The sequence below is a fragment of the Haematobia irritans genome, chromosome 2 (genome assembly GCF_050003625.1).
Source record: "Haematobia irritans isolate KBUSLIRL chromosome 2, ASM5000362v1, whole genome shotgun sequence".
Lineage (NCBI taxonomy): Eukaryota > Metazoa > Arthropoda > Insecta > Diptera > Muscidae > Haematobia > Haematobia irritans.
In genome coordinates, this window is record NC_134398.1 from 42,714,423 (window position 1) to 42,849,111 (window position 134,689).

Here is a 134,689-nt window from a genome sequence, read left to right on the forward strand (position 1 = left end):
ATTAGTCCATATCGGGCGAAAGATATATATGTGAGCTATATCTAAATCTGAACCGATTTCAATAAAATGTAGCACACTTGATTACAGTTTTAATTGTACTCCTTGTGCAAAATTTCAATCTAATCAGGGTAAAACTCTGGCTCCTGAGGCCATATAAGTGCATATCGGACGAATGATATATATATGGGAGCTATATCTAAATCTGAACCGATTTCTTGCAAAATGAATAGGTTCTATTCTGACCCAAACCAGAAACTTGTGCCAAACTGGACTAAAATTGAGACCTAGACTTTGATTACAAAAATGTGTTCACAGACGGACGGACAGACGGACCGACAGACGGACGGACTGACGGACATGACTAGATCGCCTCAGGGACCCATCATGAGCATTATTGCCAAAGACACCATGTGTCTATCTCGTCTCCTTCTGGGTGCTGCAAACATATGCACTAACCTGTTCCACAGTGTGGCGCAGGGTATAAAAATTGTTAAACCAAAGACTATAAATTTTATTTAAATGAAAATTTCATTAAATTAAAGAAAATTGCCTTTAATATTAATCAAATTGCATGTCCTACAATTAAGGTTGTATAATCTTTCATAATAGGTCAATATTTTTTTCAGTGTATGCCCCACTGTCCAAGTACTTTAATGTCCTCTTGACATTTATTTAATTAATTATCAGCAGTCAAAATAACCAAAAGCATGGAAGTGCATTTGTGAAACGCCTCTGTTAATTGACTTTGCAACTGGTAACCCTGTTTGGCTAGCAACTGGTCAAAGCAAAAATTCGTAGAAAGTAGTAAGAGAGTAAGGAGATTTTCATAAATGTATACTGACACTCACACATTCCAATATCTACGGTAATAAAAGTCTTCTTCTAGGTGTATTTACTAGGGAAGAGTGAAGAATTGAACAACACATATTAAAACAACGTTAGCTATAGATGTATAACTACACTCTCATATATCACTTATCTGGGGAGGATTTAAGTGCATCCTGCGGATACCAATTCCCATGCAAAGCTCCTATGCTAGAATACATAAGATGGTGTACTAATGTACAGTGAGGTGAAAAAGTAAGAAATATTTGTAAGTAAATATTTATTTTTGAAAAAATACCCTAAGAAAAGAAGTGTGTGAAACTTCTGGAGCTGATGGCAATACAAAATTTAATGAATCCAATTAAAAAATTAATTGACACAAATTGTGTTAGTCCACAAAGAAAAATTGTTTACCAAATAAATAAACTAAAATAAAAAAAAAATACAAAATTTAATTATATTCGACAAAATATTCATTTTTTATATAAATAAAATTTTGACAAAATTTTCTTTAGGAATAAAATTTTGACAAAATCTTCTATAGAAATAAAGCATTGACTAAATTTTCAAAAGAAATAAACTTTTGACAAAATTTTCTATACGAATAAAATTTTGACAAAATTTTCTAGACGAATAAAATGTTGATAAAATTTTCTATAGAAATAAACTTTTGACAAAATTTTCTATAGAAATAAAATTTTGATAAAATTTTCTATAGAAATAAAATTTTGATAAAATAAACTATAGAAATAAAATTTAGATACAATTTTCTATAGAAATAAAATTTTGACAAAATTTTCTATATTAATAAAATTTTGATAAAATTTTCTATAGAAATAAACTTTTGACAAAATTTTCTATAGAAATAAAATTTTGACAAAATTTTGATAAAATTTTCTATAGAAATGAAATTTTGACAAAATTTTGATAAAATTTTCTATAGAAATAAAATTTTGACAAAATTTTCTATACGAATAAACTTTTGACAAAATTTTGATAAAATTTTCTATAAAAATAAAATGTTGACAACATTTTCTATAAAAATAAAATTTTGACAAAATTTTCTATAGAAATAAAATGTTGACAAACTTTTCTATAGAAATACAATTGACAAATTTTTCTATACGAATAAAATTTTGATAAAATTTTCTATACGAATAAAATTTTTTACAACATTTTCTATAGAAATAAAATTTTTACAAAATTTTCTATAGAAATAAAATGAGGACAACATTTTCTATAGAAATAAAATTTTGACAAAAATTTCTATAGAAATAAACTTTTGACAAAAATTTTTAAACGAATAAAATTTTGACAAAATTTTCTAGACGAATAAAATTTTGATAAAATTTTCTATACGTATAAAATTTTGATAAAATTTTCTATACGAATAAAATTTTGATAAAATTTTCTATACGAATAAGATTTTGACAAAATTTTTTATACGAATAAAATTTTGACAAAATTTTCTATACGAATAAAATTTTGACAAAATTTTCTATACGAATAAAATTTTGACAAAATTTTCTATACGAATAAAATGTTGACAACATTTTCTAGACAAATAAAGTTTTGATCAAATTCTATAGAAATAATATTTTGACAAAATTTTCTATAGAAATAAACTTTTGAAAAAATTTTCTATACGACTAAAATTTTGACAAAATTTTCTATAGCAATAAAACTTTAACAAAATTCTTCATAGAAATAAAAAATTTTCTTTAGGAATAAAATTTTGACAAAATTTTCTATAGAAATAAAGCATTGACTAAATTTTCAAAAGAAATAAACTTTTGACAAAATTTTCTATAGAAATAAACTTTTGACAAAATTTTCTATACAAATAAAATTTTGAAAAAATTTTCTATACGAATAAAATTTTGACAAAATTTTCTATACGAATAAAATTTTGACAAAATTTTCTAGACGAATAAAATTTTGATAAAATTTTCTATAGAAATAAAATTATGACAAAATTTTCTATAGAAATAATATTTTGACAAAATTTTCTATAGAAATAAACTTTTGACAAAATTTTCTATACGAATAAGATTTTGATAAAATTTTCTATAGAAATAAAATTTTGACAAAATTTTCTATACGAATAAAATTTTGACAAAATTTTGATAAAATTTTCTATTGAAATAAAATTTTCTGTAGAAATAAAATTTTGACAACATTTTCTATAAAAATAAAATTTGGACAAAATGTTCAATAGAAATAAAATGTTGACAAAATTTTTTGTAGAAATGAAATTGTGATAAAATTTTCTATAGAAATAAAATATGTACAAAATTTTCTATTGAAATACAATTTTGGCAAATTTTTCTATACGAATAAAATTTTGATAAAATTTTCTATACGAATAAAATTTTGATAAACTTATCTCTAGAAATAAATTGTTTACAACATTTTCTACAGAAATAAAATTTTGACAAAAATTTCTATAGAAATAAACTTTTGACAAAATTTTTCTATACGAATAAAATTTTGATAAAATTTTCTATACGAATAAAATGTTGATAAAATTGGCTCTAGAAATACATTTTTTACAACATTTTCTATAGAAATAGAATTTTTACAAAATTTTCTATAGAAATAAAATTTGATAAAATTTGTACACACACGCAAAGAAAAAAAAACGTTTGGAAAACGTGTACCGAAAACGTTTTTCTTTTGTTAGAGTTTTTTGAATTGCTTCGAAAATTTTAAACTTTTATCACCAATAAAATTCGTTTGTTACAAAATTTTTATTTTTTCAATAAAAAAAGTTATTTTTGAAATAACAACACAGTCCATTTCGTTTATATTAAACACTGTTCTTTTCTGACTTTAGGTCTTTAATAAGACACATTTTACAGTTCAAAATTTAATATAGTACAATGTAATGTTGAACATTTTTTCGAAATCTTCCGAATATATCTGGAATATATGAAAAAAAAAACAAAAGCAAAAAAAAAACTTTGGCCGAAGCAGGGATCGAACCCACGACCCTTGGCATGAGAGTCGGACGTAGCTACCACTGCTCCACGGTGCCAAACTAAATGTTTGTTTCTGTTAAATAAACTTTGTTTATTCGGTTCGTGGGCGCCGCAAGCTATGCTATATAAATATAACTTATATGGATATTTATCTATTGATGACCATAACAGGTACATAGCTCAGTGGTTAGTGTGTTCGCTTACAATGTGCATGGTCCGCGGTTCGATTCTCCGTCCAGGCGAAAGGTAAAAAAAAATTTAAAAATTTATAAAATTGTATAATTTCTTCTACATTGTTGGTATTACAGGAAAAGGTGTTAAGAACTAAAAATCCTCGTGGATGTGAGAAAGATGTGAGGGACAATGCAATTAGCAAGAAAATAATGTTTTTTTTTTGAGCTAGTCTTTATGAAATTGTTTTTACATCCTGGAAAAGAATAAACGTTTATCACAAAATGTATATACTTTTCTTCCAAATACACTTCCTTACAGCGAAAAGCAAATGAGAAACAAACTTTGTTTGTCTAAAATTTCGTTTGGGAGGAAAGAATTATTTTTTTGCGTGCATTGCTAAGTTTAATTGTCATATGAATCTAATTTAACCCAATTTGGCATGTGTTACAAGAATGTTAGTCGAACTGTCTGTGCAAAACTTAAAGTAAATCGGAGTGAAATTTTGACCTCTGATAGATATATGGATATATATCTATAGATATAGATCTATATATATATATAAAATTCAATCTACGTTTGTTTATTTGTTTGTTTGTTTGTATGTTCCGAGTTGGCTCCGAAACGGCTGAACCGATTTACTTGAAACTTTCAGAGATCGTAGGGGGCGTTCATGTGGTGAAAATAGGGTACCTCACTTTTTGACACCTGCTCGCGGAGGGGGACCTCCCCTTTGTCGGACTTTTTGAAAATTGGTCCAAAGTTGACCGATTTGCTTGAAGTTTGGGTTTGGTATCTAGACAAAGATCCGCTACTTTATATTTCGATATTTGGTGGCGGAGGGGGATCTCTCCTTTGTTCGACTTTTTTTAAAGTACAGTGAAAAAACTAAAATTCTCTAAATTATTTGAGATTTACAGAGAACATGCTGTGAGGTTATGGAATTAATATGGGGTACCTGATGGTTTCATATGTGGACGGGGACGGGGACCTCCCTCTTGCCCTAATCTTTTAAACTTGGAACAAAATTATGCGATTTGCTTGAAATTTTCATTGAATGTTGGGGTTGGCATCTAGACAAAAATCCGATACATTATTTTTCGATATTTGGTCGGGGAGGGGGACCACCCCTTTGCCCGACTTTTTTTTAGAGTACAGTGAAAACAAAACTAAACTCCCCCGACTGAAATTTTACGGAAAAATGAGTGAGGTTATGATATTTATATCAGGTTCCTGATTTTTTAATAAAAATAAAAGGGCATAGGGAGACATCCGCATCTCTTAAGTATATGCAGAGAAACAATTAAACTTTACCGAGTTACTTGAAATTTACGGAGGACTGGGGAGAGGTTACGATATTAATAGTTGATACCTGATTCTGTGATATTTTCTGGGACGTTTACAAAAGATACGCTACATCACTTTTCGATATTTGGGGAGGAGGTCCTCCTCTAAAACTGGAAGAAAAACAAAAATTCTTAAGTTTTCTTGAAATTTGCAAAGGCAGTGGCGGAAGGTTATGAACGAAGAGGTAACCTTCCTTGCCCCACACTTGAAGGAAAGTTTCAAGAATTTTCAGGGAAGGTTACGGGTGCTATTCACCACGGTGTTTGTCGATATTGTATCGGGGAATATGACGTCCCTTTAAAACAATAGAGCAAAATTTAAACATCTCCGATCTACTTGAAATTTACAGGGAACGTGGGAGGAAGTGATTAAATTTATACATGATTTTTAAATTAGTATATGATTTTTCGATATCTGGTTGGGGAAGGGGAAAATTTGAATAAACTTTGTCGATTTACTTCGATAGAATTTATAGGGACCATTGAGTAGTTGTGAAATTAATATAGGGGTACGTCATAGTCCGATATCAGGTCGGAGTGGAGCGAAGGTGGTTAGAGGGTTCCCTTTTGTCCGTTTTTTTTTTTCTTAAATTGAAAGTAGAGGATTGTCCTTAAATGGGAACTCGGTACATAATTTTATGATTTTTGAACAAGCTTCTGCCAGACTTCTTTTTAGTAAAGAACTTAAATTTACATTAAATTGGCAGCCAATGTAGAGGGTGCATCATTTTCCAACATTTTAGCAAATGTTAATGTGGTAAAATTTTCTACTACTTTTGCTTTTTCCGATTTATTGAATTCATTGTATGTTATGTTATTATAATATAGTGCTTAATTTTCAGATATGTTGAGGAGAAGAATACATTTCCACACTTAAAATTCACAAGAAATATAGAAGATTGTCCAACTACTTGAATACAGAACATTATTTAAAAAATTTGGTGGAAAGGGGTACACCATCTCCCCGACATTTTTTAAGACGAACCGTTTTACATATGCATATCCGCCGTATTTGTACCTATAAACGAAAAAGCAAGTAGTCCGATTTGCTTGAAAGAATTCAAATCTTTTCGAATTTGTTTTTAGCACGAAGGATATGGTTGACAAAGTTAACGCAAAATGTTCCTACAAAAACACTTCGGAAGGCGCAGCGAAGCGGGCCGGGTTACGCTAGTAGACATATATATATATATATATATATATATATATATATATATATATATATATATATATATATATATATATATATATATATATATATATATATATATATATATATATATATATATATATATATATATATATATATATATATATATATATATATATATATATATATATATATATATATATATATATATATAAATCTGAACCAATTTTAATTAAAATTGACATGCATAGTAATAATGTTATTTCCTTTCCCTGTTCACAATTCTAAGTAAATCGGAGGAAAATTTTGATCTACGGTGGTCATATGTTATCTGTACATCGGACTACAGATGTATGTATATGGGAACTATATCTAAATCTGAACCGATTTCAATCAAATTCGGTGTGCATATTTATAATGTTAATTCCACTCCTTGTGCAAATTTTTAAGTAACACGGAGTAAACGTTTGGCTTCTGGGGTCATAAGAGTGTAAATCGGGCGAAAGCTATATATGGGAGCTATATCTGAATCTGAACCGATTTGACTGATATTTTGCAAAAATTTACGAGACTCACAAAATATTCGATTCTACGAAATTGGAAGAAGATCGGTTGATAAATACGTCATTTATGACCAGATCGGTTATAAATATATATGACAGCTATATCTAAATCTGAACCGAACCAAAATCTATAGGGATCGTCTTTGACCCGAAAAAGGACCCTATGCCAAATTTGAGGACGATCGGACTTAAACTGCGGACTTTGAACACAAAAATACATCAACAGACAGACAGACGGGCATCGCTAAATCAACTCAGAATTTAATTCTAAGCCTATCGGTATACTAAAAGATGGGTCTATGACTATTCCTTCTCGGCGTTACATACAAATGCACAAACTTATTATACCCTGTACCAAAGTAGTGGTGAACGGTATGAAAATGTGACAAAATGTTCTATAGAAATAAAATTTTGAGAAAATTTTCTATAGAAATAAAATTTTGAGAAAGTTTTCTATAGAAATGAAATGTTGATAAAATTTTCTATACAAATTAAATTTTTATTAAATTGTCTATAGAAATAAAATTTTGACAAAATTACTATAGAAATAAAGCTTTGAGTAAATTTTCTATAGAAATGAAATTTTGACAAATTTTTCTGAAGAAATAAAATTATGATGAATTTTCTATAGAAATAAAATTTTGACAAAATTTTCTATAGAAATAAAATTTTGACAAATTTTTCTATACGAATAAAATTTTGATAACATTTTCTATACGAAGAAAATTTTGATAAAATTTTCTATACGAATAAAAGTTTGATAAAATTATCTCTAGAAATAAATTTTTTACAACATTTTCTATAGAAATAAAATTTTTACAAAATTTTCTGTAGAAATAAAATGAGGACAAAATTTTCTATAGAAATAAAATTTTAACAAAATTTTGTATAGAAATAAAATGTTGACAAAATTTTCTACAGAAATAACATTTTGAAAAAATTTTCTATAGAAACAAAATTTTGACAAAATTTTCTATAGAAATAAAATTTTGACAAAATTTTCTATAGAAATAAAATTTTGAAAAATAAGATTTTTTAGTAGTTTTTTTTTGTGGAAAATTTCCACCTTTCTTCACTGTGCCTCAAATAGTCATAGCAAGCAATTTATGTCACTTTCTCCTCTGTAGCCTCCTTACGGTACTTGTAGCTGTATGAAATATAGGTGTTCGTTCATAGAATGAGTTTATCGGGAGTGAAGTGACATTTGCTGTAGCTTTTGCTGTGTGTGCTTGACATTTTGTGGTGAATTTCTGTCTAAAAGCCATCATTTCCCGTAAAGTCGTTGGATGCGTGTATGTGTGAATGATACCCAGAGTCATAGATAGTGAGAGAGTGAGTAAGAGAGAGAGAAAGAGGATTCTATTGTGGGTGACTGGATAATTAAGCTCTACGTAATGGGTTTGTGTGGGAGTGTGTATATGTACTATGACTCCATGTTCTTGACCTGCTCAAATGGTATTCTTTTTGTTGTTGTTGTTATTGTCACCTATGTAAGGCAGAGAGAGGTTATGTAAGTGCGGCCAAAAGTTTGATTTGTTGTAATCGGTTTTCGGTGGCAGAGTCAAGTCTCTAACAGAGCTGTAAGTACTGGGATATATGAGGATTTTTGTGTGTGTGTGTGTGTGTATGTTTATATGAGAGAAGGCGTTTCCGGTTGGCTGAGCAGAAAGTATACGTGTGTAAGTGCATAAAGTCGATAAGAATTGCAGTGGCATCTGCAAGAGGACTAGAAAAAAGGTCATAAAGTTGTTGATGGGATATTGTGAGTACCCTGCTATTTGTGGGTGGTGAACGGAATACTAAATACTTCATAGCCACATAGGAACATACACACACACACTCGCGCTCACCTATAACCTGCTCACACACTTCAACAAACACTGAGTATTTTGTGGCTTTTGGATATTGTCGACTTTTTTTGTTTATTTTTTCGTGATTTCCTTTCAAAATCCTCCAAACAGGATAATGGATGAGTGAGTGGGTGTATGCGTGTGAACTTATTGCCATCTTGTTGTCTGTGGTTGTAGTGGTGTGTTCTTTGTTGCTTTATTATAGTGGTGGTCTCAAGGAAATGGGCTTTGCCTTGGCTATCTGATGGTGTTGGTGGTGGTTTTATTATCTTCCTTAGTATAACGGGCGAAGGGGGTGGTGTGGGTTTGGCTTTTCACTTTGCTTTTTTTTTGAACTGTGGTAACTCATAACCAATTTTAAAGATATATTCTGTGTTTTTTTTCAGTCTTCGTCCTTGTTTTGTTTTGCTGTCTCTGCTGTCAATTTGTCGTTTGGCAGTCTGCATTGAGCATCGTCGACCAAAGCTATCTAGCCATTCAGCAAGCCAACATCGTGGTAGTCCTTTGTCGGAGCTATCAGTTAGCGGTAGTATTGTTAAAAACAAAAAGAAAAAAAACGAAATTTCGATTCTCTATCATTTTGGCTATCCGTGTCCTTAGTATTAAATTGCGGATTCTATTGTTTTTAGGAAATTGTAATGTTAACATCAAACAAATCGGATATGAAAAATCATTAAAAAATGAATTACAAGAAAAATTGAAAATTCAATAAAATAAGGAACCAAAAAAAAAAAAATAAATAAATAAATAATAAAATAAATTATATCTGATAATATATATTTGTGTTTTATAAAAAAGTAAAAAGTCAAAAAGTAAAAGAAAATCCAGTTTTTACTAAATTATTTTTTGAGTGTAAAAAAAAAAATTCAAGTGAACTATTAGTTCCTAATCTCAAACGTTTGTAATCCAAAAAATCATTCATCCTGGATACCTTAAGCTTTAAATATTTCCATCAGCGGAAGATGGGCACAGGAAGTGGTGCGTATATTTGACAATTGCCGTCGGAATTTTATTTTTGGTTTTATGAATGAATGATTATAGCTGAGAAAGTCCTTATTGCTATCGATAGAAAATCAATGAAAATGTTCGCATCTGAATGTTTATAAGCTAGTCTAGTGACTTTTAATTTCGAAAGATGATTTTTTTACAGAAAAGAATATCTACAAAATTTGTTCAATTAAAGTTTGAATTGAATGTGAAAAAATTGTCAATTAAAAAAAATAATTTATCAAACATTTTAAAAAACAAACATTAAATTTTTAACTGGGCTAATAAATTTTTTAACTAGTGTCGTTTTGTGATGTTATCGATTTCGTGAATGATCAATTTCAAATAAAAAATTAATTGGATCAATTAATTTCGTGATTGAAATTAAAACCAAAACTTTGTTTTCTATGTAAGAGCTATTGATGGTTTCTCAACTATATCATATGTTGGTTTCAATATTACCCTTGAGTATTTCTAAAAAGTTGCAATATTATTATTATACCCTCCACCATAGGATGGGGGTATATTAACTTTGTCATTCCGTTTGTAGCACATCGGAATATTGTTCTAAGACCCCATAAAGTGTATATGTATTCTGGGTCGTGGTGAAATTCTGCGTCGATCTAAGCATGTCCGTCCGCCCGTCTGTTGAAATCACGCTAACTTCCGAACAAAACAAGCTATCGACTTTAAACTTGGCATAATTAGATGTTATTGATGTAGGTCGGATGGGCCATATAGGACCACTTTTACGTATAACCCGAACCCAACATTTGGTTTGCAGAGCCTATTAGAGAAGCACAATTCATACGATCCGGTTGAAATTTGGGACGTGGTGTTAGTATATTGTCTCTAACAACCATGCAAAAATTGGTCCATATCGATCCATAATTATATATAGCCCCCATATAAATCAATCCCCAGATTTGACCTGCGGAACATCGTGGAGGAGTAAAATTCATCCGATTCGGATGAAATTTGGTATATTGCGCTAGTAACAACCATGCCAAAATTGGTCCATATCGGTCTATAATTATATATAGCCGATCCCCAATCACACAAAAATTCGTCCATATCGGTTCATAATCATGGTTGCCACCCGAATCAAAAATAATCCACAAACATTTTATTTCTATAGAAAATTTTGTCAAAATTGTATTTCTAAAGAAAATTTTGTCAAAATTGTATTTCTAAAGAAAATTTTGTCAAAATTTTATTTCTATAGAAAATTTTGTCAAAATTGTATTTCTAAAGAAAATTTTGTCAAAATTTTATTTCTATAGAAAATTTTGTCAAAATTTTATTTCTATAGAAAATTTTGTCAAAATTGTATTTCTATAGAAAATTTTTTCAAAATTGTATTTCTAAAGAAAATTGTGTCAAAATTATATTTCTATAGAAAATTTTGTCAAAATTTAATTCTATGGAAAATTTTGTCAAAATTTTATTACTATAGAAAATTTTGTCAAAATTTTATTTCTATAGAAAATTTTGTTAAACGGAATTATATACGTAAACAATCGGTTTTTCTTGTTTAATATATACCCCGTATGGACTAACTTACAATTTAGAAGACGGTGTTAAAAAGTTTTAAGATAGCTTGCCATCGACAAGTGTTACCGCAAGCCAAGTAATTCGATTGTGGATGACAGCCTTTAGTAGAAGTTTCTACGCAATCCAAGGTGGAGGGTACATAAGATTCAACCTGGCCGTAAATACTTGTTTTTATTTTTGAAAAGTTCCCATAAAATACGAATTAAATATTTTGTAGCTTTTTATACCCTGCGTCACACTGTGGAACACCGTATTATAAGTTAGTGCATATGTTTGCAACACCCAGAAGGAGACGATATAGACACATGGTGTCTTTGACAATAATGCTCAGGATGGGTCCCTGAGTCGATATAACCATGTCCGTCTGTCCGTCCGTCCGTCTGTCTGTGAACATATTTTTGTGATCAAAGTCTAGGTCGCATTTTAAGTCCAATCGCCTTCAAATTTGGCACAAGTTCCTGTTTTGGGTCAGAATAGAAGCCTATTGATTTTGCAAGAAATCGGTTCAGATTTAGATATAGCTCCCATATATATCATTCGTCCGATATGCACTTATATGGCCTCAGAAGCCAGAGTTTTACCCTGATTTGCTTGAAATTTTTTTGTGTCCCAAATTTGATTGAAATCGGTTCAGATTTAGATGTAGCTCCCATATATATCTTTCGCCCGATTTTCCGTCATATGGCCACAGAGTTCAAAGTTGTAGTCCGATTTACGTGAAATTTTGCACGGGAGTAGAATTAAAATAATAAGTATGCATGTCAAATTTGGTTGAAATCGGTTCAGATTTCTATATAGCTTCCATATATATGCTTTTCCGATTTGGGCAAAAATGACCAAAATACCCACATTTTCCTTATAAAGACTGCTAAGTCGAAAACTTGTAAAAGTGACCCAAAAAAAAGTGACTTTATTTCTAATACATATCTATCGACCGATAAATACACTTTTGCGAAGTTGCTTAAAATTGGTTCAGATTAAAATGTTTCCCATATTTTTACTAACATAGTTTACCATCCCAGGGCATTAGCCGACTTAAATTTTAAGTCTATAGATTATAAACGTTGTTCAGATGGAGTCAGATTTATGTTATAGCATCCAACACATTTGACGGATTTGATATAGTATCGAAAATGTGGATTTACAAAGTGGTGCAGGGTATAATATAGTCGGCCCCGCCCGACTTTAGACTTTCCTTACTTGTTTTATTTAGAATTCGTCATTCAAATTAGATCTACAATAACCTAACAATGATTTTAATCGGAATTTCATGTAGCTCCGTTAGGCGTTAACTGCCAGTTAACAGAAAGTAAAGTAAAATTAAGTAAGTTCACCAATGTGGTATCACAGTGGACTGAATAGTCTAAGGGGGCCTGATACATCGGGCTACCACCTAACCTAACGGTTAATTTTAACTGAAACATTTTCTGCAGTTAAATTACTAACTGACATATGGGATATATAGGCAAGATAACAGATATGTCCATAGTAGGTTTTAAAAGTTCGTTAGCTAACGTAGCTTCATGAAAAATGGGGGTAAATATCACTATTTGTTATTGACATTTTAGGGGATTCCCTCAGTTTGCCTATGATAGACAAGCTTCATAGAAATTGCTGCATACTTTCAGGCAGTAAAAAGTCTTCGTTTAGAAGCAATATAACATGAGATTGAAAACAATAAACAAATCTCAAAAGCATAGTTTTAGGTAAATAATCTCGATTATTTTTGAATGTCGTAATAAAAAAGACATTGTATGAAAATTTTCAAAAGCATTATTGTTTCTAAGAAATAATTTAAAGTTGCACAAGATTATTAAAAGATGGTAAAAAATAAAAAAAAGTATCGCAAATCGTATCAAAAAGTGGAAAATTGCCCGCTCAAATTCCTGTAATATTAATTCTACTCCCTGTGCAAAATTTGCATTTAAATCGGATTACAAATTTGACCTCTGAATAAGAGCAAAACTCTGGCCATATAAGTGCATATCGGGAGAAAGATATATATGGAAGCTATATATAAATCTGAACCGATGTCAACCAAAGTCGGCAGACTTGACAACACTACTAATGGTATTCCTAGTGCAAAATTTCAACCAAATTGGGGTAAAACTCTGGCTTCTGGCATCTGGGGCGATATAAGTCCATATCGGGCGAAAAATATATATGGGAGCTATATCTAAATCTAAACCGATTTCAATCAAATTTTGAACACTTGAATATACGGCCAAGTGTTATGTTTGTGCAAAATTCTAATCAAGCAAATCAGGGTATAACTCTGGCTTTTGGGCCCATATCAGGCGAAAGATATACATGGGAGCTATACCTATATCTGAACTGATTTCTTCAAAAATCAATAGGATTCTATTCTGACCCAAAACAGAAACTTGTGCCAAATTTTAAGTCGATTGGACTAAAATGGCAACCTAGACTTTGATCACAAAAATGTGTTCACAGGCAGACGGACGGACTGACAGACGGACATAGCTAGGTCGACTCTGGGACCCATCTTGAGCATTATTGCCAACTTATAATACTCTGTGCACTAACTTATAATACTCTGTTCCACAGTGTGGCGCAGGGTATAAAAATGGAAACTGCATTGCAATAGAATATTTTCATAGAAATTGTTGCATACTTTCAGGGGGTGACCGCGTTTTCTTCGAATTTTTATAATATGAGAATATCTTACATGAATTTGTGAGATATTATTTGCCCAAATTGGGCTATATTTACACAAGTCGAAGCCTTATCTAAATATCAAAATTATATGACTATAATATGGGGAAATGTATTTATCAAAACGATCCTTTTAAAATCTCGTATACCCGAATGTTTTATGAGTCTTTGTCTTACTAAATATCAGTCAACCCTGTTTAAATTTAGATATAGCTTCCATATATATTCTTCGCTCGATTTTGACTATTATGACCACAGGGGCCAATATACCGAAATATTATTTAATCATAAAAAAACGATAGTTTTTTGTTTTTCAAAATATTTCCCCTCAAGATCTATATATGGATCTTAATATATAGCATGCCTCGAAGCACGTTTTGTACTCTGATTGAGGTAGCTCCACCACATGCATTCTGAACACATCAACCGCTTCTCCAGATGACGAACAGTCGACTGCTGTTTACTATCGACGTAAATAGCGTAAATCAACGATTCATAACCTGTCATGAAGTTATACACGTGTTTCGAAACACCGCGATCATATTTTTGAAGCATTTCTTGAAGTAAACTACATGGACGAAAAAATTGTTTCTCATATGTTTCGGTGTAAAAATTATATGTTTCGAACTTACCATACATGTTTAGCACATTATTTTTAAGTGCAATCATATAATGTTCATAAATTAGTAGAATATGTTTGGGAAATATATGGGAAACATTTTAATCTGAACCAATTTTGAGACAACTTCGCAAAAGTGTATTTATGATTTATCGGTTGATGGATATGTATTAGAAATAAGGGAAAATTTTAATCGCTTTTACAAGTTTTCGATTTAGCAGTGGCAATTTTATAAGGAAAATGTGGGTATTTTGGCCATTATTGCCCAAATTGGAAAAACATATATGGAGGCTATATCGAAATCTGAACCGGGTTCAACCAAATTTGACAAATTTAATTCTAATAATTGATAAATAACGGTTTTACGGCCAAATTTGGGGAAATCGGGCGATACATATATATGAGGGTGATGAAAAAATATTACTTTGTGCCAAATTTGACGACAATCGGTTAGTAACGATGCGCATTGTGACCACTGTTGCGCTCGAGCCAAAAATAATCTACCAAAATTAAAAAAAACAAGTATATACAGTACTAAGTTCGGCCGGGCCGAATCTTAAATACCCTCCACCATGAACCAAATATTAGGGTTTTGTTTGAAATTTCAGGAGGGCTTGAGGACTTGAGGACACTTCCCGAAGATAAATTTAAAGATTTCACCTATGAGGACTATATCAGATTCTGGATTTATAAGAACCATTTTTGTTTGAGTTTTAGAGGAATCATTAACATCTCTTGTAAGTGTGCAAGAAAATTATAAAATAACGTCTTAATTTGAAATCTTAAATCTGTGGAAGTAAAATCTTGAAATTTTACATTGACTTTCAAGAAATTTTCATGATCAGTGCGCCTTCTACACCGTCAAGAAGTGAAGTCGGTCTATATGGAGGCATTATCAAATGGACCGATAAAAACTTAATCCGATACACGTTTTTGTGAGCCTAAAATATCAGAATATTTACAAATTCAGGCAAATCAGATAAAAACTACGGTTTCTAGAAACCCAAGGAGTTAAATCGGGAGATCGTTCTTATGGGGGCTATACTAAAATATGGACCGATACTCACCGTTTTCGGCACACCTCTTTATGACCCGAAAATACCACTAGATTTCCAATTTCAGGCAAATTGGGTAAAAACTTCGGATTCTAGAAGCCCAAGAAGTAAAATCGGGAAATCGGTCTATATGGGGGCTATACCAAAATATGGACCGATACTCTCCATTTTCGGCACACCTCTTTATGGTCCTAAAATACCTCTAGATTTCCAATTTCAGACGAAGTGGATAAAAACTACGGTTTCTTTAAACCCAAGACCCCAAATCGGGAGGTTGTTTTATATGGGGACCATACCAAAACATTGACCGATACTCAAAATTTTTGGCACACGTATTTGTGGTCCTACAATACCTCTAGATTTCCAATTTCATGTAAATTGAATAAAAACTGCGGTTTCTATAAGCCCAAGAAATAAAATCGGGAGATCAGTCTATATGGGGGCTATACCAAAACATGTACCGATACTCACCATTTTTGGCACACCTCTTTATGGTCATAAAATATCTCTAGATTTCCAATTTCAGACAAATTGGATAAAAACTACGGTTTCTATAAGCCCAAGACCCCAAATCGGGAAGTCGTTTTATATGGGGACCATACCAAAACATGGACCGATACTCACAATTTTTGGCACACGTTTTTGTGGTCCTACAATACCTCTAGATTTCCAACTTCAAGTAAATTGAATAAAAACTGCGGTTTCTATAAGCCCAAGAAGTAAAATCGGGAGATCGGTCTATATGGGGGGTATACCAAAACATGGACCGATACTCACCATTTTTGGCACACCTCTTTATGGTCATAAAATACCTCTAGATTTCAAATTTCAGGCAAATTGGATAAAAACTACGATTTCTATAAGCCCAAGACCCCAAATCGGGAGGTCGGTTTATATGGGGACTATATAAAAACCTGGACCGATATAGCCCATCTTCGAACTTGACCTGCCTGCAGACAAAAGACGAATTTGTGCAAAATTTCAGCACGATTGCTTCATTATTGAAGACTGTAGCGTGATTACAACAGACAGACAGACAGACAGACGGACATCGTTATATCGTCTTAGAATTTCTCCCTGATCAAGAATATATATACTTTATATAGTGGGAAATCGATATTTCGATGTGTTACAAACGGAATGACAAACTTATTATACCCCCATCACCATTCTATGGTGGTGGGTATAAAAAAAAACAAGTATATACAGCAGTAAATTCGGCCGGGCCGAATTTTAAATACCCACCACCATGAATCAAATATGATAGTGTACTTTGAAAACTCTTCGTCGAAGTGGGTTACTTGATAATATATGGAATTGTAGGGGGTTTGATGACAAATCTTCTCCCAAGCGAGTCAGCTCCCGAAGACAAACTTTAAAGATTCTACTTATGAAGACCAGATAAGATTCTAGATTTATGAGAACCAATTTTGTTTGAGTTTCAGAGAAATTATAAACATATCGTGTATATGATGAAATTACGCCTTGATTTAAAATCTTAAATCTGTAGATTTTTTCCGCCATTATTTAAATAAATACGATGAGTAAAATCTGGAAATTTTACTTTCAGTTTGAAGCAATTTTCATGATCAGTGCGCCTGCTATACCCTGAAAGAAGTGTTTTCTTTTCTGAGGAACGCAATTTCAGACAAGCAAAGTTTTCTTTTGACACAAATTTTAGAGAATATTAGGGTTGGATAAACGAAAATACTTTATAAGAAAAGGAAATTTCGTTTGTCTAAAATTTCATTATAGATTACTAATTCCCAGCAAATCGGATAAAAACTACGGATTCTAGAAGCCCAAAAAGTAAAGCCGGGAGATTGGTGTATATGAGGGCTATACCAAAACATGGACCGATAGGCACCATTTGCTACTCACATATTTGTGATCTTAAAATACCTCCAGATTTTCAATTTCTAACAAATCGGGTAGAAAATATAGTCTCTAGACGCCCAAGAAGTAAAAATCGAGAGATCAGTCTATATGGGGTTATACCAAAAAATGGACCGGTATACCTCAATTTCGGCACACTTATTTGTGGTTTAAAAATACCTCTAGATTTCGAATTTCAGACAAAAAAATTTATAAAAGCTCAAGAATTTCAGGCAAAGCGGATGGTAAATATAGTTTCTAGAAGCCCAAGAAGCAAAATCGGGAGATCGGTCTATATGGGGGCTATACCAAAAAATGAACCGCACACCTTTTTATGGTCCCAAAAGAACTCTAGAATTTCAATTTCAGGAAAATCGGATAGAAAAAATAGTTTCTTGAAGCCCAAGAAGCAAAATCGGGAGATCAGTCTCTATGGGGCCTATATCAAAACATGGACCGATGAGCACCATTTTCGGCACACCTTTTTATGGTCCTCAAATACCTCCAGATTTCCAATTTCAGGCAAATCGGATGGTAAATATAGTTTCTAAAAGTCCTAGAAGCAAAATCGGGACATCGGTCTATATGGGGGCTATACCAAAACATGGACCGATGGGCACCATTTTCGGCACACCTCTTTGTAGTGCCACAATACCTCTAGATTTCCAATTTCAGGCAAATCGGCTGGTAAATATAGTTTCTAGACGCCCAAGAAGCAAAATCGGGAAATCGGTCTATATGGGGGCTATATCAAAGCATGGACCTATACGGACCATTTGCGACAGACCTCCTCATGATCCTAAAATACCTCTAGATTTTCAATTTCAGACCAATCGGATAGAAAATTTCTAGACGCCTAAGAAGCAAAATTGGGAGATCGGTCTATATGGGGGCTATACCAAAACATGGACCGATACGGACCATTTTCGACACACCTCTTTATGGTCCCAAAATACCTCTGGATTTCCAATTTCAGGCAAATCCGATAAAAACTACGCTTTTTATAGGCCCAAGACCCCAAATCGGGAAGTCGGTTTATATGGGGGCTATATCAAAACTTGGACCGATATAGCCCATCTTCGAACTTGACAGGCCTGCAAACAAAAAACTAATCTGTGCCAAATTTGGGGACGATAGCGCCATTATTGAAAGCTGTAGCGTGATTACAACAGACAGACAGACAGACAGACGGACAGACGGACATGCTTATATCGTCTTAGAATTTCTCCCTGATCAAGAATATATATACTTTATATAGTCGGAAATCGATATTTCGATGTGTTACAAACGGAATGACAAACTTATTATACCCCCGTCACCATTTTATGGTGGTGGGTATAATTAGAAAATGTGTGGAGTACCTAATGTTCGAGAGGAATATTTTGCAAAATCTACCAAAACACATTTTTCGGTACGTTTTGGAAATGCTCAAAGAGTTTGAAGATAAATAAATAACAATTGAAGTTCACCATTAAAAAGTCGAAATTTTGACATTTTCCAAAAGTCGAAAATTTATATTTTGAAAAATTAAAGAAAAAAACCGAACTTTGCAGAAGTTGAAATTTTATATTCGACTTTTATTAGTGGGCTATGCAATGGCATAATTTGCATAAAATCTGGTACGTTACAATAATGGTGTGAACTAAAAAAACCTGAGATAATTTGTTTTCCCACATCGAGATACTATGGGATTTTTATTTTAAATATTAAAATTACTCTGGTGTTAAATCAACACCATGCTTTCCCATCTCTCTGAGACAAAAAGTGATTTCCATATGTTTTCTTTTAAATCATAAGAATAACAAGAAATTTTTCAAAATAATGAGAAAATCTGAAAATCTCACAAAGAGTTCGACAACTCAACGTAAAAACTTATGAAAACAATAAACAAAAAGTTTATTTTAAAAAGAATAACAAAAAAAAGGACAATAGGAAAGTTAGAATAAAACCACACAGACACACAGAGACACAAATAAAATATGACAGGGATAATAGAATATAGTGAGGCTGGAGTCAAAGGATGTATGCTTGGCCTTTTTCTAGAAGACCAAAAGGAGCAATGTAAAGCAAGCACTTGAGTAGAGAGAGAGATTGAATATCCGCAAATATATGAAGCGAAAACCAGTTAAACCCCAAACAAGCCAGACCAAAAAGGATACTCACACACACATCTTGGAAAGAAAGGACCTCTGTAAAGGATATAGTATAGACACTCATACCACAATTCAACTTCCACATTGGTGTTTTCCGATAAGGCAAGCATTTGCTTAACATTATACAGGATAATTGAGCGCACACTCACTGCTAAAGCCATAGAAAAACATGAAGGGTGTGAAAATTAAAGGCACGCGTCATTGAGTAAATGCCGCTATGGCCATTGAATTACCAAAGCTGAAGGGGGAAAACCAGTAGAATTTGTTGATCATTGAATACTTTCCAAAACGGAAAACAATATGTCAATTGTCACTAATTCACTGGGTTATATGGCAAATACTTTGGCTATTTGATCCTTAGAAGGGGAGAAATTTTTAAGCTATGCCATTGATGATGGTGTGTGTGTGTGAGTGAGTGTTTGTCTCTCTTACTACCAGGTCTTTGTTTTGACAAGTGTCCGTGTCAACCGTTGAATGTTTATTGAGGAATTTTAAATGTTTCAAAAATAAAATGTTCTACGTGCTTCGACATTTGCCCAGGATTAGCAAACTAAATGGCAAGATGTACGTCAATCAAGCGAAAAAGGGGTTGTGTCTATTGATTGGCTTTTTATCAACTTTAGCTTTGGACCAAACAAAAACAAAACACAGGCTTAAGGACTTTCATGGCATTTAATGTTAATTTAAAATAATTTTATTTTCTGATCTGACTATTTATTATAACACTCATTTCATTTAAAGGTGATCGTCTCTTGGATATTCCGTGTAAAGTTTGTGGTGATCGCAGTTCTGGTAAACATTACGGCATTTACAGTTGTGATGGTAAGTAATTTAGGGAATAAAAACAACAACAAAAAAATAAAAATATGTCTATAGAAAACTTTGTCAAATTTTATTTCTGAAGAAAGATTTGACAAAATTTTATTTATGTAGAAAATTGTGACCAAATTTAATTTCTATAGAAAATTTTGTCAAAATTTTATTATTATACAAAGTTTTGTCAAAATTTATGCCTCTAGAACTTTGCCAAAATTTTATTTCTATAGAAAATTCTGCCAAAATTTTATTTCTATAGAAAAATTTGTCAAATTTTATTTCTATAGAAAATTTTTGCCAAAATGTTATTTTTATAGAAAATTTTGGCAAAATTTTATTTCTATAGAAAAATTTTGACAAAATGTTATTTCTATTAAAAGTTTAGACAAAATTTTATTTCTATAGAAAATTTTTGACAAAATTTCTATAGACAATTTTGTAAAAATTTTAATTCTGTAGAAAATTTTGTAAAAGTTTTAATTCTATAGAAATTTTTTGTCAAAATTTTATTTCTATAGCAAATTTTGTCAAAATTTTATTTCTATAGGAAATTGTGTTAACATTTTATTTTTATAGAAAATTTGGACAAAATTTTAGTTCTATAGAAAATTATGACAAAATTTTACTGCTATTGACAATTTTCTCAAAATTTTATTTGTATAGAAATTTTTTTCGAAATTTTCTTTTTAGAAAATGTTGTCAAATTTTAGTTTTTTTGTAGAAAATTTTATCAAAATTGTATTTCTATAGAAATGTTTGTCAAAATTTTATTTCTATAGAAAATTTTGTCAAAATTTTATTTCTATAGAAAATTGTTTCAACATTTTATTTCAATTTAGACAAAATTTTATTTCTATAGAAAATTTTGACAAAATTTTATTTCTATACAAAATTTTGTAAAATGTTTATTTCTATAGAAAATTTTGTCAAGATTTTATTTCTAATGAAAATTTTGTCAAAATTTTATTTCTATAGAAAATTGTGTCAACATTTTATTTCTATAGAACATTTAGACAAAATTTTATTTCTATAGAAAATTATGACAAAATTTTACTGCTATTGACAATTTTCTCAAAATTTTATTTGTGTAGAAATTTTTTTCGAAATTTTCTTTTTAGAAAATGTTGTCAAATTTTAGTTTTTTGTAGAAAATTTTATCAAAATTTTATTTCTATAGAAATGTTTGTCAAAATTTTATTTCTATAGAAAATTTTGTCAAAATTTTATTTCTATAGAAAATTGTTTCAACATTTTATTTCAATTTAGACAAAATTTTATTTCTATAGAAAATTTTGACAAAATTTTATTTCTATAGAAAATTTTGACTCTGTTGGTTAAGCTACACTTGTAGTTTAGTCAAAGCATCGTTTTAAGCTGAAATCAAAAACAACAACAATGATTAAAGAAAAAAGCCAACAATAACAAAACAAAACGAATGAAGAAAAAGAGGAAGCACGCTCGAAATAAACCCAGCCAACTGCACTCAAATAGATGATTTGACGGTGGCAAAGTAAAGGAGATATGTTTGTACGAATTTATTTCGGCATAAGCCGGCTATCGTATAAAACTTTTTTTTGGGAAGGTTCAAGTGTGGTTCACTTTTAGTTTAGTGAACTGCCTGAATTTATTCTGATAATTGGTTGATAGTTTTGCTGCAAGTAGAGGATGCTGATGAGCAATGTGGTAATTCCGAAACGTGCGTCCATCCAACCATCTTGCAGTCTATAGGGCTTTGCCCAAATAAATTTGACAAACATTCTTTTCCTCTGTTGGTTAAGCTACACTTGTAGTTTAGTCAATGTATGGTTTTAAGCTGAAATCAAAAACAACAACAAACATTTTATTTCTATAAAAAATTTTGCCAAATGTTTGTTTCTACAGAACATTTTGTTAAGATTTAATTCTATAGAAAACTTTTTCAAAATTTTATTTCTATAGAAAATTGTGTCAATATTTTATTTCTATAGAAAATTTAGACAAAGTTTTATTTATATAGAAATTTGTAACAAAATTTTATTTCTATAGACAATTTTCTCAAAATTTTATTTCTGTGGAATTTTTTCAAAAAATTTTTTTTTTCAGAAAATGTTGTCAAATTTTAGTTTTCTATGTTATAGAAAATTTTGACAAAATTTTATTTCTACAGAAAATTTTGACAAAATTTTAATTCTATATAATATTTTGACAAAATTTTTATTCTATAGAAAATTTTGTCAACATTTTATTTCTATAGAAAATTTTGTCAAAATTTTATTTCTATAGAAAATTGTGTCAACATTTTTATTCTATAGAAAATTTAGACAAAATTTTATTTCTATAGAAAATTTTGTCAAAATTTTATTTCGATAGAATATGTTGACAAAATTTTACTTCTATAGAAATTTTTGACAAAATGTTATTTCTATAGAAAATTTTGTCAAAATTTTATATTTGTAGAAAATTTTGTGAAAAATTTATTTCTATAGAAAAATTTGCCAAATTTTATTTCTATTGAAAATATAGACAAAATTTTATTTCTATGGAAAATTTTGACAAAATTTTATTTCTATAGAAAAGATTTGATTTCTAAAGAAAATTTTGTCAAAATTTTATTTTTATAGAAAATTGTGTCAACATTTTAATTCTATAGAAAATTTAGACAAAATTTTATTTATATAGAAAATTGTGACAAAATTTTACTGCTATTGACAATTTTCTCAACATTTTCGAAATTTTCTCCTTTTAGAAAATGTTGTCAAATTTTAGTTTTCTATAGAAAATTTTTGACAAAATTTTATTTCTACAGAAAATTTTGACAAAATTTTAATTCTATATAAAATTTTGACAACCTTTTTTTTTCTATAGAAAATTTTGTCAAAATGTTATTTCTATCGAACTTTATTACTATAGAAAATTTTGGCAAAATTGTATTTCTATAGAAAATTTTGGCAAAATTTTATTTTTATATAAAATTTAGACAAAATTTTATTTCTATATAAAATTCTGACAAAATTTTATTTCTATAGAAAATTTAGGCAAAATTTTATTTCTATAGAAAATTATGACAAAATTTTACTGCTATTGACAATTTTCTTAAAATTTTCTCTTTTTAGAAAATGTTGTCAAATTTTAGTTTTCTATAGAAAATTTTGTCAAAACTGTATTTCTTTAGAAAATTTTGTCAAAATTTTATTTTTATAGAAAATTGTGTCAACATTTTATTTCTATAGAAAATTTTATTTTTATAGAAAATTTAGACAAAAAGTTACATAAAGTTTTGACAAAATTTTATTTCTATAGAATATTTACATAAAATTTTATTTCCATAGGAAATTTTTGACAAAATTTTATTTCTATAGACAATTTTCTCAAAATTTTATTTCTGTGGAATTTTTTCAAAATTTTCTCTTTTACAGAAAATATTGTCAAAATTTATTTTTCTGTGGGAAATTTTGTCAAAATTTTATTTCTATAGAAAATTTCGTAAAAGTTTTATTTCTATTGAACATTTTGACAAAATTTTACTTCTATAGAAAATTGTGACAAAGTTTTCTTTTTTTAGAAATTTTTCAAAATTTTCTCTTCTATAGAAAATTTGTCAAAATTTATTTTTCGGTGGGAAATTTTGTCAAAATTTTATTTCTATAGAAAATTTTGTCAACATCTTATTTCTATAGAAAATTTAGACAACATTTTATTTCTATAGAAAATTGTGACAAAATTTTACTGCTATTGACAACTTTCTCAGAATTTTATTTCTATAATTTTGTCAAAATTTTATTTCTATAGAAAATTTTCTCAAAATTTTATTTCTATTAAAAATTTTGTGAAAATTTCATTTCTATAGAAAATTTTGTCAAAATTTCATTTCTAAAGAAAATTTTGCCAAAATTATATTTCTACAGTAAATTTTTTCAAAACTTGATTTCAATAGAAAATTTTGTCAAAATTTGATTTCTATATAAAATTTTGTGAACATTTCATTTCTATAGAAAATATGTCAAAATTTGATTTCTGTAGAAAATTATGTCAAAGTTTTATTTCTATAAAAAATTTTGTCAAAATTTTATTTCTATAGAAAATTTTGTCAAAATTTTATATCTATAGAAAATTTTGACAAAATTTTAATTCTATATAAAATTTTGACAACACTTTTATTCTATAGAAAATTTTTCAAAATTTTATTTCTATAGAAAATTTGTCAAGATTTTGTTTGTATAGAAAGTTTAAACAAAATTTTATTTCTACAGAATATTTTGACAAAATTTTACTTCTATAGAAAATTTTGACAAAATGTTATTTCTATAGAAAATTTGTCAACATTTTATTTCTATAGAAAATTGTGTCAACATTTTGTTTCTATAGAAAATTTTGTCAAAATTTTATTTCTATAGAAAATTAGACAAAATGTTATTTCTATAGAAAATTTTGTCAAAATTTTATTTCTATGGAAAATTTAGACAAAATTTTATTTCTATTGAAAATTTTGACATAATTTGATTTTTTTTGACAATTTTGTCAACATTTTATTTCTATAGAAAGTTTTGTCAAAATTTTATTTCTTTAGAAAATTTTGTCAAAATTTTATTTCTATAGAAAATTTTGTCAAAATTTGATTTCTATAGAAAATTTTGTCTCAATTTTAATTTTAATTAATTTTACTTATTTATATACATTTTTTTCAAAATTTTTTCTTCTATAGAAAATTGTGTCAAAATTTTATTTCTATAGACAATTTTCTCAAAATTTTATTTCTATAGAAATTTTTTCAAAATTTTCTTTTCTGTAGAAAATTTTGTCAAAATTTATTTTTCTATGGGAAATTTTGTCAAAATTAATTTTTCTATGGGAAATTTTGTCAAAATTAATTTTTCTATGGGAAATTTTGTCAAAATTTATTTTTCTATGAAAAATTTTGTCAAAATTTTATTACTATAGAAAACTTTGACAAAATTTTATATTCTATATTGCGAACATTTTATTTCTATTGAAAAATTTGTCAATATTTTATTTCTGCAGGAAATGTTTATCAAAATTTTATTTCTATAGAAAATGTTGTCAGCATTTTATTTCTATAGAAAATTTTGTCAAAATTTGATTTCTGTAGAAAATTATGTCAAAATTTTATTTCTATAGAAAATTTTGTGAAAATTTTATTTCTATATAAAATTTTGTCAAAATTTTATTTCTATATAAAATTTTGTCAAAATTTTATTTCTATAGAAAATTTTGTCAAAATTTTATTTCTATAGAAAATTTTGTCTAAATTTTGTTTCTATAGAAAATTTCGTCAAAATTCTATTTCTTTAGAAATTTAAAAAATATTTTTTTGTTTGTAAAATAAATGGTTAACCCATTTCCGGGCAAATTACCTACATTTTATTGACAGTTTTTAACATATTCCCCTTTATTCTCTTCCAGGTTGCTCGGGTTTCTTTAAACGCAGCATTCATCGTAATCGCATTTATACCTGTAAAGCCACTGGAGACATGAAAGGACGTTGTCCTGTCGATAAAACACATCGTAATCAGTGTCGTGCCTGTCGTCTATCCAAATGTTTTCAATCAGCTATGAATAAAGATGGTAAGTACTGGAATTTAAAAAATAAATCTACCTTCACTCAAACTGCCTTTTGTGAATGCGATGTGGCAAAGTGAGTTTTCGGGTTGGTGATAAAATAACAACACAACACCATAAAGGCAACTTCCGTTTCCTCTATACTCTCGCACACACTCACGCACAAAAACTCTTAGTCATTGGCCCATTGTTATCATTGTTTTATTAAAGAAAATAGAATTAATTATGCAAATTACGATTTATAATAAGATAACGAGTAATTTGTGGAAGAACTTTTCCTAGATTGAGTTTGCTAGCTTGTAATGGTAACGCAAACCGTTGCGGAAAATTTCTATACGGAAAATCTCATTAAAAATGTAAATGTGAACATACCGCAAGGATAATGATAATGCTAAGTGATTATAGATTATGCTCCGAGAGAAAAGTTTCCTTGTTAGATTTTACAGAATGTTGTTAATACTTACGAGGGTCTTTGTAAAGGAATTTGTGGTTTATTATTTTTACTTGGGAGGTAATTGTAATGAATTGTTGGTAAATTGATTTTTATTGAGGGGTTTGTCATTTGTCGGCCATATATCCGCTTTAAAATTGATTTTTATGTGGAAGACAAACAACATCCGGTACAGCCGAAAAAGTTTGCAAATTGGCCTCAAAACCTAAATGAAGTAGGACACCAAAAATTATTAACAACATCAAATTCCTATACGCTTTAGGGTGTAACTTCATTTTAGTTTTGGGGCCAATTTGTATTATAAAAATAAACCCCTATGTTTCAAATGAAAATAAATTTCAAATTCCAAATTAATATTATGGTAGATTTTGCAAAATATTCCTCTCCAACTAAGTACCTCTTAAATTTATTTTAGAAATAAAATTTTAACGAAGTTTTCTATAGAAATGAACTTTTGAGAAAATTCTCTATAGAAATAAAATTTTGAGAAAATTCTCTATAAAATTCTACCAAATTTTCTATGGAAATAAAATTTCGACAAAATTTTCTACAGAAATAAAATGCTGAAAAAAAAAATCTGTAGAAATAAAATGTTGATAAAATTTTCTATGGAAATAAGATTTTGATAAAACTTTCTATGTAAATAAAATTTTGAGATAACTTCCTATAAAAATAAAACTTTGGGAGAATTTTCTATAGAAATAAAATTTGAGAAAATTCTCTATAGAAATAAAACTTTGAGAAAATTCTCTCTAGAAATAACATTTTGAGAAAATTCTCTATAGAATTAAAATTTTGAGAGAATTTTCTATAGAAATAAAATTTTAAGAAAATTCTCTATAGAAATAAAATTTTGACAAAATTTTCTATAGAAATGACCTTTTGAGAAAATTCTCTATAGAAATAAAATCTTGAGAAAATTCTCTATAGAAATAAAATTCTACCAAATTTTCTGTGTAAATAAAATTCTACCAAATTTTCTATGGAAATAAAATTCTACCAAATTTTCTATGGACATAAAATTTCGATAAAATTTTCTACAGAAATAAAATGTTGAAAAAATGTCTGTAGAAAAAAACTTTTCATCAAATTTTCTATATACATAAAATTTGCATAAAACTTACTATGGAAATAACATTTTGAGATAACTTCCTATAAAAATAAAACTTTGAGAGAATTTTCTATAGAAATAAATTTTTAAGAAAATTCTCTATAGAAATAAAATTTTGAGAAAATTCTCTATAGAATTAAAATTTTGAGAGAATTTTCTATAGAAATAAAATTTTAAGAAAATTCTCTATAGAAATAAAATTTTGAAAAAATTTTCTATAGAAATTACCTTTTGAGAAAATTCTCTATAGAAATAAAATTTTGAGAAAATTCTCTATAGAAATAAAATTCTACCAAATTTTCTATGCAAATAAAATTCTACCAAATTTTCTATGCAAATAAAATTTCGATAAAATTTTCTACAGAAACAAAATGTTGAAAAAAATGTCTGTAGAAATAAACTTTTCATCAAATTGTCTATATACATAAAATTTTGATAAAACTTTCTATGTAAATAACATTTTGAGATAACTTCCTATAAAAATAAATCTTTAAAAGAATTTTCTATAGAAATAATTTTTTAAGAAAATTCTCTATAGAAATAAAATTCTACCAAATTTTCTATGGAAAGTAGTACCTCTTAATTTAGTATAGAAATAAAATTTGATCGAAATTTTTTATAGAAATGAACTTTTGAGAAAATTCTCTATAGAAATAAGATTTTGAGAAATTTTCTATAGAAAAAAATTTCGATTAAATTTTCTACAGAAAAAAAAAATATTAAAAAAATGTCTGTAGAAAGAAATTTTTTATCAAATTTTCTATATACATAAAATTTTGATAAAACTTTCTGAAACAAAAAATGTTGAAAAAAAATGTCTGTAGAAATAAACTTTTCATCAAATTTTCTATATACATAAAATTTTGATAAAATTTCTATGGAAATGAGATAACTTACAATAAAAATAAAACTTTGAGATAACTTCCTATAAAAATAAAACTTTGAGAGAATTTTCTAGAAGTAAAATTTTGATAAAACTTTTTATTGAAAAAAAATTTTCTGTCCAAATAAAATTTTGACAAAATTTTCTCTAGAAATAAAATTTAAAGAAAATTTTCTATAGAAATAACATTTTGAGAAATTTGTCTATAGGAATTAACTCTTGAGAAAATTTTTACAGAAATTAAATTTTGTGGAAATTTTCTATAGAAATAAAACTTTGAGAAAATTCTCTATAGAAATAAAAATTTGAGAAAATTCTCTATAGAAATAAAATTTTTAGAAAATTATTTATAGAAATAAAATTTTGAGAAAATTTTCTATAGAAATAAAAATTTGAGAAAATTCTCTATAGAAATAAAAATTTGAGAAAATTCTCTATAGAAATAAAATTTTGATAAAATTTTCTATAGAAATAAATTTTTATTGTTTTGTTTTTTTGTTTTTTTTTTTTTATTTCAGACTAAAACCATGCGTTGTCTGAAATACAAGAGTAGTTTAGCCAACAGAGGAAAAGTATGTTTGTCAAATTTATTTGGCCAAAGCCCTTTTGGACTACAAGATGGTTGAATGTTTAGAAATAAAATATTGAGAGAATTTTCTATAGAAATAAAATGTTGAGAGAATTTTCTATAGAAATAAAATTTTGATGTAAGTTTCAATAGAACTAAAATACTGAACTTTTGAGAAAATTCTCTATAGAAATAAAATTTTGAGATTTTTTTTTAATAAAATTTTTATAAAATTTTCTACAGAAATAAAATTTTGCCAAATAATTTATGGAAATAAAATTTTGATAAAATTGTCTATAGAAATAAAATTTTGATAAACATTTCTATAGAAATAAAATTTTCATACATTTTTCCATAGAAATAAAATGAAAATTTCTTTCTATAGAAATAAAATTTTGAAAGAATTTTCTATAAAAATAAGATTTTTTTATTATGTTTGTCAAATTTATTGGGGCAAAGCCCTTAGACCATGTTTTAATAAAAATATTCTATAGAAATAAAATTTTGAAAAATTTTTTTATGGAAATAAAATTTTGATAAAATTTTCTATAATAATACAATTTTGATAAAATTTTCTATAGAAATAAAATTTTGACAAAATTTTCTACAAAACATTTTAATTTTCATACTTTTTAAGTCTATTGTAAGTTCTCCTTTTTTCCAGAAGTTGTAACTTTCCCTTATTGGTTCAAGCTAAAATCGTTAAAATGTTTAAAATTCGATACATTTACAATTAAAGAGATATTTATACATCCAAAAAAATTATCGATAATAGAAGAAATCATTATATATAATATTGCAAAATCTGAAAAAAAATTGTTGGTAACATTTTCTTCAAATTTTGGTAGTTTATTTTTGGCACGAGTGTGATTGTGCTTCGTTTTAGTGTGGGGCCTATTTTCGTTTTCTGTCGCAATTTATACATGGTTAGGATTCTTGGGGGGTGCGGACTCGGCTATAAAAAGGAGGTCTCTTGTCATTGAGCTTAACATGGAATCGGGCAGTATCAGTGATAAGAGAGAAGTTCACCACTGTGGTATCTATAGTCTAAGTGAGCCTGGTACATCGGGATGCCATATAACCTAACCTAACCTAACCTTGGGGGCCTAACGGGATTGCAACGTGATAGTGGAATAAGTGGACAGCCTTCGGCCGGGGTTTAAGATAGTCTCCTATGGACAGAGACCAACGTGGGCTAATGCGATTCCAAAATGGTAAATAATTCTGTTGAGGCTCATATTCTTTATGCAGCGTAGACCTACTTTTGGGCAATTTTTTTTGGTTTTGGGGCTCATTTTCATGAGGGATTGATCCACCGATGAAAAACTTTTTGGGGTTTGGTCGAAGCCAGAGACCCTTTGTATGCAGGGAGGCCGAAAAGGTAGATTTTTTTTACTGTTTGGCAGATTGGTAAAATTTTTGAAGTTTTGGTAGATTTTGCTAAATATTCCTCTTCAACTAAAAGGAACTTCATTTTTTTTTTTAGAAATAACATTTTTTTGTTTGGTAAAATTTTTGTTAAAATTTTTGAAGTTTTGGTAGATTTTGCTAAATATTCCTGCTCAACTGAAAGGAACTTCAACAATTTTTTATAGAAATAAATTTTTTTTGTTTGGTAGGTTTTTGGTAAAATTTTCTCCAAATTTTGGTAGAATATTTTTGGTTCGAGTGGCAACCAGGGACAACGGTGCCTACAATAGGGTCATTATAAATTTAGTGCTTCCAATTTCCATATTTTCATCATACCGTCTCTTTCTTTCAATAAATTTCTTCATACACCTTTCCATAATGTAAGACCAATTCAGAGATTTAAAACCATTGTCAATTTATAATTGAACTTTGCCACCAAAGTTCAATAGCAACTTTAAAGCTTTTAAGCCAATATTAAATGTTGCATAAAAACCCAAAAGCGATTAGCTCTTCTGTTTTTGTTTTGTTTGCAGCCATTCCCAATTGTATTTATGTACCTACGACATCATCTTAACCATGGACATGATGGGTCAGAAGAGCATCTATCTATGAAAAAGGATACACATATACGCTTTGCTGATAATAATAACAATAGTCAACTCTATATAAAAATATACAAATAAAATAGGGGAAGCTTTTTCGGAATTTATACTAAAATCAGACAATAGTGTACTTTTACACTTGGCGAAAAAAGTAGTGAAGTAATAGAGAAAAAAACGACGTTGTACCCTTATCACCAAAATATTTTGTTAATTACAATATGGTAAACCTTGCAATTTGGTTTCATCAATTCGAGAATGGCTATAGACTGCAGCAAACCTCTCAAGGAGATGGCTGAGCAGTTCAATATTCATGTAGCATGGAAAATACCATGTATTCACCGGAATATACCAGAAACAAGAAAAGGAATGGGGTGAAACCTCCATTTACACTCTAGTGAAACTACTTTATATTTATATGTAGGGTAGCTGACACGACGTCTTACCAAGGCCAACGATAATAATATGTATTGGTGTGAAAACAAAAATTCACACAAAAATCCAGGCAAAAATCCAACGGATTGAGAACAGGAGATTTTAGTGGCCATTCTGTTCATTGCTTCAATGCTGTCTTCAGGATGTTTTCCCATATTTATTTGCCAATTACTTTGACCTCACAGCACGGTTGTCACTCGAGTCATAAATAATCTACCAAAATTTGGAGAAAATTTTACAAAAAAAAAAACATAAAATACCAAAAACACAAAACTGGTATTTTGTAAAAATTTTATTTCAATAGAAAATTTTTCTCAAAATTTTATTAGTATGGAAAATTTATTCATAATTTTATTTCTATAGAAAATTTATTCATAATTTTATTTCTATAGAAAGTTTTGACAAAATTTTATTTCTATAGAAAATTTTGTTAAAATTTTATTTCTATAGAAAATTTTGTTAAAATTTTATTTCTTGTTGCTGTTTTTTGATTTCAGCTTAAAACCATACATTGACTAAACTACAAGTGTAGCTTAACCAACAGAGGAAAAGAATGTTTGTCAAATTTATTTGGGCAAAGCCCTATAGACTGCAAGATGGATGGATGGACGCACGTTTCGGAATTACCACATTTTATTTCTTGTTTTTGTTTTTATTTCTATAGAAAATTTTATTCCTATAGAAAATTTTGTCAAAATTTTATTTCTATAGAAAATTTGATACCTATAGAAAATTTTGTCATAATTTTGTTTCTATATAAAATTTTGTCAACATTTTATTTCTTTGGAAAATTTTGTCAAAATTTGTTTTCTATAGACAATTTTATCAAAATTTTATTACTATAGAAAATTTTGTCAAAATTTTATTTCTATAGAAAATTTTGTCAAAATTTTATTTCTATAGAAAATTTTGCCAAGATTTTATTTCTATAAAAAATTTTATCAAAAATTTTAGTTCTATAAAAAATTTTGTGAAAATTTTAGTTCTATAAAAAATTTTGTCAAAATTTATTTCTATAAAAAATTTGTGAAAATTTTAGTTCTATAAAAAATTTTATTTCTATAGAAAATTTTGTCAAAATTTTATTTCTATAGATAAATTGGTTGTCAAAAATTTATTTCTATAGAAACATGTGCCAAAATTTTATTTCTCTTGAAAATTTTGTTAAAATTTTATTTCTATACAAAATTTTGTCAACATTTTCTTTCTAAGAAAATTTTGTCAAAATTTTATTTCTCTGGAAAATTTGATACCTATAGAAAATTTTGTCATAATTTTATTTCTATAGACAATTTTATCAAAATTTTATTCCTATAGAAAATGTTGTCAAAATTTTATTTTTATAGAAAATTTTGTCAAAATTTTGATTCTATAGAAAATTTGGTCAAGATTTTATTCCTATAGAAAATTTTATAAAAATTTTATTTCTATAGGAAATTTTGTAAAGATTTTATTTCTATAGAAAATTTTGCCAAAATTTTATTTCAATAGAACATTTTGCCAAGATTTTATTCCTATAGAAAATTTTGTTAAAATTTTATTTCTATAGAAAATTTTGTCAATATTTTATTTCTATAGAAAATGTTGTCAAAATTTTATTTCTATAAAAAATATTAGCAAAAATTTATTTCTATAGAAAATGTTGTCAAGATTTTATTTCTATAAAAATATTAACAAAAATTTATTTCTATGGAATATTTTGTTAAAATTTTATTTCTGAAGAAGATTTTGTCATAATTTTTATTTCTATAGGAAATTTTGTCAAAATTCTAGTTCTATAAAAAATTTTGTGAAAATTTTAGTTCTATAAAAAATTTTGTGAAAATTTTAGTTCTATAAAAAATTTTGTCAAAATTTTATTTCTATAGAAAATTTTGTTAAAATTTTATTTCTATAGAAAATTTTGTAACAATTTTATTTTATTTTGTGATCATTTTATATCTCTTGAATATTTCGTTAAAATTTTATTTCAATAGAAAATATTGTCCAAATTTTATATCTATATAAAATGTTGTCAAAATTTTATTTCTATAGAAAATTTTGTCAAAATTTTATTTCTCTTGAAAATTTTGTTAAAATTTTATTCCTATAGAAAAATTTAGTTTTGTAGAAAATTTTTCAAAATTTTATTTCTATAGAAATTTTTTCAAAATTTTATTCCTATAGTAAATTTTATCAAAATTTTATTTCTATAGAAAATTTTATCAAAATTTTATTTCTATAGAAAATTTTGTCAAAATTTTATTTCTTGTTGCTGTTTTTTGATTTCAGCTTAAAACGACACATTGACTAAACTACAAGTGTAGGTTAACCAACAGAGGAATAGAATGTTTGTCAAATTTATTTGGGCAAAGCCCTATAGACTGCAAGATGGATGGATGGACGCACGTTTCGGAATTACCACATTTTATTTCTTGTTGTTGTTTTTATTTCTACAGAAAATTTTGTCAACATTTTATTTCTAAGAAAATTTTGCCAACATTTTATTTCTAAGAAAATTTTATTCCTATAGAAAATTTTGTCAACATTTTATTTCTATAGAAAATTTGATACCTATAGAAAATTTTGTCATAATTTTGTTTCTATATAAAATTTTGTCAACATTTTATTTCTATGGAAAATTTTGTCAAAATTTTATTTCTATAGACAATTTTATCAAAATTTTATTTCTATAGAAAATTTTGTCAAAATTTTATTTTTATAGAAAATTTTGTCAAAATTTTATTTCTATACAAAATTTTGTCAAAATTTTATTCCTATAGAAAATTTTATCAAAATTTTATTTCTATAGAAAATTTTGTCAAAATTTTATTTCTATAGAAAATTTTGCCAAAATTTTATTTCAATAGAAAATTTTGTCAAAATTTTATTTCTATAATAAATTTGGTCAAAATTTTATTTTTATAGAAAATTTTGTTAAAATTTTATTTCTCTTCAAAATTTTGTTAAATTTTTATTTCTACAGAAAATTTTGTCAAAATTTTCAAATTAGATCCCTCATTTGTATTCAGATGCCCTCATTGCTTCTCAAAGTGTATTTTCATGCAAACTTTCAAATATATTTACGCTATACCAAAAAAGAAAAAACAAAAGGTGGGTGGATATAATAGTCCATAAAAATAATCATAAAAGAATGGTATCCTCTGACAAAACGTGTGAACCAAAACACATTGCCCAACCATAGTCGCTGTATTCGAATCTGAATGGAGGATAACAACAACAACACAACAAGGAAGAGCTTTGAATACCAACCAAATTGAAATTATATAAAGGCTAAAGGGGCTTGATGTGAGGGTGTGTTTTTGTGAAACTGAGAGGAAAATGCGATGCGAAATAAAAATACTGTGTAAGGATGTATGCTCGAAACCGAAAACCTTTGTGCCATGATTTCAAAGAGTGAAAAAGTTTTAATGTTCAAAGGCCAAAAGTGGTGAATTATATTGAGGTGGTTGCTGCTGTTCCAGATTAGAAGGCATGTGGTGGCATTGGGTAACGCTCTCCACCAAGCTCTTGTCACAAATGATAATGGGGATGGGTCGTAGAACATTTTTACCCAAAACAATCTAATAGCGGATTACATGAATTATCCCATCTCGAAAGTGGAAAAGTGTTTTGCACTTCATGCCTTTATTTCAGTGTCAGTTTGAATGGGATTTTCGAATTTTCTATGGTCCCTGAATTGTGGGTGGCAGAGGGGTGCTGATGCTGATGGTGCGTTGTTGGCCTGAAGTTTGATGATGATGATAGTGATGACATGACATCATTTTGGCTTAAATATGACAGCAACAATTGCATTATTTTTTTTTTCGTTTGACAAATAATCTATTTAAAAACGATTAGATTGTCAAATGGGTCATTGATTATTAGCAAATTGAAATTTGTTGGCAAATGTTAATAGAAGTCCTCTATAGGGGATTTACATTTAATGGCTGACGTATTGGTAGAGATAGAGATAATATTTCCGCAAAATAGGAAATATAAAAAAAATTAGAAAATATAACACTTTTCAAAACTGTTATACGATTGGCAATGATCCTTTGATTGAAAAGTGAAATTTGCTGGCATTTAATGATGCGGATTTGCTTTTAATCTCCCGGAAATTGGGAAATATAACATAATTTAGGGAATTATAACACTTTTTAAAGCTGTTATATTTCAAAAATTGCATATAACTAATTATTAGCAAATTTAAATTTGCTAAAAATTGTAATAGGAGTCCTATATTGGGTATTTACATTTAATGTGTATCATATTTTTAAAGATTGAGATAATATTTCCGGAAATTGGGAGATATAACAGAATTTAGGAAATTATAACACATTTCGAAACTGTTATACGATAGTCATTTATTATTAGCAACATCTAGCTGGCGCCCACATAGATAACTAAAATCCCAAAACATGGTTCTTGCGGCCAGGGACGTAGTTTCGAAGTCCTCGACAGTCTGGCATGGCTGAACCTTTTCGAATGCCTTCGATAGGTCAAGCGTCACTAGGACCGTTGTTGAGTAGGTTGAGTCCTCAGTTTATATGGCTTACAAAGATGTTGTTATGATATGGACTTTAAGCATGGATTCGTACTGGAACTGAAAAATTCTCCACAAGGCTGAGGAGGATTGTTTCAAGTGTCTTGGCTACTGGTGCGAGAAGGGGAATTAATGACCTCCTTTTTAGAGAAGCTGTGAAATATGTCACCAGCATCACAGAGAGTGGATAATCCATCGCTGAAAAATTTTTTGGTATTTGTCGAAGCTGGGATTTAACCCATGACTCTTTGTATGTAAGCGGGTATGCTAACCATTTCACAACGGTGGCTCCCTATTTCCCACCCTTGTTCGAGCCTTTGCCTGGCTTCAATAGGGGAATCACCCTATCCATTTTCCAGACTTCGAATATAATGAGTGATTCCAAGGACAAATTGAGAAATCTGGTCAACTCCCAGTATTCCCAGCTGATTAAGCATTAGCATAGAAATTCCGTCGGGCCCATGGCCTTGGATGGTTTTGTGCCATTGATGGCATTGGTAACTTCGGTTAGGGTAAATTGCGGTGTCCCACTAGCTCGGAGACCACAAATGCGACGAATGGCTCTACATTTCACTCTCGAGATGCTCAACAAACAGTCGATTGGGAAACCTCTCACATCTTTTTAGATCAGTCTCCAAAGGTGACTGAGATCCCATCCGAATAAGCATCTCTCTTTTCATTTGCCAATGTCACATCATCGTTTTTTGTGCAGTTGGCTGGGTTTATTTTGGCAAAGGAAAAGAGAGATGTTTGTACAAAGATTTATTTCGGCAAAAGCCGACCATCTTAAATACTTTTCAGAAGGTTCAAGCGTGGTTCACTTTGGATTTAGTGGACTACCAGAATTTAATCTGATAATTGGTTGATAGTCTTGTTGCAAGTAGAGGATGCTGATGAGGAAAGTGGTAATTCCGAAACGTGCGTCCTTCCTACCATCTTGCAGTCTCTATAAGGCTTTGCCAAAATAAATTTGACAAATATTCTTTTCCTGTGTTGGTTAAGCTACACTTGTAGTTTAGTCAATGCACGGTTTTAAGCTAAAATCAAAATCAACGATAAAAATTTTATTTCTATAGAAAATTTTGTCAAAAATTTATTTCTAAAGAAAATTTTTTCAATATTTTATTTCTATAGAAAATTTTGTCAAAAATTTATTTCTATAGAAAATTTTGTCAAAATTGTATTTCTATAGAAAATTTTGTCAAAAATTTTATTTCTATAAAAAGAAAATTTTGAAAAAATTCTATAGAAATAACAACATTTTATTTCATGCTAACCTTTGGTCCTCATTTGGAGTCTATCAATTGCTTCATGTGCTCTCAGCATGTGTTCCGCTTGTGCTCGTCGTTTGACTTACTAATCTCTAGATTCTGATCTCTGATTGTAGGATCTGCAGGGATAGCACGCTTCTCCGCTTCTGCTGGGAAATTGGAACTCACATGAGCAATTCGACCAGAGTGTATGAAGCGAGCGATTGCTGCGTTGATGATATCCCGAAACACTCTCTGGCCAACAAGAACATGGGGCGGGAGCTCACTGAAGTGGCAAACTGTGAATTCTCTGTAGCCGTCCCAGTTGGCTTTCTTAATTAATGAACGTTCGCCGTTCAGAGGTTATAAAATCGGGGAGTAAGTCAATAATGGGAATTAAGGGGAGATAGTCGGATCCCAGTGAAATGACTGGTTGCCAGAATATGTCATCTATCAGACTAGATTACACTAAAGACATGTCTGGCGAGCAGCTGCATTCACCCATAATTCTCGTGGGGGCCTCATCGTTCACCGTGCAAAATTTGGAGTCATCTATCTGATCTGCCAAAGCTATGCTTCTCTGTTCGTTACCCAGGAGGGCATTGAAGTGTCCTAGCACCAATCGGTTGTGTCCTCACTATAGCCACTCCATATTTGGGTTATAACCTGGAGCACAGCCAACAACCGGCGGTTGTTTATCTCTATCTCGGTAGCTTCAGACTTGAGTGCTACCCCCATACACTCCATGTAGGGGTCACTGACACGGTTGCCACAGTTGGTGGAATTCTACCAATATTGATAGATGTTTTACAGTTTGGAAGGATGGTACTTCATAATTATTCTATAGAAATAAAATTTTGACAACATTTTCTATAGAAATAAAATTTTGGCAAAATTTTCTACAGAAATCAAATTTTGACAAAATGTTCTATAGAAATACAAATTTAACAAAATTTTCTATAGAAATACAATTTTGATAAAATTTTCTATAGAAATAAAATTTTTGTTGTTTTTGATCTCAGCTTAAAACCATGCATTGACTAAACTACAAGTGTAATTTAACCAAAAGAAGGCTCAAGTATAGTTCACTTTGGGTTGAATGAATTACCCGAATTTATTCTGATAATTGGTTGATAGTTTAGCTGCAAGTAGAGGATGCTGATGAGGTATGTGGTAATTCCTAAATAGCTGCACATCCAACAATCTTGCAGTCTATAGGGCTTTGACCAAATAAATTTGACAAGCATACTTTTCAAAATAAAATTTTAACAAAATTTTCTGTAGGAATAAAATTTTGACAACATTTTCTATAGAAATAAAATTTTGCAAAATTTTCTGTAGAAATAAATTTTTGACAAAATTTTCTATAGAAATAACATTTTGACAAAATTTTCTATAGAAATAAAATTGTGACAAAATTTTCTATAGAAATAAAATTATGACAAAATTTTCAATAGAAATGAAATCTATAGAAATAAATTTTTTACAAAATTTTCTATAGAAAAAAAATTTCGACAAAATTTTCTATAGAAATAAAATTTTGACAATATGTTCCATAGAATTAAAATTTTGACCAAATTTTCTGTAGAAATAAAATTTTGACAAAAGTTACTCTAGATATAAAAATTTGATAAAATTTTCTATAAAAATAAAATTTTGACAAAATTTTGTATAGAAATAAAACTTTGTCAAAATTTTTTATAGAAATAAAATTTTGACAAAATTTTCTGTAGAAATAAAATTATGACAAAATTTTCTATAGAAATGAAACTTTTACTATAGAAACAAAATTGTTTATATAAATAACATTTTGACAAAATTTTGACAACATTTTATACAGAAACAAAAATTGTGACAAAATTGTTTATAGAAATAAAATTTTGACAAAATTTTCTGTAGAAAGAAAATTTTGATAAAATTTTTTATAGAAATAAAAATTTGACAAAATTTTCTATAAAAATCAAATTTTGACAAAATTTTGTATTGAAATAAAACTTTGACAAAATTTTCTATAGACATAAACTTTTGATAAAAGTTTCTATAGAAATAAAATTTTGGAAAAATTTTCTATGGAAATAAAATTATTGCAAAATTTTCTATAGAAATAAAATTTTGGCAAAATTTTGACCACAATTTTGACAACATTTTATATAAAAACAAAAATGGTGACAAAATGGTTTATAGCAATACAATTTTGACAAAATTTTCTGTAGAAATAAAATATTGACAAAATTTTCTATAGAAATAAAATTTTGAAATATTTCTTATAGAAATAAAATTTTGACAAAATTTTTCTGGAAATAAAATTTTGACAAACATTGTTACAAAATTTTCTATAGAAATAAAATTATGACAAAATTTTCAATAGAAATGAAATCTTTACAAAATTTTCTATAGAAATAAATTTTTTAAAAAATTTTCTATAGAAATATAATTTTGAAAAAATTTTCTATAGAAATAAAATTTTGACAAAATTTTCTATAGAAATGAAATTTTTTCTATAGAAACAAAATTTTGACAAAATTTTCTATAGAAATGAAATTTTTTCTATAGAAACAAAATTTTGACAAAATTTTCTATAGAAATGAAGTTTTTACAAAATTTTCTATAGGACTAAATTTTGAAAAAATTTTCTATAGAAATAAAATTTTGACAAAATTTTCTATAGAAATAAAATTATGAGAAATTTTCTATAGAAATGAAACTTAGAAATCAAATTTTGACAAAATTTTGTATTGAAATAAAACTTTGACAAAATTTTCTATAGACATAAAATTTTGATAAAAGTTTCTATAGAAATAAAATTTTGGAAAAATTTTCTATGGAAATAAAATTATTACAAAATTTTGTATAGAAATAAAATTTTGTTAAAGTTTTGACAACAATTTTGACAACATTTTATATAAAAACAAAAATGGTGACAAAATTGTTTATAGAAATACAATTTTGACAAAATTTTCTGTAGAAATAAAATATTGACAAAATTTTCTATAGAAATAAAATTTTGAAATATTTTTTATAGAAATAAAATTTGGACAAAATTTTTCTGGAAATAAAATTTTGACAAACATTGTGACAAAATTTTCTATAGAAATAAAATTATGACAAAATTTTGAATAGAAATGAAATCTTTACAAAATTTTCTATAGAAATAAATTTTTTAAAAAATTTTCTATAGAAATACAATTTTGAAAAAAAAATTTCTATAGAAATAAAATTTTGACAAAATTTTCTATAGAAATAAAATTTTGACAAAATTTTCTATAGAAATAAAATTTTGACAAAATTTTCTATAGAAATTAAATTATGACAAAATTTTCTATAGAAATGAAATTTTTTCTATAGAAAAAAATTGTTTATAGAAATAACATTTTGACAACATTTTATATAGAAACAAAAATGGTGACAAAATTTTTCATAGAAATAAAATTTTGACAAAATTGTTCATAGAAATAAAATTTTGACAAAATTTTGTATAGAAATAAAAGTTTGACAAAATTTTCTATAGAAATAAAATTTTGATAAAAGTTTCTATAGAAATAAAATTTTGCAATTTTTTCTATAGGAATAAAATTTTGACAAAATTTTTATAGAAATAAAATTTTGACAAAATTTTCTATAGAAATAACATTTTGACAAACATTGTGACAAAATTTTCTATAGAAATAAAATTGTGACAAAATTTTCTATAGAAATAAAATTATGACCAAATTTTCTATAAAAATAAAATTTTGACAAAATTTTCTGTAGAAATGCAATTTTGAAAAAATGTTCTATATAAATAAAATTTTGACAAAATTTTCTATAGAAGTAAAATTTTGACAAAATTTTCTATAGAAATAAAATTATGACAAAATTTTCTATAAAAATAAAATTTTGACAAAATTTTCTATAGAAATGCAATTTTGAAAAAATGTTCTATATAAATAAAATTTTGACAAAATTTTCTATAGAAGTAAAATTTTGACAAAATTTTCTATAGAAATAAAATTATGACATAATTTTCTATAGAAATGAAATTTTTATTATAGAAACAAAATTGTTTATAGAAATAACATTTTGAAAAAAATGTTCACAACATATTGTTTACAAACAAAATGGTGACAAAATTATTTATAGAAATAAAATTTTGACAAAATTTTCTGTAGGAATAAGATGTTGACAAAATTTTCTCTAGAAATAAAAATTTGACAAAATTTTCTGTAAAAATAAAATTTTGACAAAATTTTTGATAGAAATAAAACTTTGACAAAATTATCTATAGAAATAAAATTTTATAAAAGTTTTTATAGAAATAAAATTATGACATAATTTTCTATAGAAATGAAATTTTTATTATAGAAACAAAATTGTTTATAGAAATAACATTTTGACAAAATTTTCACAACATTTTGTATACAAACAAAAATGGTGACAAAATTGTTTATAGAAATAAAATTATTACAAAATTTTCTATAGAAATAAAATTTTGACAAAATTTTCTATAGAAATAAAATTTTGACAAAATTGTCTATAGAATTAAAATTTTGACAAATTGTAATTTGGAAATAAAGTTTTTACAAAATTTCCTATTATTAGTCTTTGGTCTTAATTTTGTTAGATAATTTTTGGCTCGAGTGGCAACCCTGGTCACTGGTATCTGCCACAAGCGAGGTCTATATGGAACGGTGCAATGTGAAAGCCAAGGCATTCAGCTTTGTCTCTTGAATCACAGTGACTTCAATTCATTTCAGATTCATAAAATCTAGAATTGCACTCATTTTACCTCAGAGCCCGTTACAATTAAATTGCAGAAATGATGGCCAATGAGTTGGATCCATCAATCTGGTACAGAAAAGCCGACCGTAAACACGTGTGATTTTGAACAATTAATATTTTTTGATTGGCGTCGGTGATTAATAGTTGCATTTCCGTGTTTGAAAAAAAAATATAATTAAAAATTAACTGCATCAAATTCACTTTTGCAATTGAAATTCACCTTTGCAATATGGAAGCCATAATACTTGTCTATATATCTATGTTTTTTTTTTTTAACAAAAACACCAAGCCACCTAATGATATTCATGATGTTGGCTTAATAGCTACACTATATTATTTCTATTTATATTTTTTGCACCAAAATAAATATTAAAATATAAAATCAAAAAAACAAAAAATGGCTCTATTATATGGCATTGAAATGTTAGCTTTTCTCTCTAAACCCATATAACATACTGACATTTAAATAAATGCCCCTATGTATATAGAGATATATATTGTTATAATTTTTTTGTTGTTGTTGTTATTTCATTTCTTTATGAGTATACATTTTGTTATTAAATATTTACATTAAAAATATCTATTTAAATACTATGTATTGATATACATAATAAAACAAAATGTCATATTTATTAATAATTGAAAAGTTTCAAGCAATTAGTCAGACTACAGATCAAATCGAATGAAAACAAAAGGATGAACAGACAGTAGGTAAACACACATATGCGCAAACTCACCCATACACACACACACAGAAATAAACAAAAGCATGGCAATGTCAGCCTATAGGAGAATGTTTTTATTATGTCTCCAAGTCTGAAAGTACCTTTGTGATGGCAAATGATTTATTAATGTTTTGCCGTAGGATATTTTATGTCAACATAATATTGTGACATATAGACTCCAATTCAATTATCATTATCAACTTTACCATTACGCCGTAGCGGAAATAGTAATAATGTCGCCCACATACACACAGTGTATGGAAATAATCGATATCCTTGTAAGCAGCGATACATACAAATGCAGTTAAATGTATTTAGGAGAGGGCACACAAGAAAGAAAGTATTTTTTCAATACTATGTATAACCTTAGGGTTCTATAAATCAGGGAATACAAATCATCAGATTTTTTATTGCTGCATTATTAAAAAAAAATAAGTACAGCGCATCTTCGAAATTTAAAATAGAAAACGTTGCTCCTATTTATTTCACGGCGTACAATAGAGTGCAACTGTAGCATATGGAGCAAATTTTTACATTTATAGAAAATTTTGTTAAAATTTTTACTTCTATAGAATATTTTGTCAAAATTTAACTTCTATAGAAAATTTTGTCAAAATTTTATTTTTATAGAAAATTTTCCAAAATTTTTTCTTCTATAAAATACTTTGTGCCAATTGTACTTCCGTAGAAAATGTTCTCAAAATTTTATTTCCACATAAAATTTCTTCAAAATTTTTATTTCCATAGAAAAATTTGTACTTTCTTACTTTCCATGTTAGCCTGATACCGAAACAGGCGATTAACGTACAAACGCGGGAGCCACCGTGGTGCAATGGTTAGCATGCCCGGCTTGCATTCACAAGGTCGTGGGTTCGATTCCTGCTTCGACCGAACACCAAAATGTTTTTCAGCGGTGGATTATCCCACCTCAGTAATGCTGGTGACATTTCTGAGGGTTTCAAAGCTTCTCTAAGTGGTTTAACTGCAATGTGGAACGCCGTTCGGACTCGGATATAAAAAGGAGGTCCCTTGTCATTGAGCTTAACATGGAATCGGGCAGCACTCAGTGATAAGAGAGAAGTTCACCAATGTGGTATCACAATGGACTGAATAGTCTAAGTGAGCCTGATACAAAATTTTCTATTGACTTCCGCGGAATATTTTGTCCAAATTTTACTTCTATAGAAAATTTTGTCCCATTTTTATTTTCGTAGAAAATTTTCTCAAAATTTTATTGCCATAGAAAATCTCTCAAAAGTTTACGTCGGTAGACAATTTTATATTAATTTTAGTTCTATAGAAAATTTTCTCAAAATTTTTACTTCTACAGAAAATTTTGTCCAAATTTTATTTCTATAGAAAATTTTGTCAAAACTTTATTTTTGTATAGTCTTTTTTTTCAAAATTTTATTACCTAAGAAAATTTTGTCAAAATTGTATTTCTATAGAAATTTTTCTTAAAATATTTACTTCTACACATTTACTTTGTCAAAATTTTTAGTCCTACAGAATATTTTGTCCAAATTTTATTTCTATAAAAAATTTTGTCAAATTTTTGCTTCTATAGAAAATTTTGTCATAATTTAATTTCTATAGAAAATTTTGCGATTTTTATTTCTATAAAAAATTTTATCATAATTTAATTTCTATAGAAAATTTTGTCAAAATTTAATTTCTATAGAAAGATCTGACCAAGTTTTATTTCCGTAGAATTTTTTCTCAAAATTTTAATTCTATAGAAAATTGTGTCCAAATTTTATTACTATAGAAAATTTTTTCAAAATTTTATTGCTATAGGAAATTTTGCAAAATTTTATTTCTATAGAAAATTTTGTAAAAATTTTATTTCTATAGAAAATTTTGTCAAAATGTTATATCTATAGAAAATTTTGACAAATTTTATTTCTATAGAAAATTTTGTCATTTTTTTCCATAGAAAATTTTGTCAAAATTTTATTTTTATAGAAAATTTTGTCAAAATTTTATTTCTACAGAAAATTTTCTCAAAATTTTAATTCTATAGGAAATTTTGCCAAATTTTATTTCTATAGAAATTTTATTTCTATAGAAATTTTATTTCTATAGAAAATTTTGTCAAAATTTTATTTCTATAGAAAATTTTGTCAAAATTTTAATTCTATAGAATATTTTGTCCAAATTTTACTTCTATAGAATATTTTGACCAAATTTAATTTCTATAAAAATTTCTCAAATTTTAGACAATTTTCTAAACATTTTATTTCTCTAGAAAATTTTGCCAAATTTTATTTCTATAGAAAATTTTGTCAAAATTTTATTTCTACAGAAAATTTTCTCAAAATTTTAATTCTAAGAAAATTTTGCCAAATTTTATTTCTATAGAAAATTTTGTCAAAATTTTAATTCTATAGAATATTTTGTCCAAATTTTACTTCTATAGAATATTTTGGCCAAATTTAATTTCTATAAAAATTTCTCACAAAAATTTCTCAAATTTTAGACAATTTTCTAAACATTTTATTTCTCTAGAAAATTTTGTCAACATTTTATTTGTATAGAAAATGTTGTCAAAATTTTATTTCTATAAAACTTTTGTAAAAATTTTATTTCTATAAAAAATTTGTCAAAATTGTGTGCTATAGAAAATTTTGTGTGCTATAGAAAATTTTGTTAAAATTGTATTTCATTTTATTTTGTCAAAATTTGTACCTCTATAGAAAATTTTGTCAAAATTTTATTTCTGAAGAAACTTTTCTCAAAATTTTATTTCTATAGACAATTTTGTCAAAGTTTTTTATTCTATAGGGTATTTTGTCAAAATTTTATTTTAAATTTTTATTTCTCGGCAAAATTTTCTCAAAATTTTATATGTATTGAAATTTTTAACAAAAGTTTATTTCTATAAAAATATTTCTTAACACTTTATTTCTATAGAAAAAGTTTACATTTTATGCAAAATTTTGTCAAGGTATTTACTTCTATAGAATATTTTTTTTTTAAATTTTACATCTATCAAAAATTTTGTCAAAATTTTACTTCTCTACAAAGTTTACTCAAAATTTTATTTCTATTGAAAATTTTGTCAAAATTTTTGCTTCTATAGAATATTTGGTCAAATATTTTGCTATAGAAAATTTTCTCAAAATTGCATTTCTATAAAATTTTCTCAAAATTTTATATCTATAGAACATTTTTCAAACTTCTATAGAAAATATTCAAAATTTTATTTCTTTGGAAAATTTTCCAAAATTGTATTTTTATACTGGTTTTCTACTAGGGCTGTCACTCGGGATGTTTTATTTTGGATCCCGGGATTTGTCGGGATCCCGAAAAAATATTCCAACTTTGTGGTTTTTTAGGTCTTTATTCATAAATTACAATCTCCATTCTGTGTAAACGACCCTCATATTTCATACCTGATAAATTGCATTAATATACATTTATGATACACCTTGTGTAAACATTTTTCTTATATATGAGGTATCCTGTTAACAGCACTCTTCAATGCAAGAAGCAAAACAAACAATTTCATCAAAATTTGAAGTAAACGGTCAGGTCTGCTGTTGAACAATGAGTTCTTGTGAAATGGATTTTGTGCCACATAAAACAAAAGCCAGTGATAGAAGTTCCGTTTGGCATTACTTCTTGGTAGAATCAAGTGGAGGGGCTCAAGCAAAGTGCGCGTTATGTAAAAAAATATTGAAAACAAAAGGAGGTTCCACAAAAGGTCTTCTCGTACACTTGAATGTAAGTTACTTATTGAACATAATCACTTCAAAACTTAAGGTCTTTTCATTTAGCATCATAAAATAAAATTGGAAAAAAACGTAGCTGAGGCATCTACCACAAAGACAACAAAAATAACCAACTTTTGCTCTCCTAAACATGAGGAATCTTTACAAACTGTTATAGGAAGACTTACAGCTGTTGATGGTCTCCCTTTTTCCATTTTTTTAACATCCACAGAGCTTCGAAAATCGTTAAAAGCACGAGGATTTGAACATCCCAATTCAAGATCCACCATAAAAAGGGAATTCATGGAGTATTTTTTAAAATGCAAAAATGATATCAAAGAACAGATTTCTAAAATCAAGTGCGTCGACGGAAAATTTAGTATTGCATTTGACGAGTGGACGTCAAATTCAAATAGAAGATATATGAACGTAATTCTTCATTCAGTTGACACATTTTTCAACATTGGTTTAGTCCGAATGGTAAAATCGGGAACTGCGGTTAACTGCATTGATCTTATTGAATCACGTTTAGAGGAATTCGGCTTATCACTATCCACGGATATCGTAAGTTTTACAACAGATGGAGCATCGACTATGAAGAAAATTGGAAAAATCATTGCACCAACACAACAGTTATGCCTTGCACATGGAATACACTTAGCAGTTTTAGATGTATTTTATAAAACTACAAATATTCTAGAGGATATCAATACATCACCATCAGACGACGGCAGTGAGTGTGGTGATTTTCAATTTTCTTTATTTGCCAACAAAAATGACTTAACTGATAAATATAACATAAAACCGCTTATAGAAAAAGTCCGAAAAATATCAAAGTTATTCAGGAAGTCGCCGACAAAAAACGAACTTTTATTAAAATATGTTAAACAGGATAAAGGCATGGAAAAAAATTAATACTGGATTGCAGAACAAGATGGAACACCCTATTTGATATGTGTCAACGATTTTTAGAGTTAAAGATTCCGATTAAAAAAGCTCTGATTGATTTACAAATGGATATCCTGTCCGATGATGAATTTCATTTGCTACAGGAAATAGTTCGAGTTTTATGCCCAATAAAAGTTACGGTTGAAGCAATTTGTCGTGAAGATATGAATTTATGCAAAGCCGATACTGCATTATCTTTCATGTTGAATGAAATTGGTGGAACAAATTGTAAACTTGGCAATGAGCTTCTATTATCTATTCGCAAAAGAATTCTGGAGAGAAGAACGAGTAACTCAACGCTTATAAATATTTTTAAAGAACCCAAATTGTATTATGGGTTTGGATGAACGTTTGGACTTGGAAATTATTAAATGTCAATTGATATCCGAACAAATTAGTTTCTGATCTCGATGAAAGCATTACATCTGAAATTGAAGAATCTGAAAACATTTCGATTGCGCAGAAACTTAATAACGCAATAGAAAAATGTAAGAGCCCGACTAAATCTAAAAATTTTGAAAACGACAATTTAAATTCAAGTATTGTTAAAGAAATCGAACTATTTATGTGTAAAGGAGTAAGAGGTACCTACTTGCAATCTGCTTATAATTATTTGTTAACAGTACTACCGACCAGTGTCGATTGTGAGAGGTGTTTTTCATCTGCTTCCTATATCAGCAATAAGATAAGATCGAGTTTATCAGATGAAACATTGGATGCCTTGATATTTTTAAGAAGTTACCTTAAACGATGAAGTATAAAAGAAAATACTTCAAATCTTTTGTGGAATACGAAAGCAATATGAAATAGCTTTTTGATTTATTTTTGTTTTCATAGTTTTTTGTTTAGTAGCAATTTGAAATTGCTTTTTAATATACGTTTACGATATTTTGTTACGTTTTTTGTTAATAAAATTGAATTAAATCCAATTGATTTAATGTACTACCATGTTTTAATGTTGAGGATTGTTATTACTCAAAATATTTAAAAAATCCCGAATATTTCGGGATCCCGAAAAAAATCCCGGGATCCCGGGATTCAATATTTTGAAATCCCGAATCCCGGGATTTACAAAAATCGATCCCGAACGATAGCCCTATTTTCTACAGCAGAACCTATTTTTTGAAGGGCACGAAAGCGTACCAAGTTGGATACGCTCTTTTTGGTTCGTAAAATTTTGTCAACAATATATTGGAGATTTTTAATTTAGATTTTTTTGGGACGAAAGCGTATCAATTTCGGTGCAAGACTTTTTCCATTCTCTATTAATAAGGGTTTTTTTTCATATAGTATTTATGTCATTAATCTAGCTATCATTTTATCTCCACTTTGTTGATAATTTTCTATGCATAATTTTAGGCGTCATAAGTGTCCATTGAAAAGATTATAGTAAAATGAGGAATATTGCTTGGGATTCTATACATTACACAACAAAAACAAGTATATACAGCAGTAAGTTCGGCCGGGCCGAATCTTAAATACCCACCACCATGAACCAGATATTAGGGTTTCCTTTGAAAATTCAGGAGGGCTAGAGGACTTGAGGACACTTCCCGAAGATAAATTTAAAGATTTCACCTATGAGGACTATATCAGATTCTGGATTTATAAGAACCATTTTTGCTTGAGTTTTAGAGGAATCATTAACATCTCTTGTAAGTGTGCAAGAAAAATATAAAATAACGTCTTGATTTGAAATCTTAAATCTGTAGAAGTAAAATCTGGAAATTTTACATTGAGTTTCAAACAATTTTCATGATCAGTATTTACAATTTCTGGCAAATCAGATAAAAACTACGGTTTCTAGAAACCCAAGGAGTTTAATCGGGAGATCGTTCTGATGGGGGCTATACTAAAATATGGACCGATACTCACCGCTTTCGGCACACCTCTTTATGACCCGAAAATACCTATAGATTTCCAATTTCAGGCAAATAGGATAAAAACTTCGGATTCTAGAAGCCCAAGAAGTAAAATCGGGAAATCGGTCTATATGGGGGCTATACAAAAATATGGACCGATACTCACCATTTTCGGCACACCTCTTTATGGTCCCAAAATACCTCTAGATTTCCAATTTCAGACAAATTGGATAAAAACTACGGTTTCTATAAACCCAAGACCCCAAATCGGGAGGTCGTTTTATATGGGGACCATAAGCGTAGGAAGGCCTCTGGGAAGGGGGCTTAGACCCCCCAGAAAAATTTAACCCCCCCCCCCAGAATTTGAAAACCTATTTACGATTTTACATTTTTATACCCTCCATCATAGGATGGGGGTATATTAACTTTATCATTTCGTTTGTAACACATCGAAATATTGCTCTAAGACCCCATAAAGTATATATATTCTGGGTCGTGGTGAAATTCTGAGTCGATCTAAGCATGTCCGTCCGTCTGTTGAAATCACGCTAACTTCCGAACGAAACAAGCTATCGACTTGAAACTTGGCACAAGTAGTTGTTATCAATGTAGGTCGGATGGTATTGAAAATGGGCCATATCGGTCCACTTTTACGTATAGCCCCCATATAAAGGGACCCTCAGATTTGGCTTGTGGAGCCTCTAACAGAAGCATATTTCATCCGATCCGGCTGAAATTTGGTACATGGTGTTGGTATATGGTCTCTAACAATCATGCAAAAATTGGTCCACATCGGTTCATAATTATATATAGCCCCCATATAAACCGATCCACAGATTTGGCTTGCGGAGCCTCAAAGAGAAGCAAATTTCATCCGATCCGCCTGAAATTTGGTACATGATATTGTTATATGGCCTCTAATAACCATGCAAAAATTGGTCCACATCGGTTCATAATTATATATAGCCCCCATATAAGCCGATCCCCAGATTTGGCTTGCGAAGTCTCCAAGAGAAGCAAATTTCATCCAATCCGGTTGTAACTTTGAACATAGTGTTAGTATATGATCTTTAACAACCGTGCCAGAATTGGTCCATATCGGTCCATAATTATATATAGCCCCCATATAAAACGTTCTCCAGATTTGACCTCCGGAGCCTCTTGGAGGAGCAAAATTCATCCGATCCGGTTCAAATTAGGAACGTGGTGTTAGTATATGGTCGCTAACAACCATACTAAAATTGGTCCAATCACACAAAAATTGGTCCATATCGATTCATAATCGTGGTTGCCACTAGAGCAAAAAATAATCTACCAAAATTTTATTTATATAGAAATTTTTTTCAAAATTGTATTTCTAGATTTTTTCTAGATTTCGGTTCATAATAAAATTTTCATCATTGTCAAAATTTTATTTCTATAGAAAATTTTGTTAAAATTTTATTCGGTTCATAATCATGGTTGTCACTCGAGCCAAAAATAATCTACCATGATTTTATTTCTATAGAATATTTTGTCAAAAGTTTATTTCTATAGAAAATTTTGTTAATATTTTATTTCTGAAATTTATTGAGAAATTTTTTTTCAAATTTTTTTTTTCTATAGAAAATTTTGTCAAAATTTTTATTTCTATAGAAAATTTCGTGAAAATTTTATTTCTATAGAAAATTTTGTTAAAATTTTATTTCTGTAGAAAATTTTATCAAAATTTTATGTCTACTTTGTCAAACTGAATTATATACGTATTGGATCGATCTTTTTTGATTTAATATATATCACGTATGGATACCTTGCCATCGGCAAGCGTTACCGCAACTTAAGTAATTCGATTGTGGATGGCAGTGTTTAGAAGAAGTTTCTACGCAATCCATGATGGAGGGTACATAAGCTTCGGCCTGGTCGAACTTACGGCCGTATATACTTGTTCTAAAAATTAAACAAGTATATACACAGCAGAAAGTTCCGCTAAAGATTTTCATGCACAATCGAATTACTTTGGTTGTGGTAGCAGTTGCCGATGGCAATGTTTTTAATCTGGTATTTATAAAATAAATCTGTGGTTGAACTTTTGATTTAGTTGAATAACTAAAGCTCCTTTATTATTTTGTTTAGTCTGGTTTAGTCAATTTAATTTAAAAAATAGTAATTGATACTATTTGGGGGCTACACCAAAAAATATGGACCGATACTCACCATTCTCGGCACACCTCTTTATGGTCCTAAAATACCTCTAGATTTCCAATTTCAGACAAATTGGATAAAAACTACGGTTTCTATAAGCCCAAGACCCCAAATCGGGAGATCGCTCTATATGGGGGCTATACCAAAATATGGACGGATACTCACAATTTTTGGCACACGTATTTGTGGTCCTACAATACCTCTAGATTTCCAATTTCAGGTAAATTGAATAAAAACTGCGGTTTCTATAAGCCCAAGAAATAAAATCGGGAGATCGGTCTATATGGGGGCTATACCAAAACATGGACCGACACTCACCATTTTTGGCACACCTCTTTATGGTCATAAAATACCTTTAGATTTTCAATTTCGCGCAAATTGGATGAAAACTACGGTTTCTATAAGCGAAAGACCCCAAATCGGGAGGTCGGTTTATATGGGGGCTATACCAAACCATGGACCGACACTCACCATTTTTGGCACACCTCTTCAAGGTCCCAAAATACCTCTAGATTTTCAATTTCGCGCAAATTGGATGAAAACTACGGTTTCTATAAGCGAAAGACCCCAAATCGGGAGGTCGGTTTATATGGGGGCTATACCAAAACATGGACCGACACTCACCATTTTTGGCACACCTCTTCAAGGTCCCAAAATATCTCTAGATTTTCAATTTCGCGCAAATTGGATGAAAACTACGGTTTCTATAAGCGAAAGACCCCAAATCGGGAGGTCGGTTTATATGGGGGCTATACCAAAACATGGCCCGATATAGCCCATCTTCGAACTTGACCTGCGCGCAGACAAAAGACGATTCTGTGCCAAATTTCAGGACGATAGCTCCATTATTGAATGCTGTAGCGTGATTACAACAGACAGCCAGACAGACAGACAGACAGACGGACAGACGGACATGCTTATATCGTCTTAGAATTTCTCCCTGATCAAGAATATATATACTTTATATAGTCGGAAATCGATATTTCGATGCGTTACAAACGGAATGACAAACTTATTATACCCCGTCACCATTCTATGGTGGTGGGTATAAAAAATTGGAAGTTGTTCCACAAACATTTCTTTTAAATTGCATCTCGGGATCCCCTATCGATTTTTTCTACTTCCGATGCAGTCCTTTTGGACAAATCTAGAAAGTACGGAATTTGGCCGTTTTAAGTTAAAATTTAAGTTTTGGACAATCAAATTTAACAAAAAAGAATAGAAAATCAATAAAAAACATTAACAAGTTCTTCCTCCCGGTGATTTGAACCTGAGCCGTTTGACTTTTCGATGGAAGTAATTTTCATGAACTTAAATAAAGTTAAATTGAAAATGTTCATTAATTGTTTTTGAGGGCATTTGCAATAAAATACCTCTTCATATTATAATCGTACATGAAGTTTTAGTTTGACAGTGCTATTAAAAATTCAACCCTTTTTTCTCTCTCGCCAAATTCACTCTCCTCTTTCCATGGAGTTGCCACTCCCTCCACAAACTCACAGATGTGTTGTGTACAATTTTAATCCGCTTTTAATGTTGACACTGACACTTTTATGATGTCACACACTTGTAGGCTGAAATGTCAAATGACAATGCAAACACATTCTCATACTTCTTTTGCCTCAAAAATCCCATCATCATCAGCAGCAACATCACAAGATGTGAGGACATTAGCAATTACACATGCATACATATGTATGTGTCCATGAGGTGCTAGCATGGTGTATAAGGGAGAGAGAGAGTGGGCCTGTTCTCATATGCCTTTTGTATGCATTCTGAGTGCATGAGAATTTCACAGGTTGAAGAGGATTAAAATCATTTGTTGTCTGATGAAGTGTTGATGAGTACAGATACGTGTTACAATTTACATATGATACTTGTACAGTGGAGAGCAAAACATATTGAATATCTCCAAAGCATTGTGATTGTAGTAGGAAATAATCTCGAATTTGTTTTGCCGAAATTATAACATATACTCGTATTATGTGAATTATAACATAAACACTTTTTTAATTTATAAAAAAAAACATAATAATAAACCAAATTGTTATCTACAGTCCACAGTGTTTATCATACTGCTTATAAAGGGTGGCTGATGCATAATACCACAATGCAAAGCTATAGATTTTTTCCTTTTTATCTGCCATAAAATGTGCCTAAGATCTAAGACCTCATAAAATATATACCAACCGACTCAGCACCACCTCCTGGGTCGATCTATCCCTTGGTGTCTATCCGTCCGTCTGTCAATGAATTTGTTGTTTGCAGGATTCCGGTCACAGTTATTAAACGATTTTGTTGAAATTTGATACAAGGTGCTTTCTTGGCACAAGGACGAACGCTATTGGATTAGGATCAAATTCGGATCAAATTTAGATAAAGATCCCATATATATATATATGCATCGCCCGATTTCGACAAATGGGGTCACATTCACGGTTGCCACTCGTGCCTGAAAAATAATCTATCAAAATTTGAGGAAAATTTTACCAAAAATCTACCAAATTAAAAAAATATTATTTTGAAGTTTTTGGTCAAAATGTTGTAGCTAATATGAAAACATATTTTTTGTTTTTAGTTTAGAACTTTATTTCATCATTTGTAATATTATATATTATGATCTCTTCTATTAGCGACAATTTTTTGGTGTATAAATATCGATTTTGATATAGAATTTGTAGAAAATGTTGTAAAAATTTTATTTGTATTGAAGATTTTGTAAAAATTTTAGTTGTATAGGAAATTTTGCCAAAAACTTATTTTTTTTAGGAAATTTTGTCAAAATTATATTTTTTATTGAAAATTTTGTCAAAATTTATTTTTATAGAAAATTTTGTCCAAATTTTATTTCTTTGGAAAATTCTGTCAAATTTTAATTTCTATAACAAATTTTGTCAAAATTTTATTTCTATAGAAAATTTTGTTCAATTGTTTTTCTACATGAGGTTTTGTCAAAATTTATTTTCTATAGACAATTTCTTAAAAACTTTAATCTTTATACAAAATTTTGTCAAAGTTTAATTTGTCAAAATTTTATTTTTATTGAAATTTTTGTCAAAATTTATTTTCTATAGAAAATTTTATTAAAATTTAATTTCTATAGAAAATTTTGCCAACATTTTATTTCTCTAAGAAATTTTGCAAAATTTAATTTCTAATGAAAATTTTACCAAAATTTAATTTTTATTGAAAATTTTGTCAACATTTTATTTCTATTGAAAATTTTAATCGGCTTTTTTTTTTTTTGGGACGAAAGTGTATCAATTGTGGGACAAGGCTTTTTTCATTCTCTATTAATCAGGAATTTTTATACCCACCACCATAGAATGGTTACGGGGCTATAATAAGTTTGTCATTCCGTTTGTAACACATCGAAATATCGGTTTCCGACTATATAAAGTATATATATTCTTGATCAGGGAGAAATTCTAAGACGATATAACGATGTCCGTCTGTCCGTCTGTATGTCTGGCTGTCTGTATGTCTGTTGTAATCACGTAACAGTCTCAATAATGAGGCAATCGTGCTGAAATTTTGCACAAACTCGCCTGTTGTCTGCAGGCAGGTCAAGTTCGAAGATGGGCTATATCGGTCCAAGTTTTGATAAAGTCCCCATATAAATCGACCTCCCTATTTGGGGTCTTGGGCTTATAGAAACCGTAGTTTTTATCCAATTTGCCTGAAATTGAAAATCTAGAGGTACTTGAGGACCATCAAAAGGTGTGCCGAAAATGGTCCGTATCGTTCCATGTTTTGGTATAGCCCTCATATAGACCGATCTCCAGATTTTACTTCTTGGGCTTATAGAAACCGCAGTTTTTATTCAATTTACCTGAAATTGGAAATCTAGAGGTATTGTAGAACCACAAATACGTGTGCCAAAAATTGTGAGTATCGGTCCATATTTTGGTATAGCCCCCATATAGACCGATCTCCCCATTTTACTTCTTGGGCTTATAGAAACCGCAGTTTTTATTCAATTTACCTGAAATTGGAAATCTAGAGTTATTCTAGGAAAACAAAGAGATGCGCCGAAAATGGTGATTATCGGACCATGTTTTGATATAGCCCCCATATAAACCAATCTCCTGATTTTGCTTCTTGGGCTTATAGAAACCGCAGTTTTTATCCAATTTACCTGAAATTGGAAATCGAGAGGTACTTTAGAACCTTAAAAAGGTGTGCCAAAAAATGGTGAGCATTGGTCCATGTTTTGGTATGGTCCCCATATAAACCGACCTCCTCATTTGGGGTCTTGGTGAGTATCGGTCCATGTTTTGGTATAGCCACCATATAGACCGATATGCCGATTTTACTTCTTGGGCTTCTAGAATCCGAAGTTTTTATCCAATTTGTCTGAAATTGAAAATCTAGAGGTATTTTCGGGCCATAAAGTGGTGTGCCGAAAACGGTGAGTATCCGTCCATATTTTAGTATAGCCCCCATAAGAACGATCTCTCGATTTAACTCCTTGGGTTTCTAGAAACTGTAGTTTTTATCCGATTTGTCTTAAATTGTAAATATTCTCGTATTTTAGGCTCACAAAAACGTGTATCGGATTAAGTTTTTATCGGTCCTTTAAGTAATTTCGTCAAAATTTTGTAGTAAAAATTTTGTTTCTTTAAGAAATTTTGTCAAAACTTGTATATCTTTAGAAAATTTAGTAAAAAATTTTGTCAAAAATTTATTTCTATAGAAAAATTTCGTCAAAAATAAATTTCTAATGAAAATTTTGCCGAAATTTAATTTTTATTAAAAATTTTGTCAACATTTTATTTCTATTGAAAATTTGAAACGCCTGTTTCGGTATCAGGTTAGTAGTATTGTCAAAATTTTATTTATACGAATTATTTCTTTTTGAATGCAATAGAACAAAATGCTTTTGGACGCTTGTAAACATTAAAATGAGCTGTATGTGTAATAAATCTATCAACTGTCAGACGAGCGGTTTAGAAATGATAGGAATCTGAGATTGTTGGTTGCACAGAAAAAAAATTCCAATTAATGTCTTAATTGAGTTTTAAAAAATATTCAATTAAAAATTTAATTGATACAAAAACTTTTTTTAATTGAAACAAACATCAATCACAAAAATTAATAGAATTAGTTAATTTTTTAATTGACTTTCAATTATTTTTTTTTTAATTAATACTATCATTTTTGTGCCCATATGTAATAGGTACTTTTAGTTAATGTGGTATCACAATGGACTGAATAGTCTAAGTGAGCCTGAATCTTAATCGGGCTGCCACTTTAACCTAACCTAACCTATAATTTCTGTGACTGAAGACATCTCAATTAAAAAATTAATTGGATCAATTAATTTCGTGATTGAATCCAACAATTGGACACACTACACCTTTCAGTTACACCTCTCAGAAATGGATACCCATGGTCGTCTACATTTTGTCAACAGTTTGTAGACGTCCAATGTAGCAATTGTCACAGGAAAGCTATCCACTTTTGAGAGAAATCCATTTTTCAGGATGTCCAAGTTTGAGAGATTTCACAGTACTTGTTTTTATGTTAGCTAGCGATATTAATATTCTCTGGCAAGCCTAGAATTTTTCCAAATTTTCTACCATAATTGAAATATCTTAATCACATCTGTTTCGTTTCCAAAATATGTTATTCTTCTACTAATCTGTGTGTGATAAACAATCTAATCCAATTCAATTTATCCTCAGTAAAATATTTCAATTATTCAAATAAAACAAGTTTATTTACACAATAGAACACTGTAATATTTTATGTGATTTGTTGAATTTGTTGAAAAAAAAAAACAAATTGCCATCATGTACATTTTCCACATCATTTGACATTACTTTTCAACAGTTGATGAAATGATATTAAATCTTATTATTATTCATCCCTGTTATAAGGGTCTTTACAATTCATCACACACCTCCCCCCTATGTATAACATAATCACTATATTCAAGATGGGGGGAAAAAATATCACAAATAAATCCTGAATGTAAGCAGAGCATCTCCTTGGGTGGACAATTGTTCAGTAGCTCAAAGCTTTAACAAATACCATTAAAAATTGTAACATAATTTGTTTGGGGATCCACCATTTTCTCACAGCTCTCTCCACTGAGCGTCTATTAGAAATGAACGTTTCATCATTTTTTTTCTTAGAGTCATTTAGTAAAGATTTTAAGGTTTTTATACCTCCACCATAGGATGGGGGTATATTAACTTTGTCATTCCGTTTGTAACACATCGAAATATTGCTCTAAGAAAGTATATATATTCTGGGTCGTGGTGAAATTCTGAGTCGATCTGAGCATGTCCGTCCGTCCGTCTGTTGAAATCACGCTAACTTCCGAACGAAACAAGCTATCTACTTGAAAATTGGCAAAAGTAGTTGTTATTGATGTAGGTCGGATGGTATTGAATATGGGCCATATCGGTCCACTTTTACGTATAGCTCCCATATAAACGGACCCCCAAATTTGGCTTGTGATTGCTCTAAGAGAAGCAAATTTCATCCGATCCGGCTGAAATTTGGTACATGGTGTTAGTATATGGTCTCTAATAACCATGCAAAAATTGGTCCACTTTTACGTATAGCCCCCATATATACGGACCCCCAAATTTGGCTTGCGAATCCTCTAAGAGAAGCAAATTTCATACGATCCGGCTGAAATTTTGTACATGGTGTTAGTATATGGTCTCTAATAACCATGCAAAAATTGGTCCATATCGGTCCATAATTACATATAGCCCCCATATAAACCGATCCCCCGATTTGGCTTGCGGAGCCTCTAAGAGAACCAAATTTCCTCCGATCCGGCTGAAATTGAGAAGCATATTTAATCCGATCCGGCTGAAATTTGGTACATGGTGTTGGTATATGGTCTCTAACAATCATGCAAAAATTGGTCCACATCGGTCCATAATTATATATAGCCCCCATATAAAACGATCCCCAGATTTGGCTTGCGGAGCCTCAAAGAGAAGCAAATTTCATCCGATCCGGCTGAAATTCGGTACATGATGTTGGTATATGGTCTCTAACAACCATGTAAAAATTGGTCGACATCGGTCCATAATTATATATGGACCCCATATAAACCGATCCCCAGATTTGGCTTGCGCAGCCTCAAAGAGAAGCAAATTGCATCCGATCCGGCTGAAATTTGGTACATGGTGTAGGTATATGGTCTCTAACAACCGTGCAAAAATTGGTCCACATCGGTCCATAATTATATAAAGCGCCCATATAAACCGATCCCCAGATTTGGGTTCCGGAGCCACAAAGAGAAGCAAATTTCATCCGATCCGCCTGAAATTTGGTACATGATATTGGTATATGGTATCTAACAACCATGCAAAAATTGGTCCACATCGGTTCGTAATTATATATAGCCCCCATATAAACCGATCCCCAGATTTGGCTTGCGAAGTCTCCAAGAGAAGCAAATTTCATCCAATCCGGTTGTAATTTGGAACATGGTGTTAGTATATGATCTTTAACAAGCGTGCCAGAATTGGTCCATATCGCTCCATAATTATATATAGCCCCCATATAAAACGTTCTCCAGATTTGACCTCCGGAGCCTCTTGGAGGAACAAAATTCATCCGATCCGGTTCAAATTAGGAACGTGGTGTTAGTATATGGTCACTAACAACCATACCAAAATTGGTCCAATCACACAAAAATTGGTCCATATCGGTTCATAATCATGGTTGCCACTAGAGCCAAAAATAGTCTACCAAAATTTTATTTCTATAGAAAATTTTGTCAAAATTTTATTTCTATAGAAACGGACCCCCAAATTTGGCTTGTGATTGCTCTAAGAGAAGCAAATTCCATCCGATCCGGCTGAAATTTGGTACATGGTGTTAGTATATGGTCTCTAATAACCATGCAAAAATTGGTCCACTTTTACGTATAGCCCCCATATAAACGGACCCCCAAATTTGGCTTGCGAATCCTCTAAGAGAAGCAAATTTCATCCGATCCGGCTGAAATTTTGTACATGGTGTTAGTATATGGTCTCTAATAACCATGCAAAAATTGGTCCATATCGGTCCATAATTACATATAGTCCCCATATAAACCGATCCCTCGATTTGGCTTGCGGAGCCTCTAAGAGAACCAAATTTCCTCCGATCCGGCTGAAATTTGGTACATGGTGTTAATATATGGTCCCTAACAACCATGCAAAAATTGGTCCACATCGGTCCATAATTGTATATAGTCCCCATATAAAGCGATCCCCCGATTTGGCTTGCGGAGCCTCTAAGAGAAGCAAATTTCATCCGATACGGTTGAAATTTGGAACGTGGTGTTAGAATGTGGTTTCCAACAAACACGCAAGAATTAGTCCATATCGGTCCATAATTATATATAGCCCCCATATAAACCGTTCTCCAGATTTGATCTCCGGAGCCTCTTAGAGGAGCAAAATTCATCCGATCCGGTTGAAATTTGCAACGTGGTGTTAGTATAAGGCCGCTAATAACCATGCCAAAATTGGTCGATATCGGTCTATTGTTATATATAGGCGATCCCCAATCACACAAAAATTGGTCCTTTTCGGTTCATAATCATGGTTGCCACTCGAGCCAAAAATAATCTACCAAAATTTTATTTTTATAGAAAATTTTGTCAAAATTTTATTTCTATAGAAAATTTTGTCAAAATTTTATTTCTATAGAAAATTTTGTCAGAATTTTATTTCTATAGAAAATTTTATCCAAATTTTGTTTCTATAAAACAGTTTTCCAAATTTTATTTCTATAGAAAATGTTGTCAAAATTTTATTTTGTCAAAATTTTATTTCTATAGAAACTTTAAACTTAATTATATACGTATTTAATCGGCCTTTTTTAGTTTAATATATACCACGTGTGGACTATGTGGTATATATTACGGTGTTAGGAAGTTTTAAGATACCTTGCCATCGGCAAGTGTTACCGCAACCCAAGTAATTCGATTGTGGATGACAGTCTTCAGTAGAAGTTTCTACGCAATCCATGGTGGAGGGTACATAAGCTTCGGCCTGGCCGAACTTACGGCCGTATATACTTGTTTACATCTATTTTTTTTCCAATATCTTTGCTTTGCATGTGGAAAGTTTTGTATATCTGTAAAATGTCAAGGCAAAGTGTACCGACTGGTGATGGAAGCATAGTTGTTTACGTTTTGTTAGGGAATGTTGTGCCGTGTATTGGGAGGTATGACAATTTGGGAAATTCCCACTGATCGAATTTTTGAACGACATGGAATTGATCTGCTGATACTTTGGGGTGCAGACTAGATTTTTAATGACTGGACGGCGGACTAAAATTTCAGTCGTAGGATTTCGGACCGAGTGGTCTCAGTGATTGAACAGCTGATCAAATTCTCAGTCAAAACCGGTAGACAATGAGGTCTCAGCTGTTGAAGTAGGGACTGATTTCGATCCAAGTTATTGGACTTCTGATTGAGAGAACTCCATCATTGAATACCTAACCACAAACCATTATGCCTTACTAATGGCCTCCTTGTCTAGATAGTCTGTTACTAATACCTACCTCTATTACCTCGATTAGCCTTCTCGCTTTCAGTTATTAAATTCACGGTGAATTCTGCTCCCCAATCGCAAGTTCTATATACTTTCCACCATGACAGCTGATGATATTACCATAAAACCACTTGAATACCAAACGTTTACCATTTATTATAAGCTCAAGAAAAAGACATTCAATGGCGGTTAAATAAATACTCCCAGGGGGGGGGGGGGGAGGTTGCGGTAAAGAAAAGAGCAAAGACGTTCAGGGATAAAGGCAAAGGAATTGTGAAAGAAGAAAACAAAAAATGTGTTCGTCATGTCATATTTTCCCATAATAACTTATTTGCTTTTCATGTCAACGCAAGCCAATATTTCGATGCCTTAGTCAGTGCGAATGGATGGATGGTGATGAAGATGATGATGGTGGCGGTGGCGGTGATGAGAGTTTATTACCCTTACCACTATATCAGGACACTTTGTATTTGGTGATGAATGAATCCTAAAGATATAAAGGACGAACTTACAACAAGGCTGAAGAGATATACTGTAAGCGAGTCTGTTTGTATTTTTTGGTATTACAAAATAAACAAAACTCCAAAGAATACATTTCAATGGAAAATACTCAATTTCTTTTTGGGAAGAACATTCACTTTGGGTTCAAAAGGCCGAGGGGAAATTTTCTCAAAATACTGCCATTATATTTTTGAAATTTACTTGATATCGAACAAAAAAACCAAATTTGTCTGTATGTAAATCTAACCCCACTTAGACATCTTCGTCATCAGCTTCGTCATCATCATCATCATTATTCACTTGAATGAGCTTTAAGCTCTTCATTATATCACGACATAGATTTACTGATACCACACCTCATGAGGAGGGGAGTGGACCCCCCATTTTTGTTCGATTCTTTGATTTTTCCCCCATTCCATTTTTAATGCTTCACAATTGGAAAATTGAGGATTCTTTTGTGAATAAATTGTTAATGCTAAGACTATGTAGCCTATCGGCTTATTGTTTGAGTCTATTTATTTTGGTAATTTAGTTAAATTTATCCTAAAATCTATACAATTGAACATTGATTACTTTTTTGTTTCCAGGGAATGGGGGTGTTTTTATACCCTCCATCATAGGATTAGGGTATATTAACTTTGTCATTCCGTTTGTAACACATCGAAATATTGCTCTAAGACCCCATAAAGTATATATATTTTGGGTCGTGGTGAAATTCTGAGTCGATCTAAGCATGTCCGTCCGTCCGTCCGTCCGTCTGTTGAAATCACGCTAACTTCCGAACGAAACAAGCTATCGACTTGAAACTTGGCACAAGTAGTTGTTATCGATGTAGGTCAGACGGTATTGAAAATGGGCCATATCGGTCCACTTTTACGTATAGCCCCCATATAAAGGGACCCTCAGATTTGGCTTGTGGAGCCTCTAACAGAAGCATATTTCATCCGATCCGGCTGAAATTTGGTATATGGTGTTGGTATGTGGTCTCTAACAATCATGCAAAAATTGGTACACATCGGTCCATAATTATATATAGCCCCCATATAAACCGATCTCCAGATTCGGCTTGCGGAGCCTAAAAGAGAAGCAAATTTCATCCGATCTGGCTGAAATTTGGTACATGGTGTTGGTATATGGTCTCTAACAACCATGCAAAAATTGGTTCACATCGGTCAATAGTTATATATAGACCCCATATAAACCGATCTCCAGATTTGGCTTGCGGAGCCTCAAAAAGAAGAAAATTTCATCCGATCCGGCTGAAATTTGGTACATGATGTTGGTATATGGTCTCTAACAACCATGCAAAAATTGGTCCATATCGGTCCTTAATTATATATATCCCCCATATAAACCGATCCCCAGATTTGGCTTGTGGAGCCTCTAAGAGAAGCATATTTCCGATCCGGCTGAAATTTGGTACATGGTGTTGGTATGTGGTCTCTAACAATCGTGCAAAAATTGGTCCACATCGGCCCATAATTAAATATAGCCCCCATATAAACCGATCCCCAGATTTGGCTTGCGGAGCCTCAAAGAGAAGCAAATTGCATCCGATCCGGCTGAAATTTGGTACATGATGTTGGTATATGGTCTCTAACAACCATGCAAAAATTGGTCCACATCGGTCAATAGTTATATATAGACCCCATATAAACCGATCTCCAGATTTGGCTTGCGAAGCCTCAAAGAGCAAATTTCATCCGATCCGGCTGAAATTTGGTACATGGTATTGGTATATGGTCTCTAACAATCGTGCAAAAATTGGTCCACATCGGTCCATAATTATATATGGCGCCCATATAAACCGATCCCCAGATTTGGGTTGCGGAGCCTCAAAGAGAAGCAACTTTCATCCGATCAGCCTGAAATTTAGTACATGATATTGGTATATGGTCTCTAACAACCATGCAAAAATTGGTCCACATCGGTTCATAATTAGAACAACAGAAGCAAATTTCATCCAATCCGGTTGTAATTTGGAACATGGTGTTGATATATGTTCTTTAACAACCGTGCCAGAATTGGTCCATATCGGTCCATAATTATATATAGCCCCCATATAAAACATTCTCCAGATTTGACCTCCGGAGCCTCTTGGAGGAGCAAAATTCATCCGATCCGGTTCAAATTAGTCACGTGGTGTTAGTATATGGTCGCTAACAACCATACCAAATTGGTCCAATCACACAAAAATTGGTCCATATCGGTTCATAATCATAGTTGCCACTAGAGCCAAAATAATCTACCAAAATTTTATTTCTATTGAAAATTTTGTCAAAATTTTATTTCTAGAGAAAATTTTGTTAAAATTTTTTTCGGTTCATAATAAAATGTTCATCATTGTCAAAATTTTATTTCTATAGAAAATTTTGTCAAAATTTTATTTCTATAGAAAATTTTGTTCAAATTTTATTTGGTTCATAATCATGGTTGCCACTCGAGCCAAAAATAATCTACCAAGATTTTATTTCTATAGAAAATTTTGTAAAAAGTTTATTTCTATAGAAAATTTTGTTAAAATTTTATTTCTATAGAAATTTTTGTCAAAATTTTCTTTCTATAGAAAATTTTGTCAAAAATTTATTTCTATAGAAAGTTTTGTGAAAATTTTATTTATATAGAAAATTTTGTTAAAATTTTATTTCTGTAGAAAATTTTGTCAAAATTTTATATCTACTTTGTCAAACTGAATTATATACGTATTGGATCGATCTTTTTTGATTTAATATATACCACGTATGGACTTACATACAATTTAGAAGATGGTGTTAGGAGGTTTTAAGATACCTTGCCATCGGCAAGCGTTACCGCAACTTAAGTAATTCGATTGTGGATGGCAGTGTTTAGGTGAAGTTTCTACGCAATCCATGGTGGAGGGTACATAAGCTTTGGCCTGGCCGAACTTACGGCCGTATATACTTGTTTTTTTTTTTGATAATTTTATATATTTCAAAATCAATCAAAATTGTCTTCGTATTGGGAAAGAAAAATTGAATGCAACGAAAAAGTTATATTTGTGTCGTCATGTATGAAATTGATTCAACTAATTTTTAATTGAAATTTTTTCAATCACAGAAATGATAGTATGAATTAATCAAGTCAATTAGAAAACAAGTAAGTAAAGTAGAAAGTCGGGCGGGGCCGACTATATCATACCCTAAACCACCATTACAGAATTAGTAATCATAAGCATTTGTGGGGTAACATTGATATAGGTCTGGGAGATAAAACGCAGTTGCATATTTAAGAAAATTAAGGGGTACATGTTTATGGATGCTTTGTCTCAATCTGACTATAGCTCGTAGTCAGTTTTGCCAGGGAAAATGTTCGGTTTACCCTACAAGGATAAAAAAGTTCCCTATTTTCCCATACATTCCCAAACAATTTTCCCTACAATATTTTCATTAAATTTAAACAAATTTTACAAACCAAATATGGCTCTAAGTACTTTATTATCTTAAAACATGAAAATACAACGGATATAACTTAGAAAATAAATTTGTATTACGACCACGGTTGCCACAGTTTTTCGAATTCTACCAAAAATAGTAATTTTTTTGTTAAATCTCTATAGAAATAAAATTTTGGAAAAACTTTCTATAAACAAATGTTTTTTTTGAGACATTTTTCTATAGAAATAAAATTTTGATAATAAATTCTATAGAAATAAAATTTTGAGAAAAAATTCCATTGTAAATAAAATTTTGAGAAAATTGTTTATAGAAATAATATTTTGCAAAAAATTCTATCGAAATACAATTTTGACAAAATTTTCTATAGAAATAAAATGTTGACAAAATTTTCTACAGAAATAAAGTTTTGACAAAAATTTCTATAGAAATCTTTGTTTGATAGATTTGTGGTAATCTTCAAATTTTGTTAGATTTTTTTTTTGGCACGAGTGGTAACAGTTGTTACCACACGTTGTTAAAGATCAAGCCTTGCCGGCTTCTAATTTCGTCCTCTAGAGCCACCAAAATGTAAAAATTATTACAAATTGTGTTGAGGGAAAATGTCCCTACATTGTGGCCCTACGTCCCTACAAGACGCTAAATATTAGAAAACCCCTACATATAGAGAATTTCCCCTACTTCTAGCAATACTGGATGTAGTTGATATTGCACCTACGGGGTTAGTATGCCACTAATATTGAGCTCATTATTAAAAAAGAAAAAATCGTTCAATTAGTGTGGGTAATAAATCCAAATTTGTAAAAATCGAGCAATATTCTTATGTAAGAGCTACAAGTACGTATAAATACGATCGGCTAGTACATCAAAATTTGAAATTTGAGTAACATTGGTTAATAAATAAGAGTACTATGGCTAAATTTATTCATTTAACCGTCGAACGGAACGGACGTGTTTTTTAATAGCGGATAAAATCATCGTAATAAGTACCTACTACGAATTTCAAGTGTGGTGGGATATTAGGCCACCATGCAGAGAAATTCAAAGACATCCACTGGGTTGCTAACTTCAGGGCCCAGTGGACGGGTATCGACTGGAGTTATAAATTTGGGCAATGACCAAGAGTTAGGCCCAATTAGTCGACCTGTAGACGGGTCGACAGCTGGCGACAATTTGACAAGTCGAACCTTTTCCAAGGTATCGGCATCAAAAGGAGGTAATCCCTCACGAAATAGATTCAAGGAACGCAGAAATGCTTTGTTTATCCTAAAGAAATTAGGATCAGTCGACCCAAGCACGTTGTCGGCTAAACAAAGCGATTCCTTAAAATGGGCTCAAGGAATTCTTGACGCTGGAAAAAGGGAACGATCACCGGATGAGCTGCCATCCTCCAAAAGGGATCAATGATCGTTTGCCTCAGTTGCTAAAGACAGCCTTGTGATGGCTATCATAAATAAAGGAGCATTGGACGGTATGGTTCCAAAGCAAAAATGGGGGGAAATTGAGAATGCTTTGTCTGGCGTCTACTCACAGGTGCTGGAAAAGTTTCCCGGCCCAGATCCTCGACACCAAGAGGCTGGTTGGTATCAAGGACGATTTAAGCTAGTCGCATTTGAGGACCAGAGGTCTATAGAATGTTTTAAAGCTGCTCTGATACTAATTGGTGAAGTTTTGGAAGGAGCTGCTCTAGAGTTAGTCGAGAAGAAAGACATACCGGCTAGACCTAGAGCACATGCGTGGATACCTGCAAACCCTCCTGATCCTGATTCTATTTAAATAGACTGAAACAATGCAATCCAGATCTTCCAACAGCTGATTGGAAGGTTGGCCGTTTGGATGAAGTGGATGGGCCAAGACGGCATGCAGTGTTTATATTGAACACTCAGTCTTTGCCACATCTAGCAAAGTCTCAGGGCCGTGTATGTTATGGCTTTCATTATATCCAAATGAAGGTGTATAAAAACGATCAGCTAAAGGATTCAGAAATGGACAAGCCTCTGTCTGAACCAGAAGTAAGCGGATCCTCTTGCATAGTCGAGGGAGATACCAAAGTTGAAGACATGGATAGATACTGTATGCGTGAGGAGGCTTCTACTGCATCAGAACTCACCAAAGTTGAACCTATGGTTATTGCGAGAGTCACCGATATCTCTGAAGAGGACATTCTTGATGACTCGATTGAAGCGGCTGATGTGACGGTTGTTGAAAATCTCGATGGTCCTACGGATCCTCCAGATAAATCTTCATCATTGTAAGGCTGCATGTGCTGCCTTAAAAGTTCTCCTGATGAAAGGGGACATAGACATAGTTCTTATTCAAGAACCATATGTTTATAGAAACAAAATATGTGAATTAAGTACTCCGGGGTTCAAACTATTGCAGTATACTGGTAATGATGTAATTCGAGCCTGTATAATTGCTAAAAACGAGCTTAACTTGTTTCTGCTTCCTTCAATGTGCAATGCAGACACTGTTGTTGCCAATTTAGAAATAGCCAAATGCAAATATTGGGTATCTTCGGTCTATATGGGACATGACAGGGAGATGCCTCCATGTGCCGTTAAGACCTTAGTTGAGGAGTCACGGAAAACAAAGACGAAACTCATTATGGGATGCGAATGCGCATCATAGTATATGGGGAAGTAGTGATACTAATGCAAGGGGAGAGTCGCTAATAGAGTTTATTTTGCGTACTAATCTGGTAGTTTGCAACAAGGGAGATGCCCAACCTTTGTCACTAAAAACAGGCAAGAGGTTTTGGACATCACCTTGACCTCGCAAGAACTATATGAAATGATATCTGAGTGGCAGGTTTTAAATGAACCCAGCTTCTCAGATCATCGCTACATCAGTTTCAAATTTGATGTTCATACCACCAAGACCATATTTCCGCCAAATGTTAGGAAAGCTGACTGGAATAGGTATAGGGAATCGTTCAATATGATGATACCGGAAATACCAGAGACAAATATGAGCACTGTGCAAGTTGTCGAACACACAGTGGAGAGGATTACTAACGCCTTCAACATTTCACTAAAAGCTGCATGCCCTAAGGGGAAGCCAAGGGGGAAAAATCGACCACCATGGTGGTCTACGGAGTTAGGTAATATGAGGAAATTGTGCAGGAAGCTCTTTAACAAAGCAAAGTCCACAAGAGCTCCTGTGGATTGGGACGCTTACAAGAAGAATCTGAGAGGATACAAGCGAGAACTGAGAAAGGCTCAGCATAACTCTTGGAATGATTACTGCAGCAGCATTGAAAATACATCCGAGGCTTCCAGACTACGGAAGGTTCTAGCATCTACGAGCTCCGCTCCAGGTTTCATTAAAACATCGGAGGGCAATTGGACAACGTCCAGTGAGGAGACGCTGGAGGTACTATTGGACACACATTTTCCCGGAAATCAGACGGTTGAACCATGCACTGGCACTGCCATAGTGGCTCAGCGGTCGTTTCCTATCGAGGAAATTGTATCAGAATCGAGAATAAAATAGGCGTTAAATAGCTTTGGATCATTCAAATCCCCCGGACCTGATGGAATTACTCCGGCGGAGTTACAAGCGGTGGCTGACAGAATTATCCCCTGGTTGTCGGCGGTATATATAGGATGTATCAACTTAGCATATATTCCACGAAAGTGGAGGGAATCAAAAGTCGTTTTCATACCTAAAGCGGGAAAAGCCTCTCACTCGAATGCGAAGGATTTCCGACCAATCAGCTTATCATCATTCCTACTTAAGACTCTGGAGAGGATGGTAGATATTTATCTTAGAACTAGCGTCGATTCAAGTTTGCTCTCGAAACGACAACATGCATACTCGAAGGGCAGGTCTACTGAGACCGCATTACATGAACTAGTCAGCTTTATTGAAAGCTCACTATCTGTCAAAGAATACACAATCGTGGCATTTCTAGACATCGAAGGGGCGTTCAATAACGTCCATCCGAGCTCGATATTAAATGGACTGACAACTCTAAATGTTGATCCAGGTATACTTAGGCTGTTAGACGAACTTCTAATAAAGAGACGTATTTCAGCCACACTAGGACAAGCAAACATACAAAGGTATGTGAACAGAGGCACTCCTCAAGGAGGAGTTCTATCACCTCTTCTTTGGAATGTTGCTATAAACGACCTTCTGGTTTCCCTAGAAAAAGAAAGGATACAAGTGGTGGCGTACGCAGATGATGTGGCGCTAGCAGTCAGGGGAAAATTCCCATCAACAGTTAGAGATATTATACAGAGAGCCCTCCGGATAACTGAGAAATGGGCGAAAGATAATGGTCTTGGGGTAAATCCTACAAAGACAGAACTAGTCATGTACTGCAAAGATCGCAAAACTCCCACGGTTAGGCCCATTTCCTTAGGGGGTATTGAAATTCCCTTTAGGGAGTGTGCAAAATACCTTGGTGTTATTTTGGACAGGAAGCTGAACTTTAAGCTTAATATTGAAGAAAGGGCGAGGAAAGCAACGGTAGCTTTATACTCGTGCAAGAAGGCAATAGGGAAAAAGTGGGGACTAAAACCAAAAATTGTACATTGGCTATACACGGCAGTGGTTAGACCTATAATGCTATATGGTGTTGTAGTCTGGTGGCCGGCACTTCACCAGCCGACAAGTTTAGACAAAGTTCAGCAATAAATCCTTGGACTCTGTGTTCCTCAACTCGAAAACGGCCATCGACTGCCGCAAATCTCTCAATGAGATGGCTGAGCAGCACAATATTCACCTAATATGGGTGCCTGGCAATAGGAACATACCGGGGAACTGCGAAGCAGATGAGCTAGCAAGGCTAGGAACTACTTTACATATTCCAGGGGAACTAGAATCTGTTGGTATGCCTCTGGCTACCTGCAAGCTATTACTGCGTGAGAAGGCTGTCATGATGGCAAATGTTCGATGGGAGAATTGTAAGGGTTGTAACGACACCAAGCAAATATGGCCCCATTTAAACTTAAACCGCACACTAGATATGCTAGTGTTCTCGAGACGCCAGATATCACTCCTGATATCTGCTATAACGGGTAGCTGCCTCATAGGCGATTTTGCAAAAACTATTGGTGCGAAGTATAATGACTATTGTATGAGCTGTCATGATGCGGAGGAAAAGGAATCAATAAAACACCTCTTGTGTGAGTGTCCTGCATTTTGTGTAAGGCGTAAGCAAATTTTAGGGGCATATAGCTTCAGATTACTGGCGGACCTGGAAAACGTTAACTTAAGCAGTCTGCTAATGTTTTTGGAACAATCTGGTTGGTTCAACAGAAGAAAATAATCGAGAAGGTTCAACGGTTAAAACTAGAAGTGCCCATATGTAATAGGTACTTTTAGTTAATGTGGTATCACAATGGACTGAATAGTCTAAGTGAGCCTGAATCGTAATCGGGCTGCCACTTTAACCTAACCTAACCTAACCATGGTTAAATTTGGGATTGTTATATGGAAGCTATATCTAAATCTGAACCAATTTGCATAATATTTTGCTGGTTTGATTAATACCACAAAAGGTTACCTTGTGCAAGATTTGAGTAAGATCAGTTAAGAAATGAGGCCTGTATGGTCAAACATAAGGTTATTAGGGGCGAATTTTTTTAAAATCGGGAGATACATATATGGGAGCTATATCTACATCTGAACCGATTTCGATAAAATTTTGCACATACAGTTAGAGCACTGGATCTAGACAACTTTGAGTAAGATCGGATAATAAATAAGGGTTCTATGGCCAAATTTGGGAAAATCGGGCTATACATATATATGGGAGCTATAGCTAAATCTGAACCGATTTCGATGATTTTTTGCACATATAGTTAATGCTATAGAAGATTACATTTAGCAAATCTGAACCAATTTCGATGATTTTTTGCACATATAGTTAGTGCTATAGAAGATTACATTTAGCGGACTTTGAGTAAGATCGGTTGATAAATAAGGGTTTTGTGGCCAAATTTGGGAAAATCGGGCGATACATATATATGAAAGCTATATCTAAATCTGAACCGATTTGGATGAAATTTTGCAGACTTGAAGGGCGATGAAAAAGATTACCTTTTGCCAAATTTGGTGACGATCCGTTTGAAAAAACGGGTAACGTGACCCCATTTGTCGAAATCGGGCGATAGATATATATGGGAGCTATCCGATTTCTTCCAAATTCAATAGCGTTCGTCCTTGTGCTCAAAAAACTCTCTGTACCAAATTTCATCAAAATCGGTTAATAATTGCGACCGGAATCCTGTAAACAACAAATACATGGACAGACGGACGTACGGACGGGCACCAATCGCTAGATCGACTCAGGAGGCGATTCTGAGTCGGTCCCAGAAGCCAGAATTTTACCCCAATTTGATTGAAATTTTGCACTAGGAGTACAATTAGTAGTGTAGTTAAGTGTGCCGAATTTTATTGAAATCGGTTCAGATTTAGATATAGCTCCCATATATATAGGTTTCGCCGGATTTACACTCATATGACCACAGAGGCCAATTTTTAACTCCGATTTAGTTGAAATTTTGCACAGGGGGTAGAATTAGCATTGTAGCTATGCGTGCCAAATTTGGTTGAAATCGGTTCAGATTTAGATATATCTCCCATATATAGGTTTCGCCCGATTTACACTCATATGACCACAGTGGCCAATCTTTTACTCCGATTTAATTCAAATTTTGCACAGGGAGTAGAATTGGCATTGTAGCTATGCGTGCCAAATTTGGTTGAAATCGGTTCAGATTTAGATATAGCTCCCATATATATGTTTTTCCGATTTCGACAAAAATGGTCAAAATAACAACATTTTCCTTGTTAAATCGCCACTGCTTAGTCGAAAAGTTGTAAAAATGACTCTAATTTTCCTAAACTTCTAATACGTATATATCGAGCTATTAATCATAAATAAACTTTTGCGAAGTTTCCTTAAAATTGCTTCAGATTTAAATGTTTCCCATATTTTTTTCCTAACATTGTGTTCCACCCTAGTGCATTAGCCGACTTAAATTTTGAGTCTATAGATTTTGTAGAATTCTATCAAATTCTGTCCAGATAGAGTGATATTTAAATGTATGTATTTGGGACAAACCTTTATATATAGCCCCACCACACATTTGACGGATGTGATATGGTATAAGCTATAATATAGTCGGCCCCGCCCGATTTTAGACTTCGTCCGCTAGGAAATTATTCGTTCTACGAGCGTTATCCTTAGCCAGTACACTCAAAAAAAAGTGAACTCACTATTTCACTAAAGCCAATTTAACTATATTTTAGTTCATGAAATTATTATATTTGGAGAAAGTTTCATTTACTCTAATAATTTTTTGCGTACGTTAGTTAAATGAACTAAAAGACGGGAAAAAATTATACACAAATGAAGTAAAAAGTTTTACTAAATTCGTACTTCTCACAAAATAGTTCATTATTTCTTTAAATTTGTAAATTTTACTACAACAGCGTCCATCATGAACTTCGTATGTCACTAAAGACATTCTTGCAATTTTGAACTCCAATTTTTTCCTTCAAACTGCAAAATTTTCTTTAAAAAGTGAAAAAAATTATTTATGTCTAATAAATTTTCTTGAATTTGTCGAAAAATATTTACTTATTTTTGTGATATCGGCGTGATGTCAGCGCTTGTAATACTGTTTAGTTAAAAATTTCTAAAACTATTCAAAATTTTCTAAAATTAATCAAAAGTTTTCTTCCTGGTGGGTTCACTGTTTTTTCAGTGTACATCTGCTTCCTCATTCCCTATTATTCCACAGTGCCCTGTAGTAAGAACGACACAGGTTCAAATCACCACTGAGTGTTTCAAAGCTTCTCTAAGTGGTTTCACTGTATTGTGGAACATGTGCGTGAAGATAAATTGTAAATTTAACTAACCGAGACTCAAACCAGGTAGTTTTTGCCTGCGCACCTAATGGGTTAATTACAATTTGGGGAGATAAATTATTTAATAAAATTCAGGACTGTTTTTCATATGTTTGGGTGTAAAAATCATATGTTTGGAACTCAAATTTTTTAACACAATATTTTTAAGTGCAAGCATATAATTTTCATAAACTGGCATAACATGTTTGGGACATATAAACGTTTGTAAATATAATATGCTTAGATGCAAACATATATTAATTTAGAAATAGCCTATAAACATATATGTGTTTAGAAAGAGAGACCTAGAGAGTATGCTGCAAGCAAAATAATGGAAGTAACCAATTGGCGCCTTAAAAATATATCTACACAAAGAAAATTTCATTAAAATTTTTTTTCTACCAGTGTATGCCCTAAGGTGAAACATAATATGTTTGAACAATTCAAACAATATTTTGTTTGGACCAATGCTGAAAATATATATGCTTGAAGCAAAATGTGTTTGGGGTATACACCCAGAGAAGGAATATGATCACCTCAAACATGTTTCAAGAGCAAAATATTATTTTTGGATGGTGACCATGTAAAATGTTTGTGACAAAAATGTTGTTTTCGGAGAAAATAACATGGTCGCAGCAAACATGTTACATGGCCACCATCCAAAAATAACATTTTGCTCTTGAAACATGTTTGAGGTGATCATATTCCTTCTCTGGGTGTATGTTACAGAAGCGAGTTTTTTAGGGTGTGGCCCCCATATAAAGCGACCCGCATATTTCTATTCTGGCTCCCTAATTACCGCGTAAAAGTCCACATCGGTTCGTAGTTATTTGTAGACGTAGAACATGTATGGACTAACTTCCAATTTAGAAGACGATGTTAAGAAGTTTTATTACCACAACCCAAGTAATTCGATTGGGGATGACAGTCTATCATACGCATAAGATTCGGCCTGGCCGAACTTACGGCCGTATATACTTCTTTTGTTACTAACATTGTGTTCCACCCCAAGGCATTAGACGATTTAAATTTTTAGTCTAACACATTTTGTTCAGATCGAGTCAGATTTAAATATATGTATATGGAAACAAAACACCCAACACATTTGACGGATTTAATATGGTATCGAAAATGTGGATCCACATAGTGGTGCAGGGTATAAAATAGTCGGTCCCACTCGACTTTAGACTTTTCTTACTAGTTATACCCTCCATCATAGGATGGGGGTATATTAACTTTGTCATTCCGTTTGTAACACATCGAAATATTGCTCTAAGACCCCATACAGTATATATATTCTGGGTCGTGGTGAAATTCTGAGTCGATCTAAGCATGTCCGTCCGTGCGTCCGTCTGTTGAAATCACGCTAACTTCCGAACGAAACAAGCTATCGACTTGAAACTTGGCACAAGTAGTTGTTATCAATGTAGGTCGGATGGTATTGAAAATGGGCCATATCGGTCCACTTTTACGTGTAGGGACCCTCAGGTTTGGCTTGCAGAGCCTCTAACAGAAGCATATTTCATCCGATCCGGCTGAAATTTGGTATACGGTGTTGGTATATGGTTTCTAACAAACATTCAAAAATTGGTCCACATCGGTCCATAATTATATATAGCCCCCATATAAACCGATCCCCAGATTTGGGTTGCGGAGCCTCAAAGAGAAGCAAATTTCATCCGATCCGGCTGAAATTTGGTACATGATGTTGGTATATGGTCTCTAACAACCATGCAAAAATTGGTCCACATCGGTCCATAATTATATATAGCCCCCATATAAACCGATCTCCAGATTTGGCTTGCGAAGCCTCAAAGAGAAGCAAATTGCATCCGATCCGGCTGAAATTTGGTACATGATGTTGGTATATGGTCTCTAACAACCATGCAAAAATTGGTCCACATTGGTCCATAATTATATATAGACCCCATATAAACCGATCTCCAGATTTGGCTTACGAAGCCTCAAAGAGAAGCAAATTGCATCCGATCCGGCTGAAATTTGGTACATGGTATTGGTATTGGTCCATATTGGTCCACATCGGTCCATAATTATATCTAGCGCCCATATAAACCGATCCCCAGATTTGGCTTACGAAGCCTCAAAGAGAAGCAAATTGCATCCGATCCGGCTGAAATTTGGTACATGGTATTGGTATTGGTCCACATTGGTCCACATCGGTCCATAATTATATATAGCGCCCATATAAACCGATCCCCAGATTTGGGTTGCGGAGCCTCAAAGAGAAGCAAATTTCATCCGATCCGCCTGAAATTTGGTACGTGATATTGTTATATGGTCTCTAATAACCATGCAAAAATTGGTACACATCGGTTCATAATTATATATAGCCCCCATATAAGCCGATCTCCAGATTTGGCTTGCGAAGTCTCCAAGAGAAGCATATTTCACACAATCTGGTTGTAATTTTGAACATGGTGTTAGTATATGATCTTTAACAACCGTGCCAGAATTGGTCCATATCGGTCCATAATTATATATAGCCCCCATATAAAACGTTCTCCAGATTTGACCTCCGGAGCCTCTTGGAGGAGCAAAATTCATCCGATCCGGTTCAAATTAGGAACGTGGTGTTAGTATATGGTCGCTAACAACCATACCAAAATTGGTCCAATCACACAAAAATTGGTACATATCGGTTCATAATCATGGTTCCCACTAGAGCCAAAAATAATCTACCAAAATTTTATTTATATAGAAAATTTTGTCAAAATTTTATTTCTATAGAAAATTTTGTCAAAATTTTATTTCTAGAGAAAATTTTGTTAAAATTTTATTCGGTTCATAATAAAATATTCATCATTGTCAAAATTTTATTTCTATAGAAAATTTTGTCAAAATTTTATTTCTATATATTGGATCATAATCATGGTTGCCACTCGAGCCAAAAATAATCTACCAAAATTTTATTTCTATAGAATATTTTGTCAAAAGTTTGTTTCTATAGAAAATTTTGTTAAAATTTTATTTCTGTAGAAATTTTTGTCAAAATTTTCTTTCTATAGAAAATTTTGTCAAAATTTTTATTTCTATAGAAAATTTTGTGAAAATTTTATTTCTATAGAAAATTTTGTTAAAATTTTATTTCTGTAGAAAATTTTGCCAAAATTTTATTTCTGTAGAAAATTTTGTCAAAATTTTATGTCTACTTTGTCAAACTGAATTCTATACGTATTGGATCGATTTTTTTGATTTAATATATACCACGTATGGACTTACATACAATTTAGAAGATGGTGTTAGGAGGTTTTAAGATACCTTGCCATCGGCAAGCGTTACCGCAACCCAAGTAATTCGATTGTGGATGGCAGTGGTTAGAAGAAGTTTCTACGCAATCCATGATGGAGGGTACATAAGCTTCGGCCTGGCCGAACTTACGGCCGTATATACTTGTTTTTGACTAACATTGCATTCCGACCCAAGGCATTAGATTTAAATTTTAAGTCTATAGATTTTGTACAAGTCTAACAAAATTTTGTACAAATCAGGTCAGATTTAAATATAAGAATATAAATCTTTATTAGACTTCAAACATATACGCCCGTTACTATTTAATACATGACCACGAAATTTCCCAAAAAGCATCTTGAAACAATTCTACCATTACATGTGTTACTATTCCCATCCAAACAGGAAACCATTACAAATATAAAGCTAATTTTTTTCACCCAAAAAGAGAAAAAGGGAATCCAAAAAATTAACCTGAATAACAACGTTACAAATCTAATTAGTAGCTCATTATGTGTGGCAACAATTACGGTGCGTTTTTCATTTTGGGGGAGACTCAAGCAAAAAACATAGAACCCTTCATGGGAGAAAAAACGCTCACACACACACAAAACGAAATGCTTGAACGGGAAAAGAAAACCATATTGACCGATTTTGGCAAAGCTAATCAATTAATTAGGAGTATACATGGAAATAAAAACATAGAGATTCTGACACACACCCACACACTCATACATAAATTGCCTGTCAGGGAGATAGAGAGCCATGGCAACATACTGGGGGAAAATACAATGGCCCTAAAGAGAATTAGAGGTGATTACATGTGAATAGGAAAAAAAGAGTGTGTGTGAGAGAGAGAAAAGACAGAGAGTGAATAGCTTGAGATTCTAATATGTATGCATGTAGAAATACATACCATGAGTAGTGACCTAAGAACCAAGAAATGAAAAAGTTACGCATCACCATCATCGTCATCATCAACAGCATCTCACATTCAACTCAACATAACCCTAACCTTTGAAAAGTAGAGATGACTAGCAGACATTCAGTGTCATCCTGTAGTTCAACACAACATGTGGTTAATCCAAAGGATAATGTTGTTCCGTTTTCTATACAGAATATATACGTAAATGGGTGGGCGTATGTAATGTTTTTGGGTTTCCATGAATACCAATCTAACACGCAATCTTCTGCTCAATGTCAAAAAATAAATTGTTTCCTTTACTATCTGCCATTTTCTATGTTTTTTGTTTCTTCTGTTTTCTTTGGCTTTATTGTTTTTTTGTTTTGTTGCAAATACCAAAAAGCAAACATGTCAGAATGTTACAATGAGAACAATAACAAAAGCCACAGGAATTGGTTTTCAAAAACTATACATGTGTGTGTGTGTGTGGGGGGGGGGCACTACTCCTCCCCATCAGCCGAAATCTTAGGTCCAGTAGATACATTCTCTTAAGCTACAGATATTAAATGACCTTTGTAGGTGGCTGGAATTGGAATAGTAAAAATGACATTGATTATATAAATACATGCCAACATGAATTTCTTTGTATGTATGAACGAGTATGTTATTTATGTATATGGAAATCATAATTTTTGCTTTATACGTAATATAAATGAAAAGTGGAAAAAAAATCATACCGTTGAATAGCAAACAGAAATCTTCGAAATCGAATCTTATGTACACTCAAACAAAAGTTTACTACGATCCAAAGATTTGGACCTTCCCATAGGGATTTAATATGGCCAATTTTGAAGTACTTTTACTTTTTCCGATTTATTGGACGGTATGTTGAGGAGAAGTATAGCTCCCCTTGACAAACCACACTTGAAATTCACAGGAAATGTTGAAGATTGTCCAACGATTTGAATACAGAACAATTACAAAACAAACAAGTAAGTAAAGTAGAAAGTCGGGCGGGGCCGACTATATCATACCCTAAACCACACCTACTGAATTAGTCTAATATTAGGAGCTATAGTTTATTTTGCACCAAAAGAGTTAGTATGCCACTAATATTGAGTCCATTATTAAAAAAGAGGAAATCGGTCAATTAGTTGTGGGTAATAAATTCAAATTTCTGCAAATAGGGCAATAGATTTATGTAAGAGCTACATGTAAGTCTAAATACGATCAGCTAGTACATCAAAATTTTAAATTTGAATAACATAGGTTAATAAATAAGAGTATTATGCCCATATATGACAAAATCGGGCGATGCATATATATGGGACCTATATCTAAATCTGAACCAATTTGCATAATATTTTGCAGGTATGATTGATACCACAGAAGGTCACTTTGTGTAAAATTTGAGTACGATCAGTTAATAAATGAGGCTTATATGGTCAAAAATAAGGTTATTAGGGGCAAATTTTTCAAAATCGGGCGATACATATATATAGGAGCTATATCTAAATCTGAACCGATTTCGATGAAATTGCGCACATACAGTTAGAGGTATAGAAGATTATATTTAGCCAACTTTGAGCACTATCGGTTGATAAATAAGGGTTTTACGGCCAAATTTGGCAAAATCGGGCGATACATATATATGGGAGCTATATCTAAATCTGAACCGATTTCGATTATTTTTGGCACATACTGTCAGTACCATAAAATATTAGAGTAAGCCAAGTTTGAATAAGATCGCTTAACAAATAAGGTTTTTATGGCCAAATTGGGGAAAATCGGGCGATACATATATATGGGAGCTATATCTAAATCTGAACCGATTTCGATTAGTTTTGGCACATATTGTCAGTACCATAAAAGATTAGAGTAAACCAAGTTTTTATAAGATCGCTTAATAAATAAGGTTTTTATGGCCAAATTTGGGAAAATCGGGCGATACATATATATGGGAGCTATATCTAAATCTGAACCGATTTCGATGAAATTTTGCAGACTTAAAGGGTGATAAAAAAGTTTACTATGTACAAAATTTGATGACGATCGGTTTGAAAAAAAGCGCAACGTGACTCCATTTGTCGAAATCGGGCGATACATATGTATGGGAGCTATATCTACATTTGATCTTCCAAATTCAATAGCGTTCGTCCTTGTGCCCAAAAAACACCCTTACCAAATTTCATCCAAATCGGTTAATAATTGCGACCGGAATCCTGTGAACAACAAATACATGGTCAGACAGACGGACGGACGGACACCAAGCGCTAGATCGACTCAGGAGGTGATTTTGAGTCGATCGGTATATATTTTATGGGGTCTAAAATCAATATTTCTGGTAGGCACATTTTTTGGCCGATCAAACTTATTATACCCTGACCACTATGTGGTTTAGGGTATAAAAATTGGTTGAAAGGGAACAGCCCCTACCCGACGTTTGTAATGCTGGTTCGTTTTACATCTGCATAACCGCCTTATTTCTGTATATAAACGAAAAAGCAAATAGTCCGATTTTTTGAAATGTACAGCACACGTGTATGGAAACCATGGAGTGATTAATCAGTACTTAATCATACTCTTTAAAAGAGTTCAAATCTTTTCGTATTTGTTTTTAGATCGAAGGATATGATTGACTAACTTAACGAAAATATGCAAATTTTTCTACAGAAATAAAATGCTGACAAAATTTTCCGTAAAAACTAAAATTTTGGCAAAATTTTTAAGACATATTAAATTTCGCATATAAAATTTCGATAAAATTTCTATAGAAATAAAATTTTTACAAAATTTTCTATAGAAATAAAATGTTTACAAAATTTTTTAGAGAAATAAAATTTTGACAAAGTTTTCTATAGAATTAAAATTTTGACAAAATTTTCTATAGAATTAAAATTTTCTATTGAAATAAAATTTTGACAAAATTTTTTAGAAACAATTTTCTATAGAAATAAAATTTTGATAAAATTTTTTATAAAAATAAAATTTTGATACAATTTTTTATAAAAATTATATTTTGACAAAATTTTTTATAGAAATAAAATTTTGAGAAAATTTTCTATAGAAATAATTTTTTTTAATAAATTGTGTAGATAAATAAAATTCTGGCTAAATTTTGTATAGAGTATTAACATTTTTACAAAATTTTCAATAGAAATAAAATTTCGACAAAATTTTCTATAGAAATAAAATTGAAGTACAAACTAGAGGTGTGCACGAGAGTAGTATTTTGCTCACGCTCACGCACACTCACGACGGAGAAATCTTATTCACGCACGCTCACGCATGATATTTTTTGGTACAACTCACGCTCACGAAAGGAAAATATGTACTCACGCACACTCACGCACGAAAAATTTTTTAAATGTCGTAACTCTCGAAAAATATCGTGACTCACTAATAATTTTATGAGTAATTTTCCTATGGAACCTTACTGAAAACATGAGTATGATTAACATCGATAGCATTATAAACCTCTTAACAACTAGGATGTCACTAAAACTATAAATGAACTCAACTTGAGAGAAGTTCACCAATGTGGTATCACAATGGACTGAATAGTCTAAGTGAGCCTGATACATCGGGCTGCCACCTAACCTAACCTAACCTAACCATCTTGCAGTCTATAGGGCTTTGCCCAAATAAATTTGACAAACATTCTTTTCCTCAGTTGGTTAAGCTACTCTTGTCGTTTAGTCAACACAATGGTTTTAAAGCTGAGATCAACAACAAATTAAATTTTATGTCTATAGAAAAATTTGTCAAAAATGTATTTCTATAGAAAAATTTGTTAAAATATTATTTCAATAGAAAATTTTGTCAAAATTTTATTTCTATAGAAAATTTTGTTAAATCTATAGAAAATTATGTTATTTCTATAGAAAATTTTGTCAAAATTTTATTTCTATAGAAAATTATGTCAATTTTTTTTTCTATAGAAAATTTTGTCAAAATTTTAATTTTGAAGAAATATTTTGCAATCTTTTATTTCTCTAGAAATATCTGTCAAAATTTTATTTCTATTGAAAATTTTGTCAAAATTTTATTTCTATAGAAATGTTTGTCAAATTTTTTTTTCTATAGAAAAATTTGTCAAAATTTTATTTCTATAGAAAAATTTGTTAAAATATTATTTCTATAGAAAATTTTGTCAAAATTTTATTTCTATAGAAAATTTTGTTAAATCTATAGAAAATTATGTTATTTCTATAGATTTTTTTTCTAAATTTTTATTTCTATAGAAAATTATGTAAATTTTTTTTCCTATAGAAAATTTTGTCAAAATTTTAATTTTGTAGAAAAATTTAACAATATTTTATTTCTATAGAAAATTCTGTCAAAATTTTATGTTTTGTAGAACATTTTGTGAAAATTTTATTCCTATTGAAAATTTTGTCAAAATTTTATTTCTATAGAAAATTTTGTCATTTTTTTTTTTAATTTTACAATTAATAATTTTTCGAGCTTTATTGATAATTACATCAAGGAATTTGATCAATAGAACCATTGAAAAGAAAACGCCAGATACCAATCTATACACGCCTAGACTGTACATGTTTCAGTTCGGTCGAATGGACTTTTCAACAGCCTTTAGTATAGATCTAGAGAAAATTTTTTTCAAAATTCTATTTCTATAGACAATTTTATCAAAATTGTATTCCTATAGAAAATTTTCTTCAAAATTTTATTTCTATAGAAAATTCTTTTGCTCTGTTGGTTAAGCTACTCTTGTAGTTTAGTCAACGCAGTGGTTTTAAAGCTGAGATCAAAACAATAAATAAGAAATAAAATTTTGACAAAATTTTCTATAGAAATAAAATTTTGACAAAATTTTGTAGAGAAATAAATTTTTTACAAAATTTTGTAGAGAAATAAAATTCTGACTAAAGTTTCTAAAGAAATAAATTTGTTATACATTTTTTTATAAAATAAAATTGTGACAAAATTTTCTAAAGAAGTAAAAATTTTGACTTAATTTTCTAAAGAAGTTAAAATTTTGGCAAAATTTTCTATAGAAATAACATTTTGATAAAATTTTCTGCAGAAATAAAATTTTGACAAAATTCTCTATAGAAATAAAATTTTGACAAAATTCTCTATAGAAATGAAATTTTGACAAAATTCTCTATAGAAATAAAATTTTGACAAAATTTTCTATAGAAATAAAATTTTGACAAAATTTTCTATAGAAATAAAATTTTGACAAAATTTTGTAGAGAAATACATTTTTTTACAAAATTTTGTAGAGAAATAAAATTCTGACTAAAGCTTCTAAAGAAATAATTTTTTTTATAAAATAAAATTTTGACAAAATTTTCTAAAGAAGTAAAAATTTTAACTTAATTTTATAAAAAAGTTAAAATTTTGACAAAATTTTCTATAGAAATAACATTTTGATAAAATTTTCTACAGAAATAAAATTTTGACAAAATTCTCTATAGAAATAAAATTTTGACAAAATTATCTATAGAAATAAAATTTTGACAAAATTTTCTATAGGAATAAAATTTTGACAAAATTTTCAATAGAAATAAAATATTGACAAAATTTTCTATAGAAATAAATTTTTTACAAAATTTTGTAGAGAAATAAAGTTTTGACTAAAGTTCCTATAGAAATAAAATTTTTATAAAATTTTTTATAAAAATAAAATTTTGGCAAATGTTTCTGTAGAAATAAAATTTTTACAAAATTTTCTAAAGAAATAAAAATGTTGACTTAATTTTCTAAAAAAGTTAAAATTTTGACAAAATTTTCTATAGAAAAAACATTTTGATAAAATTTTCTACAGAAATAAAATTTTCACAAAATTCTCTATAGAAATAAAATTTTGACAAAATTATCTATAGAATAAAAATTTTGACAAAATTTTCTATAGAAATAAAATTTTGACAAAATTTTCTATAGAAATAAAATTTCGACAAAAATTTCTATAGAAATAAAATTCTGACTAAATTTTCTATAGAATAAAAATTTTGACAAAATTTTCTATAGAATAAAAATTTTGACAAAATTTTATTTTTCTTAGAGAGCCTATACCGGCCAAGTTTGTATACCCCCATTCTATGGGAGAGGGCATAAAATCATTGTTGATAGTTTCTTCTATGTGTTTGTGTGGAGTTTTAAAATGTATTCCTTGTATTATAAAAATTCTTCGGAAATATAACTCAGTTTATTAAAGGCCATTGATTGGTAATTCGAATGAAATATACACGTAATTGTTTTATGCCAAGTTATAAAATACAAAAGAAATTCATATCAAATAATTCGTAAAACAGAATAAACAGATGCAAGAATTCACAGACCTTAACTCGTTACTTTTCTTTGGCTGTATATAGGCAATAAAAGCCAAATAATAATGAAGTTCAATTCATTCTGCCATATAAATATCGCAAAATGAAAGAAACAGAATCATGAGCATAGAAAAAGCAATCCTGTTGTTACAAATAATTAAAATAAAATTGGAAAAGAAAATCAAATGTGAGAACATTTGAATGCCAACACCACATCATTACCCTCATAATTTTCAAATAAGGAGTACAAAAAAAGCAGCATGCTATAAAATCAACGCCATCGTGAATATATATTCGCGATTTATTTTGTAACCTTTGATGAACCTTTGAGTTTACCTTCTGTATTGTTTGTGGAAATCATTAAGTTGTGATAACAGTATCGTCAAAAGCTTGGCAGAAAATTATTATTATCACCACAAATGAAAAGAAAACATTTCAGCCATGAAGTAATAATACAACTACAACAACAACAAACAATAAACAAATAAAGGATATAATGACAATTGTATTGCCTTGCAATGAACAGTGAAGTAGACCCACCCCCAAAAAAGGAAATCCTCAATTTGGAAGAGATGTTCATCAAAAGACCAAAAAGTATTAAGCATGAAATTACCCTCTAATACTTGTGAAGATTCGTCAAGGTACTCAAAGGACAATGGTTTGATGTGATGAAGCTTCAAGAGTAGACAACGGTAGTAAGGGTAGCAAGGGACTTTTATTGATTTATAAAGATTGGTGAAGGGCGATGAAGCGATATAAATGATACGAAAACTGTTGCTTTCTGAAGAGTGTTACAAATTATGATGCTTAGATTGTTATAAGGAACATATGTTCTTGTCGATGGCGGGCTTGAATATCTATGGAAAGACATTAACAGATGCTTTTGATGTAATAAAGAGTTTTGTTTTTCAGCTATTTCAAAATGGCCAAATGAACTGTGTAAGCTCAGGGATCATCTTTGAGCCGAAGTAAGTCCTTGTGCCAAATTTGAGAACGATCGGACTTAAACTGCGAGCTGTACTTTGCACACAAAAATACATGAACAGACAGACGGACAGACAGACAGACAGACGGACAGACGGACATCGCTAAATTGACTCAGATTTAATTCTAAGACAATCGGTATATTAGTCCTTCTTGGCGATACATACAAATGCAAAAACTTATAATATTCCGAACCAACAGTATTGGCGAAGGATTTAAAAATGAATTAAAAGTAAAGAAAAAATATTTGGCGCCACATTATGATCATTTTAACAATACAGTACAGATAATTTGTACTATTTTTGGGAATCGTACGATTTTTATATCCTGCGCCACACTGTGGAACAGGGAAGGAGACGAGATAGACACATGGTGTCTTTGGCAATAATGCTCAGGGTGGGTCCCTGACTCGAACTAGCCATCTCGTCTGTCCGTCCGTCCGTCCGTCTGTCTGTGAACACATTTTTGTGATTAAAGTCTAGGTCGCAGTTTAAGTTCAATCGTCTTCAAATTTGGCACAAGTTCCTGTTTTGGATCAGAATAGAGCCCTATTGATTTTGGAAGAAATCGGTTCAGATTTAAATATAGCTCCCATATACATCTTTCGCCCGATCAGCACTTATATGGACCCAGAAGCCAGAGTTTTACCCTAATTTGCTTGAAATTTTGCACCAGGAGAACAATTAGTACTAGAGTCAAGTGTGCAAAAATTGCTTGAAATCGGTTCAGATTTAGATATAGCTTCCATATATATTTTTCGCCCAATATGGACTTATATCGCCGCAGAAGCCAGAGTTTTAGCCTAATTTGCTTGAAATTTTGCACCAGGAGAACAATAAGTACTATAGTCAGGTGTACCAAATTTGATTGAAATCGGTTCAGATTGAGATATAGCCTTCATATACATCTTTCGCCCGATATAGACTTATATGGCCCCAGAAGCCAGAGTTTTAGCCTAATTTGCTTGAAATTTTGCACCAGGAGTACAATTAGTGGTGTAGCCAAGTGTGCTAAATTTTATTGAAATCGGTTCAGATTTAGATATAGCTCCCATACATATCTTTCGCCCGATTTTCCGTCATATGACCACAGAGTTCAAAGTTATAGTCCGGTTTACATGAAATTTTGCACAGTGAGTAGAATTTAAATACTAAGTATGCATGTCAAATTTGATTGAAATCGGTTTAGATTTCTATATATACTTCCATATATATATGCTTTTCCGATTTGGGCAAAAATGACCAAAATACCCACATTTTCCTTATAAAATCGCCACTGCTAAGTCGAAAACTTGTAATAATGACACAAATTTTCCTTTATTTCTAATACATATCTATCGACCGATAAATCATAAATACACTTTTGCGAAGTTGCCTCCAAATTGGTTCAGATTAAAATGTTTCCCATATTTTTATACCCTTCACCATAGGATGGGGATATGTTAACTTTGTCATTCCGTTTGTAACACATCGAAATATTGCTCTAAGACCCCATAAAGTATATATATTCTGGGTCGTGGTGAAATTCTGAGTCGATCTGAGCATGTCCGTCCGTCCGTCAGTCAGTCAGTCCGTCCGTCCGTCTGTTGAAATCACGCTAACTTCCGAACGAAACAAGCTATCGACTTGAAACTTGGCACAAGTAGTTGTTATTGATGTATGTTAGGTCGTATGGTATTGCAAATGGGCCATATCGGTCCACTTTTACGTATAGCCCCCATATAAACGGTCCCCCATATTTGGCTTGCCGATCCTCTAAGAGAGCAAATTTCATCCGATCCGGCTGAAATTTGGTACATGGTGTAAGTATATGGTCTCTAACAACCAAGCAAAAATTGGTTCACATCGGTCAATAATTATATATAGCCCCCATATAAACCGATCCCCCGATTTGGCTTGCGGAGTCTCTAGGAGAAGCAAATTTAATTCGATCCGGCTGAAATTTGGTACATGGTGTTAGTATATGGTATCTAATGACCATGCAAAAATTGGTCTACATCGGTCCATAATTATATATAGCCCCCATATAAATCGATCCTCAGATTTGACCTCCGGAGCCTCGTGGATGAGCAAAATTCATTCGATTCGGTTGAAATTTGGTACGAGGTGTTAGTATATGGTCTCTAACAACCATGCAGGAATTGGTCCATATCAGTCTGTAGTTATATATAGTCGATCCCCAATCACACAAAAATTGGTCCATATCGGTTCATAATCATGGTTGCCACTCGAGCCAAAAATAATCTACCATAATATTATTTTTATAGAAAACATTGTCAAAATGTTATTTCTATAGAAAATTTTGTCAACATTTTTTTTCTATAGAAAATTTTGTTAAAATTTTATTTCTATAGAAAATGTTGACAAAATTTTATTTCTATGGAAAATTTTGTCGAAATTTTATTTCTATAGAAAATTTTGTCAAAATTTTACTTCTATAGAAAATGTTGTCTAAATTTTATTTTGTCAAAATTGTATTTCTATAGAAACTTTAAACTTAATTATATATGTATTTAATCGGCCTTTTTTAGTTGTTTAATATATACCACGTATGGACTATGTTGTATATAATACGGTGTTAGGAAGTTTTAAAATACCTTGCCATCGGCTTCAGTAGAAGTTTCTACGCAATCCATGGTGGAGGGTACATAAGCTTCGGCCTGGCCGAACTTACGGCCGTATATACTTGTTATACCTTGCGCCACACTGTGGAACAGGGTATTATAAGTTAGTGCATATGTTTACAACACCCAGAAGGAGACGAGATAGACACATGGTGTCTTTGGCAAAAATGCTCAGGGTGGGCTCCTGAGTCGATATAGCCATGTCCGTCTGTCCGTGAACACATTTTTGTAATCAAAGTCTAAGTCGCAGTTTTAGTTCAATCGACTTCAAATTTGGCACAAGTATCAAAGATCAGAATAGATCCCTATTGATTTTGGAAGAAATCGGTTCAGATTTAGATATAGCTCCCATATATATATTTCGCTCGATATGGACTTATATGGCCCCAGAAGCCAGAGTTTTACCCTAATTTGCTTAACATTTTGCACAAGAAGAACAATTAGTACTATAGTCAAGTGTGCAAAATTTTATTGAAGTCGGCCCGATATGGACTAATACGGTCCCAGAAGCCAGATTTTTACCCCAATTTAGTTGAAATTTTGCACAGGGAGTAGAATTAGCATTGTGGCTATGCGTGCCAAATTTAGTTGAAATCGGTTCACATTTAGATATAGCTCCAATATATAGCTTTCGGCCGATTTACACTCATATGACCACAGAGGCCAATTTTTTGCTCCGGTTTAGTTGAAATTTTGCACAGGGAGTAGACTTAGCATTGTAGCTATGCGTGCCGAATTTGGTTGAAATCGGTTCAGATTTAGATATAGCTCCAATATATAGCTTTCGGCCGATTTACACTAATATGACCACAGAGGCCAATTTTTAACTCCGATTTATTTTAAATTTTGCACAGGGAGTAGAATTAGCATTGTAGCTATGCGTGCCAAATTTGGTTGAAATTGGTTCAGATTTAGATATAGCTCCCATATATATGTTTTTCTGATTTCGACAAAAATGGTCAAAATACCCACATTTTCCTTGTAAAATCGCCACTGCTTAGTCGAAAAGTTGTAAAAATGGCTCTAATTTTCCTAAACTTCTAATACATATATATCGAGCGATAAATCATAAATAAACTTTTGTGAAGTTTCCTTAAAATTGCTTCAGATATAAATGCTTTCCATATTTTTTTACTAACATTGTGTTCCACCCTAGTGCATTAGCCGACTTAAATTTTGAGTCTATAGATTTTGTAAAAGTCTATCAAATTCTGTCCAAATCGAGTGATAGTTTAATGTATGTACTTGGGACAAACCTTTATATATAGCCCCCAACACATTTGACGGATGTGATATGGTATCGAAAATTTAGATCTACAAAGTGGTGCAGGGTATAATATAGTCGGCCCCGCCCGACTTTAGACTTTCCTTTTACAATAAAAATAAGTTAAGTTTAGCGTTAGTTTAACTACGGAAAGTTTTTTCTGTGTAGAATTGACATTCTAACTATGTATGCCAAATAGCCGAAAATCGGTTCAGATTTAGATATAGCTCCCATATGTATCTATCGCCCTATTTAGATTCATATCACCACAGAGACCAACGATTTGCAACAGGGAGTAGAATTAACATTCTAGCTAAGCATGCTAAACTTGATCTATAAAATGATAAAAGGGGTAAAATATAGTCGGCTCATTTTATTTTTGTTTTGTGCTTTTTTAATCCAATTTAATTTAATCCACACCGTTAAGACATTATTTTGAATTGTATTAAATACTATAAAAATTTTATCATTATTAAACGAAAATTAATTTAATTCAACTTAATGTGATCTTCTATTTAAAGTTGAAAATTGTATTGTTATTAGCGCTTTCAGTGTTATTAAACAAAAAACAATAGATATATAGGGAATTTTTCTTTGTAAATGTTCACCTTTAGTTTCCATAACTCCTTAGGAAGAATTTTGCTTTGTTTCTTACATTTCTTTCTATAGCTTTATTTTACTAAAGAAGAATATGACGAAAGTTAGAATCAAAACGGTAGCACAAATCGTGAGATCCTCACGATTTGTGCTACCGTTTTGATTCTATTGAATTGACCAATAATATTTAAATCTTTTATCAAAAATTGTAAAATAATTAAAATGTTTATACAATTTATTGTATACATATTCTTTATTGTATTTTTACTATATATTATTTTGCTGCAACGAATAACGAACTAACAATATTTAATGATTACACCCTGTTATATTTTCATACAACATGTGTATACAAAAGCAAGCAGTGATACCAACAAAGAACAATATCACACATGATTAAAGAGGGAAGAGTGTAAATTATGCACACACACACATACACTCATAGCCAACTAAATTTCCTATTCTTAGGTGGAAGCCACAAGCATTGTCTAGAAGAAGAATGACAAATTTTAAGGCCATATCATAGTGACTTTTATTTGTTGATAATTAAAAACAAAAGTGAGAAAGGAATAAATGGGAGCACACATGCAGACTCACACACATTAGGATTTTCTAATATCAACATATCTCTTTCGCTCTCTCTCTCTTTCTCTTTATAATGCAGTGAGTTGAAGATGGGGTGAGCTTTTAATCCATTGTTAATCGTATGTGTTTCCATACATTCCTTATGCATGTCTATTGCCAAGCAAATCCAAGTGACTTACATGTAACATTCGAATAAGAGGATGTGCTATTCGCATTATTAAAGGGTTTCCAAGTGCTGTTTATTTTTATATACATTGCGTAACCGTTAGGAATTATGGAGTAGACAATTGTTATATGATGCCCGGGAAAGCAAACACTTGACAAAGTTCACACCTTTACAGGGGGATTGCAAGGATAAGTGAAATAAATGAAGCTGGTGAGGTTTGTAAGCAGACATTTGAATGATTGATTAAATTTAGCTTCTGCTTTATTCTGGAAATATTCATGATAGATTTCTTTATAACAAAAATATCTTTAATTATGATTAAGCCAAACATTCATCGACAAAAGTTCCAATAGAAGTCCAAGGAAAAACTAGAAAGAATTAACCAAGACCAAAGATCATATATTCGATTTGCATTTTGGTAGACTCTGTTTGATCCCATACGTGCAGAAGTATTATACCATTGTCAACGTAATTGACTATTTTGATTTCGTAGTCCAAATTGATCAGAATTTCATTGGAAGAAAAGCATTTTTCCCACATCAACCTCTACACGTTGATCAACAAATTTAAAAATTTATGTTAAATGTGGTGAAATTGTTTGAAAATTCTAGCCATTACTTTAATAAAGGGACCACCTTTGAATAAAAATATATTCCTCTCCGATGAAGAGATACCTCACAAATTTTCTAGAGAAATAAAATTTTAACAAATTTTTTTATACAAATAAAATGTTGACAAAATTTTCTATAGAAATAAAATTCTGAAAAAATTTTTATTGAAATAAAATTTTGACAGAATTTTCTACTAAAATAAAATTTTGGCAAAATTTTCTATAGAAATAAAATTTTGACAAAATTTTCTTTAGACATAAAATTTCGAAAAAATTTTCTATTGAAATAAAATTTTGGAAAATTTTTATAGAAATAAAATTGTGACAAAATTTTCTATAAAAATAAAGTTTTGGCAAAATTTTCTATAGAAATAAAATGTTGGCAAAATTTTCTATAGAAATAAAATTTTGACAAAATTTTCTTAAGAAATAAAATTTTGGCAAAACTTTCTATAGAAGTAAAATTTTGACAAAATTTTCTATAGAAATAAAATTTTGAAAAATGTTCTATAGAAATAAAATTTTGACAAAAATTTTCTTAAGAAGTAAAATTTTGACAAAATTTTCTATAGAAATAAAATTTTGATAAAATTTTCTATAGAACTAAAATTTTGCAAAAATTTTCTATAGAAATAAAATTTTGAAATAATTTTCTCTAGAAATAACATTTTGACAAAAATTTTCTTAAGAAATATAATTTTGACAAAATTTTCTATAGAAATAAAATTTTGATAAAATTTTCTATAAAAATAAAATTTATCCAAATTTTCTATAGATATATAGAAATAAAATTTTGACAAAAATTTCTATAGAATTGCAATTTTGGCAAATTTTTTTATCCAAATAAAATTTTTACAAAATTTTCTATAAAGATACAATTTTGACACAATTTCTATAGAAATAAAATTTTGACAAAATTTTCTATTGAAATAACATTTTGACAAAAATTTTCTGAAGAAATAAAATTTTGACAAAGTTTTCTATAGAAATAAAATTTTAACAAAATTTTTTATACAAATAAAATGTTGACAAAATTTTCTATAGAAATAAAATTCTGAAAAAATTTTTATTGAAATAAAATTTTGACAGAATTTTCTACTAAAATAAAATTTTGGCAAAATTTTCTATAGAAATAAAATTTTGACGAAATTTTCTTTAGACATAAAATTTCTATTGAAATAAAATTTTGGAAAAATTTCTACAACATTTTCTTTAGAAATAAAATTTTGACAAAATTTTCTATAGAAATAAAATTTTGACAAAATTTTTATAGAAATAAAATTGTGACAAAATTTTCTATAAAAATAAAGTTTTGGCAAAATTTTCTATAGAAATAAAATGTTGGCAAAATTTTCTATAGAAATAAAATTTTGACAAAATTTTCTTAAGAAATAAAATTTTGGCAAAACTTTCTATAGAAGTAAAATTTTGACAAAATTTTCTATAGAAATAAAATTTTTAAAAATGTTCTATAGAAATAACATTTTGACAAAAATTTTCTTAGGAAATATAATTTTGACAAAATTTTCTATAGAAATAAAATTTTGATAAAATTTTCTATAAAAATAAAATTTGGATAAAATTTTCTATAGAAATAAAATTTTGACAAAATTTTCTATAGAAATACAATTTTGGCAAATTTTTTTATACAAATAAAATTTTTACAAAATTTTCTATAGAAATACAATTTTGACACAATTTCTATAAAAATAAAATTTTGACAAAATTTTCTATTGAAATAACATTTTGAGAAAAATTTTCTGAAGAAATAAAATTTTGACAAAGTTTTCTATAGAAATAAAATTTTGATAAAATTTTGTATAGAAATAAAAATTTGACAAAATTGTCTATAGAAATAAAATTTTGAAAAAAAAATCTAAAGGAATAAAATTTTGACAAAATTTTGTATATAAATAAAATTTGACAAAATTTTCTTTAGAGATAAAATTTTGAAAAAAATTTCTATAGAAATAAAATTTGTACAAAATTTTATTTAGAAATAAAATTTTGACATAATTTTCTATAGAAATAAAATTTTGACAAAATTTTCTATAGAAATACAATTTTGACAAAATTTTCTATAGAAATAAAATTTTTATAATATTTTCTATAGAAATAAAATTTTGACAAAATTTTCTATAGAAATAAAATGTTGACAAAATTTTCTATAGAAATAAAATGTTGACAAAATTTTCTACAGAAATACAATTTTGACAAAATTTTCTATAGAAATCAATTTTTGACAAACTTTCCTATAGAAATAAAATTTTGACAAACATTTTCTTAAGAAATAAAATTTTGACGAAATTTTCTATAGAAATAAAATGTGGATACAATTTTCTATAGAAATAAAATTTTGACAATTTTCTATAGAAATAAAATTTTGACAAAATTTTTTATAGAAATAAAATTTTGACAAAATTTTCTATAGAAATAAAATTTTGACAAAATTTTCATCAAAATAAATTTTTGAACAAAATGTATTCAGAAATAAAATTTTGACAAAATTTTCTATAGAAATAAAATTTTCTATAAAAATGAAATTTGAATAAAATTTTGACAAAATTTTCTATAGAAATACAATTTTGACAAACTTTTTTATAGAAATAAAATTTTGACAAAATTTTCTATAGAAATACAATTTTGATACAATTTCTATAGAAATAAAATTTTGACAAAATGTTCTATAGAAATAAAGTTTTGAAAAATTTTCTATAGAAATAAAATTTTGCCATAATTTTTTCTAAAAATAAAATTTTGTCAAAATTTTCTCTAGAAATAAAATTTTGAAAAAATTTTCTATAGAAATAAAATTTAGACAAAATTTTCTATAGAATATAGAAATAAAAAATTTGACAAAATTTTCTGTAGAAATAAAATTTTGATGAAATTTTCTGTAGAAATGAAATTTTGCCATAATTTACTAAAGAAATAAAATTTTGCCAAAATGTTCTATAGAAATAAAATTTTGCCAAAATGTTCTATAGAAATAAAATTTTGATAAAATTTTCTAAAGAAATAAAATTTTGCCAAAATTTTCTATAGAAATAAAATTTTGAGAAAATTTTTTAGAAATAAAATTTTGAGAACATTTTCTATAGAAATAAAATTTTGACAAAATTTTCTATAGAAATTCTATAAAATTTTTTTTTGTTGTTTTTTGGTAAAATGTTCTCCAAATTTTATTAGATTATTTTTGGCAACCGCGATAGCTATAGTTAGATTTGAATGATTTTTAAATTGAAATTTTCTCTTAATTTCATTTAACACAATTTCAAATTATTAATTTAATCAATAATCTAATTAATAATTAAATTAATTACATGAATTTAATTCATTTAAATGTAATAATTTATTTAATTCGCTATAATTTTCAAAACTTTAAACTAATGGAATTTCATTGAATTCAATTCAAATTTCATATTACTCAAGGACAAAAATATAGACCCCTCCACATCTATCATTTCATCGCTCCATTCTATAAAAACTTTGTTTCTAAGCTAGTCATTTGATCAAAAGTTACCCCACAAATCTGGAACTACGACAAATCTAACTTAACCAAGAAAACCACATTTTTGTGTTGACACCACAAAACACACTCGAACTCCTCCTCCTTTATGCCTTCGAAACCCTAAGGCTCAAGGGACTAACAACATTTACACAGAAGTTTCTCAAGATTTTGTCTACAGGCCATGAGAGTTTTGGAATGTGGGTGCACACAATACCAAATACTTCCACCATATGCTAGAAGCAAATGAAAGGCTTAAAAGGCTAAAAATGTAAAATACGAATAGAGGCGATTGTCATGATATTAAATATCACTTAAATTTCTTACTATGTAGTTATTAATGGTAGGCTTTGCAATATAAAATAATTTAAAGTGACTCAGGAGTGAAGGATACTGATACTTTGTGTAGATTTTCATTGTAGGCTTATCGACACAATTTGTTTTTTTTTTTAAGATTTGTTGTGGAATTCATAGTTCAAAACGACTAAATGTAAGAGGTGCAATATGGCATTGAGGGCAATTGGAGCAGTTTAAATAAATTTGAATGGGAGTCTTCGAAGTGGACCCATTAGCGATTTTTCCTATTTTATTTTGACATACTGCACATATTGGATATAAGAAATTCAAAATTTTACAAAATGTTTAGATGCAATATGGCATCAAGGGCATCTGGACCAGTTCAAGTAAATTTGAGTAAAGATTTTCGAAGTGAACCCCAAGGTGAATTTGGATATTGTGATTCCACTAAAATAGTATACAAATTAAATCATTCATGGAATAAGACATCATTTTTGTCAAAATTTCATTTCTATTTTGATAAGTTTGTCAAAATTTCATTTATGTCGAAAACTATTTCAAAATTTTATCCATAAAGAAAATTTTGTCAAAATTTCATTTCTATAGAAAATTTTGTAAAAATTTTATATCCATAGAAAATTTTATCAAAAGTTTATTCTTAAAGAAAATTTTGTCGAATTTTTATTCTTAAAGAAAATGTTGTCGAAATTTATGTCAACTTATGTCAAAATTTTATTTCTATAGAAAATTTTGTCAAAATTTTATTTCCATAGAAAATTTTATCAAAAGTTTATTTTTAAAGAAAATTTTGTCAAATTTTATTCTTAAAGAAACTTGACATAAGTTTTTGTTTCAATAGAAAATTTTGTCAACATTTTGTTTCTATAGAAATATTTGCAAAAACTTCATTTCTTTAGAAAATTGTGTCAACATTTAGTTCAATAGGAAATTTTGTCCAAATTTTATTTTTATAGAAAATTTTGTCAACATTTTATTTCTAAGAAAATTTTGCCAACATTTTATTTCTATAGAAAATTTTGTCAAAATTTTATTCCTATAGAAAAATTTTTCAAAATTTTATTTCTATGGAGAATTTTGTTAAAATTTGATTTCTATAGAAAATTTTGTCAAAATTTGATTCGATAGAAAATTTTTTAAAATTTTATTTCTATGGAAAATTTTGTTAAAATTTGATTTCTATAGAAAATTTTGTCAAGATTTTATTTCAAAATGTTATTTCTATAGAAAATATTTTTAAAATTTTATTTCTATAGAAAATGTTGTCAAGATTTTATTTCTAAGAAAATTTTGTCAAAATTTTATTTCAATAGACAATTTCAAAATTGTATTTCTATAGAAAATTTTGTAAAATTTTATTTCTATAGGAAATTTTGTCAAAATTTGATTTCTATAGAAATTTTTGCAAAAACTTCATTTCTTTAGAAAATTGTTTAAAAATTTTATTTCAATAGAAAATTTTGTCAAAATTTTATTTCTATGGAAAATTTTGTTAAAATTTTATTTCTATAGAACATGTCTTCAAAATTTTATTTCTATAGAAAATTTTTCAAAATTTTATTTCCATGGAAAATTTTGCTAAAATTTTATTCCTATAGGAAATTTTGTCAAAATTTGATTTGATAGAAAATTTTGTCAAAATTTTATTTCTATGGAGAATTTTGTTACAATTTTATTTCTAAAGGAAATTTTGTCAAAATTTGATTTCTATAGAAAATTTTGTCAAAATTTTATTTCTATAGAAAATATTTTCAAAATTGTATTTCTATAGAAAATGTTGTCAAGATTTTATTTCTATAGAAAATTATGTCAAAATTTTATTTTTATAGAAAATTTTATCACAAGATTATTCTTAAAGAAAATTGTGTCGAAATTTTATTCTTAAAGAAACTTATGTCAAAATTTTATTTCAATAAAAATTTTGTCAAAATTTTGTCAAAATTTTGTTTCCATAGAAATTTTGCAAAAACTTCATTTCTTTAGAAAATTGTGTCAAAATTTAGTTCAATGGGAAATTTTGTCCAAATTTTATTTCTATAGAAAAGTTTGTTAAAATTTTATATATATAGAAAATTTTGCCAACATTTTGTTTCTATAGAAATATTTGCAAAAACTTCATTTCTTTAGAAAATTGTGTCAACATTTAGTTCAATAGGAAATTTTGTCCAAATTTTATAAGTTTTTGTTTCAATAGAAAATTTTGTCAACATTTTGTTTCTATAGAAATATTTGCAAAAACTTCATTTCTTTAGAAAATTGTGTCAACATTTAGTTCAATAGGAAATTTTGTCCAAATTTTATTTTTATAGAAAATTTTGTCAACATTTTATTTCTAAGAAAATTTTGCCAACATTTTATTTCTATAGAAAATTTTGTCAAAATTTTATTCCTATAGAAAAATTTTTCAAAATTTTATTTCTATGGAGAATTTTGTTAAAATTTGATTTCTATAGAAAATTTTGTCAAAATTTGATTCGATAGAAAATTTTTTAAAATTTTATTTCTATGGAAAATTTTGTTAAAATTTGATTTCTATAGAAAATTTTGTCAAGATTTTATTTCAAAATGTTATTTCTATAGAAAATATTTTTAAAATTTTATTTCTATAGAAAATGTTGTCAAGATTGTATTTCTAAGAAAATTTTGTCAAAATTTTATTTCAATAGACAATTTCAAAATTGTATTTCTATAGAAAATTTTGTAAAATTTTATTTCTATAGGAAATTTTGTCAAAATTTGATTTCTATAGAAATTTTTGCAAAAACTTCATTTCTTTAGAAAATTGTTTAAAAATTTTATTTCAATAGAAAATTTTGTCAAAATTTTATTTCTATGGAAAATTTTGTTAAAATTTTATTTCTATAGAACATGTCTTCAAAATTTTATTTCTATAGAAAATTTTTCAAAATTTTATTTCCATGGAAAATTTTGCTAAAATTTTATTCCTATAGGAAATTTTGTCAAAATTTGATTTGATAGAAAATTTTGTCAAAATTTTATTTCTATGGAGAATTTTGTTACAATTTTATTTCTAAAGGAAATTTTGTCAAAATTTGATTTCTATAGAAAATTTTGTCAAAATTTTATTTCTATAGAAAATATTTTCAAAATTGTATTTCTATAGAAAATGTTGTCAAGATTTTATTTCTATAGAAAATTATGTCAAAATTTTATTTTTATAGAAAATTTTATCACAAGATTATTCTTAAAGAAAATTGTGTCGAAATTTTATTCTTAAAGAAACTTATGTCAAAATTTTATTTCAATAAAAATTTTGTCAAAATTTTGTCAAAATTTTGTTTCCATAGAAATTTTGCAAAAACTTCATTTCTTTAGAAAATTGTGTCAAAATTTAGTTCAATGGGAAATTTTGTCCAAATTTTATTTCTATAGAAAAGTTTGTTAAAATTTTATATATATAGAAAATTTTGCCAACATTTTGTTTCTATAGAAATATTTGCAAAAACTTCATTTCTTTAGAAAATTGTGTCAACATTTAGTTCAATAGGAAATTTTGTCCAAATTTTATAAGTTTTTGTTTCAATAGAAAATTTTGTCAACATTTTGTTTCTATAGAAATATTTGCAAAAACTTCATTTCTTTAGAAAATTGTGTCAACATTTAGTTCAATAGGAAATTTTGTCCAAATTTTATTTTTATAGAAAATTTTGTCAACATTTTATTTCTAAGAAAATTTTGCCAACATTTTATTTCTATAGAAAATTTTGTCAAAATTTTATTCCTATAGAAAAATTTTTCAAAATTTTATTTCTATGGAGAATTTTGTTAAAATTTGATTTCTATAGAAAATTTTGTCAAAATTTGATTCGATAGAAAATTTTTTAAAATTTTATTTCTATGGAAAATTTTGTTAAAATTTGATTTCTATAGAAAATTTTGTCAAGATTTTATTTCAAAATGTTATTTCTATAGAAAATATTTTTAAAATTTTATTTCTATAGAAAATGTTGTCAAGATTGTATTTCTAAGAAAATTTTGTCAAAATTTTATTTCAATAGACAATTTCAAAATTGTATTTCTATAGAAAATTTTGTAAAATTTTATTTCTATAGGAAATTTTGTCAAAATTTGATTTCTATAGAAATTTTTGCAAAAACTTCATTTCTTTAGAAAATTGTTTAAAAATTTTATTTCAATAGAAAATTTTGTCAAAATTTTATTTCTATGGAAAATTTTGTTAAAATTTTATTTCTATAGAACATGTCTTCAAAATTTTATTTCTATAGAAAATTTTTCAAAATTTTATTTCTATGGAAACTTTTGCTAAAATTTTATTCCTATAGGAAATTTTGTCAAAATTTGATTTGATAGAAAATTTTGTCAAAATTGTATTTCTATGGAGAATTTTGTTACAATTTTATTTCTATAGGAAATTTTGTCAAAATTTGATTTCTATAGAAAATTTTGTCAAAATGTTATTTTTATAGAAAATATTTTCAAAATTTTATTTCTATAGAAAATGTTGTCAAGATTTTATTTCTATAGAAAATTATGTTAAAATTTTATTTTTATAGAAAATTTTATCAAAAGATTATTCTTAAAGAAAATGTTGTCGAAATTTTATTCTTATGTCAAAATTTTATTTCAATAGAAAATTTTGTCAAAATTTTGTTTCTATAGAAGTTTTTGCAAAAACTTCATTTCTTTAGAAAATTGTGTCAAAATTTAGTTCAATGGGAAATTTTGTCCAAATTTTATTTCTATAGAAAACGTTGTTAAAATTTTATATCTATAGAAAATTTTGCCAAAATTTTATTTCTATAGAAAATTTTGTCAAAATTTAATTCCTATAGAAAATTTTGTCAAAATTTTATTTCTATGGAAAATTTTGTTAAAATTTGATTTCTATAGAAAATTTTGTCAAAATTTGATTCGATAGAAAATTTTTTAAAATTTTATTTCTATGGAAAATTTTGTTAAAATTTGATTTCTATAGAAAATTTTGTCAAGATTTTATTTCAAAATGTTATTTCTATAGAAAATATTTTTAAAATTTTATTTCTATAGAAAATGTTGTCAAGATTTTATTTCTAAGAAAATTTTGTCAAAATTTTATTTCAATAGACAATTTCAAAATTGTATTTCTATAGAAAATTTTGTAAAATTGTATTTCTATAGGAAATTTTGTCAAAATTTGATTTCTATAGAAATTTTTGCAAAAACTTCATTTCTTTAGAAAATTGTTTAAAAATTTTATTTCAATAGAAAATTTTGTCAAAATTTTATTTCTATGGAAAATTTTGTTAAAATTTTATTTCTATAGAACATGTCTTCAAAATTTTATTTCTATAGAAAATTTTTCAAAATTTTATTTCCATGGAAAATTTTGCTAAAATTTTATTCCTATAGGAAATTTTGTCAAAATTTGATTTGATAGAAAATTTTGTCAAAATTTTATTTCTATGGAGAATTTTGTTACAATTTTATTTCTAAAGGAAATTTTGTCAAAATTTGATTTCTATAGAAAATTTTGTCAAAATTTTATTTCTATAGAAAATATTTTGAAAATTGTATTTCTATAGAAAATGTTGTCAAGATTTTATTTCTATAGAAAATTATGTCAAAATTTTATTTTTATAGAAAATTTTATCACAAGATTATTCTTAAAGAAAATTGTGTCGAAATTTTATTCTTAAAGAAACTTATGTCAAAATTTTATTTCAATAAAAATTTTGTCAAAATTTTGTCAAAATTTTGTTTCCATAGAAATTTTGGCAAAAACTTCATTTCTTTAGAAAATTGTGTCAAAATTTAGTTCAATGGGAAATTTTGTCCAAATTTTATTTCTATAGAAAAGTTTGTTAAAATTTTATATATATAGAAAATTTTGCCAAAATTTTATATCTATAGAAAATTTTGCCAAAATTTTATTTCTATAGAAAATTTTGTCCAAATTTTATTCCTATAGAAAATTTTGTCAAAATTTTATTTCTATGGAAAATTTTGTTAAAATTTTATTTCTATAGGAAATTTTGTTAAAATTTGATTTCTATAGAAAATTTTGTCCAAATTTGATTTGATAGAAAATTTTGTCAAAATGTTATTTCTATGGAGAATTTTGTTAAAATTTGATTTCTATAGAAAATGTTGTCAAAATGTTTTTTCTATAGAAAATATTTTCAAAATTTTATTTCTATAGAAAATGTTGTCAACATTTTATTTCTATAGAAGATTTTTTCAAGATTTATTTCTTTAGATAATTTTGTCAAAATTTTATTTCCATAGAAAATTTTATCAAAAGTTTATTCTTAAAGAAAATTTTGTCAAAATTTTGTTTCTATAGAAATTTTTGCAAAAACTTCATTTCTTTAGAAAATTGTGTCAAAATTTTATTTCAATAGAAAATTTTGTCAAAATTTTATTTCTATAGAAAATTTTGTCAAAATTTTATTTCAAAATGTTATTTCTATAGAAAATATTTTTAAAATTTTATTTCTATAGAAAATGTTGTCAAGATTGTATTTCTAAGAAAATTTTGTCAAAATTTTATTTCAATAGACAATTTCAAAATTGTATTTCTATAGAAAATTTTGTAAAATTTTATTTCTATAGGAAATTTTGTCAAAATTTGATTTCTATAGAAATTTTTGCAAAAACTTCATTTCTTTAGAAAATTGTTTAAAAATTTTATTTCAATAGAAAATTTTGTCAAAATTTTATTTCTATGGAAAATTTTGTTAAAATTTTATTTCTATAGAACATGTCTTCAAAATTTTATTTCTATAGAAAATTTTTCAAAATTTTATTTCTATGGAAACTTTTGCTAAAATTTTATTCCTATAGGAAATTTTGTCAAAATTTGATTTGATAGAAAATTTTGTCAAAATTGTATTTCTATGGAGAATTTTGTTACAATTTTATTTCTATAGGAAATTTTGTCAAAATTTGATTTCTATAGAAAATTTTGTCAAAATGTTATTTTTATAGAAAATATTTTCAAAATTTTATTTCTATAGAAAATGTTGTCAAGATTTTATTTCTATAGAAAATTATGTTAAAATTTTATTTTTATAGAAAATTTTATCAAAAGATTATTCTTAAAGAAAATGTTGTCGAAATTTTATTCTTATGTCAAAATTTTATTTCAATAGAAAATTTTGTCAAAATTTTGTTTCTATAGAAGTTTTTGCAAAAACTTCATTTCTTTAGAAAATTGTGTCAAAATTTAGTTCAATGGGAAATTTTGTCCAAATTTTATTTCTATAGAAAACGTTGTTAAAATTTTATATCTATAGAAAATTTTGCCAAAATTTTATTTCTATAGAAAATTTTGTCAAAATTTAATTCCTATAGAAAATTTTGTCAAAATTTTATTTCTATGGAAAATTTTGTTAAAATTTGATTTCTATAGAAAATTTTGTCAAAATTTGATTCGATAGAAAATTTTTTAAAATTTTATTTCTATGGAAAATTTTGTTAAAATTTGATTTCTATAGAAAATTTTGTCAAGATTTTATTTCAAAATGTTATTTCTATAGAAAATATTTTTAAAATTTTATTTCTATAGAAAATGTTGTCAAGATTTTATTTCTAAGAAAATTTTGTCAAAATTTTATTTCAATAGACAATTTCAAAGTTGTATTTCTATAGAAAATTTTGTAAAATTGTATTTCTATAGGAAATTTTGTCAAAATTTGATTTCTATAGAAATTTTTGCAAAAACTTCATTTCTTTAGAAAATTGTTTAAAAATTTTATTTCAATAGAAAATTTTGTCAAAATTTTATTTCTATGGAAAATTTTGTTAAAATTTTATTTCTATAGAACATGTCTTCAAAATTTTATTTCTATAGAAAATTTTTCAAAATTTTATTTCCATGGAAAATTTTGCTAAAATTTTATTCCTATAGGAAATTTTGTCAAAATTTGATTTGATAGAAAATTTTGTCAAAATTTTATTTCTATGGAGAATTTTGTTACAATTTTATTTCTAAAGGAAATTTTGTCAAAATTTGATTTCTATAGAAAATTTTGTCAAAATTTTATTTCTATAGAAAATATTTTGAAAATTGTATTTCTATAGAAAATGTTGTCAAGATTTTATTTCTATAGAAAATTATGTCAAAATTTTATTTTTATAGAAAATTTTATCACAAGATTATTCTTAAAGAAAATTGTGTCGAAATTTTATTCTTAAAGAAACTTATGTCAAAATTTTATTTCAATAAAAATTTTGTCAAAATTTTGTCAAAATTTTGTTTCCATAGAAATTTTGGCAAAAACTTCATTTCTTTAGAAAATTGTGTCAAAATTTAGTTCAATGGGAAATTTTGTCCAAATTTTATTTCTATAGAAAAGTTTGTTAAAATTTTATATATATAGAAAATTTTGCCAAAATTTTATATCTATAGAAAATTTTGCCAAAATTTTATTTCTATAGAAAATTTTGTCCAAATTTTATTCCTATAGAAAATTTTGTCAAAATTTTATTTCTATGGAAAATTTTGTTAAAATTTTATTTCTATAGGAAATTTTGTTAAAATTTGATTTCTATAGAAAATTTTGTCCAAATTTGATTTGATAGAAAATTTTGTCAAAATGTTATTTCTATGGAGAATTTTGTTAAAATTTGATTTCTATAGAAAATGTTGTCAAAATGTTTTTTCTATAGAAAATATTTTCAAAATTTTATTTCTATAGAAAATGTTGTCAACATTTTATTTCTATAGAAGATTTTTTCAAGATTTATTTCTTTAGATAATTTTGTCAAAATTTTATTTCCATAGAAAATTTTATCAAAAGTTTATTCTTAAAGAAAATTTTGTCAAAATTTTGTTTCTATAGAAATTTTTGCAAAAACTTCATTTCTTTAGAAAATTGTGTCAAAATTTTATTTCAATAGAAAATTTTGTCAAAATTTTATTTCTATAGAAAATTTTGTCAAAATTTTATTTCTATAGAAAATTTTGTCAAAAATTTATTTCTGTGGAAAATTTTGTTAAAATTTTATTTCTATAAGAAATTTTGTCAAAATTTTATTTCTATGGAGAAGTTTGTTAAAGTTTTATTTCTATAGGAAATTTTGTCAAAATTTGATTTCTATAGAAAATTTTGTCAAAATGTTATTTCTATAGAAAATATTTTAAAAATTTTATTTCTATAGAAATTTTTGCCAAAACTTCATTTCAAATTTTTGCAAAAACTTCATTTCTTTAGAACATTTTGTCAAAATTTTATTTCCATATAAAATTTTATCAAAAGTTTATCGTAAAGAAAATTTTGTCAACATTTTGTTTCTATAAAAATTTTTGCAAAAACTTCATTTCTTTAGAAAATTGTGTCAAAATATTATTTCAATAGAAAATTTTGTCAAAATTTTATTTCTATAGAAAATTTTGTCAAAATTTTATTTCTGTAGAAAATTTTGTCAAAATTTTTTTTCTGTGGAAAATTTTGTTAAAATTTTATTTCTATAAGAAATTTTGTCAAAATTTTATTTCTATGGAGTAGTTTTTTAATGTTTTATTTCTATAGGAAATTTTGTCAAAATTTGATTTCTATAGAAAATTTTGTCAAAATGTTATTTCTGTAGAAAATATTTTCAAAATTTTATTTCTATAGAAATTTTTGCCAAAACTTCATTTCAAAATTTTATTTCAATAGAAAATTTTATTTCTACCCATACCATCATCCTATCAATGGCATATCGGTTCATAATTTTATGTAGATTCCTCTATATAAACCGAAAAAGGAATAAAAGGACTTATATATGTACTTAGTTTGTCTTTCTTTATCTCACATAGACTGCTAGCTTTTAGAAGACAATTTCATGATGTTAGTAATGATATACTCTATTGGCCACATTTTAAAGAAATTTTCTTTGTGTGTACCTTTTCCAAGGCTTCCTAAAAAAGCTTATAAACCACAAAGAAGGCAGCATAGCGAAGCATTTCGCTTTTTTCTCGTATTCTCCTACCATTTGCTTTAGTCAACCAATGCTGTTTTAACAAAATAGGAAAAAAGCCTCAAAGCCCTTTTAAAGATCAAACATTTCAATTAAGGACAAACATCAGCATTTCATTCTTTTGTCTCGAATTATTTTCGAGGAAAAAGGAAATTCCCACAGCTTTGCAAAGAAAGGACATAAAGGAGAGCATTTAACCAAAGTGGCAAAGACAATGACACGCACGGCGTCAAAAGAACAAAACTTTTGACTCATCAAATTTTTTGAACTAAGGACTTAAGTATGCGAGAGGAAGTAAAAAAAGCAACGCGGGAAAAAAAGCAAAAAGCAACAAAAAGATGACAGCATAAAGTAGAAAAACCAAGGCAATCAAAATGTAAAAGGAGATTCGTAAGTCTTAAGGCATTGAGTTTTTGTGGTCTTTTTAGCACACCCAATGGAATTTTATAAATAAATAAAATAAAAAAATCGAAAGAGATAAAAATTTCCCTTGGTAGCCGAAGAAGGGTGAAACTCAAAATTAAACCCTTTAATTTAAAGTGGACGATTATTACTTTTAAATTATAGCAAACTATGTTTTAACCCAGAAAAAAGTAGTGAAAAATTTCCCTTTTGTATCCGGAAGTGGTGCAAAATTGGCGCAGAAGCGATGATTTTAATATGGGCTTGTCACAGGACGGATGTTCACCATTTCAACAGACGTTGCACTGAATTTGCATCACTTCTTAAGGTGTGATTCGAATCCAGTGATTTGGATGTGAATAAAGAAATTTTGTGATATTTTGATTAATAAATAATTTTTAAATTTTTTTATGATTTTTAATGCATTATAACGTTTGTCTGGAACGTTTGACATCAAATATTTTCAAAAAATTGCAATTTTTCTAGAAGGGATTTACCATTTTTTCGGGAAAATTTAAATAATTTGCACTATTTTATTAATTTTTAATCTGTTTTTAACCCATTTGAAACAATAAAATTTTAAATTTCCCATTAAAAATATGAAAAAAGCAAGTTATACAAAATTGACTCAAATGAACTTCCTGTGCAGTTAAAATAAAGAACATATTTGGGAGGACATTTTTGGAAGTTTTTTTAAAGTTGTGCCAAATTTTTTTGCTGGGAAATTAGTCGTAAAAAAGTACTTTCTCTCAAACAAAATTTTAGACTAACGAACATCGTTTGGGTCATTTCTTTTCGCAGTAAAAAATATTGTTTGGAAGAATACAATTTTGACAAAATTTTATATAGAAATAAAATTTTGACAAAATTTTCTATAGTAGCAAAATTTTAACAAAATTTTCTGTAGAAATAAAATTTTGACAAAATCTTCTATAGAAATAAAAAGTTGACAACATTTTTTATAGAAATAAAATTTTGATATAATTTTGTATACAACTAAAATTTTGGCAAAATTTTCTATAGAAATAAAATTTTGACAAAATTTTCTATAGAAATAAAATTTTGCCAAATTTTCTATAGAAATAAAATTTTACCAAATTTTCTATAGAGATAAAATTTTGACAAAAATTTCTATTGAAATAAAATTTTGACAAATTTTTCTATAGAAATATAATTTTGAAAAAATTTTCTATAGAAATAAAATTGCGACAAATAAAATTTTGACAAAATTTTCTATAGCAATAAAATTTTGACAAAATCTTCTATAGAAATAAAATTTTCTGTAGAAATAAAATCTTGACAAAAATTTTGACAATTTTTTTTATAGAAATACAATTTTGTATAGAACTAAAATTTTGACAAAATTTTCCATAGAAATAAAATTTTGATAAAATTTTCCATAGAAATAAAACTAAGACAATTTTTTCTACAACGTTTCTTTTATAGAATTAAAATTTTGATAAAAATTTGTATAGAACTAAAATGTTGACAAAATTTTCTATAGAATTAATTTTGACAAAATTTTTTATAGAAATAAAATGTAGACAAATTTTCTATAAAAATAAAATGTTGACAATTGTTTCTATAGAAATATAATTTTGAAAAAATTTTCTATAAAAATAAAATTGTGACAAAATGGGGTATAGTAATAAAGTGGTGGCAAAGTGTTCGATAGTAGTAAAATTTAAACAAAATTGAAAGTTGAGAAATAAAATGTTGACAAAATTTTCTATAGAAATAAAATGTTGACAAAATTTTATATAGAAGTAAAATTTTGACAAAATTTTCCATAGAAATTAAATTTTGAAAAACGTATTTTCTATAGAAATAAAATGTTGACAAAATTTTCTATAGAAATAAAATTTTGGCAAAATTTTCCATAGAAATTAAATTTTGAAAAACGTATTTTCTATAGAAATAAAATGTTGACAAAATTTTCTATAGAAATAAAATTTTGGCAAAATTTTCTATAGAAATAAAATTCTGAAAAAAAATTCTATAGAAATGCAAATTGACATTTTTAATAGAGATAATATTTTGATAAAATTTTGTATAGAAATAAATTTTTGACAAAATTTTCTATAGAAATAAAATTTTCCCAAATTTTCTATAGAAATAAAATTGTACCAAATTTTCTATAGAGATAAAATTTTGACAAAATTTTCTATTGAAATAAAATCTTGACAAATTTTTCTATAGAAATATAATTTTGAAAAAAGTTTCTATAGAAATAAAACTGTGACAAATAAAATTTTGACAACATTTTCTATAGAAATAAACTTTTAACAAAATTTTCTATAGAAAAAAAATTTTGACAAAATTTTCTTTAGAAATAAAATTTTGACAGTATTTTATATAGAAATAAAACTTGTAAAAAATTTTCCATAGAAATAAAATTTTGATAAAATTTTCTATAAAAATAAAATTTTGATAAAAATTTTCTATAGAAATAAAATTTTCTGTAGAAATAAAATCTTGGCAAAAATGTTGACAATTTTTTTTATAGAAATAAAATTTTGAATAGAACTAAAATTTTGACAAAATTTTACATAGAAATAAAATTGTGATAATATTTTCCATAGAAATAAAATTAAGAAAAAAGTTTCTATAGAAAAAAACAATTTGCCAAATTTTCTGTAGAAATAAAATCTTGACAAAAAATTTGACAACATTTTTTATAGAATTAAAAGTTTGATAAAAATTTGTATAGAACTAAAATTTTAACAAAATTTTCTATAGAAATAAAATTGTGACAAAATTTTCTATAGAAATAAACTTTAAAAAAATTCTATAGAAACAAAATTTTGACAAAATTTTCTATAGCTATAAAATTTTGACAAAATTATCTATAGAAATAAAATTTTGACAAAATTTTCTATAGAAATAAAACTTGTAAAAAATTTTCTATAGAAATATACTTTTGAAAAATTTTGTATAGAAATAAAATTTCGACAAAATTTTCTATAAAAATAAAATTTCCACAAAATTTTCTATAGATATAAAAGATTGACAAGATGGTGTATAGTAATAAAATGGTGACAAAATGTTCGATATTAATAAAATTTAAACAAAACTTAAAATTGAGAAATAAAATGTTGACAAAATTTTCTATAGAAGTAAAATTTTGACAAAATTTTCTATAGAAATAAAATTTTGATAAACTTTCCTATAGAAATTAAATTTTGAAAAACATATTTTCTATAGAAATAAAATGTTGACAAAATTTTCTACAGAAATAAAAATTTGGGAAAATTTTCTATAAGCCTAGTACTAAGATCACGTTACTCCATACAAAAAACGTTAGCGCGGAATAAATGCGAAGTCTTTGTTTTGAGCATTTTCAAACTCATATTTAACAACCCTGGATTTTTCGCACGAAAAAATAGGCAGGTATATTATTTCGCATAAACAAGTTAAGATCCCTGGGTTTGAAACCCTATTTACGGAGATAGATGAAGATATTCGTTTTTCGCAGAAACGAACTTAGTACTAAGCAATAGAAATAAAATTTTGATAAAATTTTCTATAGAAATAAAATTTTGACAAAATTTTCTATAGAACATTTCTACAGAGAGTTTTGACAAAATTTCCTATAGAAATCAATAAGGATCAATGATTTACCGTTTTGATTTATCCATAAAATGATTACATAATTTAAATTGTTTTAATGGTCCACATAATCCTTTGGGTATTCATGCCACCCTTAGGCAATCTCCATATATCATTCCAGACAGCAGATACGGGCATTAATCTTTGCCCTTCAGTCGTTATGTCTATTTAAAAAAATCCTATCTTAATGACTTATAGGATCTTGAGGTTTTTCCTTTTTAAAAATTTGCCAAACGTTAACCCGCATTCCATTAAACTTTTGGAATATTTTTCCCTCTAAAGTAAAAGAAAATTAAAAAGTTCCCTTAGCCAATATTTGCATAGACACAAGAATTTAAAAGATTTTGTTCAAGTTGGCTCATACCCTTTTCACTTGTCACCAAGATTCAAGTCTGCAAGATCCAGTCTGCTTGGCATATCAAAAACCACCCGCAGTAAATGCTTTATGCAAATTAGAAAAATCTCAAGAAGGGGAGTAAAGCTACATTATGGAATGTAGATACACATACACACACCCACATAGGACAAAAATCAAAAACTCAAACCTCAGCGCCATTTTGATTTTTCCTTCGCATTATATTCACTCCCCTATTTAAGGGCCTCTTCAACTCTTGTGATGCGGGGGTATGGTATGCCAACTGTTTTGCGCAAAGTCAGCATGGAATGGAAATCTCTTAGCTGACTTAGGCAACATCCAACTACAAGTGAGGGTTACTATGATGATTTTAGGGAGTATATGTGACATGGAAGAGAAGGTTTATTGAAAAAGAAAAAACAATAAAAATATAACTATGAAGATAAATTTTTTGGCTTGATAACCTATTGGAGTGATTAGTCCGGAAAATGGTACTCAGAATAGGGAATACGTTTTTCTTTCATTCATCGAATTAAACAGAAGTATTTTAAATAATCTATAGAAAATTTTGTCAAAATTTTATTTCTATAGAAAATTTTGTCAAAATTTTATTTCTATAGAAAATTTTGTCAAAATTTTATTTCTATAGAAAATTTTGTCAAAATTTTATTTCTATAGAAAATTTTCTCAAAATTTTATTTCTATAGAATATGTTGTCAAAATTTTATTCGTAGAGAATATTGTGGTAAAATTTTATTTCAATAGAATGTTGGGGCCGAAATTTTATTTCTGTAGAAAATTTTTGTCAACATTTTATTCCTGTAGAAAGTTTTGTTAAAATTTATTTCTAAAAAAAATTTTGTTAAAATTTATTTCTAAAGAAAATTTTGTTAAAATTTATTTCTAAAGAAAATTTTGACAACATTTTATTTCTTTAGAAAATTTTTGCAAAATTTTATTTTTATAGAAAATTTTGTCAAATTTTTATTTCTATAGAATATTTTGTCAAAATTTTATTTCTATAGAATATTTTGTCAAAATTTTATTTCTTTAGAAAATTATGTCAAAATTGTGCAAAATTTTAGTTCTATAAAAAATTTTGTCAAAATTGTGCAAAATTTTAGTTCTATAGAAAATTGTGTCAACATTTTATTTCTATAGAAAATTTTCTTAAAACTTTATTTCTTATCGAAAATTTTGTTCTCTCTTCTCTCTTATCACTGAGTGTTGCCCGATTCCATGTTAATCTCAATGACAAGGGACCTCCTTTTTATAGCTGAGTCCGAACGGCGTTCCACATTGCAATGAAACTAGTTAAAGAAGCTTTGAAACCCTCAGAAATGTCACCAGCATTACTGAGGTGGGATAATCCACCGCTGAAAAACTTGTTGGTGTTCGGTCGAAGCAGGAATCGAACCCACGACTTTGTGTATATAAGGCGGGCATGCTAACCATTGCACCACCGCGGGCATGCTAACCATTGCAAAATTTTGTCCAAATTTTATTTCTATAGAAAAGTTTCTCAAAATTCTATTTCTATAGAAAATTTTGTCAATTTTTTTTTATTGACAATTTTGCTAAAATTTATTTCTATAGAATATTTTGTTAAAATTTTATTTCTATAGAAAATTTTTGCAAACTTTTATTTATTTTATTTTATTTATTATTTATAGATAATTGTGTCAAAATTTCAATTTCTAGAGAAAATTTTGTCAAAAATTTATTTCTGATAGAAAAGTTTGTCAAAATTTTATTTCTATAAGAAATTTTTTCAAAAATTTATTTGTTTATTAAAGCTGAGATCAAAACAACAAATATGATTGAAGTACAAACCAACAATAGAAAACGAAAATTTTATTTCTCTAGAAAATTTTGTCAACATTTTATTTCTATAGAAAATTTTGTCAAAATTTTATTTTAATAGAAAATTTTGTCAAAATTTTATTTTAATAGAAAATTTTGTCAAAATTTTATTTTAATAGAAAATTTTGTCAAAATTTTATTTTAATAGAAAATTTTTGCAAAATTTTATTTCTATAGAAATTTTTATTTCTTTAGAAAATTTTGTCAAAATTTTATTTCCATAGAAAATTTTGTCAAAATTTTATTTTAATAGAAAATTTTTGCAAAATTTTATTTCTATAGAAAATTTTTTTCAACATTTTATTTCTATAGAAAATTTTATAACAATTTTTTGGCTATTGAAAATTTTATAACAACTTTTTGTTCTATCGAAAATTTTTGTCAAAATTGTATTTCTATAGAAAATTTTTGTCAAAATTGTATTTCTATAGAAAAATTTTGTCAAAATTGTATTTCTATAGAACATTTTTTCAAAATTGTATTTATAAAGAAAATTTTGTCAACATTTTATTTCTATAGAATTTTTTTTTTTAAATTTTACTATTATAGAACATTTTTTAAAAATTTTATTACTATAGAAAATTTTCTCAGAAATTTATTTCTATAGAAAATTTTGTCAAAATTTTATTTACATAGAAAATTTTTTCAAAATTTTATTTCTATGGCATATTTTTAAAAATTTGTTTTTCTATAAAAAATTTTGCCAATTATTTATTTGTATAGAAAATTATGTTTAAATTTGATTTCTATAGAAAATTTTCTCAATAAAATTTTTTGAATTTGTTTCTACAGAAAATTTTGTCAAAATTGTATTTCTATAGAAAATTTTCTCAACATTTTATTTCTATAGAAAACTTTATTTTGTATAGAACATTTTGATAAAACGTTATTTCTATAGATAATTTTGTCAAAAAAGTCACTTGCACAAATAAATCCGGAATATGGTTAGAAAATTTCAGTCTTCCGTCAAATTTATTTACCCGCCTTTGTTCTCTATTTTTTTTTTGCAGCTGTTCAACATGAGCGAGGTCCCCGAAAACCCAAATTGCACCCTCAATTGCATCAACATCATGGTGGTCACCATCATGGCCATCACCATCATCATCATCATCTCAATGGTTTGGCTCCACATCCCGGAGCCTATCATCCTCATGCAACCCATTTGCCTGTCTCTTTGGTAACCAATGTTTCCGCGTCCTTCAATTACACATCACACATTTCTACACATCCACATCCAGCTGCAGCAGGATTCCATCATGGGGCTCCACATCCCACGGCATTTCATCATCCCGGGCATCATGCAGCAAATTCCGCCGCCTCTGGTCATATACCACCTCCGCCATTGCCTTTTCCACCACATCTCTTGCCTCATATGCATCATAATCTTTTGGCGGAAGCCACAAGCAAGTTACCGGGCTTGACAGCGGCAGCAGCTGCAGCCAGCTTGGGGGCAAACAATAGTAGTTCTACGGCCAGTGGCACATCTGGCCCTATTCTAGCTAATCCCGTGGCCACCTATGACTTGACCAATAGTCGGGGAGATCGTGGTTCATCGGTGGGCAGTAATGAAGCTGCTAGCTCTACAAGCCTCGAGTTCTATAGGAAAACCACCATGGCTCACAATTATTCGTCACCATCACCTACAGCTTCCATACAATCGATATCTTCGGTGGGTGGACGTTCCTCATTGGGTGGGGAATCGCCGCGTGTCAATGTCGAGACCGAGACACCATCAGCCACACCACCACCCCTATCGCCCAGTTACAATTCACCAGGTCACCCGGAGCCTTTATCACCCTCGGATACCACAAACCATACTAATGCATCTGAATCGCCCATAACTTTGAACAGCTTGCCACACAGCCTTAGTAGCAATGGCAATAACTCCAATGGTACAATGGCCACAATTGTCAACAACAACAATTCGTCGTTTAACAATCGCAATTTAAGTCTACATGCAATGCACTTGCCGCCAAGTCAACACAATGGTGGGTCACCTCTATCATCCTCACCACCAAATTCATCGCCCATACACCTGACAGCTTTCACCCAGATAAGGCAGTCTTCGTCATCGGCCAACAATGCAACACCGCCACCGGTGGCATCAATATCAACATCTCTTGCATCTCTACATCCAAGTCTTCATACGGGCCTACTGGCAACGGCAACATCTTCCACTTCCTCGACGTCCTCTACAGCTCAGACGACATCTGTAGCAGGAGCATCAACCAGCACAACCCCTTCGTCATCACAGCAACAGCAGCAGGCTGCTGCCGCCCTCTATGCAGCCCGACAGAATGGTTTCATTGAGCTACTCTTAAGTCCTGACAAATGTCAGGAAATCATTCAATACCAAATGCATAATTCCATTTTATTTCCACCCTTGCCTCAGCAATTAATTGGTTTGGATTCACGCCTCATGTCGTGGGAAATGCTGCAGGAGACCACAGCTCGTCTCCTGTTTATGGCTGTGCGTTGGGTGAAATGTTTAATGCCTTTTCAAACATTGTCCAGGAGTGATCAGATCCTTTTGTTGCAGGTAAGTTTTTGTCAAGAGCTAATGGGTGGGGTTGGTAGTAGTAATGTAAGGGGTAGTGATGGGACACGAAATTTAAGGTTTTTGTACATGTTATCGAATGGAACTGGAAACTTGGCCAAAAATTATGATGCAAACAATTAAGGACTCACGAACGTACTCATGCTCTCAAAATTACTTCCAGGCTCACAAATATTTTTAGGATCGTTATGGTTGTGTTGTAATGGTTATCATTCTTGCATTGCATACAAAGAGTGGTGGGTTCAATCCCAAAACCAAAAAGTTTTTCAGAGGTGTTTTATCTGTTCGCATTGTATCGCTGTTCGCGTTTGAAAAATTACGCCACCTGCCGTCTAGGATTTACTTTAAAAGGCCCACCAAGTTTAAATTAAAAACGCACGACCCGATGCGATGAGCGTTATCGATTCGGTGGAGTTAACGATTCGTTATTCGTTCATTGGTTCGTCGTCGATAATTCGTCGGCATTGTCTCTCTTGGTTGATTCGTGTACTTTTGTGATTCGACTTCTTCGGATCGGATCTTCGACTCGACTACGTTGACAGATCGGCGATTCTGGGTTTTGAATTCGAGCACCTGAACTGGATGACGTTTTTTGGGCGTTATGAATTCGGTATCGTTGATTCCATTTGTCAATTCGACGTCGCTGACAGGTCGGCGTCGTTAACTCGGATTCCTTGGCTTAGAATCGTTGACGTGGCCTCACTAAGAGAGTCGGCGTGTGCTGAAAATTGCGGTCGTTTTTCTCCCCCTAGTGAAGACACTTGGTCCGTTTTGCTTGGGTTAAAACCTAATCCGCACCGCTTTGTCCAAACGGATAAAATGTGTAAGACTTCACTCATTATATCCGGTTGTGCAGAACAGTCAGAATCTCATTTACTACGAGTAGCCAAAGTAACAGCGATATCACCGCTACTTAATGCAGTCCCCTTGGTGTAGTCGCGTTTCTTGTAGCATTCGCCAATATCGCTTCTATATTCCTGTGAAGTAACATTTTCTAGATCCAGTATCACAATGGACTGAATAGTCTAAGTGAGCCTGATACATCGGGTTGCCACCTAACCTTACCTAGATCCAGTCTTTTTTAAAGATTACTTACTCCATGTCTTCCCAATGCAATCTTCGTATTATTAAAAGCGCCATCAATATCAGGAAAAGCCGCCAGTGTATGTCTCCCGTATGCCATTTATCTCTCAATATGGTATAGGGTTTGAACCTCTTAAGGTAGAATTACATACCATGCGTCAATCCGACCGCTGAAGAGTTAATTTTTCTCTTCCAAAGCAGCATCACGGTTAAAGTGCATCAAATCTCAGAAATCAACGGACGGATTAACGCATGGTACGTAATTCCGCCTTTATGCCGTCACACCTATGCCATAAGACTTATCCCACTGAGCTGTTGGAACTCTCCTTATCGTTTAAAAATGTTGTACTTATATTCAGACAGAATTTTACCGTGGTGCAATGGTTAGCGTGCCCGCCTTGCATACACAAGGTCGTGGGTTCGATTCCTGCTTCGACCGAATACCAAAAAGTATTTCAGTGGTGGATTATCCCACCTCAGTAGTGCTGGTGACATTTCTGAGGGTTTCAAAGCTTCTCTAAGTGGTTTCACTGTAATGTGGAACGCCATTCCCTTGTTATTGTGGTATCACAATGGACTGAATAGTCTAAGTGAGCCTGATACATCGGGCTGCCACCTAACCTAACCTATATTCAGACAAGAGCAAACTAATTACCGAAGCAATTGATCCATGAGCATGCTAAATGCCGAAGTAGTTCAGAAGCATGTTAGAACTCAGAACAATTAGTGCGGGCGCATGCTAAACGCCAAAGATAATGGCGCGACTGCAAGCTGAATGCCAAGACTTTTAGTGCGGAAGAAAGCAACTGCGTATGGGGGTTAACTTCTTAGGCCATGGGAACAATTTCAAAAGACTTGGCGAACTAAGCTATTCGAACTCTTCCTATAGTCGAAAAAGATTATGCTTATGTCGAGGTACAACCACGATGTGATTTGGAATTATTTGCAAAAAGCCAAACCAATAAGTGCAGATGCAAGTTGAAAGCCTAAGCAATCACAGCGAAAGCTATTGATGCGGATACAATCTAAATGCCGAAGCAATTAGTGCGGACGGAAGGTAAAAGGCAAATCAATTAGTGCGAACGGAAGGTAAAACGCGAATAGTTAGCGCGGACGGAAGGTAAAAGACGTAGCAGTTAGTGCGGAAGCAAGAAATGCCGAGACAATTAGTGTGCAAATAAGTCGACGCAGTTAGCGCAGAGGCATGCTAAAAACCGAGACATGTATCGGAGTTTTCTCGTCGGCTGAGGTAAGCTCGGTCGCTTTCAGGGTCTCCGTAAGAACCCACTAAACCTTCCGGAATAAAAACACAATTGTTTACCTCTTTCGAGATAAATATTAGTTAATTCAGTGTTAATGATAAAAACTGTTTTACAATCTACTTGCATGATATTTGACAATCCCTCCAATATGATGGGAGAAGACATTCGGGATGTCGCCTATTTGGTGGTCTTCGTAAGATGAAGAAGGAATTCGAGTCATAGATAATCGTAAGTACTTTGATTCTTCGGTTGTTTGATGATCGGGATTTGATGAGAGGTTCGGTTCGTTGATGAGTTCGTCGGTTTCTTAATGGTCGGTGGTGCTTGATTATTCGGCGATGTATGAGGACGTCGGCTCGTAGAGCTTAGGTAATTGGTGAGGTATTCGGTTCGTAGATAATTCATTGTCGGCGATAAATTGGATTCGTTAAATAGTAGTGGTGAGAACGTCGACTTATCGATGTTCGGTAGTTGAGGGGAATATTGGTTCGTTTGTAATCGGTAGTGGAGGAGAATATCGGTTCGTCTATGCTACGTAGTTCATGATTCGTTTACCATCGGAGGCTATTGAATTCGTTGAGGTGTGGACGTTTGGTCGTTGCTGAGTAGTTCGGCTCGTTGGTGATTGGGAAGATCGGCATTCGTCGATTTGTAGTTAATCGGGAACTTATCGATTTGTAGATGATCGGGAACTGCTGATGAGATCTTCGGCTTTCAGATGGTTGCTAGTGTGCTGCAGTTGATTGTTGTACAGACGGTGTGGCAGTTGTGTGACAGTCGAGATCAGCTTAGGGTCGGTAATCGGTCAAGATCGGTGTTTAGTAATACTGGCGACTATCATACAAACTACTACTACAGCTACTAGCTAATCTACAGAGAGCCCCAAGGTCTCTGTGGTGGAAAAGTAGGCCCGAAGGTCTCTGTGGTGGAACAGTAGGCCCGAAGGTCTCTGTGGTGGAACAATAGGGCCGAAGGTCTCAGTGGGGAAACAGTAGGTCCGAAGGTCTGTGTGTAGGTTAAGTTAGGTTAGGTGGCATCCCGATGTATCAGGCTCACTTAGACTATTCAGTCCATTGTGATACCACATTTGAGAACTTCTCTCTTATAATTGAGTGCTGCCCGATTCCATGTTAAGCTCAATGACAAGGGACCTCCTTTTTATAACCGAGTCCGAACGGTGTTCCACATTGCAGTGAAACCACTTAGAGAAGCTTTGGAACCCTCAGAAATGTCACCAGCATTACTGAGGTGGGATAATCCACCGCTGAAAAACTTTTTGGTGTTCGGTCGAAGCAGGAATCGAACCCACGATTCGAGCACCACGGTGGCTCTCTGTGTATTAATTATTTCGCATTTGGGAATAAATTCCTCAGACGACGCAAAGAAAATTCACCGAACTTCGATCGAAACGATGTGTAATGAGCCACTCGTAGCACGATCCCCACCTAGATGTATTCAGTAGATGCAGGTGTTTGTCCACAGTTGCAGTCGGTCGCCTATCCGAGCCGGCCTTTGGTGTGGAAAACGTCCACTATATAAATAATCCATACTCTGAAGTGACTGGGAATAAGTCGACGTATTTGGCACAGAAACATGCTAAAAACCTAGACACTTGCAATGAGCCACTCGTAGCATGACCCCCACCTGGAATTATTCAGTAGATACAGGTGTTTGTCCACAGTTTCAGTCGGTCGCCTATCCGAGCCGGCCTTTGGTGTGCAAAACGTCCACTATATAAATAATCCATACAATGAAGTGACTGGGAATAAGTCGACACATTTACCGCAGAAGCATGATAAAAACCGAGACATTTGGTGCTGAAGTAAGCTAAATGCCGAAGCAATTAGTGCGGACGGAAGGTAAAAACTGAAGCAGTTAGCGATGTAGTAAGTGGAATGACAAGAAACTTAGTGCGAAAGTAAGCCGATGCAAACTAAATGACGAGTTACTAGGGCGGAAGTAGGCGATTGCGTATGGCGGATGAACTTTTTAGACCGTCGGATCTATTCCAAAAGACTTTTCCGCCCAAGTTCTTAGAAATCTCGATATTGTAAAAAAATATATCCAACCATGATGGGGATGGGAATTCTTTGCATAGTGAGAGAAAAACCATGTAGTCAGAAACCACTATCACATAGTACTGAAATGACTCAGTACTGAAATAAAGGCAGCATAAATGCAGAGAAGGAATACGATCGCACCAAACATGTTTCAAGAGCATACTTTTTCACGGGAAACATATAAAATATTTGTCGCAACCATATTCCATCTTCGGAAATTATGGAACACCATGCATGCCATGTTTGGCAAAAATGTATACTTTTGCGACAAATTTATTCAATGTTCACTACAGAAAAGTAACATAATGCTCTTAAAAAAGATTTGGGGTGATCCTGATTACAAAATTTCCTTTGGGAGGAAAATATTTTTTTGGCTGAAATATAGGTTTTTCTATGATATTTTTGTTTACTAAAATTTTTGTTTAATTTCACTCATAATATTTTATAATGTTTCTCTGTTTATCTTTCTAGGAATCATGGAAGGAATTATTTCTCCTAAATTTGGCCCAATGGATAATCCCCTTGGATTTAACTCCCATATTCGAATCACCAATGATAAAAGAACGTTTACCCCAAGATGAAACTACTGACGCGGAAATAAAGACAATACAAGAAATTCTCCTACGTTTTCGTCAAATTGCTCCCGATGGCAGTGAAGTGGGTTGTATGAAGGCTATAGCTTTATTTTCTCCTGAAGTTCCGGGGTTGTGTGATATTCAGCCAGTTGAGATGTTGCAAGATCAAGCCCAATGCATACTCTCGGATCATGTGCGTCTACGGTATCCACGTCAGGCTACAAGATTTGGAAGATTGTTATTGCTTCTGCCCTCATTGAGATCGATTCGAACGAGTACCATTGAGTGTTTATTTTTCAAAGAGACTATAGGAAATGTTCCCATATCGAGATTATTGAGAGATATGTATAGCATGGAACCCACTGCATCGGTGGGAAATGCATCTACAAATTCGGCTCAAACAGGGTTAACAAATGTTGCCACAGCATTGGCGCAACAGCAGCAAGAAAAATAAATCGATGGCCATCGGTTGAACAATGGAAGTGCAATAGTCCTTAATGATGAGGAGGCTGATAGTGCCAAACCCTGTCAAGGTGCCATTGGAAAAAAATTTTTAATCCACTTCTATATCTACTTAAATTTAGGCAATGCTAAAATAATCGGAGATACTAAGCTTACTTATCTATAACAAAAGCTGTACGAAGATACACGCCTAGTAGATACTAGTGGCAAATTGAAAAATCCAACATTGTACGGACGATTGCCACAGTTTTCTATAGAAAAAAATTATTGGCAACATTTTGTATAGAAAAACAAAATTTTTTGACAAAACTTTCTATAGAAATAAAACATTTTCTATAGAAATAAAATTTTAACAAAAATTTTCTTTAGAATTTATTATGGAATAATAAAATTTTGACAAAATTTTCTATAGAAATAAGATTTTGAAAAATGTTTCTATAGAAATAAATTTTTGACAAAATTTTCTATAGAAATAAAATTTTCTATAGAAATAAAACTGTGGCAAAATTTTCTATAAAAATACAATTTTGACAAAATTTTCTTTACAAATACAATTTTTGAGAAAATTTTCTGTAGAAAACCAATTTCTGAGAAAATTTTCTATAGAAATAAAATTTTGACACAATTTTCTATAGAAATACAATTTTCTATAGAAAAGAAACTGTGGCAAAATTTTCTATAAAAATACAATTTTGACAAAATTTTCTATAAAATTAAAATTTTGACAAAATTTTCTTTCGAAAAACAATTTTTGAGAAAATTTTCTTTCGAAAACCAATTTCTGGGAAAATTTTCTATAGAAATAAATTTTTGATAAAATTTTCTAAAGAAATAAAATTTTCTAAAGAAATAAAATTTTCTATAGAAAAAAACTGTGGCAAAATTTTCTATAAAAGTACAATTTTGACAAAATTTTCTTTAGAGATTTTTTTTTGAGAAATTTTTCTTTAGAAAACCAATTTCTGAGCAAATTTTCTATAGAAATAAAATTTTGACACAATTTTCTATAGAAATAAAATTTTGACACAATTTTCTATAGAAATAAAATTTTCTAAAGAAGAAAGACAATTTTGACAAAATTTTCAGTAGAAAAAAAATTTTGACATAATTTTCGATAGAAATAAAATTTTGATGGAATTTTCTTTACAAATAAAATTTTAACAGAATTTTCTATGGAAACAAAATTTTCTATAGAAATAAACTTTTGACAAAATTTTCTATAGAAAAACATTTTTAATAATATTGTTATAGAAATAAATTTTCTATGCAAATAAAATCTTGACAAAATTTTTTACAGAAATAAAATTTTAAAAAATGTACTTTAGAAAAAAATTTTTGGAAAATTTTCTTTAGAAAACAAATTTGTGAAAAAATTTTTCTATAGAAGTAAAATTTTGACAAAGTTTTATATAGCAATTTTTTATGGAAATAATAAGATGTTGACAAAATTTTCTATAGAAATAAAATTTTGACAAAATTTTCTATAGAAATAAAATTTTGACAAAATTTTCTATAGAAATAAAATTTTGACAAAATTTTCTTAAAAAAAAAATTGTTCAGAAAATTTTCTATAGAAATAAAAATTTTGATAAAATTTTCTATGGAAACAAAATGTTGACAAAATTTTCTTTAAAAAAACAATTTTTCAGAAAATTTTCTATAGAAATAAAATTTTGATAAAATTTTCTATGGAACAAAATGTTTATAGAAATAGATTTTTGCCAAAATTTTCTTTAGAAAACCAATTTTTGAAATAATTCTTTAGAAAAAAAATTTCTGACAAAATTTTCAATAGAAATAAAATTTTGACAATTTTTTTTATGGAATCTTTTATGGGAAAAATAAAATTTTGATACAATTTTCAATAGAAAAAAAAAAATTATTAAATCTTCTATCGAAATAAAATTTTGACAAAATTTTCTATAGAAATAAAATTTTGATAAAATTTTCTATAGATATAAAATTTTGACAAAATTTTCTATAGAAATAAAATTTTGGCAAAATTTTTTATAGAAATAAAATTTTGAGAAAATTTTCTACAGAAGTTAAATTTTGACATAATTTTCTGTAGAAATAAAATTGTGATAAAATATTCGTTAAAAATAAAATTTTGACATAATTTTCTATAGAAATAGAATCTTGACAAAATTTTCTATAGAAATAAAATTTTGACAAAATTTTCTATAGAAATAAAATTTTGACAAAATTTTCTATAGAAATAAAATTTTGACAAAATTGTCAATAGAAATAAAATTTTCGGAAAATTTTCTATAGAAATAAAATTTTGAGAAAAATTTTTATATAAATAAAATTTGGACAAGAAATATTGAAATAACATTTTAACAAAATTTACTTTAGAAAAGCAATTTTTGAGAAATTTTTCTTTAGAAAACAAATTTCTGAGAAAATTTTCTATAGAATTAAAATTTTGACAATTTTTTTATAGGATCTTTTATGGGAAAAAAAATTTTGATAAAATTTTCAGTAGAAAAAAATTTTGATTAAATCCTCTATTGAAATAAAATTTTGACAAAATTTTCTATAGAAATAAAATTTTGAAAAAATTTTCTATAGAAATAAAATTTTGAAAAAATTTTCTATAGAAATAAAATTTTGAAAAAATTTGCTATAGAAATAAAATTTTGAGAAAATTTTCTATATAAATAAAATTTTGAGAAAATTTTGTATATAAATAAAATTTTGAAACATTTCTATAGAAACAAAATTTTGACAAAATTTTCTTTAGAAAAACAATATTTGAGAAAATTTTCCTTAAAAACAAATTTCTGAGAAAATTTTCTATAGAAATAAAATTTTGACAATTTTTTATAGAATCTTTTATGGGAAAAACAATTTTGATAAAATTTGCAGTAGAAAAAATTTTGATTAAATCTTCTATTGAAATAAAATTTTGACAAAATTTTCTATAGAAATAAAATTTTGAAAAAATTTTCTATAGAAATAAAATTTTGAAAAAATTTTCTATAGAAATAAAATTTTGAAAAAATTTTCTATAGAAATAAAATTTTACAAATTTTTTATGGAAATAATAAAATTTTGATAAAATTTCCTATAGGAATAAATTTTTGCCAAAATTTTCTTTAGAAAAACAATTTTTGAAAAAAATTTCTTTAGAAAACAAATTTCTGACAAAATTTTCTATAGAAATAAAATTTTGACTTTTTGTTTATAGAATCTTTTATGGGAAAAATAATATTTTGATAAAATTTTGATTATATCTTCTATTGAAATAAAAATTTGACAAAATTTTCTATAGAAATAAAGTTTTGACAAAATGTTCTATAGAAATAAAATTTTGACAAAATTTTCTATAGAAATAAAATTTTGAGAAAATTTTCTATAGAAATAAAATTTTGACAAATTTTCTATAGAAACAAAATTTTGACAATATTTTCTTTAGAAAAACAATATTTGAGAAAATTTTTGTTAAAAAACAAATTTCTGAGAAAATTTTCTATAGAAATAAAAGTTTACAAATTTTTTATTGAATTTTTTATGGAAATATTAAAATGTTTAGAAAATTTTCTATATAAATAAAATTTTGATAAAATTGTCTATAGAAATAAAATTTTGGAAATTTTTTCTATAGAAATAAAATTTTGAGAACATTTTCTATATAAACAAAATTTTGACAAAATTGTCTACAGAAATAAAATTTTGACAAAATTTTCTAAAGAAATAAAATTTTGAAAAAAAAAAATTCTATAGAAATAAAAATATTCTAAATAAAAGTTTTTTTCTGGTAAATTCCAAATTTTTGTAAATTATGTTTTTTTTTCGAGTGGCAACCGTGGTTGTACCTCATATTTTAACAATAAAATATTAAGAAAATATAAACAACATCATAAAAATTTACTACAGAGTCTCTAGTGGAGAATAGTGGCGAAATGCAAACCACCAAGCATTATCGTCCATCGATTAACATTGTCTGGTAATTAACATCAGTTTAACATAAGCAGTGAAGTGGAAGGGGTTTGCCGATTATAGTCTGTATAGAAATACAATGTACTGGCAGCGTAGACTTAGGAATTACCATAAAGCCCAATTTAATCATGAGATTGTGGCGTCATTATGAAATATTGTTCATTATACAATTTAGCTATTGCTTCAATAATCCCATTAGTATTAATAATCTAAGAAAATGTTAAGTAATGTAATACACTATGATATGTATAATTTAAGATGTTATTAAAAATTAGATACCAAATATATGAAAAAAAAACATAAATGTAAACACAATCATAATTTTTGTTTTATTTCATTTCATAGAAAGGCACCCAGCAAGAAAAAAGAACTTCCGAAAAAGTAGTTTGGATCCCCAACTTGTGATCCTGAAGTAGTGCAAACTTGGATCATATTCAATGAATTTTACATGAGCTTTTCATAAGATGGAAGTAGTCCGTTTTTGGATCCTTTTCATTGCTTTAGAAATTGTGTAAATTGCAAAGAACTATTCCTGTAACAACTGATTCTATTGTTTATAAGCTCACAAAAGCATTGTGATCTCTTGGATTCAGAAATAAAGTTATTCGTGATGAAATTTAAGCATGGGTCATAAAAGACAGAAATAGTGACCAAGGAAGGGCGGCCATTCCATACAAAATGGAATGTGTATGTTGTGTAGGTTTTTTTTCGATACCCTCCACCATAGGATGGAGGTATATTATCTTTGTCATTCCATTTGTAACACATTGAAATATTGGTCTAAGACTCCATAAAATATATTCAGAGTCGATCTAGCGATGTCCGTCCGTTAATACTTCTGTGGAAATCACGCTAACTTCCGAGCGAAACAAACTATCGACTTGAAGCCCCCATATAAACCGATCCCCAAATTTATCTTGTAGACACTTATGGTGGAACAAATTTTATTCGTTGCGGTTGAAATTTGCTTGCCTAATAGCACTGTTAGGACTTGTTTTGGTGTCCAGCAAAAAAAAAACAAAAAGAATTGTAAATCTAAAGGCGCAATTTTAAAAGCCCTCCCAAAAATGTCCTTCCTAAGATGTTCTTTATTTTAACTACACAGGAATTTATTTTAATTAATTGTTTTATTAATTCGCTTTTTATATCCTGCGCCACATTGTGGAACAGGGTATTATAAGTTAGGACATATGTTTCCAACACCTAGAAGGAGACGAGATAGGCATATGATTTCTTTGGCAATATTGCTCAGGGCCGACCCCTGAGTCGATCTAGCCATGCCCATCTGTCCGTCTGCCTGTGAACACATTTTTGTGGTCAAAGTCTAGGTTGCAATTTAAGTCCAATCGACCTATTGATTTTGAAAGAAATCGGTTCAGTTTTAGATATAGCGTCCATATATATTTTTCGACCGATATCTACTATTATGGGCCCAGATGCTAGAATTTCAGGCTGATTTCCTTTAAATTTCGCACAATGGGTGCAATTGATAGTGTCGTAAAGTATGCCAAATTTAGTTGAAATCGGTTAAGATTTAAATATAGCTTCCATATATATCTTTCTCCCAATATGCACTTATATGGCCCCAGAAGCCAAAGTTTTGCTCTGATTTTCTTTAAATTTTGCACAAGGAGTACAATTGGTAGTATAGTCATCTGTGCCAAATTTGATTGAAATCGGTTCTTATTTAGATATAGCTTCCATATATTTTTTCGCCCGATATCGACTTTTTTTTGGAAATTTTGTCCAGATCGAGTCAGATTTAAATGTATGTATAGGGGAACAAAAACCTTTATATATAACACCCAACACATTTGACCGATTTGATATGGTACCGAGAATGTGAATCTACAAAGTGGTGCAGGGTATAATAAAGTCGGCCCCGCGACTTTTGACTTTCCTTACATCGTTTTAATATGTTTTCGCAACATATGCCAACCAAATATGAGTTTTAACAAGTATATACGGCCGTAAGTTCGGCCAGGCCGAAGCTTATGTACCCTCCATCATGGATTGCGTAGAAACTTCATCTAAACACTGCCATACACAATCGAATTACTTAAGTTGCGGTAACGCTTGCCGAGGTAAGGTATCTTAAAACCTCCTAACACCATCTTCTAAATTGTATGTAAGTCCATACGTGATATATATTAAATCAAACAAGTATATACAGCCGCAAGTTCGGCCAGGCCGAATCTTATGTACCCACCACCATGGATTGCGTAGAAACTTCTACGAAAGACTGTCATCCACAATCGAATTACTTGGGTTGTGGTATCTTAAAACTTCTTATTCCTGCATGGTTGTTGGATTCCATATACTAACATCACGTACCAAATTTCAACCGAATGGGAAGTATTTTGCTCTTCCAAGGGGCTCTGGAGGTCAAATCTGGGGATCGGTTTATATGGGGACTATATATAATTATGGACCGATATCGACCAATTTTTGCATGGGAGTTTGAGGCCATATATTAACACCACGTACCAAATTTCAACTGAATCAGATGAATTTTGGTCTTCCAAGAGGTTCCGGAGGTCAAATCTGGTGATCGGTTTATATAAGGGCTATATATAATTATGAGCCGATGTGGACCAATTTTTGCATGGTTGTTAGAGACCATATACTAACATCACGTACCAAATTTCAGCCGGATCGGATGAAATTTGCTTCTCTTAGAGGCCTCGCAAGCCAAATTTTGGGGTCCGTTTATATGGGGGCTATACGTAAAAGTGGACCGATATGGCCCATTTGCAATACCATCCGACCTACATCAATAACAACTACTTGTGCCAAGTTTCAAGTCGATAGCTTGTTTCGTTCGGAAGTTAGCGTGATTTCAACAGACGGACGGACGGACGTATCGGATGAAATTTGCTTCTCTTAGAGGCCTCGCAAGCCAAATCGGGGGATCGGTTTATATGGGGGCTATATATAATTATGGACCGATGTGGACCAATTTTTGCATGGTTGTTAGAGACCATATACCAACACCATGTACCAAATTTCAGCCGGATCGGATGAAATTTGCTTCTCTTAGGGGCCTCGCAAGCCAAATCGGGGGATCGGTTTATATGGGGGCTATATATAATTATGGACCGATGTGGACCAATTTTTGCATGGTTGTTAGAGACCATATACTAACACCATGTACCAAATTTCAGCCGGATCGGATGAAATTTGCTTCTCTTAGAGGCCTCGCAAGCCAAATTTTGGGGTCCGTTTATATGGGGGCTATACGTAAAAGTGGACCGATATGGCCCATTTGCAATACCATCCGACCTACATCAATAACAACTACTTGTGCCAAGTTTCAAGTCGATAGCTTGTTTCGTTCGGAAGTTAGCGTGATTTCAACAGACGGACGGACGGACGGACGGACGGACATGCTCAGATCGACTCAGAATTTCACCACGACCCAGAATATATATACTTTATGGGGTCTTAGAGCAATATTTCGATGTGTTACAAACGGAATGACAAAGTTAATATACCCCCCATCCTATGGTGGTGGGTATAAAAAGATCGATCCAATACGTATATAATTCAGTTTGACAAAGTAGACATACAATTTTGACAAAATTTTCTACAGAAATAAAATTTTAACAAAATTTTCTATAGAAATAAAATTTTCACAAAATTTTCTATAGAAATAAAACTTTTGACAAAATTTTCTATAGAAAGACAATTTTGACAAAAATTTCTACAGAAACAACTTTTGACAAAATTTTCTATAGAAATAAAATCTTGGTAGATTATTTTTGGCTCGAGTGGCAACCATGATTATGAACCGAATAAAATTTGAACAAAGTTTTCTATAGAAATAAAATTTTGACAAAATTTTCTATAGAAATAAAATTTTGGTAGATTATTTTTGGATCTAGTGGCAACCATCATTATGAACCGATATTGACCACTTTTTGTGTGATTGGACTAATTTTGGTATGGTTGTTAGCGACCGGATCGGATGACTTTTGCTCCTCCAAGAGGCTCCGGAGGTCAAATCTGGAGAATGTTTTATATGGGGGCTATATGTAATTATGGACCAATATGGACCAATTCTGGCACGGTTGTTAAAGATCATATACTAACACCATGTTCCAAATTACAACCGGATTGGATGAAATTTGCTTCTCTTGGAGACTTCGCAAGCCAAATCTGGGGATCGGTTTATATGGGCGCCATATATAATTATGGACCGATGTGGACCAATTTTTGCACGGTTGTTAGAGACCATATACCAACATCATGTACTAAATTTCAGCCGGATCGGATGAAATTTGCTTCTCTTTGAGGCTCCGCAAGCCAAATCTGGGGATCGGTTTATATGGGGGCTATATATAATTACGGACCGATGTGAACCAATTTTTGCATGATTGTTAGAGACCATATACAAACACCATGTACCAAATTTCAGCCGGATCGGATGAAATATGCTTCTCTTAGAGGCTCCACAAGCCAAATCTGAGGGTCCCTTTATATGGGGGCTATACGTAAAAGTGGACCGATATGGCCCATTTTCAATACCATCCGACCTACATCGATAACAACTACTTGTGCCAAGTTTCAAGTCGATAGCTTGTTTCGTTCGGAAGATAGCGTGATTTCAACAGACGGACGGACGGACGGACGGACGGACGGACATGCTTAGATCGACTCAGAATTTCACCACGACCCAGAATATATATACTTTATGGGGTCTTAGAGCAATATTTCGATGTGTTACAAACGGAATGACAAAGTTAATATACCCCCATCCTATGATGGAGGGTATAAAAAAAGTACTTTGGATCCTCAATTTGTGATCCTCAATTTGTTAACCTCTTCAACTTGTGAACTTGGATCTTAGTTTGCACTACTTCCGGTCCATGAATTTTACATAGGACGGAAATACTCCATTTCCTTTACATTGCTTTGTGCTGGAAGTTCATTTGGAAGGAGAAAATTAAAAAAAAAACTAAAAAAATATCGATTTTTTTTCTCCAATTTCACTTTTTATTTTTATCAGTTCTTTTTGTTACACTTTTATTTCCTTTTTATTTAATCTTTACAAATAGAAATACTTCTTCACTTCCACTGGGTCTGTTGACACCATAACAGAACCGCAGTAAAAAAATTATAAAGTTATTCCAAAGGCACAACTCTAAAAGCACTTCCAAAAATGTCCTCCCAAAGATGTTTTTATTTTAACTACACAGAAAGTTCTTTTAATTCCATTTTTTATTACTCACATTTTTCATATTTTTAATGGGTGATTTTAAAGTTTCAAATGGTTTAACAACAGAACACGGATTAATAAAATGGTAGAAATTATTAAAATTTTGTCGAAAAAATGCTAAATCCAATTAAGAAAAGTTACGAATTTTTGAAAATATTTGAGGACTAATGTTTCAGATAAGCATGTATTAAAAATCATAAAAAAAAAATTATAAAAATAATTCATTTGGAAAAATATTACAAAATGTTTTAATTCACTTCCAAAACAATGAATTAGAATGACACTTTAAGAAGTTATGCAAATTCAGTGTAACGGCTGTTGAAATGCGATTCTGCGCCAATTTTGCACCACTTCCGGATAAAAAAATACACACATTTTCACTGCGTTTTTTTGAAATTTTTTATCAACTATTTTTCTAAAAAATATTTGTTTTATATTATAAAGGGTGGTTAAATTGTAAGGGCCGATGTTGAATGTAAACCACACCTAAACGCCAAGTTTTTTTTCCGAATTTTATTTGACATTTCTCTATTTCAGACTTACTCAATTTGAACCATGGAGAGATACACAATCCAACAACGTGTTAAAGTTATCCAGACTTATTATGAAAATGGGCGTTCATTTTCGAAGAAAATCATCTTTAGTGATGAGGCACATTTTCACCTCAGTGGATTCGTCAATAAACAGAATTGCCGCATTTGGGCGAATGAGAACCCAAGGGTGATTGTCGAAAAACCAATGCACCCACAAAGAGTGACTGTTTGGTGCGGTTTATGGGCTGGCGGCATCTTCGGGCCGTATTTTTTCCAAAATGAGGCCGGTCAGGCTGTTACTGTGAATGGCAGTGTTATATCACATAATGGCGATGTCAATTGGCCGCCAAGATCATGTGATTTGACACCGTTGGACTTTTTTCTTTGGGGTTATTTGAAAGAAAAGGTGTACGTCGATAAGCCAGCAACAATTCAAGAGATAAAGGATGAGATAATTCGGCACATTAACGGCATAGAACCTCCATTATGCCTCAGCGTCATCGAAAATTTGGACCATCGGATGGAGGTGTGCCACCGAGGTCGCGGCGCCCATTTGGCCGATAATTTGTTCCATACATAATTGAGTAATACCAATATATCATAATAAAATAAAATTACAATAATTTCCTAAATAGTTTGTGTTTTATTCAAAATCAACATCGGCCCTTGAAATTGTAACCACCCTTTACATCGTTTTTTTGTTATTTTCGGATATTTAAATATATAAATACCCTCCACCATAGGATGGGGGTATATTAACTTTGTCATTCCGTTTGTATGTTAACACATCGAAATATTGCTCTAAATTTGGTACATGGTGTCAGCATATGATCTCTAACAACAACGCAAAAATTGGTCCATAATTATATATGTTATAGCCCCCATATAAACCGATCCCCCGATTTGGCTTGCGGAGCCTCTAAGAAAAGCAAATTTTATCCGATCCAGCTGAAATTTGGTACATGATGTTAGTATATGGTCTCTAACAACTATGCAAAAATTGGTCCATATCGGTCAATAATTATATATATAGCCCCCTTATAAACCGATCCCCCGATTTGGCTTACGGAGCCTCTAAGAGAAGCAAATTTGATCCGATCCGGCTGAAATTTGGTACATGGTGTTAGTATATGGTCTCTAATGACCATGCCAAAAACGGTCCACATTGGTTCATAATTATATATAGCCCCCATATAAACCCATCACCAGATTTGAACTCCGGAGCCTCTTGGAAGACCAAAATTCTTCTGATGCAGTTGAAATTTGGTACGTGGTTTTAATATATGGTCTCAAACACCCATACAAAAATTGGTCGAAATCGGTCCATAATTATATATAGCCCCCATATAAACCGATCCCCAGATTTGACCTCCGGAGCCCCTTGGAAGACCAAAATTCATCTGATTCTGTTGAAATTTGGTACGTGATGTTAGTATATAGTATCCAACAACCATGCAGGAATTGGTTTATATCAGTCCATAATTATATATAGCCCCCATATAAACCGATCCCCCGATTGACCTCCGGTGCCTTTGGGAGAAGCAAAATTCATCCGATCTGGTTGAAATGTGGTACGTGGTGGTAGTGTATGATATTTAACAGCCATGCCAAATGTGGTCCATATCAGTCCATAATCATATATAGTTTTGGAGCCTCTTGGAGGATTTGGTTTTGGAGCCTCTTGGAGGAGCAAATTTCATCCGATCCGGCAGAAATTTGGTGCATGGAAAAAAACTGTTTTTCACATGTTTGGGTGCAAAAATTATATGTTTGGAACTCAAATTTTTTTAACACAGTAAGCATTATATGCTTGCATATAATGAGCATATAAGCATTATATGCTTGCATATAATGTTTATAAAATAGCATAACATGTTTGGGATATATATGTTAATATGTTAGAACATTTTATGTTTGGGACATAAAATGTTTGTAAATATAATATGCTTAGATTCAAACATATATTAATTTGGAAATAGCCTATAAACATATATGTGTTTAGAAAGAGAGACCTAGAAAGTATGCTGCAAGTAAAATAATGGAAGTAACCAATTGGCGCCTTAAAAATATATCCACACAAAGATAATTTCATTACAATTTTTTACTACCAGTGTATGCCCTAAGGTGAAACATAATATGTTTGAACAATGCAAACAATATATTGTTTGGACCAATCCTGAAAATATATTTGCTTGAAGCAAAATGTGTTTAGGGTATATGTTACAGAGGCGATTTGTGGTCTCCACCAACTAAGCACAAATTGGTCCCCATCGCTCCATAATTACATATAGCCCCCATATAAACCGATCCCCAGATTTAGCTTGCGGAGAAGCAAATTTCATCCGATCCGGCTGAAATTTGGTATATGGTGTTGGTATATGGTCTCTAAAAACCATGCAAAAATTGGTCCATATCGGTCAATAGTTATATATAGCCCCCATATAAACCGACCCCAGATTTGACCTCTGAGCCTCTTGGAGGAGCAAAATTCATCCGATCCGGTTGAAATTTGGTACATGGTGTTAGTATATGGTCTCTAACAACCATGCAAAAATTGGTCCATATCGGTCTATAATTATATATAGCCCCCAGATAAGCCGATCACAGAAAAATCACGATTGCCACTCGAGCCAAAAAGAATCTACCAAAATTTTATTGCCATAGGAAATTTTGTCAAAATTTATATATCTATAAATTTTGTCAAAAGTTTATTTCTATAGAAAATTTTGTCAAAATTTTATTTTTATGGAAAATTTTGTCGAAATTTTTTTTTCTATGGAAAATTTTGTCAGAATTTTATTTCTGTGGAAAATTTTGTCATACTACTATTTCTAACATATTTTGCAAAATCTTCCAAAACATTAAGAGTTCTACCAATCTACCAAACAGTAAGAAGTCTGCAATTTTTGGTAGACTCGGGTTCAGAATTCTATATAGCCCTCATATAAAGCGATCCCCATATTTCAATTCTGGCTCTATAATTACCGTACAAAAGCTCATATCGGTTCGTAATTGTTTCTTCCCTATATATACCCGTCAAGAACCGAATATATACGTATTTAATCGACTTTTCTTTTGTCTAATAGTTAGTTAGTTAGTTAACTTAAAATTTAGAAGATGATGTTGAGATGTTTTAAGATATTTTGTCATCGGCCGCAACCCAAGTAATTCAATTGTGGATGACCGTCTCTAGTAGAAGCTTCTACGCAATCCATGGTGGAGGGTACAGAAGATTCGGCCTGGCCGAACTTACGGCCGTATGTACTTGTTTTTAATTTTTTTTTATCAACCATTTTTCAAAAAAAAAAAAAATATTTGTTTTATGTTATACATAGTTCTTTATTTTAACTACCCCGGAATTTTTTTAATTCAAATTTTTATAACTTTCCGACAAGCGTTAGAATCCATTAAAAATTATAAAAAATTATAAAAATTATTTATTTGACAAAATATCACGGAATTTTTTTTATTTTACATCCAAAACATTGAATTCGGATCACACCTAAAGGAGTGATGCAAATTCAGTGCAACGGCTGATGAAATGGAGAACTTCCATCCTATTACAAGCCCATGTTAAATTCATCGCTTCTGCGTCAATTTTGCACCACTTCCGGATCCAAAAAGATCATTTTCATTACTTTTTTGGCGACGCTTTGTTTGCTGGGAGGTTAAAATCCCAGCGGGGATGAAATTTATTTTTTTGTTAATATTAGTTTTTTAAATTTTTTTATCGATTTTCTATTTTTTTTTTAATTCAATTGTCCAATACTGAAATTTTCACTTAAAATAGCCTAATTTCGTACTTGCTAATACTTGTCTAAAAGGACAGCATCGGAAGTGGAAAAAATAATAATGAAGTGGAGGGATATTCGATTTTTTGTTATTTGTTTTTAATAAAATATTTTTATTTAATTTAAAAATGTCATATTTTCACTGCCCAAAGAATATCGCTTTTTAGCTTCTTATTATTTTACGGTTACAAGATGAATATGGACGTTTTATTTCATTGCAGAAGTTTTTTTGGTGCTTCACCTGTTCGTAATGTTAGGATTTGCTTTTATTTCTTCTTCACAAAAGAAAAATACCAAAAGGCCCTAAGGATATTTTGTTACAATCACACTTTGTTTTTGGAAATATATCAGTGGAATATTCCCATATTAGGGAGGCAACAGTTTCCCTTTATACTCTGGGTTTCTGTATTCTAAATTGGTTTTATAAAAATGTTTTTTTGCCTTGATTCTGAGTGCATGGATGGTCGGGCGGTTTTTTTTTATAAAGCTCCATATATAAATTTGTTAATGTTATTTCTATATTTCGCGGTTTATTTGCCAAACGTGATGGTTGAAACTGATGACCAAGGGATGGGAAATGATGTTGAAGTTGATGACGGGTATGCATTCAGTGCAAGTTTAGAAATAATGAAAAAATAACTTTGCTTTAAGCATTCCGCATTCATCATCATCATCATATCATTGTCGTATATGAGAGCAATATTTTAATTTTAATTTAAATTCAATTTTTGATTTTGTTTTTTTTTTGTCCACGCATGAATGAACTAACTTCATATGCTATGAACAATTTTATTTTTCTTGTGTTATATTTTTTATGTATTTATTATATTTTCTTGTTATTCTAACATTCAAATTTCTTTTCGAATTTTTAGCATAACCATTTAATATATCTATTAAATATGTGAATATTCTATGAATGAATGAATTCATGTAAAAAGAAAATTTATGAATATATGAAAATATTATAAAATATGCTGATGCATTGTAGCAAAAACCTGTGAACGATTAAATCAATTAAAATTCTATTGTATATATCTCTGTGACATAATAAGATACATATTTTTATATCACTCTAATCCTTTTAATATGGATTTAACTTTGGAATTAAAAACAACTGTAAGCTAAACTATAATGCTAAAATAATATTTAATAAAAAAAATTTAAAGAAACAATTATATACGGCTGTATGTTCGACCAGACCAAATCCTAAATACCCACCACCATGAATTATATACAAAGTGGTTGATATGTAAAAATATATATTCTTTCAATGTTTTTAATACCCTCCACCCTAGGATAGAGGGTCTACTAACTTTGTCGATCTAGCGATGTCTGACAACTTGAAACTTCGCTCCAATAATTGTTATTGATGCAGGTCTGCCGGTATTCCAAATGGATCAAAGCGCACTACTCTTAAGTCAAATTTATTTCTATTGAAAATTTTGCCAAAATTTTATTTCTATAGACAATTTTGTTGTAATTTTAGTTCTATAGCAAACTTTGTTAAAATTTTATTTCTATAGGAAATTTTTTTGGTTTGTTTCAAAATTGTATTTTTATAGAAATTTTTGTTAAAATTTTATTTTTATGAAATTTTTTATCAACACTTTATTTCCATAAAAAATTTTTATCGAAATGTTATTAATATAGAAAATTTGATAAAAATTTTATTTCTATAGAAAATTTTAGCAAGATTTTATTTCTATAAAAATTTTTATCAAAATGTTCTTCTTATAGAAAATTTTATAAACATTTGATTTCTATAGATAATTTTGTTAAAATTTTATTACTAGAAAAAAATTTTGTCAAAATTTTATTTCTATAGAAAATTTTGTCAACATTTTATTTCCATAGAAAATTTTTTCAAAATTTTATTTTTAAATGCATATATCATCTGTGATGCGCATTTAGACTGATTGTCTGTACGAAGTACACATAGTGTACCGTAGTACATGTAATGATATAATGGCATTATTTATTAGCCTATCATTACCGGTTATTTTTATGGTGTATGGAAACGTGAAAATGTTGTCCAAAATGGTTGGTTGGCTGTTTCGGATTTCCACATTCTACAGAAATAAAATTTTAACAAAATTTTCTATAGAAATAAAATTTTCACAAAATTTTCTATAGAAATAAAAATTTTGACAAAATTTTCTATAGAAAGAAAATTTTGACAAAAATTTCTACAGAAATTAAATTTTAACAAAATTTTCTATAGAAATAAACTTTTGACAAAATATTCTATAGAAATAAAATCTTGGTAGATTATTTTTGGCTCGAGTGGCAACCATGATTATGAACCGAATAAAATTTGAACAAAATTTTCTATAGAAATAAAATTTTGACAAAATTTTCTATAGAAATAAAATTTTGACAATTATGAAAATTTTATTATGAACCGAATAAAATTTTAACAAAATTTTCTCTAGAAATAAAATTTTAACAAAATTTTCTCTAGAAATAAAATTTTGACAAAATTTTCTATAGAAATAAAATCTTGGTAAATTATTTGTGGCTTGAGTGGCAACCATGATTATGAACCGATATGGACCAATTTTTGTGTGATTGGACCAATTTTGGTATGGTTGTTAGCGACCATATACTAACACCACGTTCCTAATTTGAACCGGATCGGATGAATTTTGCTCCTCCAAGAGGCTCCGGAGGTCAAATCTGGAGAACGTTTTATATGGGGGCTATATATAATTATGGACCGATATGGACCAATTCTGGCACGGTTGTTAAAGATCATATACTAACACCATGTTCCAAATTTCAACCGGCTTGGATGAAATTTGCTTCTCTTGGAGACTTCGCAAGCCAAATCTTGGGATCGGTTTATATGGGGCTATATATAATTATGAACCGATGTGGACCAATTTCTGCATGGTTGTTAGAGACCACATACCAACATCATGTACCAAATTTCAGCCGGATCGGATGAAATTTGCTTCTCTTTGAGGCTCCGCAACCCAAATCTGGGGATCGGTTTATATGGGGGTTATATATAATTATGGACCGATGTGGACCAATTTTTGCATGATTGTTAGAG

General features: G+C 29.8%; 1 protein-coding gene across 1 annotated transcript; it reads left to right on the forward strand.

The window, feature by feature from the left end:
* Nucleotides 1–20,539: 20,539 nt before the first annotated feature.
* Nucleotides 20,540–118,161, forward strand: dsf (nuclear receptor dissatisfaction; the record flags this gene model as incomplete). Its single annotated transcript, XM_075294322.1, has 5 exons — nt 20,540–20,627; nt 26,022–26,183; nt 111,159–111,608; nt 111,720–112,687; nt 117,582–118,161. Coding segments are annotated over 5 exons (2,226 nt in total), but the record flags the coding sequence as incomplete, so codon positions are not given.
* Nucleotides 118,162–134,689: the final 16,528 nt, after the last annotated feature.